This window comes from Oryzias latipes, chromosome 1 (assembly GCF_002234675.1).
Source record: "Oryzias latipes chromosome 1, ASM223467v1".
Taxonomy (NCBI): domain Eukaryota; kingdom Metazoa; phylum Chordata; class Actinopteri; order Beloniformes; family Adrianichthyidae; genus Oryzias; species Oryzias latipes.
This window is the reverse complement of record NC_019859.2, coordinates 16,523,176-16,662,550: the sequence shown is the minus strand read 5'-3', so window position 1 is coordinate 16,662,550 and position 139,375 is coordinate 16,523,176. Positions and strand designations below refer to the sequence as shown.

Here is a 139,375-nt window from a genome sequence, read left to right as displayed (position 1 = left end):
AGTTTGAATTCCCTGGGGCATGTTTTGTGGTCGGGGTCAAGACCGGGGTCGCATCGGCCAAGTTGATAAAGAACAAGAGAAACTGGAGTGGCTGCCACGGTTTCTAAAGGTTTAGAGTCTGGGGTCTCTGGATATGCAGACCACGACACATGCCATATCTGAATGTAAGGATTCAGAAGTGGGCAACTTATACCATTTCATTTCTTTTTTTTAAACATTTGCCATAAAGTTGCTTTCTAACTCTTTCCCACATGCAGATTTTTATTTAAGTAGTGTTTTTAAACATGAAATACTATGAGACAAGACATTTGCAATGAAGACATGCTCAAACCAAGAAGCAGGAAATCATCTATTGTCCTAAGACATTAACTTACTTCTTCAAATTATTCCATTCCCCAATAGGAAGAGCATCTTTGCTCTGGGAGTTTCATTAGGCCTGCAACTGCTGTAAATGGAATGGTATTTAATATCATGGGACAAACAACATTCACGTCCAACAGAATAAGCAAAACATTAGGAGGGCTGTTTTCCGGACTTGTGTTTACACAGAGGTTTCTTTTTCTGCGCTGTGCCCATCTCTCACTTCATGTTTCTCATCTGCCTTTGACATTTAAACACATGTTTAGAATCTCCAGCACTTTTTTCTTCTCATTTTCAGGCTATTAAGGCCAGAACTGTGTTCCCAACTCTTAGGTAATAGTTTCTTCATTTCCTTATTTTATAAAGTGACAGTTACCCTTTAAAAAAGTTGACAAAATGTGCTGTTAAGTGAAATCTATTGCACATTCTCCCAAATTAAGCCTTAAAACAGTCTTTTTTTGGAAAGAGGCAGGCAAAAAAAAACATCAGAAAATCATTTCCTGATATTCACCAAGGGGTGGTGCCAAACCACTACAAAATTAAAATCAACTTTCAAAGTAAAATCCTTCTAGCTTCTAGCTAAGGCAATAGAGGCATGTGAGCTTTAACTAAAATACTATAAAATAAAACAACAATAACCTTAACTTTATGACAAAATATCTTTTAAAAGATTAGCGCTGCTCTGGGACCAATTTTTCAACAGGAATCAAACCATCAAGACATAAGATGAAGTCTCCCCCAAATAGAAAAAGGTCAATACCCAAACTAAGGCAACACAGAAAAGTCGGCTTGATTTCAAAGTTACAGAAATGGGTGAAACTAGAAAGAAACACAACATCTGGCCTAAACAGGCTCTGAGACTTGGGAAGACATGGTAAAAAAGGAGAATCCTGCAAACTAAATGTGCATTCTCATCCAACATTATTGACGTTCTTAACAGGATATACGGGCCACCGTTAAAGCAGAGAGCCGAAACATCACCTAGCAGTAGTGTCATGTGATGTCATTTCAGCAGAACATGAAGGGCCTGTCACGAAAACAAACTGAGTGTGGTGTAGTCCAGGTTCTGTCCTGAAGAAGAAATTGACACTGACTCCTCAAGTTTTCCTACAGGAAAATGAATAAAAGCCATTTTGACCTTGTAAATTAGCTATTTGAGTCATTTCAAATCAATAAAATGGTTTTGGGTAAACCTCTGTTGTGCAATCACCACCTGAGATCGAGATCAACCATGATGAACTACATACTGAACCACTGTATATCTCAACTCTACTGATGTTCACTCTTTAGTTTACTCTTAACCCTTGTGCTATCCTATGACCCCACCCTTACATTGACGTGTTATCCCTACCATGACAAAGGTGGAAAAAGGTGAAGAGGAGATGTGATCTATGGACACCAGTGAAGATCACAAATCATTGAAGATCAAAAAAGTCTTGTGGGGTCCAGATGACCCAACTCCCAATGTTAAAGTGCCTAGGATAGCACGAGGGTTACGTTAAAAGTTGGGGTTTTAAACTGATCTAAGCTGTGTAGACACCACACGCTTTGCCTGACCTTTGGCACAGCTTTAATCAAATCTACAAGTTGTTGCCTCTTTTGGAGAAAAAGCCAAGAAAAAAGAATGTGTAACAGCAAAGATGCAGTGTTTAGCATTCAGCAACCTCATGTATCATCAATAGACATTTGGTTTGATTTGTCGCCTTGAAAAGAGGGGTCAGCATCTATACCTAGGCTTTATTGTCTTTTAAGAACATTTCACTTTCACAATTTTGATGTCATCATATATATATAGTGTATATACTAATGTAAATAATAATGCATTTAAATGCTATTAAGTCTTTCTTGCATTCCTTGTGCTGCACCTTGAGATTATGTCAGCTGTGACCTAAAAAATGTGGTTGAATAAAACTAAATTGTTAAACATTTGCAGATGTCTTGTGAATTTTTTCTTCATGTTCTGTTGGACAGTTTAGTTTCACTCATAGATTCCCTCATTATTTTCTCCCATTTTCTCAGACTCCTTGAAGTATTTTAGTGATACATCAAAGGCCCTGGTTCCCCTGCTCCTGACAACAAATATAGTCACATACGGTGGTGGACAAAATTGTTGGTACCCCTCAGCTAAAGAAAGAATGTCCTCAATGCTCACTGAAATTACTTGAAACGTTCAAAAGTAACAATAAAATAAAATTCATTGAAAATTAAATAATCAAAATCAGCCATTACTTTTGAGTTATTGATTAACAGAATTATTTAAAAAAAAAACTACTGAAATAGGGCTGGACAAAAACAATGGTACTCATAACTTAATATTTTGTTGCACAACCTTTTGAGCCAATCACTGCAATTAAACGGTTTCTGTATTTGTCAATGAGCCTTCTGCACCTGTCCACAGGTATTTTGGCCCACTCCTCATGAGCAAACTGCTCCAGTTGTCTCAGGTTTGATGGGCGTCTTCTCCAAACGGCATATTTCAGCTCCTTCCACAGATGTTCAATGGGATTCAGATCTGGGCTCATAGAAGGCCACTTCAGAATAGTCCAACGCCTTTCTCTTTGCCATTCTTGGGGGTTTTTGGCTGTGTGTTTTAGATCGTTGTCCTGTTGGAAGACCCATGACCTGCGACTGAGACCAAGCTTTCTGACACTAGGCAGCACATTTCTATCCCGAATGCCTTGATAATCTTGAGATTTCATTTGACCTTCACAACTTCAAGACACCCTGTGCCAGATGCAGCAAAGCAGCCCCAAAACAAAACTGAGCCTCCTCCATGTTTCACAGTAGGGACAGTATTCTTTTGGTTGTATGCTTCATTTTTGAGTTTACGAACCTAGAGCTGATGTGCCTTACCAAAAAGCTCCAGTTTTGTCTCATCTGTCCAAAGGACATTTTCCTAGAGGCTATGTGGCTTGTCAACATGCATTTTTGCAAATTCCAGTCTGCCTTTTTCAGGATTTCCTTTTAACAGTGGTGTCCTCCTTGGTCGTCTAACATGAAGTCCACACTGGCTCAAACAACGATGAATGGTGCGATCTGACACTGATGTACCTTGATCTAGGAGATCACCTTTAATGTCTTTGGAGGTTGTTCTGGGCTCTTTGGATACAGTTCCAACTATCCGTCTCCTCAATTTGTCATTAATTTTCCTCTTCCAGTCACGTCCAGGGAGGTTGGCTACTGTCCCGTGGGTCTTAAACTTCTGAATAATATTTGCCACTGTTGTCCCAGGAACTTCGAGCTGCTTGGAGATGGTTTTATAGCTTTTACCTTTACGATGTTTGTCTATAATTTTGTTTCTAATGTCCTGGGACAATTCTCTCCTTTGCTTTCTGTTGTTCATGTTCAGTGTGGTTCACACCTTTTCACCAAACAACAACGTGACTATCTGTCTCCCTTTATATAGGCAGACTGACTGATTATGGGTTTGAAAACAGCTGTGATATCAATTAAAGGACATACCTGAGTTCATCATGACCCCCTGGACAATTGTTTCTCGGTCTTTTATGGAGGTACCATAATTTTTGTCCAGCCCTATTTCATTTTTTTTTTTTAATAATTCTCTTAATCAACAACTCCAAAGTAATGGGTGATTTTGATTATTCAGTTTTCAATAAATTTTAATTTATTGTTACTTTTGAACATTTCAGGTCATTTCAGTGAGCATTGAGGACTTTCTTTCTTTCTTTATTTCTTTCTTTAACTGAGAAGTACCAACAATTATGTCCACCACTGTGTGTGTCACATTCAGATGAGGCCGGGATAGGCTCCGGCAGCCCCGTGACCCCGAAAGGGAATAAAAGGATTAGAAGATAAATGAATGAATGATTGACAGATGTGCATTTTTTCTGCTCGTGTTAAGTGTTATATAAATTTTTTTTAAATGTAGAAATGTCTGGTGAATCTCTCGCAAAACAAAAGTTAAATACTAATCTAAATTTTTTAGAGAAATGTTAATTGGTTAAATAAGTTACCTTAAGAATCAAGACAGTGAATAAGGATGCTGAAGTCCCCCCTCTGTGCATTCACCACAATGTAAAGTCACAAATCTGTTTTAATGTTGGTTTGAAATGATTAACATTGTGCAAGTAAATGTGTATTTCTAACACAAAGTCGGGTCAGCTGCTCTGACTTCCACAGCATTCAGAATTTCCTGATACCTGAGACACACAGCAAAATGAACTTTGATGACATACTCTCTGAAATCAATGGATTTGGAAAATTTCAAATTGTGCTTTTCTTGATTCAGGTGTTATCTAGAATTAGTCTGCCGTGCCACTTCCTGTTGAGCAACTTCATCGCAGCTGTTCCGCCTCACCACTGCGACATCAGAGGTATCGAGGATGGAGGGTTATTCGGAAACTTAACCTTCAACCAAAAAGTCATTGTTGGCATTCCAACAGAGCGAGATGGGGCTCCAAGCTCCTGCTTAATGTTTACAAATCCTCAGTACCAGTATTTGTTCAGCTCAAACACCAGCGAGGAGACATATCCTGTCAAGTGTCAAAATGGATGGGTCTATGACAAAAGCATCTTTCGGTCTACTTTGGCAACAGAGGTGCATCAACAAATTTGATTTATTCAAGGACTTTTGTATTTGGTTTAAAATTAAAACTGCAGTGCATCCAAACATTGGCTCTGATTTCTTTGCAGTGGGATCTGGTGTGCAACAAAAAATGGATGAACAAAGCAACCGCTACTGTTTTCTTCATCGGTGTTATGACTGGAGCACCTCTGTTTGGATATCTGAGTGACAGGTAAGGCTGGCATGCAAGAATGTATATCTTAAAGTACCAGTGTTCATTGTTTTAAGAAGAACTATAGTTTTTAATGTTAAAACCATCAGGGAGAAAAGTTGTGCAGTACTGTCCAACGTGTTTGATAAAACTGTGAAGTAAGAAAATAAATCAAATATTTAAAAACTGCAATTTATTTGTTTTTAATACATAACTTTGAAAACAGTTACAAAATAATATGTTTTTACTAATGTAAGGGTGGTGACCATTTAACACATTTAAACTTTTGAAATGACATAATAATAATAGTAATAGATAGCTATTTATTTTTAATTGAAATAAAAAGCAGTTTTATTGTGATTATAATTAATATTATTACAGTAGCTAATACTGATTATACTAGTTTGTATTTGTAGTGTGGAGGCAGTAGTTAAAAATGGATATTATAAACAGAAAAAGAAACACTTGTTGTTTTCTGCACTCTTGTTTTTCCGCTTTCACTTACAAGCTAATGCACACTTTAGCTCATATTAATTTTGGGAAACATAGTGTCAGGTAGGGAGGGCTGGTGAGCATTAAGGACCCAAAATGGTTCCAGGGCAAGGGGTTTATTCTCAAACAAAAGCGCTGCAGAGCAGGGAAACCAAACTAAACTGACTGTGACCTAAACACGAAAACATGGCAGAAGACAGTCAGGAAAGAGAGTAATGGACCAGCACAAGAAGAAGGCAGAGACAAGACTTATATACAGACCGGACTGACAAGACAACGATCAGGAGAGATTAGAACCAGGGAAGTCAAAACTCAAAAGCATGACAAAACAGGAAACCTTCCAAAATAAAACAGAACTCAAACATGACAGAAACAAAAGGAAACAAAAACTAAGGCAAAGACATCCAAACCATGACAGTACCCCCCCCCAAGGAACCGCACAGAGGTTCCAAAAGTCAACCCAAGGAGGAGGGAGCCCATAGGTTGAACTTTGATGCACAAGAGTCCATGGAGACTGGGCTGGGCACACCAGTGAGGCTGAGACGATAAGTCCGGAGGACATCCGGAAGGCAATGCAGTCTGGCATGGCAGGTCCGGAGGACGGCCGGAACAACGATCAGGAGATTGGAACCAGGGAAGTCAAAACTCAAAAGCGTGACAAAACAGGAAACCTTCCAAAATAAAACAGGACACAGAACTCAAACATGACAGAATCCATGCAGTCTGGCTTGGCAGGTCTGAACGGCCGGAAAGCCGCGCTGTCCAGCAAGGCAGACGAGGCGGGTCTGGCATAAAGTCTGGGGCTAGCGGGGCCAAGTCAAGGTGCATTGGTGGTTCAGGTGTCGGCAGGGAGCCCAAAGCCGGTGTTGGGCCAGGCATAGAGTTCAGGGCCGGGGTGGCAGAGTCAGGCGGGTCTGGCCAGTAGTCGGGTGACAGCGGGTTGAGCCAGTCATCGGGGTCAGTTGAGTCGTCAGTCCATAGGGCAGCCGGGTCAGGCATGAAGTCTGAGGCAGGCGGGGCAAGTCAACAATCAGCTAGCGGGTCAGGCCAGCAATTGGCTGGCGGGTCAGGCTAGTAGTTGGCTGATGGGTCAGGCATGGAGTCTGGGACTGGCATGGCAAAGTCAGGGTTCGGTCAGTCGTCGAGCTCTGGCAGGTCGGGCCAGTCGTCGAGCTGGCAGGTCAGACATGGAGTCGGCTGGCAGGTCAGACATGGAGTCGGCTGGCGGGTCAGGCATGGAGTCGGCTGGAAGGTCAGGCCAGTCGTCAGAGTGTGTCAAGTCCACAGCCAAGAGGGCAGGCGGGTCGGGCTATGGTGCGTCCAGGGCCACCACCGGAACAGGAAAGGGCTGAGGTGCATCCGGGACCACCACTGGAACAGGCTGTGTTGCGTCCGGTACCAGAAATTCAAGACAGATAAGAATTCAATAAAATGAGTAAAAAAAATATTATTAATTTTATGCTGTTTTATTTTTTCTTCTTAATCTGCTTAATGTTAAGTTTCTTTTTAATCTTTCTTTTTTTGTAAAGCCCTTTAGGACCCTGATGGTCTTGTAATCATGTCATTCAATCAAAAAATATCACTGGATGTAAACAGAAAATATCTTTAAGTTTTGTTTTTTTTCCCACTAAAGCTAAATTTTGACTAAACAATGGACTTTCATTTGTCGCATATGACAGTCATATTTTACATACTTAATCCATGACTCCCTGTGTGAACAGGTTTGGACGACGGCCTCTGCTGCTGGTGTCCTATCTGTCCTCACTCACCTTTGCTATTCTCAGTGCAGTCTCAACGTCATTTGTCATGTTTGCCATTATGAGGTTTCTCACTGGGATATCCCTTGCAGGAATAAGCATTATCTCTATTGCCTTAAGTAAGGAGGCTAACAATTGCACATTCATCCATATTTGCATCATTTGTTTTGCTTTTATTAAATGTGTTTCCCCACAGATATTGAATGGTGTAGTACCAAACACAGGACTTTTTCTGGTATAATCATTAGTTTGGATTGGACACTTGGAAACTGGCTTTTGGTAGGGATTGCTTATGGGATAAATGAGTGGAGAACGCTCATTCTGGCTGCAACTTCACCCTTAATTCTGGCTGTTATGGTTTGGAGGTAAAAGCTTAGGCTTTACTTTAATAAAAAATGTTTTGTCTGAATCACACTTCATCAAAAAATGAAATAACCCTTTTTCAATTTCAGATGGCTTCCAGAGTCTGCTAGGTGGCTTATAGCAAATGGAAAAGCAGAAGCTGCTCAGTATTACATGATGAAATGTGCTAAGATGAACAAAGGATCCAAGGGCCTCACCACCATCATACCCGAAGTATGTCTATACATGAACAATGAATTATGTGGATTTGTGAGTCTAACAGTCACCCTTTTTGTAGGCATTACTGGAATCTGTGGAAAGTGAACGTGAAGGAAAGAAGTTCACTGTTGCAGACCTTTTCAAAACACCAAACATGAGAAAACTTGCAATATGCACAGGGATTGTTTGGTATGTATGAAATGTGTGTGGTTGGACCGTGAGTCTTTTTTTGAGTTTCAAAATACTCCAAAACTACTTAACTGCTTAAAATATTGCAAAAAATATATTTTCAAATGTTGGCTCTGTGACAGACTGTCAATCTGACTGTCAATCCAGACTCCGACAGTAGCTGGGAGAGGCTCCAGCAACCCTGTGAACCCAAAAGGTATTTAGTGGGTTCAGAAGATCGAAGGAGATTTACAATCTTTTTATTATAACTAATAAGTATTAATTTATCAAATCAAATCAAATCAAATCAACCTTCATTTATATAGCACTTTTACAAAAAACACGTCACTCAAAGTGCTGTGCATAAAATACAATAAAATTTAAAAACAAGATGACAAAACAAACAGTGCCGACAACCCCCCCTTCAAACACACTCACACACACAGACACACATATGCACACCTTGATAAAAAAGTGATAAAATGATGGAATGCAGAGACCATTTTTATGTTTAAAAATGATTGTTTGTGGCATATATGCTACAGTAATCTCTTTTAGAATGAACTTATTTCTTGTAAAAATAAAAAACTAAGCATCAAAAACAAAAGTATAATGATGAATGAGAATATTATAACTTTGAAAAGCACTTTGGATTAAAACGCTGTCAAATGCAGGCCTCTTATTCTAGTTCAATTCAATTAAAGTCAAACTTAAGTTTATACAAATGGTATTTTTTGCAGAATTAAAAGAAATAAACACGTATTCTGGATCTGAATTTATGGGCGAAAACACACTAATTTAAACATTATAATAAACTTTTAATTTTTTGAAAAGACTGCAATGACATTCGTTTATCAGTTTTTAACTGACATCTCTCTTTTTTAGGTTTGGAGTTGCCTTTACATATTACGGAATTACTCTGAATATTTCGGGATTTGGACTCAACCCTCACCTGACACAATTTATATTTGCATCAATTGAAATGCCGATGAAGATTGCAGTTTATTTCTCTTTAGAAAAACTTGGAAGAAGGCGTTGTGAGGTCACAGCCCTTCTGGCCACTAGTCTCCTCCTCTTCATCAATATTTTTGTTTCTAAAGGTACTTTTCTGTTAAAATAGATACTGTTGACTGATTTTTGTAGCAATATGCGATAAGCGCTTACTTTCTTTTTAGAAAAATGGCTCATTCGTACCATTGTGGGAGTTCTCGGAAAATCCACATCAGAGGCCTCATTCACAATAATGTACCTTTATACGACTGAACTCTATCCCACAGTAGTACGGTTAGTCAGTGAGACACTATGTCACTAAGCCCACCTTGTTGTTATGTGGCAGGCATCACAACATTTGTCTTTTGTTTTTTGCAGACAGAATGGTTTAGGCTACACTGCGTTTTTGGCACGCCTGGGTGTGTCCGTCTCCCCACTGGTCGTTCTATCAGAAGAAGCATGGCACCTACTCCCAGCATGCATTTATTGTGCGGTGGCTCTCGGCTCAGGTGTGATTGCTTCACTCCTGCCTGAAACATTAGACGCTCAATTGCCAGAGTTCATTGAAGACATTGAGAAAACCAGGTAAATGAGAAACGGTTTTCAAGAAAAAAGTTCTGCAATCCAATATTTAATCTACAGTAAAGGATTGTTCTCTGTAGAAGCTTTCTGTTAAAGAATAACCCAGAGTAACATTTCTCAGCACGTTACAGCATGCTCTGTCTTATCTGTATTTGCAGGAAACAATCTGTGAGGAGGGAAGAGATTCAATCAAACATGCACGATGACCTGTTACCAACCCTTTCTGCTTAGCTTCGTGAAATACAAAACGCATGTTTTATCCTGTTTTTTTTTTATCCTGGCAAAATCATGACTAAACCCAATAAATCATTTACCTAAAAGTGTGTCTCTTCTTGGTGAGCTAAAAGACTGTATTTGCTGCAGGGAGGCATCTCTTGCTTCAGTGTTCAGTGGTCATTCATCGGTGACAGGTTTGTTTGTTCCACTTTTTAGTTTGTGAATTGAAAAATAAATTGTCATAAAATAAATACATAAAAGACAAATAAGAATTCAAAAAAATTAGTAAAAGAATAACTATTAATTTAATGTTGTTTTTTGTCAGGTATTTAAGAGGATATGCAGGGTGAGAAACTGACTAAAACATGATATATATGTATTTAAAAAAAGCATTCACAAAATCCTGGTCGGAGCAGCATAGAGCACAAGAGTTAGAGTTAAATTTTATAAAATATGAAGTTTTAAAGAGTAATAAAAACTGGAATGTCAGAAAACCAAAGGGAATATTGAATTGAGAATATTACTATAAATATTGGGAAAAGATAGCTGAACTGCTATAATTGAAATGCTCAGTGAGTAAGATTCATTGTTCTATGCAATATTTTAAATAAGATACGTGCACTTAAAAATTGTTTAAATAATAAAGTTAGGACAAGTTACTAAAATAATGCTAATAGTAGCACTATATGTAGTTATTGTAAAAAAAAAAAAAGTCAACATGGTGGGTAAGATGTCTAATTTAACCCTGCTATCTTAGATGACCCCACCCTTAAATTGACGCGTTCTCCCTACCATGACAAAGGTGGATAAAGGTGGAAAGATTTCATGTAATCCATGGACACCAGTGAAGATCACAAATCATTGAAGAAAAAAGGTTCAGAGCACTGTCTAGTGGGTCTAGATGACCCAACTCCCAATGTTAAAGTGCCTAGGATAGAACAAGGGTTACAGCATTTTGGTCACCAGAAACATTAAGTTCAAGACAATATTGGCATAATTCTCTACTTTTTTTTATGAGGCATTTAAGTGAGAATTGGTATTTAGAAGAACAGGTCATTAGTAAATGATTAGTTTTCAGACTTTGCAAAACACAGTTTTATCATAACTTTGTCAATTCTAATGTTTGGTGCACCTGTCTCATCCTGCTTTATCTTGTTCAGGGTGGCTGCAAGCTGACATTTTGCAGACAAAATGCAAGTTACTCATTGAAAAAAACAAACTTGTAGACTAGACTCCTGTTATATAGCTGAGTGAGCACAATAAATCTTTCACTTAGCAGCATCTGGATGAAAGACGTCGCTGTTGCTTCTTTCATTGAATTTTTTTCTTTTCCTCCTTCTGTCATTTTTGGGGATTTATCTTCAAGATGAAGTTTGAGAATGTGCTGGCAGAGGTTAACGGATTTGGAAGGTTTCAAATTAGGACAATCCTTCTGTTGGTAATTCCTCGCATGACTTTGCCTTTTCACTTTCTGCTGAATAATTTCATTGCAGCTGTTCCTTCTCACCACTGTGACATCAGCCCTCTGGATGATGGAGACCTTTTTAGAAATTTATCTGAGCTGGAGAAGCTTGTCGTTAGTATTCCCGCTCAGCAGGATGGGAGTTCACACTCTTGCCAGATGTTTGCAGAGCCTCAATACCATCTTGTTTGGAACGGGACTAACAGCACTGACCCACTCAAAATACCATGCACGAATGGCTGGTGGTACGACAACACCACATTCAAATCTACTCTGGCCTCACAGGTGAGACATAAAATCCATACCAGATCAGCATTTTTTATTCCTCTGATTTCTGTGTGTGTTTTTCCTGCAGTGGGACCTGGTTTGTGATAAGAAAAGCATGAACAGAGCTACAGCTACCATCTTTTTCATGGGGGTCATGCTTGGAGCAGCAATTTTTGGATATCTCAGTGACAGGTATGTGGTTTTTGACTATTTTTAAAATCTAGAAATTATAAATTAATTCTACAAAGAGAAATTAGAATAATTCATTTATATGTAAACAAAAACTGCAATTAAAGCTGCTAACAATTATTCAAAATAATGTGGGACTAATAGATGCCGCAGTTAAAAAAATGATGTCTCAAGGTCAGTTTGCACCAAAGAGATTAAATCTCATTGATTTCATTTTTGCAACCAAAAATTCTAAACAACAGTATTTCAATTTAATATTTTTAACCTCTGACACAACTTTTATGAGTTACTTTTTAATTTAGACACTGCATTACCAGTATGATGACTGATATGAATGATTCATTTTTCACTCTTTCCCCATCCGTTTTCCACCAAGTTTTCTTTCAACCCCAAGCCCTGTGAAAGTGACGGATCACACTGTCATGGCAAATGGTGTGCTGATCAATTCTTTTCTGCTCTTTTTCTTGTATATCAAACTACACATCTGAAGGAAGCAGCTTCTGAGGAGCTGCCAATACGGAACGGACACATAAGGAGCAGCTCTTTATTTGATTTACTTACAACAAGCTCCTCCCATCAATCAGGTTTCATTAGGGTTGGGTCTCACCAATAGTTCCCAGAATAGATTTGATAAGATTCACCAGAGCCTGATTGGTTTACTTTTTCTTTTGATCTGTTCGATTCAACTCAGTTTTGAAATTACACATTTAGACATATTTCTACAGAAATACGTTATAAATGTATACATATCTTTTGAGTACATTTATATTAAACTGATACAGTTCATATACTGTAGGATTTAGTAGTGAAATAATAAACCAATGAGATTGTTAACACCATACAGTGTTACATGGTAGAAGTTCCAACAAAAATGTGCAGATCATTGACATTTTAAAGGCTCCAAACAATTATTGTTACAAAAATAATTGTTGTGCCTCTCCTGGAGGGTGTTTCAGTTTGACCACTAGGTGGAGCTCATGCAATAGCATTACACTTTCTTCTTCTTTTAGTCAGCAACTTATTTTTAGGTCGACCCAGCGTTAGCATTATCTGTCCTATGGGAAATTCCATTATACGTTAGCATCATGCCTGCATACTTTGACTGTACTGCTGTTAATGTTAAAATTACATTGTAGATGCATCAAAGTATATTAGTAATGTTGCATCAACCTTCCGATTGTATTTTGTAAACTGTCTAGCAGTTTTCACAGTTGTACACCATGAATGTTTCAAAGCTTGATCTCATGAGAGTAGCGTTAGGTCACCGGAAAAGGAAAGTCATGAAAGATCAATCTCAACTTTTATGGATCGATTATTGATCTATTAAGCTTGGATCAATTCAGATCGATTACTCGATTTTATTGACCCAGCCCTCGTTTTTAAGATCAGGAAGATCTTATACACAAGTAGACCTTTGACCTTCAGAGTTGGTTTTCAAGAGTCAAATTACAATTTAAAATTAAACAACAATGGAGAAACTTTATTTGTTTGACAGCAGGCTGTAATGAGTAAATGTCAGGTGTGGCAAAAAGAGCATCAGCAAGTCTTAAAAATAAAAAGGTTTGTACGAAAATGCTGTAGATGGTATAAAAAAAGTGCAGAACTGGAGATGTGGAGGGTTTTTTGTGAGTAATGAGGATGGAAAGAATAAGGGGACGACTCATCTTAAGATGTTTCATAAATGAAACTAGACAATCCAAATTGAGAGGGTTTGAACATAGATATTATTAGTTGAAGGATTGGATGTTGAAGTTAGAGCTTACAGAAAACATTCATGTTTAAGAGGAAAGGGTAGGACTGAGGCAGATAATTGTTTAGTGACCTTTAATAAAAGACATAAAAAACAAGACCTTGTTCTAAAAAGTCACTATCTTGTCACAACTTTTCTGACAGGAATAAAAGCCACCTGCAGCTTTTAAAATTCTCATCAGAAACATTGATGTTTATATGATTGATGTCCTAACCTATATTGTATATTTTGTTTACAGGTTTGGCCGTAAAAGAACACTTCTGGTGTCCTACATAGCAACCACCACCTTTGGATTTGCAAGTGCTTTCTCATATAATTTTCCCATGTTCGTTGCTATGAGGTTTTTAACCGGAGTAGGAATTTCTGGAATAAGTATAGTTTCCATCGTTCTTTGTGAGTTGACCGTCTTGGTTTTTGCTATTTACAACTACAAAAAGTAAAGATGATTTAAGACACAAATTATGACTTTAGTGTGGCAAATGTTATGCTATTAGTTAATACTAAACTGCACCAAAGCCATGTTTACCAAATACCACATTTCTGATTTTTTTTTTTATCAGTTTAACGTGTCTTGTCATTACATTTTTTGAGGTTTGAGGGTTGTTTCTACATTTTCCCTCTGTTGCGCTGACACAAACCCATACACCAACAATTGTTTTCTTAGCAGTGACAGTTGCTGTTGCTGGATGTCCAGCAGCATATGCATTTAAGTACTAGCTATACTCAAGAAAACTGTAGCTGTTTTTACTTTCACTGAAGTGCATTTTTTCATTTTTATTTAACTCTTAATTTTTCACATATTTTGAAAATGCTTAAGTAAAATATTAATATTTTGCATCCCTCAACGATTTAGGCAAGGGATTACGAAACACCCTTGAGTAGAATACTAGAATATTTATCCTTGTGGGATTCCGTAGCTCATACTATATAATCATGCTTTACAACAATTACTCAATATGGTTGTGTGCAACCGCCTGACATAGGCTTTTAAGGAAATCTACAAAAAAAAAATTTTTGAGTGTATGTGCAAAAAAAAATAAAAATAAAAATAAAAAGACAAAAGAAACAACTATCTGTTGCCAAATCAAATTTTTGGACACCGACATGTAAAAATTGTATGTTTGCAAAAACTCAAATAAAAACAAACAAACTTTTTTTCACATTAAAATTACTAACTTTTAACACAAGAATGATGCTCTTGCAGGTGTTGAATGGGTGGACATCAAGCATCGGACATATGTGGGTGTTCTGATGAGCCTGGACTGGAGCTTTTCTACTGTAGTACTGCCTGCTCTGGCCTATTTTGTGAATGACTGGAGGTCCCTGACTGCCACTGTTACAGCCCCGCTGCTTGCGGCTATGATCACTTGGCGGTGAGGAGAAGTGAAAAGACTTCAGATGCAACTCAAAATTGTTCCAGGTGTGACTTTTCTTCCATGCAACCACTTCTTTCATTCCTTTGTGTCACAGCTGGCTTCCTGAGTCTGCTAGGTGGTTGATAAGCACTGGAAAGGTGGATAGAGCTCATTTTTACCTTCATCAGTGTGCCACTGTAAACCACAGAGAGGACTTCATGGCAGACTTAAAGCCCGAGGTAGCAATTTTCTTATTTTTCAATATTCTTTTGCATTACCAGTATTCAATATGTTATTCTTTGATTGATGTTTCCGCTTTACTCTCCAGGTTTTGTCTAAAGTAATACTGGTGGAGGATGAAAACAGAAAATATTCTTATGTGGACCTTGTGAAAACCCCCAGAATGAGACGACTGGCGCTTCTTACTGGCATAGTTTGGTATTTACATTACTCAAGTACTGTGATGGCTTCCTGTAGTTTATAATGTGCAAAATTTTGAATACCACACAAAACACACACATATATATAAGTATCCACATGTACACCCACCAGCCACTTTAATAGGCACACCTGTTCAACTGCTCGGTAACTCAGACTTCTAATCAGCCAATCACACGGCATCAACCAATGCATTTAGGCATGAAGATATGGTCAAGACGATCTGCTGCAGTTCATACCGAACATCAGAATGGGGAAGAAAAGTGATTGAAGTGACTTTGAACATGGCATGGTTGTTGGTGGCAGATGGGTTGTTCTGAGTATTTCAGAAACTGCTGATCTACTGGGATTTTCACCCACAACCATCTCTAGGGTTTACAGATAACGTCCAAAAAACATCTAGCGAGTACAGTTCTGTGCATGGGCAGAAATGCCTTGTTGTAGTCAGAGGTCAAAGAGAATGACCAGACTGGTTGGAGCTGGTACAAAGGCAACAGTAACTCAAAGGTCTGCAAGCATCTCTGAACGCACAACAAGTCCAACCTTGAGGCAGATTGGCTACAGCAGCAGAGGACCACCCGGGGATCACTAAGAACAGAACACTGAGGCTACAATTCACACAGGTCCACCAAAACTTGACATTAGAAGATTGGAAAAGCATTGTCTGGTCTGATAAGTCTTCATTTCTGCTGCCATATTCAGATGGTAGGGTCAGAATTTGACATCAATAACATAAAATCATGGATCTGTCCAGCCTTTTATCAACAGTTCAGGCTGGTGGTGTTGGTGTAATGGTGCAGGAAAATTTTTTGGCACACTTTGGGCCACTTAGTACCAATTAAGCATGGTTACAACACCACAGCCTACCTAAGTATTGTGGTCCATCCCTTTATGACCACAGTTTTGCCATCTTCTGATGGCTACTTCCAGCAGGATGACAGGTATATCATTCAGCTGAAATCATCTCAGACTGGTTTCTTGAACATAAAAATGAGTTCACTGGACTCAAATCGCCTCCACAATCGGCAGATTTCAACACAATAGAGAACCTTTGGGATGTGGTGGAACAGGAGATTGGCATCATGGATGTGCAGCCGACAAATCTGCAGCAACTGTGTGATGCTGTCATGTCAATATGGAGTAAACTCTCTGAGGAATGTTTCCAGTACCTTCCTGAATCTTTGCCACCAAGTATTAAGGCGGTTCTGAAGGCAAAAGGGCACCAACCTGGTACTAGCAAGGTGTACCTAATAAAGTGCCTGACAGGTGTACAAACCTACATATGTTAAGATAAAATAAAAAAAATAATAAATAATCTTTCATCTTTTGAAGGTTTGGAGTGGCTTGTACCTACTATGGAATTAGCTTGAATGTCACTGGGTTCGGAGTGAACATTTATCTCACACAGTTCATCTATGGAGTGACAGAAGTTCCAGCAAAAGCCTTCATAGTTTTCTTTTTGAACAAGATAGGCCGAAGGTTGACTCAAGTCGGAACACTTTTATTGACAGGACTGTGCATCTTCTGCAACATTTTTATCCCTCAAGGTAAAAGGAAAATGTTTCTTTTTTCTTTTAAAAGAAAAGCTTATAGTTGTTTAAATTATTTAATGCTGCGAAATGAACTTGACTGTCACAGATCAGGTGGCTGCACGGACCACTGTGGGAGCTTTGGGCAAGATGCTTGCTGAAGCTGCATTCACAACTGTATTTCTGTACACAACAGAGCTGTACCCCACTGTCATGAGGTTAAAAAAGTGTATTTTGATAAAGCTATTAAATTTTAGCACATTGTAAGCACTTATAATTTAAGGGTATTTGCGAACTGGTAATGTATTTCTTTTTCTTTTTTTCCACATAGGCAAAATGGGTTAGGATACAGCTCCTTCATGGCTCGTATAGGAGTTTCTGTTTCCCCTCTGATGATGATTCTTGAAGAAACATGGATTCACCTTCCAAACACCATTTTCTCAGCCGTGGCTTTCATAGCAGGACTATCCGCTTCTTTTCTTCCTGAAACTCGAAACATCCGTCTTCCGGAGACCATAGAGGACGTAGAACAAAAAAGGTAGAATGAAACAACCTATGTAGATCCTTCTCTTCTTTTTTTTTCTCTTTCGGCTTTTCCCATCAGGGGTCGCCACAGCGAATCATCCTTTTCCACCTCACTCTATCATGAACATCTTCCACCCTAACATTAGCCAACTTCATGTCCTCTGTTAAGACATCCATATATCTCCTCTTTGGCCTTCCTCTTGCCCTCCTGCCAGGCAGCCCCATCTCCCACATCCTTCTTCCAATATATCCACTATCCCTCCTCTGAACATGTCCAAACCATCTCAGTCTGGCTTCTCTGACTTTGTCGCTAACACAGGCAACATGAGCCGTCCCTCTGATGTACTCGTTCCTTATCCTGTCTAACCTGGTCACTCCTAAGGAGAACCTCAACATCTTCATCTCCGCTACCTCCATCTCAGCCTCTTGTCTCTGTCTCACTGCTACCGTCTCTAACCCATAGAGCAGAGCTGGTCTCACCACTGTCTTGTACACCTTTCCTTTGAGTCTTGCTAACATGAAGAAAAAATATTATACATTTTTGTTCACAAATCCTTTGATTGTTTTTTTGTTCTTTTTTTACTTTTAGAAGGCGATCAATTCCAACAAGTGATGAGAAATCTGCTTCATGAAGTTTTTCTTCAATGCAAACAAAGGAGGAACCAGCGAGTGATGGCAGCTGCTGAAAAACAGCAATCTAGGGTTTTGGTACTAGATGTGATTGTATTCAAAGTTGTATAAATATGCTGTAAACCAAAATAAAGATCCTGTATCATGCATAGGACAATGAAAACAAAAGCGTTCATGAAGACAAAGAGGATTTCCTCAAAGCTTTTTATAATTACTGTGAGAAAGAAAAGTTAACCCCTTAAATGCTCATCAGTAAAACTATGTTAAATTACTGTTTCTTGACTCTGGTTGTGTTGTATTTTTGGATCAGGTGTGTCCTGGGAGAAAATAATACAAAGAATCTTTTCATTTTTTTCTCATCCTACTTTGTTTTTCTGAAGCTATATTTAGTAGTGATGCAATGATTCAGTTTCCCCAAATTTCAGCTCAAACCTCCATTTTTGGGTCATGGTTTTGTTTCAGTTCCATATATGATTTGTGTATCACAAAACAACTACAAAAAATTGAATATTCAGAAAAATCTTTTTTTTTTATTACGTATTAATGAAGGAAAACCTTTCAGTTGGCTCATACTAAGCCTAGTGTAATGTAACAAAACAGTAACTACTATGCCCTTAAATTCAGCACAACAGTTGTTTGACAATTTCAACAGGAACATACTGTTATGCAGTAGGGATGCAACAATTCACTTTCGCCACAATTCGGTTTCCTAGTCTAACATATAGTGGTTTTTTAGAAGAACAATGGTATCCCTAGTATTTAGCTCATGTTGACACTGGTTGAGGACCAACTGACTTAACTATCTTGAACTTCACCACTCGAAACACTTTTGTGGTATGGCGGAATCCAAATTACCCCAGCTGCTTCTCCCAGTCCCTACATTTTTCCATCTCAGCGGAGAGATAAAAAAAAAATAGTGTCTTCAAATTTGAATGTTCCTACTGCTTGCCGACATCCTCAATGCCCGCTGGTCATCTACGTTAGCTGCAAGCGCTCGGAAAATACATAACATTTATAACTCTAAAAAGTTATGAAAGACGAAAACTCAATACTAACATTTAAGAGTCAACTTTTGTGCTTCAGAGCCCACCCACATGAAGAAATGCATTCTCCTCCACCCGCAAGTGCATCGAGGATCACCCGACTGGTGGAAGAATAGCCAGGCCTAAGTCGCTCCGCCTCCTCCTAAAAAAAAAAAAAAACTCTTTTGGACAAATGCCCCTACAATTAGAGCAATAGGGAGGAGCCAGAGGGGCAGGAAAAGCAATTCGGATTCGGCCTACTAGTCAGATTCACGCTGTACTTCAGTCTTTGGAGTCCACAAATCATGAGCACACTGACAAAATGAGAGGACAAAAGTTCAAAAAACACATCAGTGTGCACACAATCAAAGCCATGGCTCAAAATTAGAGGACAATTTGAGGATAGCTAAAGCCTTTTTTATATTTTCCAGCTATTTTTTTAATCCCTTTTCAGAGTTGTTTTCAAATAAAGGTACCACCGGGAAATAAAAAATTTATTTTCATTGTTTATTTCCAATACTCAGGTACAATGTAAGCTCAAAGAAGAAGCAACAAAACAATTTCTTATTTAAGGCTTACTGAACATCCATCCATTTTCCGAACCCGCTTGGCCTATCCAAGCTTCTGTTGGGCGAAGCTGAGGATACATCTTGGACAGGTCACTAACCCATTGCAGTACGCTTAGTGAACATACAGTTTTATATATTACCACCATCTAGGATTTTTTTTTTTTGTGGTTAAATGAAGTAAAACATTAACATATTTCATCAGCAATCCAAGAGAGAGTGGAAAAGTTGAATATCAAAGGTTAGCTTGCCTGGGCATCCACCCAAAACTGTAGCCTGTTGTTAGTATAAAAGTGCAAGAACAGGAGAAAATTTGCTTTAGTTGCCCATGTTAAAAGGAGGCAGACTGCCAGGAGTTGGAAGAAACAATGAAGTTCGAGAATGTGCTTGATGAAATTAATGGATTTGGAAAATTTCAGATCATGATCATTGGAATCAACTTCCTGGGTCGCTTCACTTTGCCCTGCCACTTCATGTTGAGTAATTTTATAGCGGCTGTTCCAGCTCATCACTGTGACATTAAATCTTTTGACAATGAAGGTATTTTTAAAAACTTGTCTTGGGAAGAGAAGCTCCTTGTCAGTATTCCAGTCCAGCAGGATGGCACTCCAAGTTCCTGTCAGATGTTTGTGGAGCCTCAGTATCATTTGTTGTTGCTAAGCTCCCCTAATGTTACTGAAATGCTAACTGTATCATGCCAAAACGGATGGGTTTATGACAACACAACGTTCAAATCTACAATAACCTCAGAGGTAAGTTTACAACAATCATGATGACTTTTATTGTCTGATCTTAGTCAACAATGTGATCTTGTCTTAATCTTAATTTGGTTCAAGTGGGATCTGGTGTGTGACAAGCGTGATAAAAACAAAGCATCTGCAACTATCTTTTTCATTGGAGTCATGTTTGGAGCTATATCCTTTGGAAGTCTGAGTGACAGGTATGACAGCTTCTGTGTTTATTTTTTCACTTGAAAAGGGAAATGGCAGTTGTTGTTTTTTTAAACTCTCTGGAATTGACCTAATAACCAACTTTCTGCAGATACGGCCGGAGGGTCATGCTGCTGGTTTCCTACATATCGGCTCTGATATTTGCTGTTGCCAGTGCTTTTTCCACAACTTACGAGATGTTTGCAGTGCTGAGGTTCTTCACTGGGTTTTGCATTACAGGCATTGTCATCGTCTCAGCAGTCCTCAGTAATTCATCTTTATTTTGCATCTGAAGAATTCTAAGTTGTGAGCTTTTTTTTGCAAAAAGTCAATGGTGAACTTTTGAAAATGTTGTTGGGTGATCATAGCAATGATTTGTACTTCCTTACAGGTGTGGAGTGGGTGGACGTCAACCACAGGAAGTTGGTAGGAGTGGTTGATAGCTTTTCCTGGTCAGTTTGGAACTGTGTATTTCCAGGAATTGCCTACCATATAACTGACTGGCGTTGGCTGATTCTCTGTGTTTCGTCACCATTAATTTTGAGTATCATCACTTGGAGGTAACTCAGAAATTCATATGAACTCCAACCAATCATGAAATATTATATGAAGTTTAAAAATGCATTTGTTTTAGAACTAAATGGGTTATAAATATCAGATTATCAGAAAATATCCAACAACCAGACTGTCTGTTCTGTGCATGTAATGTGATTTCGAGTACATATTTTAAAATTACTATCTTAAAACATTTTCAGGTTTCCAAACACTGAAAATAAATAAATTCTGTGGACATTTGGGGAGGGCAAAACTTAATTTTACAAGTGTTTTTTACGGATGTTTGTTTACAAACAATTCCCTCTCGTTCTGCATCAGATGGATGCCTGAGTCAGCGCGATGGCTTATTGCCAATGGAAAGTTTGAACAAGCTCAGATTCATCTAAAGAAATGTGCCAAGATGAATGGAGCAGAAGAGTCAAGTCCCATCCTGAGTATAGAGGTTTGCATACTTCAAGCTCAACTTAACAGAGCAGAAAATACAAAGTGATTATATCTCTTTTTCGTACTTTCAGACACTAGCAACGATCATTGAGACGAAGAAAACTGATCAAACCTATTCCTACCTTGATTTGATAAGGACACCTAAAATGAGAAAAATTGCCCTAAGTACAGGTATATTGTGGTATGTATACTCATCTTTTAAAATGACATAAGTCAGGGTTCAATAAACTCTGAATCAAGCTCTGAAATTTGAGTTGATTTACTGTTTATTTCACCAGCTAACAGGAAAAAGCCATCATCAGTGGGATTCAGATTAAATGATTTACCATAGAAGCAGGTCGCCACTGTTCTTACAGACAAGGAGAGGAAGTGGCGTGAGCAGACGTTTTTCTGCTATACATTTATGAGGGCGAAGAAAAACTGCTGCTTACTTCTTTTCTTATACACTTACCACAGCTTTTTTTTATCAGTAATGTATTTGACTATTTATTATAAACAATGGATAAAGTCTAACATACCAAAAGCCCAGTTGCAGCAAACTGGATTGAATAAGTTGCTAACAGATAACAATTACAATTTGTTCTGGATCACCCAATATTAAAAAAGGGGGTGGGGGTGGGGGTGGGGGGGTTATGATAATCTAGGCTTTGCATAACTTTTACTGTTGTAGTCATTCTGAAATTCTGGCACAGCAGGGATGAGCAAAGTAAGGAGGTTCTGAAAACAGTTTTACAATAAAAGGTTTTAAAGGCTGAAATCTTACAGAATATCCATAAAGATTTGTAAATAATTCATTGCCTTTCTGTTTTCTTAACTTTCATTCATCTGTCAAAAGGTTATAGTAATAAAGGTAAATTTATACATTTTTGGACTGAAATCGAATTTCTGTCTGCTTTATTTTCAAAAGGTCAAACAATACAAAAGACAAACTGTAGTGCATTCCTCCTGACAGTAGAAGTTAAAAATAATGCAGATGAAACATCTCGGATGTATTTTAAAGAGTGGGGTGGGCGGGGTGTCAGAGGTTTTAACAGATAAATCCACAGAGGTTTTTCCATCCAGAATGTCTGCCTGCATCTTCTCTGGTGTTGTTCTTATGGTAGTGTTCTCTTTAATTATAGCTTGTATAACTTCTAAAAATATTATTGGACTTGAACATTTCTGTGCTTTCAGGTTCTGTTTGGCAACCGCATATTATGGCATCAGCTTCAACATCCAAGGCTTAGGCCTCAGCATCTACCTCACTCAATTTGTTTATTCTTTAATTGAACTGCCAGCCAAAGGGACAGTTTACTATTTACTGGATAAGATTGGCAGACGACCCACACAGATGGGAGCTCTGCTGTGTGCCGCTATCTGTCTTGGAATCAACCTTGTCATCCCGAAAGGTAAGCCCAATACTCCAGGTTAGAGTTTATCTTGACACATTCTCTGACTTTAAAGTTTGCTTAAGATTTGTACCCAGAGAACTGAGACTTGACATTGAGATTTGAGATGTGTAAGCAGTGGTCATTTCAACTCAATTACATTCAAAAACACTTCATTAATTCCCAAAGGAATATCTGGTGTATGTAACAAGCAAACAACATTTATTCATAATGCATTTTGAAATATAGATCACAGCTACTCAAAACACATATTAATCAATTAAAGAACAGGTAGGAATTTTCACTGATGCAGCAAACTCAAAAATTTGTAACAAAACACTGTTGGTTCATAAATCCATTCATTCATCTTCAAAATACTGTTTCCTCACAGCAGACCCAAGCCTTAAGTTACCTTTAGAATTTACTTTTATAAGTTTTTATTGTGTGTGGGGTCATGGGTGTTAACAGAGGGAGGGGGGAGGGTAAAGGGGGGGCTGGGTTTTTTTTATTTGTATTTTTTTAAGTATTCATTTATTTATTTTGTCTGTTTTTGTTTTTAACACCAAAGCACTTCAAGCTACGCAAGTATGAGAAGCCCATTTTTTTAAAAATAAAGTTTGATTTGATTTGTTTGAGTCTTGAAGTTTCACTCACTTCAGTGCAAAACCTGTCATTCTTTACCAGTTCATGTTTAAAGTCTGAAAATCTGTTTACTACTTTCTTAATTTGCTGTATAATTGTGGCACTGCAAGGAATCAACAATGTTCATATTCTTTTCAGTGCTAAATATGAAATTGCTCCTTTGTACATAAAATAATAGGACTTTTATCCCAGACCACAGATTTGAGAGCGTTCCTGCAGGATGCAGTATTTCTTCTGATATTCCTATCATTTTAAACAAGAAGAAAACATGTTTGTATAGTTATTGTTTAGATAAACATAAACAGTAATGGCTGGCCTCTTGGTTTTTGCCAGACTTGTCTGTCCCCAGAACAGTTGTTGCAGTCATTGGGAAAGGGTTTTCCTCAGCATCCTTTTCAACCGTTGTGCTGTACTGCTCTGAGCTCTATCCCACTGTGCTGAGGTAACCACCCACAGAAACGTGCACACTTTTACTCAAATGTGTTATCTCCTTGCAATAAATCCGCATAGCAGGGACTGAATCACGACTGCTTCCACAATATTTGCATCTTTTTGTGTATTTTAGGCAGAACGGCTTTGGCTACAACTCCTTCATGGGTCGTCTTGGTGTTGCTTTGGCCCCTTTCATCCTCTTACTCGATGAGGTCTGGGAGAAGCTCCCACAGTTGGTCTTGTGCCTTCTGGCTCTAACAGGAGGACTGGTGGCGAGGACGCTTTCAGAAACACGCAACAGATTCCTGCCAGAGACCATAGAGGACATTGAACAGCAGTGGAAGAACAAGAAGCCGCTGTCATGAACAGGCGTGGTCCAAATTCAGCTAAAATAAATCAAAAGTGAATAGACTGTTGTTTCAACAACTAGATTTCTGTATTAAAGTATTTCTCGATTTTTGTTTCTTTATTTTGCAAAATGCTAAGCAACATGGTTTTTGATTCCAAAAATGTCTTGACGATGTATAAACCAAGAGTTCCCAACCTTTAACCCTTGTGCTATCTTAGATGACCCCACCCTTACATTGATGTGTTCTCCCTACCATGACAAAGGTGGATAAAGGTGGAAAGATTTCATGTAATCCATGGACACCAGTGAGGTTCACAAATCATTGAAAAAAAAAAGGTTTAGCGCACTGTCTTGTGGGTCTAGATGACCCAACTCCCAACGTTAAAGTGCCTAGGATAGCCCAAGGGTTAATAACTTGAAATCAATAATACTTGAAGTGAAAATGACTAAAGCTATGAAAATTTTATGAGTTCCTTTTGAGCTGTTTTTGCACTGACTTTGACTGCTGTTGACCAGCAGAACCATCCTAGATTCTGGTGAAACCGGAGCTACAATTGAATGATGTCACTTTCATTCAGATGTGTTTGTTTGCCAATATTCAGATTCAAATCTGTAAGGAGTGTTTGCCCTTTGTTTAGCAATTTTACAACAAACTCTTAACTTGAAGTTTTGCGCGAGGAGATGGATTCTACGTTTAAAACCACTCAAGTTGCTCAAATAGAAGATCCTCTAGAATCTTCACTCAAAAAGTGGCAAATTTAAGAGTTCCGACTCTTACAATGAATTGTTCCTGCTGTCATCCTTTCATACCCAAGTTAGACAAAGTGATGGGCTGGATTAGGTTGATTACTTCCATATGGATTAAGTTTCCAGTCAACTGATTTTAAATATTATAAGTTGCAGTTAATTCATGAGGCTTAACCCCCAACTGTGTATCATATTTCAGATCAATCTTGAAGCTGTCGTCTATTTTAAAGTCCGTTAAGGTATTTTATTAACAGCTAAGAAGCGCTTCGAAATTGTAGCCCGACTTTATTGCATCAGCCGCCCCCCCACTGGTTTTTAATGTTTTTAAACACCTACTTATTTTCTTTTGCCTTTTTTTCTTTCATCATTGTTCCATTTACTAGATGTGCTCTCTTTACCACTTTTGTCATGTTTCATTTTTAGCATCAACTGTCTCATCACTGTTTTGACCATGTTGCAGCTCTTCATGTCATCAGAAGTGGGTTTTAGGTCTCCTTAAATAAAGGTCTAGTATATCTTTAAATTTTAAAAAAAATAGTCAAAAAGTGAACATTTGAGTTTCCCATATGACTTACTTTTTTCTAAAATGGAGTGTTTCTTTGAGAAAATATTGCACCACTGTCAGGAAATCTGAGGGCAGGACTGTAGCACATAGCAGGTTTGGTTGTCACAGTATTATCCAGGAGTCGGTTATGCAGCTAGCAACACTTTTTTGAGACTATCAAAAATTCAAAGTCCATTTTTGTCTGTAAAAAAACAAGAAGATGTAATTCATTTGTCCACATGAGCCTGTGGAGGTTGTTGGTAAAACATCACAAAGGATAATATTAAAAAACAAATCTCAATATGAATATGGATTGATAACAGTCAATACAGTTAAACTGACTGCTGACAACAGCAAATGTTCTCTTTAAGTGCCACACAAAATTTAGGTCAAAGCTCCTTTATTAAAGAAAAGCAAGCACAGGTCTTTGTTATGGCTCCAGATCTCCTAAAAATGAACACAGCCACATCTAAATTTGACATTTTTTTTGAAAATGATCATAGCCAAGATTAACAATAGTTGCTGATATCACTCCTACATAACCGACAACGATGAGGGGGGAAATAAGCAAAATAAGCAGTTATAAAAATCAAAAAGCCAACTTTAAACATCAAGATACAATGATACAGAAAAATCTAAAACTATAGAATGCAGCTGTTTTCCAGGACATGGATGTTCTATTGTTCAGTACTGAGAATATTCTTTGCTCTCCAATTTGGCAATAATTCGCTCCAGTTGCCTCTTAGCTTCACATTGTGGAAAGTTGCTCATATCGTAGTACTGGGGTGCAATCTTCACCAGCCTGCAAAAAAAGACACAAAGACGTACAGTTAGAATCCAAACCACTTTTTTTTTACTTTGAATTTAGAAGCCCGCACACTCACCACTCTGGTTTGATGTCTGTGCACGTTCGGATGTAGTTCTTGGTCGTGAGGACAAACTCATTGTAGAGCACCCACTCTGGCTTGTGGTCCAGGACAGTGGACGGGTGCAGCTGAACCACCTGGTTGTCTTTGACTGTGAGGTAATGTCCTGTGCGTTCCAAATGAGCCACCTGCAGAAGAAGCAGAAGAGCTCTAAACCTTTGCAGGCCAGGAGTAACACCAGCAGACGTACATGCCGGATGAAAGCAGCGTCAGCTCGTCTCACCTGCATGAAGAAGCCAGTGCAGAGAGCACGCCGGATGTTGATGTAGTAATCTCTGCTGGTGAACTCTGTGCTCCGCCTGGGCAGGTTAAAGCGGTCCATAATCCTCGACAGCTGCTGACGCACGTTGTCAGCAGACATCAGTGAGCGGTAGTTGACAAAGTTGTCATAGCACCACTGGTTAGACTCATGGTCTAGAAATAAAGAATAAAAAAAAAAAGATTCAGAAAAATGTGTTTTTCCATACATGCTGACTGGCTCAAAGTTGAATCCACAGTATTGATGAATAGAAAAGGATTTTTTATTCAGTACAGCCAAACCCCTTAGTGTTTTATTGTCTATGTCAGGTGTGTCCAAATTTTGTGCAGAGTTAGAATTTGAATAGTAAAGATATAAACATATCAAAGACTGAACTAACATTGCATAACAGACATTGGAAAATAGGATAAAGTAATCACATACATGCAAATCTACTATGGAAAAGCAATCACAACAAATCTTGATCAACAATCTTGATCCTTTCAGAGAACAACATCTGTGCAGGATGACGTAACTTTGGACATCCTGTTCCTTTCAAACCTCACAATGGTCTGCTTTCTGTAAACATGGAGGTATAGATGGTGGTACCATTAGCTAATAATGTTGCTGTTGTTCTCCATTTGTCTGAGGTAGAAACAGAGCTTCTATCACACGTGCAACATCCCTCAGGGGTCTCATGACTTCCGTCTCCAGTGTTTTGGCACAGGTGTAGTGCCAAAAAATATCAGCTTTTTGGAATAAAATCGACATATACTACCTTAAATCTTAATATTGGACAACTGCCATCAAGTAAAGGAATCTGGATTATCAATTTCTACCTGTCACTTGAAATAATTGGAAAGCAAATTAGATAAAAATCAAATAATTTCAGTAGGACTGGGCACAGCGCTGCTGCCATCTGCTGGCCAAATGTGAAATAGCTTTCTTAGACTTGTGTCTCATCTTTCCATAGTAATGGTGCATCTTGTTCAATAACGTTTTATTGAAAGGGCTGCAGGTCAGAATAAATTTGATGACAGGCCAGACAGCAGACATACCTGGTTTACACAATATTTTTTTTTTTTTTAAACTTGTCCTGTCCAACAGCTAGGCAAACAGATGAGAGCTGAGGGCCTCTTGTGTTTGACATATTTTATTTTAACAAGAGGGGTTATTAATCTTCAGACAAACCAAAGGTATGTCTGAATAAACCCCTTTTGTAATTGAGGCCAAACTTTATTAATTTCAATCATGTTTGAAAATCTTTGGTGTTGGACCGGACGGAAAAGGAAAGAAGGGAAGAAGAGGGAGGGATGTTAGAGAGAGAGGGGGGTAGGAGGGTGATAATAGGAGGGGAAGGGGGATAAGACCATGAAGCAGCATAGAGGAGACAGGTTTACTGGTTGTTTATCATTACGGTACGGTTCAAATGTAGTACAAAAAGGGCGGGGCCTGTTCACACACACTCAAATGTTATAAACACACCTGCTAGCTGCAAAAATGTCCACATGTCAACATGCACACAAAACAGATAGTGTTCACGAACGCATACCTATGCCTTTAAACCAACTAGTGTGAAATATTTCAGTCATTCAATCATGCAAACTATTAGTGCAAAGGTGAGCTAACACCTGTGCTCAAGTGAGTGTTTATGTTCTTCTAAACTGGATGGTGGAATGTGAAAAGAAGGAGGAGGAGCGCCCAGCCACCCCCACACCCAGACCCCTGCCGCAGCAGCAGCGGCAGCCGGAATTCCCCCAACGCCATACGGGAAAAGGCAGGGAACAACCGCCCCCCGGGCGACCAAGACCGCCACCCAGGCCAGGGCCAGCAGGACCGCCGCAAGGCCCCCAGAGCCAGAGAGCAGGGAGGCGCGGAGGGAAAGAGAGCGCCGCCCCAGCCCAGCCAGGAAAGCAGCCCCCCCGCCGCGCCAGAAGAGCCCAACGCAGGGCCCCACCGGAGAGGGACGCCCACAGCCCCAGACGAGCACCCCACCACCACCCAGGAGTTCCGGGCATCCCCCCGCCCCGACCCCAGGTACGAGCCAGGACCCCCCAAGGGAGACCCGCTCCGCACTCCAGGCAGCCACCCACCCGGCCCACGGTTGGTCCAGGTAGGAGCAAGGCAGGGTTTACACAATATTAAGTTGTTAGATGATTTTACGAACTTAGCGTAAGGTAAACAGATAAAAACAAAAGAAGACAACTGCATGCCGAAGCTATTCTGACACTTACTTTGTTTGAAGGCATGGTAGACATTGAGCATCGTCAAGTGGTCTCCATCAATGTGAGCAAACCTCATCTTGGATTCGTCAGCTGCCTTCTTAGCCTCCGTAGGACGGACAAAGCACTGTGGGACTAAACAAGGTTGGTATGGGCCCCAACAAAGCCGCCCATACGGATGAGTCAAACGTTCACAGAAAAATGGAGCAAAGCCTATGATGCTAGGGCACTGGACACAGCGTTGGGACAGGGCAGGACCACACTATCAAAAGGGTAGAGGGGGAGCTGCGGTCTTTTCTCATGGTCATTTCCAACAGTAATGGATTTTAGTGCGGAGAGAGGGGAGTCATTAAGCACATCTGTAAAACAAGAGTTTTCACACAACTACAGTGTTAGGAACACCAGCAACGACTGAACTTTGCAAAACTTCAGGATCTGACTTTGGAATTCCATAAAGACTACAATTATGACAGAAAATGTTAATCTCAAGGTACACAAGACAATTGTAAACAACTAACAATATAGAAACTTATAGTTATTGTAAGTAAAGATTAATACTGGAACTGTGACATAAACCCAAGTGGTGCCTGCCCTATCCACATGTATAAATGATTAAAAAAATATAAACTTAGTCCACCCTTAATTAAAATAACAAAATCGAGAATAAATATCTCAACATTTCTGCACCTAGAAACAAAATTCTGTAAATGTTTAAAGTGAAAGGTAACAAGCTGGCCAAAATGACAGCGTTTGTGTTTATTCTCAAAAACTAAGGAAAGATTTTTATAAAAGATTTGTTTCAAAATAAAAGGCTTGAAAAAGTCAACTCTGCAATTAATTATTTTAACCTGTTTAAAGCATTACAGTTGTTAAACATTAGTCATAATGTAAAATTTATTTTTTAAGTAATCAAGAAGGAACCCAAAAGTCATTTTAAATAGTGCTGCACTCATTTCCTCCTCCTGTTAAATGTACAGTTTTTGGCTGATTTAGTAGCCAAGATCATTTTTCATCAGAAAAGAAACCGTGTTGCAGACGTCTTTACTGACACGTTATCAACCAGATCAGACTTGGCCTACAGCAGGCAAGAAGACGTCAGCCCAGTCCTGGGCATTACCTGACAGCATGGCGGTGATGGAAAGAATTTCGTTGGAGCAGTTAAACTCGCAGCTCGCAATGACCATCTTTGCTAGCTGAGGATCCAGTGGAAACTCCGCCATCATGGAGCCCAGCTCGGTGAGGTCTCCGTCATCGTTGAGAGCGGCCAGATAGTTCAGCAGTTCAAGAGCTCTCATGAGGGTCTCTGGAGCTGCAGGTGGAGGGAGACAGGTGGAGCATTTAGGTAGAGAAATGGAAGTTGGATCGGTCCAAACTCAGAAAAATGACTCACCTGGTGGATCCATGAAGTCAAAGTGAACAAGGTCATCAATGCCCAGCTTTTTCAGCTGCAGCACCACGGAACCCAAATTGGACCGAAGAATCTCGGGGTATGTGTTATCCTGGGGAAAAGGGAATTTATTTAATGACAATTTTATTATCAAAATACAGGTTGTTGCTCAGTTTGTAAATAAGGTTGTTGTCAAGGCAAAGTGTTAAAGCGTGTTTGCAAAATATGCTTCTAGAGATGGTTTGACCCTTTAACACTCGAGATGCTGAATCAGTTGATGTATGTTGAATATTGTAAAGTTTTACATATCAGTGCAAAACTGCTTTTCCCCGCTTCTGCTGGACTTGTGTTTATTGCATAAACATTTTGGAAGGCAAAAGTATGTAAACACTCTGGTATAAGAGGATTAAAATGATATGTTTTTCCTTAAGGTTTCACATTTGTCCAGTTTGTATCCTTAGATCTGTAAAAACTGCTTTTTATAAACTAACTGAATTGGTTAAATGTACTAAAGTATGAATCAAAATGAACTCTAAAGCCAAACAAAATTGAAAAAGGTTTGGATCTAAAAACATTTTTCAATTCACAGGAATTTTCTTTTAACCACTGCAAGGTGATTCATTTCTCTACATTTATTTATTACAAATGGTTTGTCCTTCAGTTTGCTGAGCATCTATGGGTTTGCGAAAGATGCATTTGTACTTGTTAGAAGGATTTCTTAAATAGTCCAACAGTTTTCATTCATGTGAAGCCAGAACCAGAGACTGCTTCCAATACAAAGTATATTATTTCATGCTTTATTATAGAACTATGAAAGACAGTGGGACAGTTTTTTTTAATTCAAAGAGAAAATAGTTTTGGTTTCTGCAGAAAAAGTCACTTGCCTGCATCTCAGTTTTGTAGGCTTTCTCCGTGTAGAGACGGAAGCATTTCCCTGGTCGTGTTCTGCCGGCGCGACCCGCCCTCTGCTGGGCAGAAGCTTTACTGATGGCTGTGACCAGCAAAGACTCCACTCTGATCCGAGGATTGTACACCTTAACACAAATGTCAAATCAGAACAATTTTTATTTTAACTGAAGCCAACATAGGGGAATTTTTTCCTTACTTGTTTACCTTCTGTTTGGCAAATCCAGGATCGATTACAAAAACCACTCCATCAATTGTTAAAGAAGTCTCAGCGATGTTTGTTGACACTACGACCTACAGAGAAAACAGCAGACTTTTGGCTCAACCCAAGTCGGATCACATGAAATGTCAACATTAGGAAGAATTGACCTAAAACGCACCTTTCTGCCAATGGCACCGTTGGGTTTCCTTGGAGGAGGCGGCTCAAAGATCCTTTGCTGCTGCTGAGGAGGCAGCGTGGAATACAGCGGAATGATTTTGATGTCCCCGACTTCAGGACCCAGGTCATCAACCTCACGTTTGATCCTCTTGCAAGCCTCGTCTATTTCCTAGAACAAAACATGAGGTTTCAATTTGTAGTTTTAAGGTAATGCCGTTTGTAACAGACTTTTAAAAAAAAGGAAATTCAGATACCTCTTGACCTGTGAGAAACAAAAGGCAGTCGCCTTCCTCTTCCTCGCACATGTGAATCTGAATGACTGTGCGGATCGCCGCCTCAAGGTAGTCCCGCTCTGGCTCAGGGGTATAAAAGATCTCTACAGGATGTGTGCGTCCAGGAATTGTTAGCAGAGGACAGTTGTCAAAGTATACTTGGAACTTCCCAGCATCCAGAGTGGCGCTCATGACAATCACCTGTGCAGATAAAAAAATTCCATCCATGTGCAAATGCACACTTTTTAGAAACGCGATCACTTTTGGCAAAGTTTGGGAAAAGCAACTTGTGCTTCCTTAGCGATTTGTAGTAATTACACACATTAGCATGCAATTTTGTGTTTGACATTTTCGAAAAAGGAAGTGAAGACTGAACAGAACAGAAATTATTTGATACAAGAAAAGCTTGAAAGAAGAATACCTTCAGGTCAGATCTTTGACGGACCACTTCTTTCAACACTCCCATCAGGATATCTGTAGCTAGAGTTCGCTCGTGGGCCTCGTCCAGAATGATCACACCGTATCGCTCCAGCAGAGGGTCGTTCATAGCTTCTCTCAGTAACATACCGTCTGTCATGTACCTAAAACAGCCGCAGGCATTCGTTAACTTCTTTTGTTTGTTGAAAATACTGCAGTGTTTGATTCAATAAGCAATACTTACTTTAGGATTGTTTTAGCAGAGCTGCAATCCTCAAATCTGATGGAATAGCCGACTTCTTGTCCAAGCATGACATCCATTTCATCTGCCACCCTTTGAGCGACGCTCATGGCAGCCACTCGCCTTGGCTGAGTACAGGCTACAGCTCGCTTGGGACCAGGCAAACCTCTAACCATGTCCACACACCACTGTGGGATCTAGAGTTTGACATGAATGTTGATGTTAGAATTTCATAAACAAAAAATATATATATATTAACAAAGCAAGTTCTGCAAATCCAGTTTGAAAACTGAAAATTTTCGTAAATATTACCTGTGTGGTTTTCCCAGAGCCTGTCTCTCCTACAAGGACAAAGCTTTGCTGACGTGTGATGATGTTGGTGAAGCTCTCCTTATACTCCCACACAGGAAGCTGTAACCTCTTCTTTAAGATCTCATAGAAACGCGGTGTGTGTGGCAGGTTGGTGAAAGGGTTGATCTGCTGATGCATTGGCATCTGCTTAAGAGTGGGTAAGCTGGCCACAGGTGCTGTGCTGTTGGAGACTGCAGCAGAAGGCTTGGAGTCTCTATCCCTGTCTCTGTCCCGGTCCCTATCCCTGGAGCGGTCCTCACGATCCCTGTCCCGATCTCGATCCCTCCTGTGGATTTATATAAATAATTTAAAAGTTATATTAATATTTATTTTTATGACCAAGCTGCCCCTTGAATTTGAATCAAAGCAAAAATAAACAGTAAAAAGAATAACAGCATCCCCTTACAAAATACAGTTAAAAAAGGGTTAAGTGAATCTTAAGTGGGACACCTTTTGTTTACTGAGAGCAATTAAAAAAACAGAAACATTTCTATGCTTAAATATCTTTGATCCGATTAGAATCGAACTGTGTACATGGGTCCAAAAAAACTTATCCAATTATAACAAACCTACGCCACACTTTCGATCAGAAAAAATCATTTGGACAAAAGCAGAACTCTCTAAAACACCGGAAACGACCGTAGAAGAAGAAATATTGAGTTCTGTTGTACACAAAGAAACCTGCAGCATAGAGCGAGACGATCTTCTAAACGTGCTTTTATTATTGTTATGATTATATTAAATGTTTGTTCGCTCAACTTTTTTTTTTCTTGGCTGAAGCTGGAAGAAGGGTTAGGGTTAAGTTAATACGAGCAAAAAACAACATTTAGCAGAGGACACAGTTAAAAAAAATCCACGCGGGAAATCTGCATCTCGACTGAACATAAATATGTGGGAACAACATCAGCCTTATTTTGTTTGGATACGATTGGAAACATAAAGTCATGATTGTTTACACAGTTTCTCACGACTGGGCAGCATTTCTCCGTTCAAAAGCAGCCTCCGTTAGCTAACACGCATCTTAAAGCTGCTCCTCTGCTAGGAGACAGTCCTCCCAGGAACCAGGGTTCTCCTGAGTCCAGCAGCTCAATCACGCGGAGCGGCCGGATGGATGGACTGCGGTCCGAAACCTCCTTCAGAGCGAACACTAGGGCTGCACGATATGAGGAAAACTCGCGATATGCGATATTGGTAATTAATATTGCGATAACGATATAAATTGCGGTATATAAACAAATAGCAAAAAAAAAAAAAACATTCTTTCCATTTCACTGCAACAGTTTAAAAATTATACTCCAAATGACCCTTGTCGACGTAGGAGGCAAACATCAAACATAAAAGGGCTCATCTGATTGATCAACAACGTAAACAGGTCCTTCTGATTGGTTAAATGCATAAAGGGATTTATTTCATTTATTCAATATTTCAAGCTGCCATGAGTTTGTTTTAGCACATTTAAGGTAATCATTTATTGCGATTTTTGCCGTCTTTTGCGGTATGCATATTGCACAGCTTGATTTCGCGATAACGATAAATTTGCGGTATATTGTGCAGGCCTAGCGCACACCATAACAAAGCACCCTCCCCTGCCTGCAAACACGAAGCTACGAGTCCAGCACCACCATCGGACCATAAATCGGCATAGTCAACCTATCTCGATCGCAACCAAAGTAATGATCTGAATGAGTATGATCGGGCAGAGTATTACAAACTGCGCGTTTACATGATGCATTTTTACTGCTTTTTGTCTAAATGTAGAATTTCTCCCAAAGGGGTTAAGATGAACTTCACAATGAGTCCTTTCAAGATGATGCTGTAATTATGATGCCCGGTTTCTTGGTTGCTATATATATATATATATATATATATATATATATATATATATATATATATATATATATATATATATATATATATATATGAAGACTCTCATTCATCCAGGTTGGTTCCATTGTAGTAGTTTTAGGGGATGTCATCTGGACTTGGTTTTAAAGTTGGAAGACGTTTCACCTCTTGCACCACCCCTGACTACTACAACACATACATATATATACACACACACACACAACTTCTTTAGTAATAGTAGTAATTAAAATGTGGCAATAGTTTTTAATAGGTAGATAGTATAGTAGTTGCAAACCGATTGTCAAATAATAATATCTGCACATTCTAATGCAGAATGCAACAACAAAAATACTCGTGTAATAATATTGTGCAAATTAAGCGACAGCTGTATAGTTATACTTTGAATTCAAGCTTAAATAAATTGCACTAAGTCAACCAACATAAAGAAGCCTGGTCACTGGTGCACAAAAACTATCAGCAGAGGTTTTCTATTCGACATACACCGCTCAAACCAGTACGAGACGACAACTAGCTACTGGCTAATTTTAACATTAGCCACACACGTGTATGATGAATGAAACAGACAGCGTCGATGCTTCGTTTACTAGTGAAGGCCATCACTAGCTAGCTGCCCGGCTACGCTGTTGTTAGCATAACTAACCATTATAACTACGCAAGATAATGACATTCCAATTCTATTGAGGAATTTTGGTTCCTCTACTGTTATGTTGGTAACTACTGGGGCGGAATTGTCTCAACATTGTCCCAGTAGGCTGTTAGCAAACTAAACTAGCGCCAGCTAAAGTTTAGCTCGTTGCTAGCATATAGCGGATACGCCACCATACAGCTTCACATACCCGTCAGACCTCTTCTTATTGGAAGAGTAATCATCGCCCAAGTCCAAGCGATGTCTTTTAGACATCTTCTAAGATGAACACACTCTATCAGTTGTCAATTGACAAAAACAAAAAGCTAAACGCGTAACCAAGTCGTTTTCCTGATTTCGTCTTCTGTAAAATTTTGCTAGCCACAGCTCATTACTGCCACCTTCAGGTCTTCTTCTGGCGGTCGTGATAGAAAGAAACGGCTCACTACCGCCACCTGCTGGAGGGTTGATAGGAATTTTCTTTCCTTCTCTTCCCCCTCTGTCCTCCATAGATTCACTTTTCCAACCTTCCTCATGTTTTTTACCTTCTAATTATTCTCTCTTAAAATAAATAAATTCATGTTTCTTGGTATCAACTTGGTGTCGAACGTTCTTATTATCGACTTTTTCCATAAATTCTGCCATGATGATTACTTGAATTGTTTCCCATTGCTCAAAATCATCCACCCCTATCTAATTTGTCAGCCATTTGTATGCCTCTTTAAAGATTTTACCTTAAATATGATAATCTATAATGCATGCTTAGACCACCTGCAGGTAATTTACCTATTCTTTGTTCTATTGACTGAAAAATTAACTTTTTTATAGTTGGAATTTGCTGGCCAATGTGGAACCTTTCTTTTTTTCTCCCCACATTTTTCACTTTATGTTCTACAACCAGTCCTAAACTCTTTTTCTCATTTTTTCTCTTTGCCCTATTGCAGATTCAAATTTGTTATTTGTATTAAATTCAACTTTGGTCCCACCCTCCACCTCTCAGTAAGACCTGCGAGGAGTTTGCAGTCCACTTTACCACTAAGATAGATGACATCAGATCATCTATCTTATGGGGTGGGATCAACGACTCCCTGTTGGTCTTTCCACCGCACGTCCTCCTATCAGTGAGGAAACGCTTGATCGTTTTGTCTTGATTGATGCTGCAGAGCTCCGACAAGTGATAAGTGATGTCCCAAATGAAAACCAAAACTTGTTCTCTTGATCCCATCCCCACCTGACTTTTTAAATCAGTCTTCACATCCAAAGTTAATAAAAAATTCTATGCTGCTCTCTTCAGACCAGAGTCTTCCCTGCATCCCAAAAGACTGCTATGGTAAGACCCATTCTGAAGAAGAGTGGTTTAGATGACTTCAATCTAAACAGTTACCAGCCGCTATCCAATCTGTCACTTTTAAGTAAAATGTTAGAACAACTTGATTTTACTTAACTGAACGATTTATTTAAGAAAATGACATGATAGAAACGTTTCAGTATGGTTTTAGACCTTAACACTCAACAGAGATAGCCCTTATCAGGGTCTTAAATGATCTCAGGTCCAATGCTGACATAACAAAGTATCTATTTTAGTCTTTACTGGACCTGAGTGCAGCCTTTGACACAGCTGAGCGCTCTATCCTTTTAAACAGACTTCACGACATGATTGGAATTACAGGGAGAGCTTTTAATTGGTTTAAATCCTACCTCACATATAGAGATTTTATTGTTGATTCAAATAATTTTTCTTCTAGAAGGTACAAACTGACATGTGGGGTCCCTCAAGGTTCCATCCTGGGTCACTCACTTTTTAATCTATTCATGTGTTTTTGCTTTGTGACATCATCAGGAGACAAGGCTTTACTTTCATAGCTATGCTGATGAAACTCAATTGCATGTAGCTGTGTCTCCTGATGACACTGGACCCATGAACAACCTTTTAAACTGTATTTCAAAAATTAAAATGTGGATGGGAGAGAACTTTTTGCAGCTCAACCAGGACAAAACAGAAGTCTTGGTTGTTGGTTCTGAAGCTATCTGTCAACCAACTGTATGACTGTTTGTGATACAGTAAGGAACCTCTGTGTGATTCAAGGCGCAGATCTTAGCTTTGACCAACACCTGAATCAGGTAACTAAAACTGCCTTCCATCATCTGAGGAATTACTAATTCATGCTTTTATGTAAAGAAAACCCTTTTTAATTACGTGCAGCTAGTCCAGAACTCTGCTACACTTCACTCCTTTTACCTAAAACCAGGAAGAGGGTGCACATTGCACACATTTTAAAATCTTTGCACTGGCTCCCTGTCAGCTCAAAGATTAACTTTAAATTTCTTTTAAGTGTTCATGGTTTTTCTTTTCTTCTCTTTTTCATTTTTACTGTATCTATTTAGCTGATTTTGATTGTTGATTGGTTGTCTAACTTGTCCAAATGTGAAATAAAGTTTTAGGAGGATAATGGAAAACAACTGTGTTTGCTTGTTTATTTATTTATTTGTTCGTTCATTCATTCATTCTTTCCTTAAAATTAGTTTTTGTTTATTTGTTCATTCTTTCCTTCATCTAGTAATTGATTAATGAATTTAATAGTTTATGTATTGAGCTGTGTTCGGTCATTACAAAAACAGGCCACTCCCTGGTCAGTGGCCACGCCAGTAAATGTGAAGATTAAAAAAAAATTATGTTATTTTTTTTGTCAAATACTGATTGCGCTTACAATTGGTATTACAGAGAGGCAAACTAGCAGGTTTTTTTTTCTAGACATATGTGAACATGTGGCAAAAACACATTTATAGCCGATTTCAACTAGGTTTTATTTTGAAATTGCATATCTGATCTGTCTGAAACTTTTTATGTGACATCACCAGGTGGGACACTATCAGTGAGAAGTCAAATGACTCTCTGAAAACTAGCAGTTTTCTTTACACAAACGTCAATATTAATGTAAGTTCTCCTCAATTCATGATTGTAATTGCGTCTTATTTTGAAATTACACATCAGACATATCCTCATATATCTAGATAGATAGATAGATAGATAGATAGATAGATAGATAGATAGATAGATAGATAGATAGATAGATAGATAGATAGATAGATAGATAGATAGATAGATAGATAGATAGATAGATAGATAGATAGATAGATAGATAGATAGATAGATAGATAGATAGATAGATAGATAGATAGATAGATAGATAGATAGATAGATAGATAGATAGATAGATAGATAGATAGATAGATAGATAGATAGATAGATAGATAGATAGATAGATAGATAGATAGATGCGTGTTTGTATGCACATTTGAATGTAATGACAGTTCATACACTATGCTTTTACTTTAAAAAAAGTCCTTGCTGTTACCGTAATGTACAGAAGAAAGCGGCACACTGTTTTTAAGAGAGGGCTCACTTGACAGCCGTCCGACGAGAGAGGGCTGGCTTTACACCAGTGCCCTGTCGGTGACGCCCACTCACACGCACGAAGTGGAACCTGAGGGACATTTAGCAAACTTTTACTGCTCGATCATTCCGAGGACACGGACTTTACGACCTGTAAACAGCAAATTAATATTTTTTTTCTCTCCTTCGACCAATTTACAGGGACCATGAGTTTGCACAGGTAAGAAAATGTTGCATATTATTTTACCAGATAGATGAGCGCCTGCACATCCATTTGAACTGTTTTGTTTCAATTACTAGATCCTTGTTTTACTTTTTCTTATCACTTTCTTAGAACTTTTTTAAAATAATGCCAGGTTTTATATATAATTTTACAAAAACAATTTTTCAAAATTTATCAAATGGCCTCGATTTTTTTTTGTTAGTTTCTGGGATTTATGCTCATAGCTTTGGATCTATGTGTTTAATTTTTATTGAAGTACTTGGTCAAATCTGTTTTACTTTCGCAGGTGTCGCATTATTAAAAAGGCTGCAGGAATGTTTAAAACATATATTCTGCATTGAAATTTAAGGAATAAATGCATATTTTTTAACTCATGCCTGGTAGACTGTTTTTAAATCAAATGTTTTTGCTATTTCGATTCGTTTCAGGTCAGTAAGAGTCTTGGAAATGGCTTTCCTGGTCTGGCTGGCATGCAGTCAACAATGCTTCTCAACGCACACCGATCATTTGCTCCCACCAGAGTTCTCACAGTACAATGGCACTCTGTATGCCGCCTGCAAAGTGAGCCCCAGCACTTCCCTTCCAGATGACCTGCCTAAAGTGTACGGCCAAGCATTGTTTAAGCAAGATCACGGACAGGGAAAACTCCAAGTCCTTCTGCAGCTCGCTGGCTTTCCTGAAGATGAGTCGCCACAGTCCAGAGCCATTCACATCCACCAGTATGGGGATCTGAGCCAAGGATGCATTTCCACTGGTGGACATTACAACCCATATGGGGTGGATCACCCTAATCATCCGGGAGACTTTGGTAACTTTGTGGCCCACGAGGGGAGAATCAGTGAGCAGATAGAATCTGAAGCAACGCTGTTTGGTGGGCTGTCTGTGCTTGGAAGAGCTGTGGTGGTTCACGAAACGATCGACGATTTAGGCCAAGGTGGAGATGTAGGGAGTCTGCTGCATGGGAATGCAGGAAGAAGGCTTGCCTGCTGTGTTATTGGAATGTCTTCTTCCGATTTATGGGAAGAGCAGCAGAAACTGCAAAGCAGCTGAGGAGAAACTAGTCTAGACAGGAGAGGTATTGGTCTGCTCTAAAATGACCTTTGGGTTCATTCCCTGATGTGATCAACCTGAGAACTGACCTTGGTCTAGAGAGGATCAATGTGTGCTAAAGGTCGAGAGTGGTGTCTCATTGGAAAAGCTGTGATGTGCTTTTGCATGTTTTCTGTATAACTGGACTGCCAATAAAGCAGCAACACCAATCTAGACCTCATTGTTCAATTTGTATTAGTCGCTTGTGAAAATAAAGAAACAAAGTCTAAATAGTCTTTTATTTCTCAGAAATAAAAATGTCGCAACACTCTTTAAATAGTTGACAGCAATAGTACCTTTTTATATTTACACCAAATAAATGTACCTCAGTTTATCACAATAGAATCAGTTGCAGACAAAGTACATTTTAAAGCTGAGCAAATATAGTTTCCAGAAAAGAGTAATAATATAAATATCTGAACTTGACTGAATACTGAAAAGTAGCATTTCTTCCACATCTCACTATTTGGGCTGAGACACTAGCCGCGGTCACATGGGCAGAATATCTTGATCGGATCAATGGTCGGGTTAAAATTCACCCGTGCACATGGGCACAGAAAACCTTTTTCCGATTAGAACAAACGTTCCCATGGCTCATACTCTCGTTCGGAATGAATCATTTGGGCATGCGCAGTAGTGTAAAAATCACCCGGATGCGGATATAGGTCCCGTTGTAAACAAACCGCTGCCACAGACATTTATGCAGCAGCTCGGTAACATACGAGACGATCTTCCAAACGTGCTTTTATTAATGTCATGAATATTATGAATTGCCTGTTTGCTCATCGTTATATTTAATCTGTGTGGTCAGTGCTTTTTTGTGGAAGAATTAAGCTGGACGAAAGCTTAGGACAGACTAACACGGGCTAACATCATTAGCCTGATGGATGGACACAAAATCCAGGACCGTGCGAGAAACGCAGCAATCTGCAGCTTTCTAAGGACTGAGCGACATTTATTTCTGCTCTGAAAGTTCACACAGACCGCCCCAAAGCCACTCTGTGAGCTAGCGGCCTGAGCTCTCTTCGAACACAGCTCCTCCTGAGTCCTGCAGCCGCTAACCCAGAGCGGCGGGACGGCTCGCAGTCTGAATTCTCCCACACATAACAAAACAACAAAACGCACACGTAAAAAAGCCCCCCCCCCGACACAAAATTATTAATCCAGCTGCTCTGCTCACTCGGGTGCCAGTGGACCGAGTGAGCGCTCCTCCTCCTAATCTCCCCCGTGAGGGGTGTAAGAGAGGGGAGAGCCAGCGGGGCGAGAGCGGAGCGGCGCTTTTCACGGGGCGTCCGCAGAGCTGGTCGGTCCCGTATGCGCTCCAAAGCTTTCTCTCAGCGAAACACCGTCTATGCGTGACGTAAACCAGAGCAGCAGTGACACACGATCGGAATGACCGTTTACATGCTCCACGATCGGATAAACGATCGGTATAACCCACCTATCTCGATCGGAAAGAAATTCTGATCCGAATGAGTCTGACCGGGGCAGAGTATTCCGAACGGCGCGTTTACATGACGCATTTTCTTTCCGATCAGGCGTTCATTCCGATTACTTTTGCCCATGTAAACGCGGCTACTGTAGGCTCAGCATACAAATGGTTATGAAATGAAGAGTTGAATTATCACACAATGTGTTGTACAACAAATTAAGTTTTAGCTGACACTGCATGATAGAGCAGAAATAACTTTTAAACTATTTTCAAAAGTATTTGTAGTGTTGTGTTTCACAATATAAGACAGAAAACCAGCTCCTGGAAGACTTTTGTGCCACCTGATCAACTAGAATGAACATCTGTTCTAACTGATGTCCTCCTGCTCTTCAGAAACAACAGAAATGTTTTCGTTTGTTATTAAAGACTCCACAGTTTCCTCTGCTCCTGTGGGATCTGCATGCCCCACTCCCACTGGTTCCGAGTCCTCTGACAGTGGTCTGGTATCTGGTGGTAGATGGGACTCGCTCCCGCTCGAATCACTTTGACGTTCTGTTTTTGTTGCTGAAACCATCAAATCAGTTTTTTCTCGCGATGGGTCATTTTCATGACGGTCTTCACCTTGTGGCACGTCACACGGGGGAGCAGTTGCTTCTTCTTCAGGTGACGACTGCGAAGCTCTCTGGCGTGATACTTCGGTCCTGGTCACGGGTTGTGTGCTAGCCTGAAAAGCTGACTCAGCTTCAGTTTCACAGACATCCTCCAGAGCTTCAGAGCTGTGCTGCGAGGCGGGCTCATCGTTACAAACTTCATCACCTGCAAAGATAGTAAAGACGGCTGGTAATCTCCATAGGGATCATTAAAGTCTGCATCCATCTGGTGTTCAAATACATCAGAAATTCACAGCTTGCAAACTTGTAGAGGTTTTTACCTTTATGTCCAGGAGAAACACATGATTCAACTCTCCCAGAGTTCACGGAGGAGCCATCTCTTCCTCCTATAATCACAAAACATGATTTAAACAAAATAGAGCTACAGAAGAGTGAAAACAAACAGGAAAACCTTAGTTTCATTAGATAAATGACACCATTTTGGGAGAAACATACTTTCACATACTCCTAAAGACACATTATAAGACAGGCCTCCGGGTAGCATTGAGAAAAGCCAGAAAAGCACACAAACCCCAGATTAGTATAATGTAAATGCTGAACATTTTAAAAGCTTAAAAGACTGATTTCCACCTGGAAGTCTCCAAAGCCCAGAAATTTCTATTGTTTTCAGTTTCATCTCCAACTCTGCAACTCGGTTTCCAAGAACCCTGATGACAAAAAAGAAGCAGATGCCAGGGAATTATTGAAATGAACTTGAACCAGGATGAGTAAGTAAAGTCAGCGAAGGATGGTTACTTGTTTATCTGGCGCTGGTGCTGGATCACCATGTTCTTCTCGTGTATCGTTTCCAGGAGAGCTGTGGCCAGAGACTTTAGGTCGGAGATGGACTGAGGAGTCACCGGCAAGCTGCAGCCGTTTTCCTCAGACAGTAACAGTTCCTTCACTGCATTCACATCATAACTGTTAGAAATCACTGCCATCTAAAACTATCAATCACATAATGATTAAAAAAAAGTCAGTCTCCTCCTGACCCTGTTTAGCTGAAAGCACTCCAGTTAAAGCACTGCTGTTTGGCCTGCCATTGATTTTTGAAATCTTCCTGCTCTCCAATGCGCTCTGGAAACAAGTATCAGTATTTTAACATAGTGTTTTATTCAAAAAGTAGAAAAACAAACAAAAGTTTAAGTACCTTGTACTTCGTTAGGTTTGCTTTGAGCAGGTTGACCTCTTCTTGAAACTGATTAATCCTCTCGTGCAAATATCTGGAACAGATTTTAATCACGTTTTTAACAAACAATCGACTTTAAAATCAGATATTTAAAGACAGTGAAAATAATAAGAATAATAAATTCATAGATTCGAAACTGTTCAAACAGCATTTCATCGTATTTGAACTCATGTTCAAATGTTCTAATCAAAAAGCAAACCTGTTCTCCATGCAGAGTGCATCTATGTCCAGGATCCGCACATCGCTGTTTCCCATTATGTGGTTCATTTCCATGTTGAGCCGGTGAGCTTTCTGCTGAAACACGTCCCGCTCGGCTCGAACGTCCTGCAGCTCATCTGTGAGCGACTTCACGCTGTGCTCCAGAACCTCATTCTGCAGAAAACAAGCAGCACCTTTTACACTGCCAGCACATGATATATTGAAGTCTTCCCGCTCAAAGATTCAGGACAGAAACTCAAGGACTCTTTTACCACAGGCACATTTTGTTCTAAAGGCCATTAGAAAGTTTGAGAGATCTCTACCTAAACAGTTTTTTTACTTCAACTTCTACATCAAATCTGAGGATTTAACAATCATCGGGTGTTTCTGTAATCATAAAAGTTTTGTTTTCGTGATAAAAACCAACCATTTGCTTCGTCTGACCTTTGAGCGATATCGATTTTTCATGACCTCAGTGTGTGTTTACAGAGTTTAGAGTAACTTTATGCAGGGTTAAAAAAACATGTTGGGCCTAAAGGAGACCTACTATGTCGCACGTGTTTTCAGTTACATATTTTGCTGTAATGTGATTAATAATAGACAACACTTATAATCTAAGAGTCACACTAACGGGGTTCTGGTGATGTAACTGCAGCAGTCATGCAGGTAAATCATCCATGCCAGCAGTGAATGTGGTAGTTTTGGTAGAAAGGAACATTTGTGTGTTCAGATTAACTACAGGGATAAATCCATGTGCAGGTAAAGAACATTTTGGAGGATAATTGTTCTCCAGCTCAAAACAGTTCTGCATTCACTTAGGCTGAATATGTATCAATTCAACCATTTTAATCTGATTTCTAATAGCAGTTTTTGAGTATTTACTCTAATTTCCGTTTATGTTGTGGTAACTTCACTTCTAACTACTCTTCTCCTTTTTTACTATAACGTTGACTTCTAACCTGCTTGAATCAAACCAAACTCAGTTTAGATGGGTGGCATTGCCAGGTCTGCTCATCTCATCTCACCAAAAATTGAAAGGAAAACATTTCCCACCACATTTGGAGAATGTCAACCTAATCGCTGAGATGAAGATGCCGCTCCTCACCTCCTCTCTGGCTCGTTCCAGCTGTTTAACCAGACCTTCTCTTTCGTGTGCAGGAAAGTGGCGAGTGCCGATCTCCTCGTCCCCCAGCCTCTGTTTGGTGATGGTCATTCTCAGAAGCTGCAGGGCCAGACAGTAACACAATCAGAAGCCTCCACTGCTTTGTTCTGTCTTCCGTTGGTTCCCTCACAGGGGTGTGATGACATTAACAAAGCAGATTTCCAGTGATTGTGCTGGACAGTTTGACATTTTACCTTATTGTCCCCCAGAGCTTCTGCCAGTCGCTGCTTGAGCTCCTTCACCTCCTCAGAAAGCTGCCCACTCTTTTCTCTGGAGTCTCTCAACAGCTGAGCTAGGTTTACCTGGGCAGAAAATGACAAATTGGCTTTAAAAATCATCTGTGGCTTCATTAATTCCCTTCTTCTTGACCTAAAATTACAAACTGAACAGAAAATAATCTCAGCTTTACTGTGTTTTGTTGCAAACAAAAAACACAAACAAACAGGTCCTCCACCTCCAACTGTCATCTGCATCGTCTCATCTTCTAGAAATGCTTTAGTTGTTCCTCCTAAAGACAGGCAAGGTCAACAAGGTCAAACAGTCTGAGGACTTACTTGATTCCTTTTCTCGGGGGGAAGAGACAGATCTCCATCCTGTTGGTCAAACAAAAAGACATTTTTAAGACTTCATTACACAATCAGTGATCGTTGGGATGTTTTTTTGCTCTTCTTTTGGCTCTTTAGTAAAACCTGAGCTCACAATGAGTTCTCTGTACTTCTTCTTGAGTGCCTGGTGCCGTTCCCGCAGCTGGTTGGCCATCAGCTTGTACTGATCCCTCTCCTGCTGACAGGTGTCCAGCTCTTTGGACAGAATCAACAGAGCTTCCTTCTTACTCTCCAGCTTTTGCTTGCAAACTATGAACTGGACACAAGATGTGCAAATGATGGATTAGTATTGCTGTGTTTGCAAACTGACAATCTGACAACCAAGCACTGTTAAATACTGACCTAAATATTCAGGGGAATTCATCTTGTTTGTCTAAGAACTACTAGACTTCTGTGTAGTTGATTCTTTCCTCATTTTGGAAACTGCTCGTTTTTTCTGCCTTATACATTTTACATTTTGAATTAGATCTAAATGTGTATACATATCTCAACGACTCTGTTTTGCTTTTGGGCTGCAATTTGCTTCTATGTAAAAAATTGATTTTCTTTCCAACTAATTTGCAAAAGGGTTAAATAAAAAAATTAACCCTTTTGCAAATTAGTTGGGGGGGGGGAAAAAAATCAATTTTTAACTTTTTGGATGAGACATTTATAATTCCCTCTGCCAATAATTCTAAAAAAAAGTCAAATGTTTCATTAATGTAAGAAATTTAATTAAAACTCCAGATAAGAGAAGAAGAAATATATTTATTTATTTATACACACAGTAGAGCAAAAAGTATTTGGCAGCAATTGTGTTTTAGCCTTAAAAAACCCACAGAGGTCTGTAATGATTGTCATAGAAACATTTTAATTGTAAGAGTGTGAGAGAACGTAAAAAAAAAAAAAATCTTTAAAATTACATTTTTTTACTGTAATATGTTGCAGAAACAAGTATTTATCCCCTACAAACAGACAAGAATTCTGTCCCTCACAGATCTCTTACTCTTTCAACAAGTTCTTCTAGCCTCGACTCATTTCCTGTATTATTGTCACCTGTTTGAACTGGTTATCTGCATAAAATACAACTGTTCACACCCTTAAAAATAGTCTGACTGCAACCTCTCCACCAAGACCAAAGAGCTGTCGAATGACATCAGGGACTGGAATGAACCAATCTACAAAACTAGAAAGCAGCTTGATGAGAAGAGATCAACTGTTGGAGCATGAACATGCAAAAAAATACAAGATCCCTGGCAATCTCCCTCCACTTGGTTCTCCATGAAAGATCTCGTGCATGGGGTACAAATGATCTTTGGAACACTGAGGAAACCAACCACAACCCGCTGAATCCATGTCCAGGCCTGTCTGAAGACCAGAGACCATCTGGCTGATCCAGGGGAGGATTAGGAGAATGTACCGCGGTCAGATTTATTTATTTATTGCAAGTTATTCAAGTTATAACTTGGCCAATCAGATGCCCCATGAAAAGCATGCGATCCCCACTTCCCCCCACCTCTATTTTTCAAACTGCTTTCAGCCCTTCCAAAAGCTCACTCCTGAATGGCGACAGTAGTTGCCATAGAAACGTTGACTCAGACCGACTCGGTCCAATCACTATTACTGTTGTCGTCTGGCTCCAAAGAGCACCGTCTGTATCACGGAAAAATTGTGACCGAATTGACTAGATTTTGCTGGTCAATGGTTGCATCCCAAAAACGTGCCTACTGTGAAGCATGGGGGTGGAACCATCATGGTTTGGGGCTGCTTTTCTATAAAAAGGGACAGGACAGCTGATGACAGAATGAATGGTCATATATGGGGAGATTTTGGGCAAAAACCTAATGGAGCATTGAGGATAAGACGTGGCCGGATCTTCTAGCAGGACAACCACCTGAGAAACGAAGGAGGGGCTACAGAAAAAAGGCATTTTGAAAACCGCATTTTAGTTACTATAATTCCAGCAGACAAAATATTGAGTCTAAAAGGGAAATAAATAACACACGAGCAACCAAAGACTGTAATACATGGACACGTAACACGCAGTGCGGGAAATATGCGTGGCTTTTTGTTCACATAAAGAAAATATTTATTTGCTTCCTGGTACAGATTTACAAAATCTGCGTCATCAATGGTTTAATTGCAGGTTTTTATCTTATATTTATCGGCCTTGTCATATATAAATGTGAGACGTTTATTTTCTAAGATAAATGAAACATCACATGATCAGGCAGATAATGAACGTCAGGTGCGTTATTAGCAGCAGCTTTCAGGTCTTCTCACCTCGTTCAGCAGCCCCGGCCAGTCCCCGTCGCTCTTCCCGGTCGGGTCCATCTCTCTGCGGACTCAGAGATTCGCCAAAATCCCGCTGGACTTCTACCTGTTCATCGTTGCGTCGGTTCTGCAGAAGCCCGAGACATTTTTGTGCATCATCACCTAAACGGATTAACAACATCACTTCCGTCAACCCCTCTGACGTCAGAGTAGCGACAAGATGCGTTCAAGAAAACTCGTTAATCAGGTTTGAACTTGGAAATGGTTTATTTCAAGCAATCAATCCGAAAGTAAAACCAAACAAGACAACAACAGAAATATGTACAAAAATATACATCATATATATATATATATATATATATATATATATATATATATATATATATATATATATATATATATATATATCAAACTTAAGATAGTTGGTCCTGAATTCATTGGAAAATGCATACATCCACTTACACTTGTTAATAATTCAATTATAGTAACTCTTAATCATAAATAGAAATGAGATCTTATGCACACATAAGTGTGACAGATTAAAACCATTAAATATTTAGTTTGTCAAAGGAGTCTAATTAATTGCTGGAAAGCGAGTGAGAGGAAGCAAACTTGTATAATTCTACCCCGTTATACTTTACTCAACTTCTTTTTTGTTACATAAATTATAATTATCTGGTTCAGTTATTTATACTTTAACAACAGAAATACAGATCAATAAAAAATTATTACATATTAATAATAACTACGTAAGTAGACCACATTATTTCAGAAATCATTATAAAATACCCAGATTAAGTATCAAAAATAAGTGTTTATTGTCTATTGTTACCACAAAAAAAAGTTACAAAGTAAAAAGTTACAAATTACATTATAGGTAATGATCAGGAATTGTTCATGTAAATCACATGTCAGGTTACCATCAAAAAAAGAGCTTTTTCTCATCTGGTTTGCTGATTCCTCAATGACTTTGAAAGGGTAAAATGTAAAGGGCTTTTATATATTTGACCTTAAATTTCCAGTTTTTTGCTGTACTTGTAAAGACTTTGGTATTTAATTGATTACTTCAACCTTGACTGAATCAGTTTTGCTGTTGAAGTCGATGGCAGAGCTCAGATCAAACCTTGGACTATCAGGTCTGCTAACCTCCTTGTAAATGTCCAGTTACCTCTACTTTAACATCCCCTTATTAGTCAAACTTATCTGATCCAGGTGATCAACAGCAGGCAGGGCAGGGACATTTGAAAACCAGCAGGATGACGCAGCTCTTTTTGTTACGGTAAAATTGTTGACAGGAAACTTTTTTTAACTGTAAATTTAATTGTAAAGGTATTATCTCTGTTTTTTGTCAAAGATTAGACATTTAACCTACACTTTTATCATTTTTTTACTTGTTTTAACCCTTTTCTTAAACATTTTCTTAACATGTTCTTTCTTAGTTTCAGTCATTGTAAATAAAAAAAATTATTCAGCTATTAAATGGTAAACGGCGTAAACGGCGAGCCGAACACTGTTACCAACCTTCCACTAGAAGCAAGGTGGGGTTCAGTGTCTTCCCCTAGGACACTTCGACACATGGGCTGGCAAGGCGGGAATCAAGCCTGCAATATTCCGATCAGGAGTCAACCGCTCTTCCACTGCACCACGGCCGCCCACATATTTAGCTAAATGTTGCATAAAATAATTATTATATAAAAAAAGATGATTTAGAACTCATTAAGGAGCAACCTACTCCAGAAGGGGTTATTGATTTAAAAAAAAGAAAATAATAAAGCCAAATTCAGTTTTTTCTTTGTGATTTTTTTTTTTTTTTTTTTTTTTTTTTTTTGATCAAACTTAAGTGTTCATGTATATATCATCAGTTTTTGAGTTTTGGATGAGTGTTTTGACATCTTGTTAGGCTTATGCACGAAGTGCTTGTCTATTCTGTGAGTAATTGCTTTTGGCAAAGTGAATAATAAACAGTTTATTCCTAAATCTGTCCACTTTTTTAGAGTCTCGGTGTATTTGCAGCAAGTCAAAACACAGAAAATGTGCTTAAAAAAGTCTAAGTACCTGAAATCTTAAACATTGGTTACATAATCAAATTAACAAAAGAACTGCTAAAGGTACGTTGTCTTATTGCCACTTTTCATTTATTGACAACAGAATGAAATTCAATTTGTTATGGTGCAGTAAAGAGTTTTGATGCAATTATAAAGTATTCTCTTACTGAACACAAAGCAGTAAATGTGTAAAAAGTCACTTCTTCAACATCGCTGTGGTTTTAGTAGTGAAAACATCCAAATTCACAAATACACTTAAGTGAACAGCACACAGTGAGCTGAGTTTTTCAGAGAACATCGCCTAACCTTGACATCATGCTACATCAGCTTAAAAAAAGACTGTTTTACAAATTGTAAATAAATATATAAAAAATATTTGGAAAACAAAACTGCCAAGAAAAAGGTTCACATTTGTGAAAAGGCATTTTTAAGTTTAATCCTACTTTTGCATAGAAATTAATATTTGCTTTTAGCCAGGCAGTCGGTAGCATTTATGCACTAACAAAACACTGACACGTAAGCTCATAGGATACATTGGCTACATTCAGCTGAGTTTCAATAAAAAGGAAAGTCATCTGGGTTTTTTTTTTTGTGTTTTTTTTTTTTTTAAGAATCAGCCTTTCAGTGAAGGTTATTGCGAGGCCATAACCTAAAAATGCCTCAGGACTGATTTTATTGATTTAGTTACAAGTCAAAGCATTCCCTTGCTAAATTCTAAACCATAACGACAAATTGCTGCAACTGAAACCCTTTTGCAGTTCACTAGTAGTCCTTTGGGCTACAAAGCCTTTCCTGTAGTGATGAGGGAAAATGAAAACTCTACATTTCTGTGACTACTTTTCAACTACAATTCAACAAATTCCACACTTCTGAAAGTGTTGTTCATGGGTACAGCATTTGAACTGTAATTGAATTAAATATTTGATTTGTTTTCCCACTGATAAAACAAAAAAAAAAGTTTCAGGACAGTCTGGCAAACAAAATTCAAATTGATTTTGTTTTTAATGTCTGGAACTTGCAACAAATAGTTGGATTGACTCCAGTGCTTAGAGGTTATGCCACAGTCTGACAGTCAGAATTGACACATTAATATGGTTTATTTTAAGGCAAAAGTCAAACCTTTAAAGCCTGATTAGCCATAACATTATTTTCATGCAACATCATCCCAGCGTTTGCTTTTAATAAATATTTTTCAGATTATTGAATAAGTTTTTTTCATTCTTGTATGGACTATTCATCTACAATTGCTTGATATTTTTATAATTTCCTCAAAAGTTCAATGTCAGGACTGGAGTGGAGTTATGTCATTTGTTGCATAACACTGTACAGCATGTGAGATTTCTGACTATGTACTAAGATTAGTCATTTACAAGCTGAGATCTACAAATATATGCTCAAAAACAATAGATTTTCCCTTTAGGCTGGAGGAGAAGACAAAGCTTCTACGATCAGAGGTCACTACAGTGAAGGATCGAGGAGACTGCACATAAATATCCTTAAACTTGTGAAACGTTTTTGTCTCCGTATCCCAGAGGTAGATTTGTGTGAAGGAATAATCACTGCCAAGAGCCAAGTATTGTCTGTCTGCGAAGGTGAAGGGTTGGAGGATCATTGCTCCTCGAGAGGGAAGGGACAGCACCTCCGTGAACTGCTTGTTGGCCCACTTGAGGACTTTCGAGTCCCCTATGTAGCAAGCAAGAGCCAGATACAACTCGCCCTCCACCCTGAATGCCTTTACTGCCACCACATCATCAACATCTGGGATTTCACCGTGGTATATGAACTTTAACGTACTCTTGTTCCACAGGTAGATGACGGGGGGCTGTGAACGACTTGCTAAAATAAGGTAAGATTTCCCATCTACCTCCACAAACTCTGCATCTGTATCGCGAAACCATTCGTGGAGAAACTGGTAGGAATAAAATCCAGTTTCATTACGATCTGGTTGGTCTCTCCACTTGTAGAGGGTGGACATGCCGGCCTTGGAGCTGTCTACAATCAGGAAATATAAGTCACTGTCTATCTGGATGACCTCCATATCATTTGGTTTTGAAATGTTGAAGACCTCTATGGTTTGAAACTTGATGAACTTGTTTTGTTGCTCGTCAAACTTGTAGATGTGTGAGCCACCAAAGAGCTGGGTGACAATTATTAAGACGTGGTTTTCAATCAGGACTGACTTGCATCCAACAACCGATTTTCCTGTGTAGAAAAACAAAAGATAAACAACATGGAATACGAAGCATTCTTGTATTTTTTACAAGATCACAGTCAAACAGTGAGGCCATTGTCTGTAACATGTTTTGATTAGTCTTTTCATTTTTAAAGATAAAGAACTACTGACAGAAAACATGAATACAGTTTCTGCCAAAATAACCTCTAGGTTTGACTATTTCCCAAGCAAACAATTTTCTGGACTATTTTCAAAAGTGTCAAACATAAATGTAATTCCTTTAATGTAAAGTATGATAATATTATGTTGTTTTGGGTATTAAAGACCCTCTTCAATGAAAATTGTGTTTTTGGTGTTTTTCATTTGCACGACAGAGGACACGTATAAAAAAATTAAGTTTAACATTGCAATTCTGAGTATTTTTTATTCAAATCAGCATGGATCAGGAGCAGACAAAAAAAAATACTGTTTGAAAAAGCCTGTAGCTGTGACCCAGTTGATAAAGACGGCGGGCGACTATCTCCCTATTGCGCTCTATTCCGATGCATCCATTTGACGTACATGACTTGATTCATGTACGTCTTTGTTTACATTGTGTGAGCTGACATTTGCACAAAACTGTACAGCTGGATAGCTTCAATATTGCTCGTCTTCGTTCCATGCACCGGTAATGTTAGAATGGGGTGTGAGGGGATGTGAGCTAGTGGCATAGCATTTAAACAAAGAGGTGATGGAAAGTCAGGACAGGGTTGCTTTGCACCTGCAGTCCTTCCCATAATTTGGCAGTATTGAACCTCTGCTGCTCTGCAGAAACCATGTCCTAGAAAACAACACAGGTTTTTTACGTTTTGGCTAAAAACGCCATAATCATAATTAAAAGACCACTGAGAACAGTTTTACAATAGATGTAAAAAGATTATTAGATTGATACTTTAACAATGTATTTACACATATAATTATTATTTTAAATACATCACAATAAAATGACAAACCTATAGGAGATATATAGTTGAAGGCACAGCTTATTCTACTGTCACACTGGCAAGCTCCTCCCACTATGTCCACTTAAGCATGGTGTATTACTGCATTAGTTTACACTGTACTATGTCTTTAGTTCCTATTTTAAAAGATCTAAAAATGGATTTATATTGTGATTTTACGATTTACGATACAAAAAATATCTTTGAATGTTGAATATTCCTTTATTCCAGTGTCCTGATCTTTTTCGACCAAAGTGAAACAAGAGAAATTCAAGGAATGTACTGTCAAACCTGTAATGTTGTCAAATTTTCTGAAATTCATTTCAATGTGATCCCACTCCATGATCACACAGCTGTTGGAGTTTGGGGCAGCCATCGCCACAAAGATGTCTTCTTTAAAAGAGAAGATGTCTCCTGACAGAGACTGAATGGGGATCGACTGATGACGCACAAAGTCTGGGAGAAGCAGGGAAAAACAGGAACAGGTTAATCAAGGATCTCACTGCTTGCATTTCAGTTTAAAACAGGCTGATAAAGTCTGTACCTTTACTGCCATTGCTTTACTACCTATTTTTAAAATTGTAGGGTTTTTCTATTTCACAATCATATTTGAAAAGGGTTTTAATCAGGCTCAGCTCCACACTCTAGAGAGCAAAAGCAGCTCTTTTCACAGTTAGATCCATTCCAATCGGTCTCCCACGACATTTATGTTGTTTAAGTCATCAGTGTAACTCATCCAGTCAGGCATCAATTCATGCTTTTTAAGTTTGGATCGTGTACATTGGAGAATGGAGACAGTTTAGGAATCATGGTTGCTTTTTTCTTTTCTAAGTGACTGTTCCAAAACACTTTAAAACCACTATGTGCTCCATCTAATATGTAATGTTCATTTTTTAAAAAGCTTTTTCTTCAGCTTCCCTTTTTTATGAACCGGACTTATCCAAGTTTGAATTTCTCTTTAGATTTTTCTAATTAAAAGATTAAAAAACAAACATCACCATGCTGTTTGCATGATTATTCTTTATACTTGATCTACAATCATTCTTTTGTACATTTTGTTAAAATCAATTTAATAAATTTGTTTTGGTTTTATTTAAAAAAAGCTTTACTTTGTCTTCCCATTACCTGTAGAAATACATTCACCGGGTGGGATGGGGATGTCATTGAGCCGTTTGCCCTTCATGTCATTGGGGCCTGCACACAGGACATCTGATACTGTAGCGTTAGTGTTTTTCAGCCACGTCATCAGCCACTTGTTCTCACAGCTGCACTGGAAAGAGTTTCCTCGCAGATCTCTGATTTACAACAAGGAAAGATCATTAGCAGAGAAAAATGACGATGAGTGAGAAGCTGCACACGCACAGAGAGATGATATACGATGGATGGATGGATGGATAGATAGATAGATAGATAGATAGATAGATAGATAGATAGACAGACAGACAGACAGACAGACAGACAGACAGACAGACAGACAGACAGACAGACAGACAGACAGACAGACAGACAGACAGACAGACAGACAGACAGACAGACAGACAGACAGACAGACAGACAGATAGATAGATAGATAGATAGTGTCTGAGTCAATACTGTAGGTGCATTATGAAAGCAAAGCACAGCATTACCCTCATACTTTCCAAAGGCAACACACACACCCGCACACACCTACATTCCCACACCCACACACTACCACCAAGCAGTGCAAGTGCTTACTCACAGCTCCATCAATGAGTCCAAATCAAAAAAGAGATCTCTTGGCAAAAACCTCATCCCGTTATTCGCCAGCGAGCTGCAGTGAGACAATAAAAGCACATTTCTGTCTACTCTGAATCTTTTTTCCTGCACACTGCTTTTTTAGTGCTGCAGAGGAAAGACCAGCTTATTTCTTTCTAGGATAAGAAGAGAAAACCAGACTCACAGATAGGTCAAAGCTCGAAGTCCTCGCAAGGCATTTTTGGTGATGGTCTGAATCTTATTTCCTTCAATGAATCTATGGATTAAAATTGTGGACATGGTGAAACTTGTTAGGACTAAAGTACAAAAAAAGTATACACAGGGTACATTTCTTTGAGATGACTATTTATTACAATGGGGTTGATACAGTCAAACTGCAACAATTTTATAGTTTTATAAAATTTAGAAACTTTTTCATTTAATGATACTCACAAATACTCCAGATGTGACAGACCATAGAAGGCATCATCTTTGATCGTGGTCAAAGAGTTGGCATTTACAAGCCTGAAATTAGAAAATAAGAAAAGGAATTCCTTGTTTTGTTTTTTGTTTTTACTTGTTCAGTAAAGGAAATGCAAACAGAAACACATATATTTCATGCTTTTATTACTTTATAAAAGGAAAATAAAAAAAACCTAACCAACGTTTTTCCTAGTATTCAGAAAAAAGAAAAAGACACTTACAGCAGCTGAAGAAAAGGCATCAGTGAAAAGATCCCCTCTGCGATTTCTGCAATGGATCCATTTACAATGCTTCTGTTGGCGGGAGCACATTAAAAACAACTTTAACAGACTCAACATGGGGTCACATTGAAAGCAAATACAGGAGGGTGGATCTATAGCACTTTGCTCTTACAGTGAGGTGATGTCATTCGGTACAGTCCGGGGAATCTGTGAAGTGCCGATGCAGACGATGGTCTCCTTGGAGCAGGAGCAACCTGAAGGACATTTAAAATTCCGTTTGGATGCAGCCTCTCCACAAACGCACCACGAGACAAAGAGGACGGCTAACCACCGCAGAGCAGAAGGCATGTTGCTGCTCAGGCATTAATGACTGCAAATTCAGACGAAGGCTGGGGCGGGCAGTCGGTGTCGTCCGCTGGACAACAACAAAATGCTGCATTACAGAGAAAGCCCTGACACGGACTGACACGGCTGCAGCCTTCCGGAAGGATGGGGAGGGGGGAAACGATCGGCTGTGTCGCAGCAAAAGACTCAAAACAGTTTGTTTTCTGTTATTTAAAAAAACGTTTTTGTTTTTAGTGATCACAATAACCAACGCAGAACACAACAAAATAAAAGAAAAACATGAATCCGCGGAAGCTTTCAGCACCTTGGAGAGCGTTTGAAAATGTTTGATCTTAAACGCTCTGAAATATTTAAATTTTGCGAAACAAAGTCAAATCCTCTTTTAAATCCTGGCAATTTAGGCTAGAACCCATACGAATACAGGGCTCTTTTCTATTCAAAGTCTTTTTGAAAAATTTTAGATTTTTATAAAATGCTGCCAAGAGTAAATAAAACAGCTCAGGGTTTGATTGTTGAAACAGTTTGTGGTTCAGAGACACAAGTGTGTCATGAATAAGTAAATAAACTTAAAAAAAGGTGAAGAAACAAAATGAAATATTACTCAGAAATTTATCACAGTTGTAGTCTCATTTGTTTTGCATCTTTGTTTACCGAACAAGCACTTTAAAAAAGAAAAATGCTTTTTCGTGCCACTTGTTCGTCGTTACAGACTGTCACCAGTAGGGGGCACACAAAACCATATTTAATTAGAAATTTAATTTCCCATTCACTAGATTTGTTTAATATCTGGTAGAAAATCCCCTGAACCTTTATCTTATTTTGTCTTTATTCCATTTAAAGTCATGTCTCCATTTATTTTCATGGTAAGAGTTAAGAGTATTTGTTTGTTCTATCTGTTCTCCTGCTGTTTTAACATGATATGAAAGTATTGTTGAAGATGCCTTGATTGTTTTTAACATCCTTTTATGATTCAATAAACGAAGTAAAATGAAAAGAAAATTGAAAAAGGACAAACGTGTGCAGAATCTTTTGTTCTTTACCTCATAAACCAATTAAAAAAAGATTAATGAATCATATGAAATGACAAATATTGGCTCATGCAATTAACTCTTGAAGGCTCTGAGGAGAGTCCAGCTTTGTCTGGACTGCAAAATAAATATTCTAAAGGCAAGTTTGACTCCGGAAAATTAAACTAGTGAAGCTAAAATATGCTACGTTGTGCAACGATCCACGAGTCATGTTTGCAAATTAATAGGTTGCATTTGCAAAAACATTCTACCGGAGATATTTTCTCTTGCAACTTCTGACTTTTCACTAAAATACAAAAGGTTCTGCTCAAAAGATTTGGAACAAATATAACTCCATGGGAAATATCTGACTGTATGAATTGTATGTGGAAAGTCTGGTATTAGTCTGGACCAAAATCTAATGCAAAAATTCAGAGAAAAATAGAATGATCAAAGTGAGTAAAATAAAAATAAAAACATGCATATCTTTACTTCTGAGTGAAAATGGAAACATAAAACAGTTTCTTTAAAATTAAATCTTCTGACACAATGAACATTTCAACATTATTTTATTTTATTTTATTTTTTTACAGTTTTAGGACTTACATGAATTCTACAATTTAGATTCCATTCCATTTATGTTTTCCTTATAATGACACTGGGGTGGATTCCTATTAAAAATTAGTCACAGTTAAGATCAAAATAATTATATATTTTATTTAAAGTGCCTGTTTTACGTATTTAAAGCCCACAGAATGTCTTCTATGAAAAGATATGTTTAAAAAGCTTTCCTGTCATCAATCAGCTGTTACAGGGTTTTTGTCAGTTGGTCATGATTGCTGAGTTTTCCTCCTTAATAGAAGCTTTCATTCAACAATAGTTTGGTTTGATGTTTCAGCAGGTCATTAAAAGGGTCTGACCTTAACTGGAGGGTCTGTAGTCTATGAGTGAAACCAAATAACCGAAGGGAGCAACCGTACATGTCTGCCATTGCTGGCATAATTCATACAGCTCTGATTCTAGCATAGCTGTTTTTAGTAACACATACGACACATGCAAGATAAAACCAACAAGCATCTCTTGCCTTAGTTCTCTCTAGACAACTGCAGTTTTGTGGTCAACTTTCTAAATGCTCAAGGCTAAAATAACAACAATGAAAAAGACAATCATACATAAATAATTATTTTTTTTTATTTGATAAAATGTTTGCCCACACATTCAGGGACAGTTGCTACAAATAAACTCAGTGGAACATCACATACCACTTTTGATGTGGTGGTTCTTGTAAAATCACACAACAGATGATTTAGTGCAACAATGCAAAAAACATTTTTCGTAAAGTCTTCTAACAGGCTTAATTCAAACTATTTGTCTGCTAAACAAACAGCACAGAAGTTGATGCAAATACGCCATAAATCTTTACAACTATTTGGCAAGCTGGATGCTCAGCACAGTGCTATATTCTACCATAAATAAATCTACACAAATTCACAATAGTTAATAAAAAAAATAACTTAAAAGTTCCTCATTTTTTGTGTTGAATTCTTGCAATCCTAACTGCTCTTGGTTAGACATTTATCCTCCATGATTATCAGTGAGAACAGCCTGATCCCTTACATCCACCAATCTTGCTCACTTGCAACACTTTCTGATTCAAAGTTGACCTTTCACCCTTTAAACCATGTAATAGTTGAAAGATGATGTGTGTGAGTATGCGATGAGAGGAGCGAGAGGGTAACCTGGAGAAGTGTGTCTGTGTGTGTGTGTGTGTGTCTGGCTGTCAGTGACTGCATGAGAGCAGGCGTTACTGATCTCAGACTTCTCTGGTTCTCTGGCTTCTCTGGACTTCTCTGAGCTGCAGAAGGCTCAGCAGCCAAGGTCAGGAAGTCACTGCTGGTTGCTTCAGAAAGCATTGACATGCTGTACCGGCACGCAACATGCAGTGGACTAGTTTGCTTTTGCTAAGAGTTAACACTAATCCTCACATTCATTTTAACGTGGATCAGGGGTGGCAGCTACTTCTCTTCGGTTATAGTTCTTTGATAACGTTAATTTAAACTTTTTAAAATAATATCTTCCTGACCTGGGTTTTTTATAAAGGTTTTGTGAGAGGGTCTATGTAAAGTAGACCTACAACAGACAGAAACTGAAATGTTTCAACCTGTGACAACTTAAATGAAAGAGAATCATGACTTAGCCATTAAATTCCACTTTTAATAATGCATCCCAACATCTGATTTATTAACTGTCTGTGTGATAGTGCTTTTTTGTGTTTAGGCATTGATCATGCTTGCAGAGAAGAGATAATGGAGCACTATGAAGCCTGCAGTCAGATTCAAGGCTATTCAATTAAAAAACATATAAAAATCTATTCAAATCAAATACATACAGTTAGTAGAAACAAAACAAGTTGGGGCTGACTTGGGTGTCCCAGAATTATGTCTTTAGCTATATGCTTGTTTTATCTTAGACTGCTTGGGGTAATTTTAGGACATGTTTGGATTTTTCTCACCTGCTGTACTGTTAACCTTTCCTCTGGGTTCTCTTTTCCTCCTCAATCAATGCATGCATATGTCAGTGTTGCAGTCAATAAATTGTTTATTTTCGCTGGAGGTTTCTTCCATTTTTTCCAAGTTTTCTTTTCAAATTTGTCATATTGCAAGACTCTTAGATGTAATTTGTTGATCCCTTACAGAGGCATGTAAGGCATTTTTGGACAACCACAATCTTGACCTATTATGAATGAATTGGATCACAACAATTTAAAGTAATCTTAAAGGGCCTATATCCTGCTATTCTTAAGCCTTTCAGAGTAAACTATATCCATAGATATAATAATATATCACCTTTGACACACTAAAGAACAATTTTTTGTAAAATAGAAGTTATTTTTGCAGCTAATTTTCCTACACGAAAGTAAGACGACTCGATCTCTGAGGCACCGGCTTTCACTTTGTGTGGATGCCGCACTTTTCATGATGTCAACCTAGAGCTAGCCTGGGCAGTGTGTCTGTGTTTTGTCCACACAACAAACAACATCCAAACATTTGCAAAGATGGATGTGCATTTAAAGCATTTTGCTGATCATTGCTTACTCTGCAGAGAAAGTGGGTATGTATGTTAGCCTCGGGCCTAGCTGGCAGTGCAGACTCTCCCTGGAAGAGTCTGTTCCCCACTTTGTGACATCACAATGAGAGAGCCCACTCATTTTTGTGGATTGGGAGGGGATGGTGCTCAGAGCACAGGTTTTCAGAGGAATACTCAGAAATGTGTTAATGGATCAAAATACCGCAATGGGGTTGTTTTTTCGTGATGAATGAACATTAAAATACACAAAAAAGCTAAAAAAATAATATTGCTAGATATAGGCCAAATTATTTGCTCGGTTTGATGCTTTCCTTGTGCATCACCTTGAGAGCACCTCAGCTGTGAACAGCCACTTTACAAACAAATCTGTGAGGATTTGTTGGGTCATGTTCTCATGGCACTCTGATCTTCAGGGCAACTGGACTTTAAAGGTTGATCAAGAACACTTTTCACTCCGTTTATAAATAACTTGAGCTAACCAAGCCTAGCTGACAAAATTCCCCAACCATTGTCAGAGCAGAAATCAATCCATTAACCCTTGTGCTATCTTAGATGACCCCATTCTTACATTGACGTGTTCTCCCTACCATGACAAAGGTGGATAAAGGTGGAAAGATTTCATGTAATCCATGGACACCAGTGAAGATCACAAATCATTGAAGAAAAAAGGTTCAACGCACTGTCTAGTGGGTCTAGATGACCCAACTCCCAATGTTAAAGTGCCTAGGATAGCACAAGGGATAAAATGTTCAGACTCTCTTGTTTTTTTCAAAATTGCTCATAAGAAAAATGCTTCCCTCTATGTCAGTTCCTTCTGCTTTCTCAAAACAAAAAAACTCATCTGGGATAAAACGAATACCAACAATCTCACCTTGTAGATTTTTTATCATTTAAACATCACTGATTCACTTTCAATAAAAAACAGCTTTTTCCATCTCGTGCTTTCAGTTTCAACCTTTCCAGTATCTGGTTTCTGTGGATTAGGTTGATCTCAAAAGGTCATGAACAGGCTGTTCAAAGAAAATCTGGACAGAGTTTTATCAAAAGTTCTAAACAGCCCACACAGATACACATCAGCTGTCAGACTAACAGCTGCCCCCTCTGAAGATTTGCCACTTTAAAATCAGCACTCGATAATACGTGAGGATTTGCTGTGTTGCTGTTCAACTTATCGTTCCCCATCAAACGGCTATTTTATGAGCAGCTTGCATATTGTGTATCATTTCCCCCCAATTCTTGATCAACATCTGATACGTGAGCAAAAGCATGGGTGGAAGGGGTCTTCACGCTGTCTGATGGTGGTGTTGATTAATGGTGTTCATGATTTAGCACCTGCTGCTTTGATGCAGGCAGTGAGAACCTGTTCTCAACTCGCTCACATGAGCCCTGTCCACAAATTAAATGCTTGCCTCAATTTATCGGCTTTGTGTCTCTTGAGTCCATCTGTGATACGGATATAACTACAATTGCACAGAAAAATTACTTTTTTGAATTATGTTTTTTGTATAAAATTTATTTTTGATTTGTTACTTTAGTTTAGAAAAGTTTTCATTTATAACCACAAAAAGGATGTAACTGTATCTAATGAATATGTGCTTGAGTCATAAAGAAACAGAGATCTTGTTTATATGACACAACTAGGAATATTTTTCAATTTTATTTTACTTCATGTGTCTTTTTACAGACAATTTCCCAAAAATGTAATACTCTTATTATGTAATAATCCATTTGTTTTCTTATATTTGGTCATATTTATCAATGCTGGTCCTCAAGATATTTATGTTTAAAAGAAGCCAGTCGGTTCTCAGGATTTTATTTAATAAGGGTCACACATATAAAAGCTTGGGTGAAGTTTCTTAAGCTGATCAGAAATCTTACATCATGTTTGTTTTTATGTTTAGTCCTAACACAAAAATAACTACAGCTGTTCAGCAAATGCAGAGGAGTGCATTCTTTCCCACTAAAATGCAGTGTAGTATTAGAGGACATAAAGTGATACACATAGAAATACAAACACAAAGTGAAAAAGTTCCAAAAACTGAACTTTGTTTCAAAAAAGTGTTAAAATTGGGTTCTTCTTGTGCTCTTGGGACAGTTTTTTTCCCTTTAATGTGTGTTCTTTACTTTGTCGCAGGCAGGAGTAAACGTTGAAAGGGGGACAAAGATTTAGTATTGGCGGCCTCTGTCCTTGATACTGCTGTCGGTGTGCCCTCTACACGCAGCAACTGTTAGCCCACCCCCCGCCGCCTGGCTGCATACCACCAATCTGGGGTCCTGTCCAGGAACAACACTTGTGTCTTAAAAAACCTAGACAGACACCCAACAACTGGATCATCTTTTCGCAGGACACCCTGATTCAGCATTTCTCTCTCTTCAACACCAAACAGTCGCTTACTTTGTGTTCCTCAACTTTTGTTTTAACAGTGGCTGAAGGTTTGATGTGAGCCCAGCATCAAAAAATATGATCAGGACAAACATCTGCAACGGAAGGCATGGCCTTCTTTTGGCTGAGTGGCACTCACTGATGGCGAATACTTCTGTCCATCATGTTGACAGTTGTTTCAGTGAGTGGGAACAGCCCTGAAGGCATGCTTGCATGCGAAATTGTTACAAGCTTCATCGTGGTCAAATGTAGAGAGGCTTAGGCACTTGGTTCAGATTATCCAATGTTATGTGACAATCTATGTTTCCCAAAACTTTTACATTTTAAATAATGATTTTTACTCTCAGCACTGCTCAGAAATGAGCAAGACTCAATGCTGGTTTTTTCTTCCTATTTTGTATATAAGTACTCGGAGATTGTCCATGAGACCAGAGATCAGCTGTAAAACTGACCAAGTCTATATTATGCTGTTGAGTAGTATCATCACAGAAAAATAATCTCTTAAGTATTTTTGGCTGCACTACCCCAAAACCATGTAATTTAAGGTAAAGGAAAGATTTACAACTTATCTTGTAAAACAAATATTTTGCTTTAAAATGTCCTTGTAATGGAGCTCTTATTTCTCTGCCGTGTCCTTAATAATTTTAAACTTTTCAACCATCCAGAAAGAACTGCCTACATTTTTATCAGTATAATTTTTATAAATTACATTTTCACAACAAAATATGGTGTACTCCACATAATTAGTTCCATTCTACAGAGCACCTGTAGGGATATTGAAGAAGAAAAAAACCTTCGTAAAAAAAAAATCTAAGTTAAGAAAAAAAGAAAAAACAAACTAGTTAGTCTACTATGGAGCCCCTAAAGGTACATTTTAGGGCAGGGGTCGGGAACCTATGGCTCGCGAGCCATATATGGCTCTTTTGATGGTCACATGTGGCTCGCAGACAAATCTTTAGTTATACTTTTATTTCATTAGACCAGTCCCTCTCGGGCGCGATGCGATGCAAGAGGCGCGCAGTAGTAGCGGTGCTTGGAGAGAAAAATCTGCGCACTTTCAGTTTACTATTATCTATTATTTCACAGAGTTTGCACCAGCCGGAAACCTGTGAATTGACGTGCCTAAAACTGCGCGCTCCCGTCTCTGAGAAAGAGCGCGCAATTGCGGGGACAGGACGTCTGAGGAAGAAAGCAGAGGGTGGGGCTGAGGTGTTGTGGGGACAGGCAGCAGGTGAATCGCGCAGGGATTGTAAAAACGTAAAACCCGCTTCCCGTCACTCACTGCAGCGTGTCAGTGTGTGTTTGGCTCCGCGTCTGCATGTGATAAGAATGTCTCACATCTACAGAACATTCAGACCTACGATCACGTTTAAAGTCTCAACGCCTGCGTGAAGCAGAAACTCACCACGTATCAACCGGACTAAACCATCAGCAAAACCACCACGAGAAATACTCATCATTTATTAGCAACAGCATAACAATGTTTTTAAAAAGAATCCACAGACTTATTGTACTTTAAAAATGTTGAAATTACATCAAAGCACACATTCACTTGTATAATTAGTTTTAAACAAATTGTCGCGGACTGAGTTTAACTTGGCTGCTGGGCCGCGTTAAAAGTTCTGGAGTTCATTGAACGCATCAAGAAGAGATCTGATTGGCCCTCAGTTCTGTCGCTCAGCCTGTTGTTAGGTAATTTGGACCAATGGGGTTCAGCTACGGGCCGAATAAGGAAAATGGGAGGGCTGGAGCGGGAGCAGGGGAATAAAGTTGGGAGAAGTGCTCTCGTCTCAGCGGGAGAGATTCAGGAGTTGCTGAATTAATTGTACGGCGTTTGTTGCGGTCTGCAGTAACCAGAATAAAAAAACCTTAAAAAAGGGTAGGGTTTCCGTGCCTCAGTGTGGGAAAGGGACACTACATTGTTGTATGGCTCTTTCGAAATTACATTTCAAAAAATGTGGCGTTTATGGCTCTCTCGGCCAAAAAGGTTCCCGACCCCTGTTTTAGGGGAAAAAAAACAATTAAAGTAAAAAAAAAATCTAAGTGGTGCTCACCAGTTAGGTTTTTTTTACCTTGATTGTTTTTTTTATTTAATTTTTTTAAACTTTGATTTTTTTTTTCTTCAATGTTCCTTTAAGGGCTCCAAACATTTCCGCTTTTCAACCTAAATCAAAGTACATTAGGATTAGAATATTATTTCGTCCCCAGCAGGGGAGTGATTCCAGATTCTGTGCTCCTGTACTTGGCTGTGGACGTCGTTTTGCGCCCCCAGCCGTCCCCCAACTCCATCTGGATGAAGCTCATCTGCTGGACTATTTAAACGTAGAGTTAGATAAGCTAAATCCTCTGCAGGAAGAGTTCTGGCACATCGCCTGTCTGTCTTGGGGAAGGATCCCTCCTTCATGTTGACACCCCTGATGTTTCTTCTTTTTACCAGAATCCGTTTATTTAGAAGGTTTTCCTTACTGCGAAGGAGGGTCGAAGGACATAATTGTGTCTTTTGTTTCAAAAATAAAAGCGCCCTGAAGTGGAGCTGTTCTTCCAGGAGTGCTGAAAACGTTTATTCAGCAAATCAAAACTTAAAATCCTTTTCTCCATCTTGGTGGACTGTCATTCTCCTCTCTGTGTGTTTATCTCTATCTGCACCCCCACCCACCCCAACACTCAGACATTCACGCAGGACCTCCCCATGCCCACCCCCCACGCCCCCTCCCGGTTTCCCGTCGCCCCCAGCTTGCAGAGTTTTCCGTCCAGTGTCAGAGTAACATCGTAAACGAGGACCACCTGACGGTAATATCCCGGCCTGAATGGAAGCAGCGGAGGAAACTCTCACTTACCGAGATGACACCGGACTTCACGGGAAGCTGCACAAGAAGGGCAATCCGAAAGCCAGGAGCCCCGCCGCCGCCGAGACGAACCGCGCCGAGTCCAACTATGTGGATCTGGACATGAGAGCTGGGGGGCCCACCACGGTTAAAGTCACTTTCACCGGCGAGGGGAACCAGCTGTCCGTTATCAAGTGCCCGAAGCCCGAGGAGAAGAAAGAGATCACCGAGGAGGAGGAGCCGTCAGAGGACAGTCTGGAGCGCGGCCCCGGGACGCAGCCGGTGCTGGAAACTCTGACCAAACTTCCCGATGTGGACTCCGGGAACAACAAGGAGCCAAGCGGGTGCAGCGAGGATCTGCAGTACACCGACATTTATCTGAACAGCAAGACAGATTCGGACGACGCGCTGTCCGAGCATTGCGGCTCCGACGCCGTGGAGGATGAGTCCCACTATATCACGACGCACGAAATCCAGCTGACCGAGCTCGACCACGACGTGGATTACGACTTGGGCAGAGGAGCCTGCTGGGACTTTGAAGACGACAACCTTGTCTATTCTTTTGTGGATTATGCTTCATTTGAAAGCGACGACACCCAGGAGGGAACTTTGGTTCTGGAGGGAAGGAGTCAGGCCAAACAAGTGCTGTCCACTCTGACCGGAACAGTCAGCACCGAGCAGGAGGACAGTGATCTCTGTGACTCGGATAAGTGCATCAGCTCTGATGAAAGTGTGAGCAAAAGCCTGAGGGAAGACACGGGGAAAATTCACCTGTCCATACAAACCTCCTCCAGAGGTGGGAATGACCCCACGGGTGCTTTTGACGACAGAACCCAGGGGTACGCAGCGCACTTTGGAGACAGACGACATTTCTCTTTAGTGAGCTCTGGCGCCAGAGCAGGGCCCCTGTGCGATAGGGGCCAATATTTCATCCCCGCTCCAGGCCGTCAGCACCTTGCAACGAAGCTGAGACGGAACGATATCAATGACTACTCCAGCGGAGCGTCCAGCTCCATCAGTGAACTGGACGACGCTGATAAAGAGGTGCGTAACTTGACAGCAAAGTCTTTCCGAAGCCTGGCGTGTCCCTACTTTGATGCCATTAATTTTAGCACGTCAAGCGAGTCCTCCTTGTCGGAATATGGTCTGAATAAATGGTCAGCTTACGTGGATTGGAATTGTGGAAACATGCGCGCTAAAGAGCGCAGCGTCATTGCGCAAAAGAGCACAACTCTAGAAATGAATAGGACTGTGGAAAATAGGAGACATGATTCTAGGGGCGGAATGGAAGCTCCACAAACCAAAGTGGAGGCCCTGAACAAAAGTACATATTCCAAACAGCCTGCGTCCTCTACTCAGAAGATCCATCTGACAGATCCCCAGCAGGTGCAGCGTGGAGTCACGTTCAATTTCCGCTGTAATGTTGAATCTCCAAACGCACACAGGGACTCCAAATGCTCCGTGAAGGCGCGCTCGGGTTGTGCTTTGCAATATCGAAGCACAGACAGCACGGGGGACACGCACAAAAAGGCAATTTTTGCATCGAGTCTGTTGAAAAACGTAATTTCTAAAAAGATGCAGTTTGAGCAGGAACGCAAGATGGAGAGGGGAGAAATCTGTGATACACACCCAGCAGTCTCCCCTTGTTTGCATATAAAAGACCCAGATCAGCCGAGAGACAAATGCAGATGTGTACACAGGCAAATGTCAGAAACAGGCTCAGCTTTTACTGTAAACTCTCTTGATGAGGGAGGCAGACTCAGCTCCTTTGGGTCTACAGAGGAGACCACAGACAACAAAACTTCCGAAAGGCGAGAAGATGATTTAAAAACAGCTGCAGCCGAAAGCCAAAGTTGTTCGTTTAATGAATATAAAGAAGACGATCCACCGCCTGGAAAAGAGGTTTCTTCTGTGGGTGATGCACAGACAACAGGAAATGAAAGACTGGACTCCAGCAGCATGCTGACCAAACTGCTTTTTGTGCCCAGCTGCCAACTCCTAACAAAGGACAGGGACATCACTGGCGATCTGACACAACACACGTGTGATAAGGGTGCAGTAAATGAGCTCAAAAAGAGAAATGAAGGAAGCCCGCAAGGCAAAGAGGGAAAGGAGAAGAACTCACCTGAAATAAAAATATGCCTTAGGAGTATGAAAGAAGACAAAGGCTGCACACTAAACATTGCACATCTATTGACCCCCCAAATTAGTAGCAATATTAACACCCTTAGGGTTGGAGATGATAATAAATCCCACGTTTTAACTGCAGGCGATAAAGTTCCAAACTTCACTGTAAGAGATATAAGAGACACCAAGTGTAAGTTCCAGACGCCGATCTATCATGTTAGGGATGTGCGGAAATTGGTCAAAAGCTCATATCGCTTCATTTCGTTGGATAAAAGTGACAATAAATGTGAAAAGGTGGAACCGAAGGTCCAAACGGAGCCAGCAAAAAATGGGTTACCCTCTACAATAAGGATCAAATGCAACTCTGTAAAAACAAACATTCAATCAGAGACAAGTCAGGCATCACACAGACAAGAAGCAGACAGGCAACACGAAAAACCCCAAAGTGACAATAACCCTTTGGCTTGTAGCAGTGGCAGACTGCCCACAGCACCAAACAAGCAGGTCAACTTGGATCCATTTGAGTCTAATCCTGAGGTCAAACTGGCAAAACAAAAGCAGGACACGTTTCTTTGTGAGACAGCAGAGAAGAGAAGTGAGGCTCCAGTAAAGCAGGGTGCACTGGAGAAGCTAAAAGCTGCAGTCAAAACAATGGAGCAGCTTTATGTTTTTGATCGAAACGAATGGAAGCGCAAAACTCAAGCCCCGCACCCGGTAACTCGCAGCCACGTTCTGTCAGTTATTACCAGTGAGGAGCCTGAGAATGCTGAAAGAACTCCCCAGTCTTTGATCAATACTACAGAAACAGAAAAGAGAAGTACAAACATCATACATGTTCCATACTATAATGACACATTTAAAACAATTCCCCAGGAAAACAAAACTTTTACAAACAAAAGCATCCTTCATTTTGGAAACAGAACCTCAGTCGGCGTTAACTCAGAAAGTGTTCCCGATCCATCAAGGTCTCCTCTGCAAACACCACCTGCTATTAAAAACTCCAAGACACCAACGGCTCCACTGTCGGTGAAAATAGAGCCGGCGAAACATGGCAAGGTGGAGCAGGGACAGTCCAAAATCAGCCCCAGTAATCCCACTGTCACACAAGGCTGCTCGGACTCTGAGAACTATTTAACCATTCCCGGGCTGGGCCATGCAAATGAAACCAAACTGCTAAATCGAGAGTCTGCTTTGATGGAGGGGTCTTCAGGCCTTGGTTGTGCTGGTGCAGATCCTTTAAAGGGATCTGAGACAAAGAAGTCTCCTTTGTTCTTGGAGCATCCTGCTGCGTCGATCTACCATCGTTCCACAGCAGTGACAAGCCCGCAGAAACAGCACCAGGTGTTATGTTTCACTTCTTCTGCCCTGAACGTCTCCCCCACACCGTCTGCTGGAGACGCAGCCCCGCAGACCCAGAGGAAGATGCTTTTAGATCCCACAACTGGACATTATTACCTGGTGGACACCCCCTTACAGGTCACCACAAAGAAACTGTTTGACCCTGATACGGGCCAGTATGTGGAGGTGCCTATGCCCCACTCACCTGTGGCTCCTGTTACACCCGTGCATCTCTCCTTGTCCCCTTTAGCCCTCAGCCCACCAGCATACACCCCCACTTACATGATCTATCCCGGCTTCATCCCCTCTCCCACCTTAGCAACTCAGGCGATGATGTCACAGTCGCCGTGTCACTCAGAGGAAGCAGCTGGAGAAAATGTCAAAAACTCCAAAGATGCATGGCTGGAGAGTGCCGCTGCAGGGGCAGAAAGCGCATATTATAGTGCAACAAGAGAAGCTCACCAAGGGCCGCTACACTTACCCGTAAGCCTGGGACACATAACAGCCAGAGGAGACGCAGCGAGGTCGGACAGAAAGCCGCTGATCAGCATCACAACGCAACAAGGTCCAAGGATTGTCGCTCCTCCTTCATTTGATGGGAAGACAATGAGCTTTGTAGTCGAGCATCGGTGACCAAGAGACGTTGTCTTCATACATGTAAGTAAATCAACTCTGCAAGATAGTTCAGAGCATATGTTTACTGAATGCTCAGCAGTGTTCCCTCAAGTGACCTTTCTTTTGGATGATGCTCAGAAAAATTTTTCATAGCTATGATGATGATGGCTGTGACAATGATGATAATCTTTTATTTCTGACATATACTTTAAAAAGGAAAATAAGACAAGAAAAAAAATACAAGAAATATTGAAAGGGAGTGAGAAGTTGTAAAATCATAATAAATTCTCTCCCACACAGCCTAACTTATTACCACACACGATATTTATTATAGTCCTTTTCCCTCTCTAATAAGTTCAAATTTAGTTTCAGATACCCATATACACACATAAACTACACATATAGATAAATATACACATGGAAACATCCGGCACTCATTCTGTCATGATGAACACTCATTTTGTTCCATTTAAATATTTTTCCCCAACAAGTGCACCCACACATGATTCAAATTTATATTCACAATTATTTACAGATATATCACAGTTGATTTACGAATTGTGTATGTAAATATTTATTAATCACATATCTATATTTGTTCTTAAACTTATTTATGTTTGGATATTATTTCAACTTTATACTGGTTCTGTTCTACATGTGATGCAGAACAATTTAATCACAGCTGAGCCTTGAGACCTTTCAAAGTATTAATTAGGACTAGAAAAGTACTGAATTATCTTTTTTAGATAATTCGGAAGATAAGTCTTTTTTAGATAATTCCTTTTTTAAAGAAAGAAAGTAAGAAAGAAGAAAGAAAGGGCAAAAAAAGTATTTTTTGTCAACAAATAAAAAAATGTGACAAATGAAAGTAAAAAATCCAACTATGATCATATATTTTCTAAAAAATAAAATCAGCAAGAATTACTTTATTTAGGCAAAAATAAGAAATTGATAGAACCAAAATGAGCTAAATTTGTACATTTTAAAAAATTAGCCATTTTAACAGCAGCATGCCAGGCTAATAGAAATGCAGTAGCTTCTTGACAGGTAATCTGATTCCTCTGAGCTGTTGGGAGATTGGGTTTTCATGCAGTGCTCTGAACTTTTTCTGCTGTTCCCATCTGCGGTGTATTTTACTTGTGTGCAATGTGTTTGTTAACGACACCTTCCTACGTTATAATCAGTTGCTGCTCAGTAGTTTGAAAAGACTGACCTAAAACTTTATACTTCATTATTAATCTACTGCAAGTGTCCATCATAACAGGTGAAGATTCATTCATTCATTCATCTTCTTCACCGTTTATTCCCTTTCGGGGTCACGGGGTTGCCGGAGCCTATCCCGGCCACTTGGGCGTAGGCAAGGGATTCCCTGGACTGGTCGCCAGTCTGTCGCAGGGTAGAATATCTTCAACCACACATCCATTCACTCTCACACTCACACTTATTGGACAATTTAGAGTTGCCAATCAACCTACGAAGCATGTTTTTGGACAGGTGAAGATGTGTTGATTTAATCCAGGGTACACCAATCCCCACTACCACTCAGTTTTTATCTTATTTACAACAAGATTTTACATAATTGTATTGTTTATTATTATTTTTAGGATGCAATATTGTGAGAAAAGATTATGCAAACTGTACAGCCAGAAAAAATATTTGCATTTTAAGATTCTTTCTGCAAAATTGAAGTTTAAAACTTGGAATATACTTCAATATCTCAAATGTTGAAGCATATTATACTAACTAAGATAAAGAAGAAGTAAGATGGATTTGTAAGTTTTTTGAGATAAAAAAAACTTTGGGTGTTAGTGTTGTAGGCACTGTATGGTACACCACTTTGGACTGCAATTACATTTTGTGTGGTACTTTGACTTGTGTTGGCATTCAGGTCAAATGTTTACAGATGAAAATACAACTAATATTTTGCTATTGTTTGGACACTTTAAAATACAAAAACCCTGTAATTGAGAATTTTTTTTAAAGGAATACATTTTGCAAGACATAAATCAACCTATAATGTGGCTCAACAGTTTCATGAACTGATATGACACTATGCTGATTATTGCTAATTCATTCACACACCAACATACTGAGCATGCTTAGAGTCTCGCTATGTTTGCCCCCAGATCTAGTTTCAAATTCATCTGATCAAGCTTTTCCCTGCAAACATCCTCCGTTTTTTGGCTCATTTTGCTACACTGAATTGGCGATAAATAAAAAATCTCTTTCGAATTTAACCATTATTAATATTATCATACTATAATGAGCATAAAATCAAGAAACATTGCACAACTTCAACTTTTATGTAACATCTCCTGCTATATTTCTTTATGCTGCCATATTTTGTCACACTGCTGCATGCTGCAGGCTAACACCCCCCCCCCGGAAATTCAAATCAATTCTCACTTTCTGACGCCATCACATATGTACACGCACACATACACAGAAGTCTGTTTTGAGCTAATGTGTCAGAGCAATAACACAACTGTATAAGCCTGGGGGGGATACATGTCAGCTGGGTGCGTGGTAGGGAGGGGCCTTGTGGGAGCTGAGTAGAGGTGTGAGGGGAACACGGCTTGTGTGTGCGTTCACGGCGATGTGGCGGGGGGGGGGACACGGGGGCATGGCTGGGATAGTGATGCAGGTGGAAAAGGTCAGGCAATGCAAAGTATTTGTTGTGCTGATGCAAAAGCTGGGACAGCTGCTCGGGGAGATCAGATGCGGCTGCAGCTCCAGCTTGGAAGTGAGTCCACCCGACTGTGAGGGGGTCTACTTTTTATAGCCCCCTCCCCCTAGTCCTATTCCATAATGGGAAGAGGGAGGTGGAGTTCACTGCTGACCTCCATAACTTCTGTGTAATCAAATTGAGCAGCAGTTTCTCAACTGTATTTGGATAAAATTAGTTAAAATGTGTTGTCATTTCAAGAGTGTCTGATTTATTTCTTTTTTTTCTGTCTTTAGATATATCTGCTGACGAATATATCCTCACTCACTGTAAGTGCAGTTCACCCCCCCACCCCCCCCATTGGGATCAACTCCCAGGACTGCACCAACCCGCTTTACAGTTTTTTATGACGTTTATCAATGTTTTTTGTGTGCAATGCAATACTTTGAAATAGCAAAATGTCAAGTCCTCCCATTGATATTCTCTGGCTTTGTGACAATTTCCATTCAGGCGCTGTCTGGGTCTCTGATTTCTGTTTCAATGCTATTTCTGCCCTTCAGTCAGTTCAAAAGGAAACAAGGCAGCGTGTTATAGTGAAGTGTTGATATATTTTAGCCAAGCTACCTCTCAATGAGATTATTGTTACCACACATTACAAAACAATCATGTAATTCATCTAAAGCTTTAAATATGATTTAGTATTTCCTAAAAGATGAACACAGTGTTTGAGTAATAAAGCGGTGTAAGTCAAAACACTTCAGTGAATGTCCATTTGTTAGTACATTTACTGACTGATGTTGTAATGATGGATCAACTACCGTTACTATTTACTGTTAAGAGACTTGAGTTATCAGAGAAACATGGATTATTGTGAGAAGCACCTTCTTAATGTTTGTTTCCTGCAACAAACTGTAGCGTTATTCTACGGAAGCATATTGTATTCAATAAAAAAAGGTGTTTTGGTTTTTGTTTTAAAAAGCAGAGAGCTACAAACGGGCTGGCTGCCAACCTCATCTGCTCATGAAAGCCATAAGATGACCTGAAACTTGAAGTCAAAAAGCCACTATGTGTCTGTGTCCTCGACATGATCCGTGTCCGTTTTGTTAATGTGCTCGCCACAATATCGACAGTCTGTTTTGTCCTTCCTAATTACTTCAACCACGAACATTACCGAGAAAAATTTTGGGGAAGCATTAAATACAGAATTCAACTGTATGAACAGTTTATTTTTGTTTAGGGTGATGCTGAAAACGAGTTACAGCCAGAGTTTTTCGATAAATAGGATCTGCTTGTTTAAAGCCGTGAGGTTTGGAGTGATTTGGAAAATGTTCAATGAAATATCTTTAAAAAACAGCAGAATTATTTAAAAAGAAATTAACAAATTATCATGAAAAGAAACATATCAAAAAACAAACAAAAAAAGAATCTCATAAACCAGAAAAAATGATGACAAAAAGTTATAAGAAATATCTTGAAATACAAAAAGATCTAGAAAATCATTGCAAAAATATCTTAAAAAACAGGCTGCATGCTCTGTAATGTTTGTGGATGAAGCAAATAGGAAGAATGAAACAGGCTGGTGATGTCATGACCCACACATAATAAACAAACGGGACACGGATCGCGTCTTACACAGACACTCTGTGGCTTTTAAGCTTTTAAGTCCAGCTCATCTTATATTTTTCATGAACAGATGAGGTTAGTGCCCAGCCGGTTTGTAGTTTTTTGCTTTTGTTGTTCAAAAAAAATAGCTCAAAAAATCATAACAAAAAACACCTGTTTTTTTATTACATGTATTGAATACAATACATGTAGCTTCCATATTATTCTTTCCTGTCCTTTCAAATTGAAATACCAAATTCTAATTTTAGCGTGTGAACACGAATGCAACGGCGAAAAAAAGTAAGCAAAGCTCAATGATGATGTGATTTTTATTTGGTACCATTTCTAATTCATCACTTTAGCATTCCTTTCTGTGGTACAGAGAGCAGCCACATAAAATCCCGTAAAGTCGCACTGGCCTTCTTGTCAATTACTATCAACAGTTTGGTGCATAAGTGTCAATTTGTGCCCGGGTTTATGCTGAGTCTGTATAGTTTGATCAAAGAACAATGAAGACTGTATGCTAGCATAGATTTTGTGTGTTTGTTGTTGTTTTTAATAATATGTTATCAGTTCAGCTTGTTTTGATAGGTAGATGTTGGTGACCTTCAGATATGTAGTGCGTTGATGTGAAAGCTAAAAAAAAATCTGGTTTCATTTTGAAATAGTGCCAACATTTCCAGCAAGACATGTTTGTTTGGGTTCTAAAAAGTCCAGAATGTTATTGTTTCTTTTTTTTAAAATCTGAAATACGATGTGGACATTTGACGGCTTATTCAGATATTTGATGAAGACGTCAAAGAGCACACCCAGAAAACCCTAAAGGGAAGACGTGCCCTATTGCTTCAGGGTCCTTCAATGGAATTGTTTTGTATTTTTCCTTCCCCATGGCAGTGGATGACTGAGGAAATTGAAAACAAGTAGCAAGATCAGTTAGGGATCTGTTTATTTTATAGATTTAAAAGATCATAGATTAGGAGGAACAGAAGAACATTGCCTTTGTTTAAGATTAGATTACGGCATTTTCCATTAAAAACAAAAAAAATAGTGCAAGATCAACTTCGAGATTAGGGTCATGGAGAAAGAAAATTTCTGACTTTTTCTCAGAACTCTGCGATTATAGTCAGAATTTTTTTCTTTCTCCATGGTCCTAATCGTCTTCCGTAGTCAGATGTTACACCACTTTTTTAAAATATGGTTTTAACTTCACAGCACTGATTCAGTTACATATCTAAGCAGAGGGACCATTAGTCTGCAATGCGTGTCAAGTCCTACTAATAAAAAAACTGATGCATTTCAAATGAAAAATTGCAGTAATAAGCACTTAATTAATTAAAAATTAGTTTGAAAAAATGATTTATGTAAGTGAGTAATGGAGCTACATAACATGTGTATCATGTTGCCACGCAAACGTTCACAGTAAGATTTCCATGTCACTCGGTGGCTCAGGTTCTACCTTAAGTAAGCTCTTTGTCGTGACTTGCAAAATGCCACTAATTCCTGCTAAATATTTTGTGGGTTTACACTTTAAAGCACACTCCTTATAAGGGACAGGGGAGAGAGAAAATTAAAATATAAGTGAGCAGTTAGAATACACTGAGTTGATCCTGATCAGTGGTTCATGGCCCATTTAAAGTTGAAGCAAAAAGAAGTGCAGATAACTTCCTCCATTTTTTAATTAAACATGAGCAAATGTGTCCATGGTTGTTTGCGGTGAGCTATGTTCGGCATTCAGGCATTCTGTGAGTACTGTTTGCTGCAAACAGGGTCACAGACTAAACAAGTGTGAAGTGTGACTTTACACACACCACACGGTAATGAAGGTTTTCTAGTCATTAAAGACATTATTTTTTTTGTGTGTCTGAGAAAACAAGGAAATGTCCTGGCTACTAAGACTCCCCCCATTTAAAATAATGTCATTAATGACTTTCCCTTGAACAGATACACATTGTCTGTCCTGTTTCCATTTGAAAATACTGCTGGGCTTTATTTGGCATTTTTGTTTCATTTAGGTTTTTTAAGCTCTCGTGTAGAAATAAAGACTGCAGTTTTACTATTTCTCTAGTGCATGTGAAAACTATAAAGAAAGGTATGTGGAGCTGCTGGTCAGTCTATGTACTTCATGTATATTTAAACACTTTGCCTCAGTGAGAACTTGTTTTACAGAAATGAACTGCTCCAAAAATGATATTTGTTCTGAATCAATAGTCTTGAAAAGACTATTGTTAACAGTTAAATATGTTTTATCCTTCAAGCTAATTCATGTTGCAGTATAAGTAGATAGAGGGCTTTGGTTGTTTAAGAGTTTAAATAAACTCCACTGAAGATAAACTCTTTTATTTTATACTTTTAAAAAATTTGAATTTACAAAAAAACAACCAAAACCAAACAGACATTTTTTTTCTTTTTTTTTCAATATTTTAAGTAGCATAACAATAAATATTACAGTTTTTAACATCTTTTTTTGATGCAGTGTTAGCGTCTTGATGAAAGCACTTAATGTATTTACAGTACCACCGAAGTTAAATCCTGCATATGTAGATAATCGGGGCAATTGATGATTTCTTATAAAAAATGTCATGGATATTTTGCACAGCAGAACAGGTGGTGTTATGTGGTTTAAACCGTCATATAATGCATTATTTATAAATAGCAGACCAGCCCAAGCACATTTCTCATGTTATTTTACAGCATAAAATGACATACGAGATCGTTAGCAATAAAATAAAGCTGATGGCAGGCTGTCATGATATATACAGGTATATAAAATGACAACATTTATGAGCAATGAGTAATTTACATGATATGTCCTAATTCCTTGATGGAATTTTAGGCCAAAAAAACTGATAATAATAGTATTTTTATATTTAAGAGGGCTGAGTTTAGGTAGAATGAATTGGTTAGAGAGAAGTTAGTGTCTTTGGAACATAAGCTCGTGTTTGAATGACGTGTACTGATGGCTATAAATTCATGCACTGGAGAAGTCTGTTTTAATGACACTGTGGACTGTGACACGTGGCTGCCTCGGAAAAAGTAGGAGGTCAGGATGGAAGTGGAGGGAGGACTTGTTATGAGAAGTGAGTGCAGTGTTTGCACAAAAATGGAATGAAAGTAAGAGTTATGGCGAATGCGTGTTATGTAGACTGATAAGCCTACATATCCTTGTAATAAAGATTTATTTAAAATACAAGCAGTGCCTACATTTTTGTCTATGTTAATCAGTTAAAGGCCTTCTTGAAATAAAAACAGATGTTTGTTTTTTTTGTTTAAGACATAGGTGTCGCTTTCATGAAATATGAAGAAATATTATTTTAACAAACTATATTCTTTATATTGGAACCACAAGAGAAGGTAAAATCAGAGAAACAGGTAAAATATTAGGTATCCTTTTTCCAATTAAACTTTAGGTTTTTACTGCAAAATCTATCTATGCTCTGACAGTCAATCAATTGTATTTTTTTCAATCCTATGTCCTAACTTTAAAAAATAATTTATATTCCCATATATTTGTATGGACTGGTACATGGGAAACCAGGGTTCAATTCCCAGGGTGTGCAATGACCATCATCCAGTGTTGGTCCTTGGGCAAGACCCTTTGCGCCACTGCCTGATGTAGCCATAAGGGGACCCAAATCTGGGCCTCCCTGTGCCGGTCCCCAGTCTGAATAAAATACATCGTTGTCGGAGGGGCATCGGCATAAAAAAAATCTCTACCAGACCACCTGTGGAGACCCCTGAAAGTGTGGGTGACATGGCCTATTTTAATAAGCCAAAATATAGTAAATAGTTTCTATTTCATGTTGCGATTGTTTTTAATATTTTTCGAAAAAGAATAAATAGCGAAAAACGCAATATAAACAACGAGGACGGCCGCCGGCTTCACGCATTCCGCCGAATTCGCGCCGCCCTGTTTGTGACGTAACGAAAGGAAGACAAGGCAGACAACATGGCTAGCACCGATAGCGAAGCACAGAGTGATGCTACCGTCTCTATTAGCGATTTATCATCAGATGAACAGAAAGATGAAGAGGAAAGTTGCGGAGATTATCATGATGATGAGTCACTTTTGCAACCGTATCGATTCGAACCCTTTTGCGAAAGTGAGGAGGATATAGCAGAAAGTAGTAGGTCTAGTGATCATGCCGATCATGACGATAGCCAGCATGAAGATTCGGCTAGACTCCAGTAAGTCTAAAAAATGTATAAAATTAAATTACTCCACTTACCCTAAAATATACTCAAAATGTCCCCTTTTGGCCTAATCTAAACAAAGGTAAACACTGGTTTTCAACCCAATTTACAAAATAAATGTCACAAAATAAAAGTTTCCCAGATGGTACTACTCTTTAGTTAACAAAGTCACTGTATACCATTAACAACTGTGGAACATTAACAGTTTTACCCGTTTGAACCCGTTTGAAACCTTTTCTCGTGCGCGCGCGCGCGCTCACACACACACAGTTCAGTTTACTCACGGTACCGGCACCTCAAAAGCAAAAGAAAAAAAACGTTGCAGGCCTGTTGCTTCTCTTGCAAAACATTGAGTGCGTTGAAATACTCCAGTTGGATCCAAGGACAACAGAAAACACGACTACTTCGCCTCAATGTGATCCATCGTGATGCACACTAGCTTAGCAGCCTCCGCTCCCGACTCCAGCGCCGTCCTCTCCGACCCAGAAAACGGCTCGCTCGCTTCCAGCTCACCCGCCTTTCCTCGACTCAGAAGCCAAGATCCTCCTCCCAACTCTCCGTTCAAAATTCTTCGTTTGTGTCCCGGTTTTTGTCCCTTCGAAAACGCAGACTTCTCTCCTGCAGATCTGGAGGGAAAAATCCTTCGCCGTCCACCTTCTTGAACTTTCCCCTTTTCAGCAGCGTTTCTTGTTTGGGAATTTTATACACAGATACACTTTCAGTAGATGTATTGCTACATCCAGCTGCCACACAACGACTTGGCATGTTGATGATTAACAGATTTAAACACGAGAGAAACGAAGACTACCGGTTTTGTTTACATGCTGTCCGAAGCGGAACTGCGAAAATCAACGCCTTTCATGACGTCACAGGTCATATCGGGTTCACTTCCAGCCTGCGCTCTAGCGGCAGATCCAAATCTCTGATTCCTTCGAAAGATGTCTATTATTCATATGCTTCGGATTTTTTTCGACGCGAACTATTGGTATCAATAGAATCAGCGTTTAAAGGGCTTTTTTATTTGACAAAGTTGTTCAAAGCATGGCATCCACACTTGAAAGCAATAAAGTGGAAAGGCAAACGATAGCATTATATAACATAGATTTATTTGTGCACTCAAATGACCTAGCACGCAAAAGCTAGTGTCATTAAAAAGTTAAATGTTGCCCAGGAAAACTTCAAAAAGTTACAGAAATTTAATTTGGTTTGATAATTTTTTGTAAAGGTTTACAGCATTTTGACCCCTCTTGTTGATGGAAACTGTCAAGACTTGGTTGTGAAGGACCCAGATTCAGGAGACTTGCCCACATGACCAGAAAAAAAACCCCCAAAAAAACTAAAACATTACATAACAAAAGAAAATTAAACACGAGCACCAATACTAACAGGAACTGTTCAATTCCAAATAGGACCAAGCTAAAATGTTCAGTCAATTTTCAATAAAAGTATACATATATTTTATACATGAAAAGCTTCATCTTGCCAACTTTATTTCATCTGCTGCATCACATCCATCCCTGCATTCCAGGTCTGCAAAGACTCTGTGCCAACAAAAGTTCCAGTCAGGCATGTGGATGCGTGCAAGGTTAGCTTTCGGGTGACACTGAAACATCACCCAACGAGGCTTAAGTTTAACCTGACAGTTTGCTGCTGTGTTGACTTGGTTGCCATGGTTGCCAGGAGACTGGCAGACACTCGTTTGCCCCCAGCTGTTCTCTGTGCTTTCTAAAGAATCTACATTAGGGCCCAGTTGTTGCGCTCGGATGCCAGCAGGGGCTCTGATGTCACAGTTATGACATGGGAAGAGTCAAGATTTATGGCCTCACCTGGACCAAGAAGCAAGTGTCGTATTTAAGCCGGCGAAGAACATTCGGACCTTCAAGACCTCTATAAACTACCAATGTAAAAGGAACTTATACCTTTCCTTGAGACAGAAGTGGTAATAAAATGTGTACTTTTTGTGCACATTTTAGTATCCTCAATTTTGTTTATATGGTTCAATAACGTAGCAAAAGAGGAAAATTGTCCAGAACATTTTTACTGGGGTGAGCAAATCGGGCCTTAGATTTGTTTTACTAAAATTGCAAATTTTATTTAATGTTAAAAAACATAAATCTGTAATATTGTTGTTCAAAATGTTGCCCCACTTTAACCAATGCACAGAATTGTTTAAAATACAAATGAAACTTTTTAATATTTTGTTTAATTCTGCAATCGTGGATGCAAAAAATTAATTAAAAAAAAAATACCTCACTTGGTTCACACAGTGCTGCATGTAAAAAGCTGACAGTGATTGTTTAATTTAAAATAAAAAAGTGGAACGGGGATCACAATACACAGTACTGCTGCCAAATGCCTGTAGATCGAAACATTCAGGTTTTCAAGCAAAACAGAAGCAATAATCATTTACCACAGGAGGAAACATGAGGATATCCCTTTAAAGATCTACTCTGATGGATATTTTGTTTAGTGTTTTTAACATCGAGGCATTTTTCTGATGATGGAGGACATATATTAAGAAAATTAAGTTTTAAATTGCATTCCTGAGTATATCTTTGCTTGAATGTGAATCGGGAGCTGTTAGACCTTACGATGAGTCCACAGCAGAAGAAAAATAGGATAAATGGTTTACTTGTATAATGCTTTTCTACCTTCCTCGAGGGCCCAAAGCACTTTACAGTCACAGGCCCATTCACTCATTCACACACACATTCACACACTGATGGTGGTTCCACTGCCGAACACTGGCGCCGACCTTCCACCAGAGGCAAGGTGGGGTTCAATGTGTGGGCGGGCAAGGAGGGAATCGAATCTCTTCCGATCAGAGGTTGAGCAGCTTAGGGTTGGAGATGGAATTGTGAGTTAAAAGGGGCCTAGTTTCTAGATGTACATGCTGTTGACTTGTTAGGTACCGCTTTTCTGTTTTTGCAAGGCAAGGATTAGTTTGGGTCATACTCAAAGTTCGAAATATCAATTTGAATTTTCACCAAATTCAGCAAAATGTTTTGCCAACAAATTAGATAAGAATTGTAGATTGAGATATCATCGAGTCCTTTTTTTTCCTCCAATGCCTATCTTCCGATAGTTCCACATTGATTGTAGGTCTTAAGACTTTCCAGAAATTCACACATCCTGTTTCATGAGAAATTTGAGGCTTCCAAGACAATCAGAGTTTGTTTTTTCATTTAAATTATGTCTTTCAAACTAATCCATCTGTTGTAAATTATAGATAGAAAATCTTTATTTAAATGTTATATTTTATTAAGACACAAAAAAGAAGTTTCCAGGGCACATTTATTATCAGGTGATGATAAATATAAAATAAATCTAAAAAGAGGGAAACAAAAATTAATTCACTTCAAAATATCTTAAGACAAAGAGCAATTATGGCTATGTGAAAAGTAGAGCTAATTCATAGGCTTTACCTTTTTAGATTCAAGTTTCCGTTTCACATCTTGAATAAAGTTAAGACAATATCCACCCATATTCTGTACCCAATCCAATAAAAAAGCAGGATTAAACAAATCATACATCATAAAACAAATGTAGGTGATGTCTGCATTTCTGAGGCTCAAGTTAAGGATATAAACAGTGATCCAGTGGCGGAATAGTGTTCCCACTTCTACAAATGTTACAGCTGAAACCACAGGCATGGTGGCAGATCCAGCATTTTTGTTCATTACAACTTTAGTTTATCGTCTCCAGTGTGAGATTTAAGAAACCCGTTTTTGCTGTAACCTCGCTAAGACTAATTACAGTGGTGCTGTTCATGTCCAATACTACACATCAAAATATACATCCTGTATGTGCCCTTTCATAAATACATTTTTTACAGGAACCAATAAAAAGTCAAGGCCAAAAATGTTGAGTTGAAATGACTTAAATACTTGCTGGAATGTAAACATTGCCTGTGTCACATCAAAGAAAATATTTACCACTTTTAATTGGTATTTTTTAACTGCTTGAGTAAAAAAAAATTGTGAATGTGTTGCTTTAGTCCCTGAAAGCAATAAACTTTTTAGTAGAAATAGTTCATGATGTTCTCTCTACCAGCTGGAGTCAAAAACTCTCTTGCACATGTTTGAGTTTTCCTGATGCAGAGGGAATTCAGAGCCAGAGACGATCAGCCTCCTCTGCTTTCGCAGCTGAGAGCTCTTCCCTGAGGACACGTGCTCGTACTTGGTAAGATATTCCCTAAAAGAAAAAAAGAAAAACAAAGAGTTGGAGATTGACAGTTCATTTAGGAGCAATTGGTGAATTTTTTTTTTAAATATTTTAACAGTACCTGACTGGGAAGGTAGCTTTGTCCATCTGCATGCACACCAGAAAAGGGTATTCTGAGAACTGTACAGTGGTGATGAAGTCCAACGAAGCCTCAGTTTCGAAGCTGACCTCCATGCCTGCCCTTAAGAAGTCCATGTCCACAGTCACATTGCCAGTAACCACTAACGCGCCCCTAGAATGGCAACCAAAGAGAACTACTGTCAACACATTTGACAACACTTGAGTCATGCATGTTTGTGTCACCTGTTGTTTTTCCTTTTAAAACTTCAAAACTGGCAATGTGAGGTGATCTATTGGTTCAAACCTACATGGTTACCTCTGGTGCCCAAATAGATCAAATTCCTGTTATTGATAAGTGGGGCAGCAAAGATTTGATCATGTACAAAAAGGAAACAGCAGCCGTTGTGGGATAATATTATATTGTTGTAAAAAATAATGTTATTTAACAAAAATGATGGATGTTTAAACACTTCTGAACAGCAAAACTTTAAAATTCCCAACCTACTTTTTAGAGTATTCAGTTTTCCGAATAATCTTTTTTATTTAAAACCAGGAAAATAAAAAAGCTTGAAATATTATCTTTTGACACGTCAGGTCTTTAGTTGCCATTTTTAATGATCATTTATCTACTCAATTTTTCATGAGACATAGTAAGGTCACTCAGAACAGTCACTCATAATTAGGATTTTTTAAAATCTAATTTGTGACTCAACAGCACCAAAAAGTGCAGTGTAGTTTACCTTACTATGCTACTGAGCTTCTTCTCCATGTTTCAATTGAAAGTGCAGAAAATCTAGCCTCTGTCACTTTGTCCAGAGAAACATGCTTTGGAAAAAATGCCTGTGTGGTTTGTTCTGCCTCTATAGATAGCCCGCTCTACTATTATCAGAGTGGAAGAGGTACAACTGTGCTGAGCCATTCACCTGCTTCTGTCATTCTTCTGCACACAAGCGATCTTAAACTCTAATTTGAAGACATGACAAATGTTTTTCCGCCGTCTAGAAGTTGGAGTAAATGGGTAAGTAAGTCAAAAATGTGTTTGATCTGTTTCTTTAAGGGACTTTCTCTGAATTGACAACATAGTGCAGCTGGATACCTGGGTAATTTCCAAACTTGGAACAAACAATGAGCCCTACCCGCATTATGGATCAGTCTTCTGCAGAAAAACCTCATTTATTTTTTGAATGTGAAAAACCGGCAGCATTACGGCTAAGCCCTGTTTCATTACCAGCTGACATGTGCCGTCTGATTCCAGAATGATGATGTGCTGCAATTTCAACTGCTGCGTGTTGACCGTGACGTATTAAAATAGAGAAAGCAAACACAACTGATGTCACTGTCACACGAGGTGAGGAGGCGTCACTGGAACATCTGAATCAGACGACACTTATAGACCCAGCCGGGTTCCCTTGTCTCCAGCATCAATGATCCTAGCTGGAGCAAAAATAATTTCCCATTTAGTGACTAAGATTATTTTCTGAGAAATATCTGCCCATCAAAAAGACCTTTGACCTGCAAGTATGTTACATCATACAGTACATAGTGTACTTTGGGCAAGATAATCCAACATGTGTGTACATATACATGTTGTCCTGGTTGTTTGTGAAAGCCTTACAGTCACTCACTTAAAATGAATACTGAACGCTTTTGAACCATACCTGTTGTTGACGCTGGTCTTGGACTCCCTGTACCAGAGGCTTATCTCCATCCCTCCAGAAATGTCAATGGCTAACCCTCCTTGAAACTCTGCATTGGCCTTCAGACCAGATTGCAACTGAAGCACCTGCAGAAGGACAGATTGGGAATAAAGCAACACAAACACGTTTTTAAATCATTTTACTTTACAACGGAAAGATAAATGAAATTCAAGAAATGTATTTAGAAAAGTCCTTGTTCAATGTGCACACATTTCCTCCCAGTCATTACTCAACCTGACAACTGCAATGCAAAACAACTGTTGGGGAAACTGCCACAGACAGCAATGGTGTCAATGTCATGTAATACTTGATGCTGCAAATAATCCAACTTTCCCTGGGGAAATGCAGGATGTTTGAATGTCTGGTTCTCTATTCAGTCTGTAACCCAAGTGATCTCTGCTAGTATAACAACTACTCTTTAACTATGTGAAGTCTATTTGTTATAGAAGGAGGCAGCCAAACATATCTTTTTGACTTACTGACCTAACTGCAAAAGATTCAAGAGTCAAGATTTAGTTTTTTGTGGCTTTGGTGTGAAAAAAAGTTAATGAGGTTTATTTGCACATTCCATGTTAAACACAAACAGAAATGGCAAGATACATTTTAAAGTTTTGTGTGTGGAATTTAACTTCTTTTTTTCTTTTTTGTGATTTTTGTTTTCTCAGATATTTTAGATAATTTTATGAAAATTAAGACAGCCTTAAAAATAAAAAATAAATAAAATAAATGTCTCATTTGAAATTATTACTTTATTATTGTAAAATATTGACTGTTGTACTCATAATTCTATAAGTTTATTCTTGTAATAGGTTGACAGTTTTCTTCTTTTATAACTTTATTCTTGTGAATTTTTTACTTTTTCTCAAATTACAACTTCTTGCAAAATTATGACTTTTTTCTCTGAATTTAACTTGTAATTTTTTAACTTTTTAAAATAATATTTCGATTTTATTCTTTTAAGTTTACAACTTTTATTCTCATAATTTTATATCTTTATTCTCATCAAATCCTTTGTTTTTATTTTTATCTTGGCTCTCTTCCTCTGTTGTAATTTTTTTTTCCTATTCTGCTTTGCTGAAAATGGCATAAACATTATCTTGGTAGCTCAGTAAGACTGCCATAAATGTACAGTCAGCTTGTCACTGTTTCGTGTGCAAAAGTCAGATTCAGGTTTAAAAAACAGCAAAACATGAGTGCTTAATGAAAAACAGAACTTTTTCAGTGAACCTGCAAATGTAAAAAACCCTCATATGATGGACAGTTACACATCAACTGTGCTGTCCCGTGTTTTTTACTGTGAGTTAGGTGTTCTGGTACCTCAGAGTGGTCAGTCAGCAGGATCAGTCCCTTCACTACGTTCATGGGATCTCCAGTCATGGAGAACATTTTGGCCATGAGGTCGCTATAACCTTTGAAGAAAGTGACAGGGCGAAGCTGAACATCAAACAGCAGAGCTGACATCCCAGCAAATGACTCCAGGTCTTCCTCTCCTTCATCAGGCGTTGCAGCAATGAGGGACTCCAGACCCTGGGCCTCAATCGCCACCTGAGAAACAGGTTTAACAGCCGATGTTTATTACCTTGTGTTGGTGTGCAATTATGCTGTACATTTTTGAGATTTGAATAGTGTGTATACCTGCAATCCATGAAGCATTGCATCTTTACTAGCACCATAAATATTCATGTTGCTTCTTCTCAGGATCCCAGAGCCTGAATACAGGATGTCCAAACTGTATGTGGAGGTTAAGTCGCCCGATCCTGCAAGAAAAGGACTGATTTAACTAATAAAGCAAGAAAAATATACTATTTTGTGTTTTTTACAAGGAGCAGATTTAGTTGAATTACACTTAAAGCAAACGTTTTTTAAAATAAATGATCTCTTGTAGATTCTGAGAACGAAAAAGCAAAGCCTGCTCTGATTGAACAGTGGATGTAGGCCAAAAACAAAACCGGATTTCATAATACAATTACAGTTTTTACTACTAGGGTCCTGAAAAACACATGCTAATAATAGCCAGCATTATGTTGCATTACAGCACCATAAGTTGCTGGAAGACATAATATTAATAAAAAAACTGAAACAGTCTGCGTTAATTACTTCAAAATGAGACAAATTTGGATGATCAGGAGTCTGCAATAGTTCCAGCAATAAGGAATCTGATTAGATCATTTTAAGGAGTCCTTTGCACAATTGGACAAGAACATTTTAATAAATCTTCGGTAAATATTAATAGATTACTCAGTCTTTTTGTGTGTAGTGAGTGCAGGGGGCAAGTTTTCTGTAGTTTTTAAAAATAATTTAATCATTTTGCATCATGTATGTGAGGTTTGAAGATTTTCTGAATTCAGAGACAGTTTTAATGAAGAAATATTGGAAAAGACTTTGTATATCCTAATTAAAAATAAGAGATGGAAAAGTATGTTGTCAGTCTATTCTTTGCCAGGCATGTATCGAAGGAATCTTTTCACTTTTATTCTTCACTGGTTTGATTTAGTTTCTTTTATGTTCAAGAACTGGCCCCTGTTTTAGGAGAATCATGTTCTAGTAAGAAGCAAACTCCTGTTTCAAGGAGTTCAAGCAATCTGGTTCAAATGAAAATGTAACTGTGTGCTACTGTGAGTTTATCTGAATTAGTATGTACAGTATTCTTTTCCATCTGCATTTGCTTGTATGTGTATGCCAAGACACTTGATTTAAATTTACAAATACATTTACTAAAGTCTAAATTTCAAAATGGCTGGAGGTTATAATTTTGTAAATATATGCAAGTTAGATAAGATCATCTGGACCGGGTATTGGACATTTCAGTCAATGAAGAAGAGTTTATGAGTTTAAATGCAAATTGAAATGATAGTATACAAGATGTTATAAATATTTATATTGCATATTTGAGCATACATTATTTTGTTAAAAGTTATTTATAAGGAATCTACACATAAGGGGACAAAGCTTCATATTTGTATAATTAAACACATGTAGCTTTGCTGTTACCATCTCTGTTTAAAATGTTTCCACATTAGTTGCAGAAAAAATGAAAAACTAATGATGTCTATTAAAAAATATTTGTATTCTTTTTTTACTTACGTGCCATGAATCCTGAAAATGCAGAAGATGACCCAACTTTAGAAAAGCGATCATAGTTATGGGAAACCATGTCCTTCAGAGCTTGTCGTATGACCTTACTGCAAAAACACAATAAAATAATTACATTATTTTATTATTCACAATGGTCACACTATTGCACATTTTCATTTATGTTCAGCTTCATAACAAAGTAGCTTGTGTTAATTGTCTTTTCCCTCTAGCACACCTTGCAGGAAGCTGGAAGCGAAGATTGTCTTGGATTTTTGACAGCATGTATTTGTTCATTTCATGAGGCAAGTTTCCGATGGACAGGAGCAGATTTTTCACCTCCATGTAGGAGGGGTTGCTGCTGAGAATGACATCAGCAGCAGCGACTCTGACGTTTTTCTCATAGATCCTCTGAGTCTGGTGGTAAATCCTGTTGACTGTCCTTTTGACCTGAAAGAGGGTTTTTCCATTTGTCCAGCTGCTTTCATACTAAAATTCCTTAAAAGTTAGCTTTACCGTCACTCACCTCACTGGTTATGAGACTGACGTCATATCTCTGCAGGGCTGTCAGTGCGATGGTGTTGTAAGATCCCACCTCTGACTCAGCATATTTGGTAAAAATTGGAATGGCTTCTGGCAGAAGAGAATTCTTCAGGGCCAGAAGGTAAACCTGGACCTCAGACTCAACTTTTGTGTTGTCCGGCCCCTCTAAGATCATTTTCTTCACCTGTACCACTGTCTGATAGCAAGACATTCAACAGAAAGTCATTTATCTGCTCTTTTCTTGCCAAATTTGGACATGTTATCAGTAAAGGTTGCAAGAAAATTAAAACAGTAATGTGTTCCTCACTGGTAAGTTGCAGCCTCCTTTCAAACAGAGCTTATGGACCAGAGCTCCCATAATGATCACAACGGATTCTTTGATCTCTTCACTGCCAATCTTTCCTTTGGAAATATCCTAAATAAGGGCAGAGAGTAAATCACACATATAAAATCGATAACTAAAAACAATTTAAAAGTAATGCAGTTTAGAATGTGAATACTGTTTTTATGGCAATAAAAACAAAAAAATGCCATGTTAGGGCTTTGAAAGACCCAGTCCAGTCATGTTTTAAACTATATTAAAAGCACTCCCAGTTGTTTTTCAAATTATGATTTGTCAATTTTAGCCGAAAGTTTTCAAAAACTGTTTGTTTTCTGAAAAGTGGCAGTTGTTTATTAGAATTTCGGCTCTCAGTTGTGGGCGGGACATCTGATGCAGAGCAACCCCGCCCCCTTTCACCTCCTTTGTTACTGAGAGCTTGGAGTTTGGAGAGTTTGTGGTCCACTCAGTATATTTTCTATGTCCCAAATAAATTCTTTTTTAAACTGCATTTTTGCGTCTGCTCCTGATTCACAATGATTTAAATAAAGAAATACTCAGAAATACAATTTTAAGCCTAATTTTCTTTGCATGTGTCCTCTATCATCAGAAAAATTCCACTATATCAAATTAAAAAGACGATTTTCACAGCAGTGGGTCTTTAAGAACTGATAAAAAAGTATTTCTAACTTTACCTTGGTTTTTGCATAAAATTTTTAAACTAAGGAAATTACGGTAAATTAAAAGGATTAAAACGCAGCATTTTAACACAAACTCACCAGCAAAGCATGAAGCATCCTCTCATTGGGATGGGAGGCAAAGCCACACGCATAAAGAAATCTCTCCTGCAGAACCAGGCCCTTTGCGTCGGTGAAGTTCAGAAACTCAATCATGGCATCCAGAGACTCTGGAGTTTGGGAGGAGGTCACGGCGTCGACCACCTGGGGTCTGATGTCAGCAGAGAGCAATCAAACAAAACAGCGCAGAGATAACAGCATCCATCAACCTGCAGTCTTCGAAGTTTAAACAATTTCAGCTGACAGCACGATGCCAGTAGAAGAAAACATGATATTGCATGAGGTGAGGGATGGTTTACAGAGAAGTCTTGCTGGCACTCTTCAGCACTTTTAGGATCTCGTCCTTGGACGCCTTCCTAATGCTCTGGATCAGGGCCAGGAAGCTGCGAGGAGCCGACGCTTTGGACAGGCTCGCTGGCTCCAGCTGCTTCTGTTCGGCCTGCCAATGCTCAAAAAGCTAAGGGGGGAAATTAAAATGGGACAGGGAATTGGAGGACATATCATCTTCAGTCAGTAATTAAAATACAAAAATACACAGTATCTGGTTACTAATGTGCAGCTATCAGGAGTAAATTTGTAAATAACTTGAGCAGCTCATCCACACTTTTGTGCAGCCAGTTGGAAATAAGAATGTTTACTGAAGAAAAAATAGCTATTTTATTAGTGCAACTGCTTAAGCTCCTAGTATACTTATAATAATGATTTAAGTTACATTTTTGCTGTTTTGGGGTTTCTAATGAACAGCAATGTCCATAAGATGATCTACTGAAATGCACTTATGAAATGTAGTCTACACTTCAATTAAATAAAAATTTATAGCTTCCAGGATTAAACCTTAAACATGTTTTTTGCTAATCAAAAATTGGTAATTACACAAAAAAATGTGATAGTTTGTGGGGGGGTTTCAGAAATTTTCAACAATTTACTTTGTCTTTTGCATTTTACTTCAGGCTCCCAAGTGTGGGTATATGACCTAATACACAAATCTGTCTAGGAAAGCAAAAGGGTAAAGAATAAATACACACCGTTGGACAGCCTTTGCACTTTGATTTGACTTTCTCCGCCACAATTCCAACAGCAGCGAGTTTGCCATCAACTGACTTCACAACGCTGGCAACATCTTTCCCAGCAACCTCCGGTGGGCCGGCCTCCTTACCAGTCTTGACGAGGGTTTGCCTAGAAAGGTGATAGACATGTATTTAAAAGATTAATAAGGTATTGAAGGATCCATGAATACTCATTTGTGCAAATCCAACAAGAGGAGGGATTTAAACTACTGTGGAAAAATAGCAGTGATGGAAATCTACTTCAATAGGTAATTTCTTAGCTGGTTTAGTGCTTAATGGTGTTCTTTTGATAATTTTTTACTGAAACATCACAAGTTTTCCATACCTGGACACAACTTTGGCTGCAGTGGATCTGCGAGCATTGACAGCCAGTGAGTGCGTTTCTTCAGCCACAGCAGAACGGATAAAACCATCTTCTAGGGTGAACACCGTAACAGAGCTGGACTTCCTGCCCACACCCAACACCTGGAATGGTCATTATAAAAAAACAAAATTAGCAACTTTTCAAACAAAATGAATGTTTAGAATGATACGTTGGTTTTGGTTTTTGACTAACCTTACTATGTGTGGTAAATCCAGTTTCTGAAGTCTTGCATGTGTCCAGGATCTTGGTTCTTGTGATTTGATCTTTAGCTGCCTGGTACTGGACAGTACATCTTCCAGAAATGTCATTCTGTTAAACAACATTACTAGTTTGATTAGTTGCATTCATTAAAACCTTTCTTTTTCTTTTTATCTCTTAGGTGTCTTAAATCAATTGAGTTATTATCATTCTATAATTAAATACAAAAAAAGAAGTATGTAGTTTACCTCAACAACCTTCCCAGTTTGGAGCTGAAATTGCAATAAGCTAGCCAGGCCTCTTTTTAGGTTCTTGATGACTGCAGGTTCTGTCCAGTAAGAGTAAAACGCTTTTGTCTGCAAAGGACATAATCAATAAAAGCAAGTAGTTTAATCCAACAGCCACAGTTTAAATCAATTATATCACCCTATTCTAAAACAGGGGACAATAAAACTTCATTATCAATTCCTTCCTGAATTGCATTGGTTATTATTCTATTGTGTGCAGGAAAACATTATTTTAACAAACTAGCTTTTGAAATACTTCAAGAACAAGAAATGATACGCAAACACTTCAATTCCATCAATGGTTTGGTGTTTTGTTAAAAAGTGAAAAATTAGTTTCCAAAGGAATGAATAGAATCCAAACGTTCTATTATCAAGTAGTTTTTGGGACTAAAGTGATTGAAATAGTAACATTCTCTTGTTTTATTCACTCCACATCAAAATTGGTTAATAAGGCATCCTTAATAGGGTCACGGGACTCCTCTATTACTGCAGTGCAGTCTATGTTTCTAGGTCATTCTACATTTTTAACAACAGTTCCAGTCAAAACAATCATGCATGCAAGTGAAAACAGCCCATGACAATAAAATTCAGTTTTTTGAAACAAATCTGTGGCTCCTAGTTACATTATCAGCCAGGACCAAAACTGAACCTATAAGAGCCTTTTTCCTCAAATTCTAAAACAGAGGAAACCAACGCAGTAACACCAACGGAGACGCAGAGCTTAACGTCACATTGAACCAGACATCAAATCTTTTATAAAATGTCTCCATAAATGATGTTTGAAGTATTTTTTACTGAAAGTAAAAGAAAACCTTGATGCCTCTCCACACATCCAACACCCTTAAAAAACATACATGAAACAACCTGTTGGTGGTTAATAAATACTTAAATTGATAAAAATGTGTGTTTCAAACCATTTACAGTGAAAAATACTGATAAGAAAAGATAAACGTTTTTATGAAAGTAATTTTTGCTTTTGAGGTTGAGGTTAACCCAACATTCAGACACAGTAAAGTAAAATATTAACAAACAATTAATCTGACAAAAGGGTTACCAGGCTATTTATTTTGCTTTGCAAAGCTGCAGGTACACTAAAATGCTTACACAAGCACTAACAAAACTCATTTCCTTCATTTTTAGACTAATAGTCACTTATTTCATTTCTCAAATGCAGGTTTGTCTGTCAGGATGAACTTAATTAATCGAAAAACAGTGTTATGACACTATAGCGAGCAAACGCAGATGCCGCTCCAACCTCCAGTTATTTTTTTACTGCGACTTTTTCAGCTAATAACCCTCTGAACCTTCTGACCTTTGCACAAACACACACATACACAAACATACACATTTCTCTATGGTATTTCCCCTGCCAGCGTCATCACTGCATTAAGAGAAAATAAGTACACTTTCATTATCTGAGCGCTTCTGATAAAACACTCACTTCCCACCATCCCATTATTTTTTAGAGGCTTCATAATGAGAGCTGGTTAAAAAATGCTTATATTTTTGGAAATAATGTATCTTAACTAATCTTTGTGTTCTGATTTTTAATAATCAATTAGAAGTGTTAATGTTCTTACCTTTCCATTTTTCAGATGCACCAGGAAAGGCTTGGTCAGAGCTGCCAGTTTGTTTTTTCCCAAAATGCTTTCAACCGTGGATCCTTGGAGGATGTTTTTCTTCCCTGATCTTGGCGACACGTGATCGATCCTCACGTTTGAGATCTGTTGAGTTGAGCAAAAGTCTTGAATAGCATTGTTTGTGTCTGCATAAATCTCAGCCCTCTAACCAAACATTATGTTTCTTTTAGCATAATCAGTTAGAAAAAGGCAGAGTTGTGATGTAAAGTGGTGTGAGTGCTAATGTAGCGTTTACTCTATTACGTTTTCCAGGCGCAGGTAAAATCATTAGCATCCTTTTAGCATTGTAAGACATTTAACTTTCAGGAGAGTCCTGCCTATAGTTTAGCTTATTTTTAATTATTTATTTTATAAATGAAAATGTTTTAAGCTGCTCAGTGTAAATGAATGGAGACTCTTAAAATCATCCCATTACTTTTTGTTCTTTAAAGAATAAAACCTTCAACAGACTTTCAGCTATAAACTGCAATCAATTTTTTAAAAATACGGCAATAGTTTACTCTGTTTGACCTCAAAAATGTAGTGTTAGATCTATAAACTGTTTCAAAAAAACATTCTAGTTGGCTTTCATCCGTTTTCATTAACTTTCAGCCCACATACAGCCAGTTGAATCAGCTGGTCATCCTTGCTGCTTGGATCCCTCCAGACCAGGTTGATTTTGACCTCAGAGGAGATTTTGTAGCCAGCCCCGCCCTCTTTTGACCCCTTGGCCTTGTCCAGCAGGACCTCGGTGGTGTAGCTGAATTTGTACAGCTGTTTGTTGTGGAGCTGAGGTCCAGCAGCAGCACCTGAAGAAACAAAGGAAAAAGTCCTCTGTTAAAAACAAATGTACCAAACACACATGTGGGCAGAAAAAATCCTTTCAAATGTCATTTTGTTTTGAATTTTATCTCAATTCTATCGACTGATGACAAATTTCTCACCTCTACCAGTTAAATAGGGTCATGAAAAACAAGACATTAGGGCAGAAGTGATTCAATCATGAGCCATTTGCTTTAGTGTTCCAGGTGAGGGAGATAAAAGCCCTTCCTGATAGATGAGAGATTCAGCCGTGAGGAGAGGATGACTGACGTGTCATTTTCTGATTTCATCAGTTTCACGTGTAGCTTCAGCTTGCTTCATTAAACAGCAACATTCAGAATTCTCCATAGATCAAAAAGGTAACTACCGATCAAATCCATTCATTTGAGAATTTGAGCCTTTGAAACTTAAAAGTATGGAAGGTTAGAGAAGTGAAACCAAGTTTTCCTTAACATGTATACCAGTTTTTTGTTGAATTACACACATTTTCTGAAACTTATCAGACATTTCATTTAACCTCCAGCTCTGCTAAATGCTTCCACACAATGTCCACTAACATAAAACAAAAACAAACTTACTTTTGGCAGATGCTGAGAGACAGGAGGCAGCACAAAGCAGGAACAGAACCACAGCAAACATTGTAAGCTCTCCCTGCAGCCAGATTGTTCAAACCACGAGAGAGACTGGCTGGAGGGCTCCAACAAGGCCAAAAAAAAGAGAGGAGCAAAGCGAGTCTGAGCCTCTCCTGTTCCGCTTTATCTGCAGGGAGGGCAGACTCCAAACTCCACGCTCAAGTACTAAGTACGAGATAATGAGCAAATCATTAACGTCCTTCTGCATAGATTTGACCGGAACTGCTGCTATTGATACCGATGACAGTGATTAGTCCGCCTTCAGGTCCTCTTTCTTAAAGGTGAGGGGGCGGCATCTGCGTTTGCTTGCAATAGTGTCATAACAGTGTTTTTTGATTAATTCAGTTCATCCTTTCAGACAAACCGGCATTTGAGGAATGAAATAAGTGACTATTAGTCTGACAAACTCCAATGAGACTTGAGAGAAGCAGTTTTTGATCGTTCAATAATGTATCTAAACGTGTCTTGGAGTTACCAGCAGCTGGCAGAGAGACGTCCTCATGTCACGCACCTTTCACCCACTTTCCTCTCCGGATAAACGGTCGGTCTGTCATGTGCTGATTGGAGGAAATCACTAACATTGTCAAAAATAAATAAAAAAAACTTTCCAGTTCTGTTGTTAAAAAGCATCTTGAATTTTTAACTATTGTTAACAGTGTATCACAAGCAAACACAAACATTTATACTGTACATCTTTGGTTGTGACTTGGTGACCTCTCAACCCCAAATTATTATCTAAATTATTTATTTATTACAAGTACATCACATAATGAAAATACAATAAAGCTTTAAGTTATGACAGTTTAAAAAAACACGTGAATACTATACTATAATATTTTTGCAACCTTATCAAGTAAACATTAATATGAATGGGTGATTAATGATGTTGTCATGCATAGTAGGCATTATTTTAGCACTGCTGTTTATTAAAGAAAACCTGTTTAATATAATTCTACTTTTTTTTAAAGAAATGTTGATTAGTCACAGTTTATTGCATGGAAGAATGTGATCAAACAGCCACTAGGTGTCAGTGTTTGTTTCCTGACCCTCTCATAGAAATCTCATCATCTGATAGAAATTCCCATCAGTTTTTTGTGTGAAGACTTCAGAGAGCTATACCTCCAGCAGCCTGGAAAATACAGTGGATTTCAAAGGGTAGTGAAGACAATGTGAGCTTTTTGGGGCGGCCGTGGGGCAAAGGTAGAGCGGTCGACCTCTGATCGGAAGACTGCAGGTTCGGTTCCCAGTCTGCAATCCGATGAGTCAAGGTGTCCATGGGCAACACACTGAACCCTACATTGCTCCTGGTGGTTATAAGTTAGCGCTAGTGTTCGTCAGTGTGAAAGTGTGTGTGCATGGGTGAATGGGAGTGGGACTGTAAAGAGCTTTGGGCCTTCTGAAAAGTCAGTAAAGCACTATATAAGTATACACCATTTAAAAACAAATTAACCATTTCTCTGATACTTCATACATCTTACATTATGATTAACACAATTAAGATAATTAGAAAGTTTTATTTACAGACATCAGAAAAGCATTTGTGAAAAATTCTTTTTTATGTCTTAACGATTAGCATCAACAATAAAAAAAACTTGCATTTTACAAGCAAATTTGAGGTATTTTAAACTCAGGTACGTCTATTAAGAACTGCCCAAGGATTCATTTTAGTTAATTTGATAATATATTTAATAATTTTCAAAGGGAAATTTTAAATTATCAGCGAACTCTGGAGACAAGTATCAAAGTGTGTGTATAACAATATTTTTATTAACAAGGACGCTATTCTGAATTAAAAAGAAAACACAAAAGCGACTGAGCAAAGGTTGCTTCACAATTTTTCCGATAACGCAGCGTGCACACTGTGTAGATTTCAATTGAAAATTGTCAGTGCATTACAGGAAGAGTGTGTGTTTACGAATAATTTGGAAGTGTTTTCTTTTTCTTAGGGGTAATCTGGACTCCATAAGATAGCACAAGGGTTATTAGAGAACCATGAATTCAAAGCCTGGCTTTATGTCTTAGTTTGCTTTATTGCTACGCATAAATGTAAAAAAAGCTGGATAAACAGTTCATAAAGCCACATTTTTTTAAATCAATTCTTTAAAAAAAAAAAACAGACCAAAAGTATACAAAGCACCAAATTTATTCAGAGTCTGCATATTTACATCTCCAACCAGTTCTTTACAGGAATAACAAGCACATAATACAAAAAGAAGGACTTATAATACTATGTAGGAAATCACAAACTTGGCACTAGATGGAGATAAAGAGTGTAGTAAGTCAACACAATCATGTGAATCTGCTATAGAAAGAGAACATCTGACACAATCTGCCTTGTAGAGCTCACAATTCTAAAGTATTCAACATAAGGAGAAAATCTGTGAAACCTGCTGAGATTTTACCATCCATCTGTGTGAGAAACCAGAAAATACACTGACTGGTAAGGTAAAAATACAAGGAAGAAGCTTCATGATACAGTCTCATGGCAATGTTTGCATCAACAAAAACTGCTGGTGGCAGAGCCGGTGTGCTCTGCTTTCAAGTACTGCATGTAAGAAGGCTTTACATTAACTGTACACTCACTTCAGTGTCATTAAGAGGAGTCAACATGCTGCTGAAAATCACTTGTATCCAGTAACAACTTGCATTTTGAAAGCCAATAAAAGGTACAGATGCAAAAGTTGCTGATATAACCGATAAGGCATGGCACCAGATTCCTTTTTTTACAGAGCTGCTTTTGGTCAAACATGATAAATATTTAGAAATCAAATAATTTTTAGGAGATGCCACCTTCAAAACTGTTTCTGACCATGTAAAATAGCCAGTAATAAGCAAAGATGAATGACCGCTGTGAGGTTTATCTCCTGCTTTTGATTAAAGTGCTTAAGTTGGTATTTTCTGTACATGCAACATCAGTGTATTTGATTTTTTTTTGTTTCTGACAGACCGCCCTTTAAATTCTACATTATAAACAAACGCGTTATTGAATCTTAACTGAATGCTTCATAGCTTTAGGGAAAGCATATTTAAGCAGCCAACAAAGTGCTTATCAGTCAGTTCACTCGAATACATTAAACAAAACCTGTAAAACACTTCATGGAATTCTTTTGAGTGAACCGATGTCTCATCAGTGCACAAAAGGCGTTCAGTGCATTTCCAGAATTTTCTTTGCGTTTGGACACAATCCTTTCATGCAGCTGTTTAAAGTGCAGCTGTGAAGACTTATAAAGCTAACACTCATGTGTAACGCAGCACAACGCCTTCATTCCTCCACACAGCTGCTACCATCAGAGCTGTGGAACTGTGACGAATTGAACTGCATTTGTTTATATTATAACATATCAGAGCTACACTTCATGTTCAGAGGTTGCACTTCTTCAGGAAAATCTCTATAAGTTCTTATTTAATTTCTATATACATATGATTTACTTTTCTTTTTGTCTCTCAATGCTGACATCCAGACTGCACAAAGTTCTGTGGGTAAAAAAAAAACCTTAGCTCACAGATCCAATAAGTTTGCTGGTTGGTTAAAATGCTGGTTGAATATAAGATCTGTTATTTCTTACCTTATTACATCCACTTTGCTGACCAAAGGTTTGTTAAGGTCTTAGGTGTATAAACTGCACAAAGAAAGAGAATGATTAACAATGGGTACCTATAAGGAGCAGAATGGGGCAAAAGAATGTGATCAAATCAGGAATGTGGATTAGATTTTGTTCGGTCATGTGAAATTTATGGACGAGTAAACCATCCAGGCTGCATCATGCCTTTCCCCAACAATGGCTAGGATAGGCACCAGCATCCCTGTGACTCCAATAGGGTTTGGATGGATGGATGGATGGATGGATGGATGGATGGATGGATGGATGGATGGATGGATGGATGGATGGATGGATGGATGGATGGATGGATGGATGGATGGATGGATGGATGGATGGATGGATGGATGGATGGGCAACTGATTCATCACCGCCAATGTGCGTTCAAGCAGCCATTTCCAATAAAAAGGCAATGTACGTGTGTTTAAAAATCCGCGTTTAGGGCTTCCGTGTTTAAAACTCTTGGGTTCACGCTTGACTCCACAAGCTTTTACGTATGTTTTAACAAAACGCATGGCCATTTATTGGGCGTTAAATGTTAAACTAGTTGAACTTTGACCAATCAGGGACTCCAATTTGATAGTGACATATGGATGGCGCCCCCTTTCAAACAAAGATATACTTTTTAACCTCCTGTCTTTTTTTCTTTAGTTAACCAAAAACATTCACGCCTGCCTGTAAAGCTCCAGTAAATTTGCCACCATACTTTGTGTTAAACCCATTATTTTCTTGAATATTAACAAACTAACTGATTTATCTGTCAATGGACTTTGCCCAATAGTAGCTGGCTCTTTGATCCTGAAAGCAACTTAGGGGGACTAAAGATGAATGGATGGATCCGTCAATAGAACCCGTACATTTCTAAATAAGTAATGTATTGGGCTAATAAAATCAGTCATCAGTGGTTGATTCCTAGAAAAGATTTTCTCTTTTTTTATTTGTAGAAACCATTAAGAAGCTTTAAGGATGAAGTAACCTTAATAATCATTATCTCCAAATATCTACCTTATTTTTTACCTTCTCAAGGTCTATTGGCATATTTGTCATTTGGCAGTGTGAAGGTAACGGGACCTCAATGACCTCTCTCTCAAAAAGGATGTTTTAAAACTCAGTATCCTCGCATCCACTTTAAAAGCTGCCAAATCGGATTCATGGGTTTAGAATGAGGAAATCTGCCGGAGCATGAAGTGAAGGGACAGATATGCAGATATATTTTATTTTCCAAGTGTGTAAAACTGCTCCGTTGTACTACTGAAGTCAAACCCATCTTTTTAAAATATTTTTACGGACTTGACTTTTTTCTGAAAACTTTGCTAAAAGCCAGTTAGCTAATCCTTAATGCCATCAGCCGACTGTAGTGACGTGTTCATGGTGTCATCAAGGAAATCATTTCTGATGGTGAATGAGTTTAGCTGCCAGGTTATCTATTCCCACCAACACTCTATAAGTCTGATAACTAATCAAGATTGCACCATGGGTGAGTAATGTGCATCTACCAGAGTTGGATCTGAACTTGGAACCTATGACATCACTATTAGATGCAACCCACAGTGTTTGAATCCACTTTTTTTTTTATTGTGTTACATACCTAATTGCACAGACAGAACAAATGCATAATATTGCGTCGCCTGGATGTTTTCATTTACTTCAGTAGTGAATACTGTGGCCAAAAACCTGGGACTCGGTTTGTAAAACTAACACCCTCTTCACAATGTGTTATTTGGGCTGAACTACAGTTCATTTATTGAGATAATTTGCTTTATGACCAAAGAGAAGTGTGTAAGTTATGTAAATGTATCAAGCAAACCCAAACAACTATTTGCAAAAATCAATCCATCCCAGCTGTCTGTAAAGGCATAACGCAACCTGGATCAACCTCCAGTTCATTACAGATTTAGAAAAGATCTTGTTGAAAAAGGTTGTGCAGGATCGAAGAAAGGCCCTTAGCAGTGCATGATTATTAGCTAGCTGGTTTTCTTAAATCACATTTCCTAAAACAAGCATGGGTTATAAAATGTTTCTAGTCTACCCTGCTCTCGACAGTGCAGTGTAAGAGTCAAAAAATGAAAATATTAGGCGTCATTGGAATTTTCCACACAACAAAAGGGTCTGGCAGACAATTCCAGTGTGAGTTTGGCCAGAAACTAACAACCTGGTCGTAGGCTTAGGCCTAAAGACTTTGTTTAAACTCACAAAAATTAACTTTGGAGTATTTCAAACGACAAGCAAGTTCCTGTTGATCAGTAATCAATTAGGAGCTTTTAAGTTTTTCGCTCGTCACTTTGTAACATTATATCATCATTTGAAAGCAAAAATAAGGCATAGAGGCAGAAAAATAAATTCTGAACTGAAAATAATGCAATTTAATTTTTTTAACAGAACATTCTGATGCTTATGGCATTACAGGGTCACTGATACATTATTGCTTAGTTTCTAAATAAAACAGAGTTTGTGAAAATAAATAATTATCACATACCAACTCTCTCTCACAGCATCAATGTCGCTCACAAGATTCTGTGCCAAACATATGCCGAAGATCTAAAACCAGATAGAAATCAGATATATTAGGGGCATTTTAAGTATTAGAGGAGAAGAAATGCCAGCTAGTACACCAGTATTACCTGTAGTAATGCAATTCCAATAAAGATGCCTGCCACCACGGTCAGGTTGTCCTGAAGCCATTTCTCAAACTGGGGAACACAGCCTTTTATGTAAATGAAGGTCCTCTGCTCCGAGTCCTGACAGAAAAATTCAAGACTTCAACAACCAGTCATGCCTCGCATGTTTAATGAACGCTTCCCTTTTTCACACTGAGGTCTCTTCTAAAGTCATTTGTTGTATGGCCCCATAAAAAAAACTTCATACTTACTGAAAGTGAAGAGTTTGTTCTTACATATGGTACAGTGGAGACTGGCCAAAGAGAATGATGGGGGGAGGGGGTTCAATTAGTGTCACATTGCTGCTGCATGAGCAATCCCAAAGTACCAATGCAGGCAGCTGCTGTGTTTTGGAAAGTGAGGAGCTGGAAACCCCTCTGCAACGGGGGTGTAACGGATGACATCATGCAGTCTAGCCGACAGCCTTATAGGCAAAGTATGCTGAAGTGCGTCAATATGACTCCTTTAGACCCATGGTAACGTGTCTGATGAAAGCCTATCTTGTATTTCTAGAATTGACTTTATCACTCACTGTTTTTGCGCGGATGTCGTATCCACACTGAGTGTTGATGACATCCTCCTGCAAAGGAAACCTTTTCAGAATATGATCATATTAAGTGGAAAATTACACTAAAAAATCAGAAATATGAAATATATCTTTTTTCTTTATTAAAATAAAACCAAGGTGATTTGTTTAAAAAAACAAAGGACTTTAATCTGGTAAATTGGTCAAGAAAACCATTAAAATCTAATGAAATTATGTTGTACACTATAATTTTTAATCAGTTTTGGATTCTGTCACTTGCTAAAAGATTTCATTTCCGTGTAAAAAATCTATTTGAAATGGTTTATATGCAGAAGAAACATAAGCAGCCATAAAATGAAGATTGACATGGTTAGTGTGCGACTTAAACAGTTTTTTTTAATTAAAATATGTTTTTTTCCTTTTTTTTCTGTCAGAGCATGACCTCCGTGGAACAGGATGTTCTCAGCTTATCAGTAGAATTCTCACGGCAACTCTCATTAGAAATAATTGTTTTTCTTCTGAGTTTTACAATGAAAGGCAGTATTTTTTTCTGCCAAAACATTTTCTTCAGGGTCTTTTCCCTTCCGCCTTCAGGCTTTGCTGTGCTGGCAGAGTAAAGGAGGACTAAACACTGAAAACTCTGCGTCTTGGACGCCAGCCGTGACAGTTGACAACGTCAGGCTGCCTTTTGGAGATAAGAAGGATATCTGTCACCAGAAAGACAACGTCCTGTGCAGCTAGCAGCGCTCTGGAAATGTAGCAACTCAGCAAGTTAGTAGAAATGGGCCTCCAGTGCAGCACAAAGGCGTACCGCTGGATCTTTGGTGCAGCAGGAAAACGGCACTCCGCATTTCTCACGGCTTGGATTTGAGTCGGTGCAGTTAAAGTAGATGTTCAAATTCCAGTCATCAGCTCCGAAAGCCCCACAGCACTCCCACTGCAACGTCGAAGAGAAACTTGCATGTAAATCAGTACATGCGGAATACCAAACAGAAGAAACCTGCAAATATTAGACTTAAATCAACCAAAAGAATGAAGAAACTGCTCTCACGTATTCCTGGGTGAAGTCAATAAGGTTTTGCAAATCAATGTCGTCTCTGTAAGCTCGGATGTTGTTGTTGATGAAAAAGTTCAGCTGATCCTTGATCCAGTCTTTGAAAACAAAAGCAAGGACTCCAGCAGTCAGCTCCAGAAAGAAGATGATACCCAAGAAGACGGAGAACTAAAAAAAAAAAATAATAAAATACCAGAAATATCAGAAATCTACAGTTTCCATCAGAAAACATTGCCGAAAAATATGAAACCAGAGAGGAACATACAAACTTGAGCAGAAATGAGTTTTCCCGTAACGCTCCTATACAACCGGCAAAACCGAGGATGAACATGACACCACCCACCACGAGGAAGAGCCAGACGGGGTCGAAGCCCCCCAGATCAGTAATGGAAGAGATGTTAGAGAGAACACCCTGGTAAGGAAGGGAAGAAAAAAGGCTAAAGTGGTTAAAAAGTAATGACATGCTATAAAATTCCACTGTTGTTTTTTCACAGTATGCAGCTGTGGGTGTCTGAGGTTCCTCTGAGGTTTGTGTTGGTCCCTTCTTTGAAAATTCTACCACTGTCCTAAATCTGATAAAACTGATGTCTTCAATTCATGAGTTACCTCCTCCTACAATCGTTTTGTATCCTAGTGGTTGCAAAAAGAAATTAGTCATTAGAATGTTGCTTTAAACTGAACAGACAGAGGAATCAGAGAGAAAAAGTAACATTTTTTAATAAATTGTTATAAAGTAAATAAAACAAAGTTTCCTGCACTTCCCTCCAATCCAAATACTATGCTGAGTTATGTTCTGACGTTTTTAAACAGTCAAAAGAGTGTTGGCTGCAGTTAAACAATGTGTGTGTTGATGAGTGTATAGTACAACTTGGAGAAATTGGGGAGGGGGGGTGTGTTGTGGTTGAAGAAAGGGGATCATATTTTCTATCATTTTAATTCTGGCATCAGTTTGAGGAATTTAGGTTCAAATGACTGACAAATAATTAAAATAAACTATTTTTTTAACCTCTTCTGGAGTTACAGCAAGTCTCAACATGGTTCAAATAAATCTTAATAGTTCTCAGACGAGGAAAACAAAGATGTACATGGATCTATTTGTCTGCAAGTCGATGCATCAGAATAGTGTGGAGCAGGGAGCTTGTGGCCTGCTAGTTATAGATTTTACATAATAACTACAAGCTTTTTCAAACAGCACTTTTTTTTGTCTGGTCCTGATAACCAACAATTTAAATAAAGAAATACTCAGAACACACAATTTTTATCTTAAAATGTTGCAAGAACATGTTGAAATCACCAACAAACATGAAGGAATTTTGTGTCTCTTTACAAAATCAGAAAAGCAAAATATCTGATTCCCCTTTTGTCCAAAAATTAAAACACAAAAAGATATAATTATCAGGATAAAAAATTGGAATTACCAAAAAAGCTAAGATATCTATGTTTTTGAATTAATATTATTTATTTATTTTTTGCAAGAAAGACATCAATAGCTGACTAAAGTTTTCACAACATTCATGATCACATCTGTAAGAAATAAGATCATTTTTAAAATTGGTAAAGTTCAGTAAAGTCTGAGTCCTGTTATGAGACAGCAAATGAATGCATGAACGGTGTCACATACGCTTAGAGTCCATTGTTTCCACGGAAAACATGACATTCCTGTCTGACTCTGGAAAGGCTCTCTGGCATTCAACGAAGACGGACATGCATGAATTAGAAGGAACCCTACGGCAGGAACCCTACGGCATGCTGGTTAAGTGCAGGTGTGAAAGAGAAGACAACTAAACAACAACAGATGTGCCCTGCCCACCTTTTCACTCCATGCCCACAATCCAATGCCAAGGAACGCCACACCGAGGAACTGACAGAGAAGAAGAGACAAGGACAGCCGCGTTATTATGCAGCATGAATTCATCCCACCATAACATATGGGGAACAGCCTCAAAGTTTCCAGGCAATGCTCCATATTTCCTGTCTATTAGCAGAACATGGAGGACTCTAAAACATGAGAAAGCATTTTCAAATAATTACAGAAACCGGAACAACCACTCCCAGCAATTAATAAAGGCTTCCAATACCTAAAATTATCTATCTATCTATCTATCTATCTATCTATCTATCTATCTATCTATCTATCTATCTATCTATCTATCTATCTATATAATCTTATTCAAATCTACTTAAGTTTTTCTCCGTAAATGCTTCGAGACAGCTAAGCTCATTTACAATTTATCACTTTTTTTTTGTATGTTAAGAAACTTTCAATTTCTAAGGCGCGAATATTTTTACATGAAAAAGAAAATGTATGTATTAAAGGTGTAAGAATCCATTTTAACAACAATTTGATTTATATCATCATTAGTTGGTTTCCGATACAATTCATAGTTCATAATTATTCATTTTGAATGATCCGATTGACTGACCTAAAATGGACTCAGGACATATTTAGCTAAAACCTCAGTCAGTGTGACTCAGAAAAAAATACCTGGGTACTGAACAGTGCAGGTGAAGTTTTCCCACATTTCGTGGAAGATATTTAGCTTTAAATTAAATATGGGTACAAGTAACCCTTGTGCTATCTTAGATGACCCCCCCCCACCCCTTACTTTGACGTGTTCTCCCTACCGTGTACATGGACACCAGTGAAGATAACAAATCATTTAAGAAAAAAGGTTCAGCGCACTGTATAGTGGGTCTAGATGACCCAACTCCCAATGTTAAAGTGCCTAGGATAGCACAAGGGTTAAGCAAGAATTAATGGCAAATCCATTCACATTTTAGTTTCCTGAAGTTCAATCCACTTGTTTTTCCACACCCAAACAGAACAGAATTTGAACATTCAAAGTGTTTCCACACATTGGACTGGAATGATGGCTTGATCAGTTTTTGCTGTCATCACGTGTGTTGTCTACTGTGATTTTTAAAGTTACAGTAAAATAAACCTATGTGTCTCAATCTAAATGGTATTTTCTAGTATCGATTAATTTCAATTTTAAAAGCATTTCTGATGGTTTAGGTCGATTTAGTTATTAAATTGTTTTAGACAGATCGATCTGATTGGATCGTAGGAATATAAATAATATCCTCAACTCTGTTTATTTGACAGGCCTTCTTCCATTTACCAAAAGAAGGGGGGGAAGCTATGAATGGAATGATGACTGAAGCAGAAACGCTGATCAGCTAAAACAACACGCCGCCAGGTGGGTTTAAAGCTGCTGACAGCTGAAGGCCCCGCAGTGAAACGCTCCCCACGCACGACAGGACAGGAGGCGTTTGTTTTCCTTCGCAGGTTTCCCACGAACGATCAAATCCAATGACAGCCGTTTTCTCCGGCCTGCTCCCACAACAAAAGCCGAGGAGTGTCATTGTGGATGGATGGATGTTGGGTGGATTAGGAAAAATGACCATTAGGAAAACAAAAACCCATTGATTTAAGAAAAAGAAAAAGAAAGTAACGTCGAGTTTATGCTTAACGAGGCCCCGAAGACCCAAAACAAGAGACTTACCCAGAATATAATGTTGAATCCGAAGATGAAGTACTTGATGCAGCAGCTCACCTCGTGAGCCTTGAAATGCTTTCCCGAGATCATCTGGAAGGATCTGCTCTGGTCCTCGCGCCAGGAACGGATCACATCGAAGCCTCGGTATTGTTTGACAGGTCTCTGGAGGAAACACCCTTTAGTGTAATGATGATGATGATGATGATGATGATGATGATGGTCAGCAAAGAAACGCACTGTCAGTTCATTTAGCGCCTCGATGGGAGCATTGCGCTGATCCCGCAGAAAAAAGGGGGGGGGGGGCACAGTCAGAGCCCGTAGCTGGCCAGAAGAGACCCGCAGTTCTCTCGCGGAGGTTCTTACCGTGACATGAATCCACCCCGTGATCCAAACCCACGGACTTCCATCTGACCCGCAGTTTCCACAACAGACATGGCCGATGTTAAAGCGACATTTGCTGCAGCCAATCAGAGTCTTTCTCAGTCTGAGTGGGCGGGACTTCCTCTCTCTTCTGTGCGTTAGCATTGAAATAGATCACAAATGTGTTTAAAATGAAAAACAGGTGCAAAAAATAAACATATAGCTCTAAGGAAAAATAAAAAAAGACCTTTCGTTATTTCATAACATATATTTTCTGTTTTAACAAAGAAGACATTTTTCTTTAAAAGAAATCTAAAATTTGAAGTGTATTTATCAACTCAATAGACTTCTAAAGAGACAGTAATTCTTTTTTTTAACACATTCGGCCAAAAAACAAAAATGCAAATGACAAAAAACGTATGTATTTAGGGACATCTCCAGGTGGGACACAATCAGTGAGAAGTGAAATGACTGTGGAAACTAGGAGTTTTCTTTGTACACATATGGCAATCACCCATTTAGACCTGATTTCAATTGGATTTTATTTTGACTTTCCAAATAATCAGATCTGTCTGAAACTTATTTTGTGCCTTTTATGGCAGCTGTTGCACCTCAGTCCTCTCTCTCTCAATATCCATGTTATTTGTTTTAACCCATAGTTGTAGGGTGCTGTTGAGCGAAGAAATTCCATTTTTTTTTTCTTTACTGCTTTGCAAGCCCATCGCTAAAAAAAAATGAAGTATGCTGATTAGTGGGTGTCGTTCTCTCAGCATCTTCAGAACTGAATCAAGGTGGGCCCAGATGACGACAGGGTCATGCCTTCTTGGGGGTGATATGGAGCAGAAGATGAGTGGTGGTTGTTCACCAAGCATGGGCTTGTGAACCGCCAAAATGCAGATTGTATAGCTTCACTGAACTTGCATGAGTAATTTTTGCTAAAATCTAAATGCAAGAGGGACTCGTTTTACGTCAAGCTGCAACTGAGCTTCCTGTAGGCATCAAACTGCCACTTCATGTTGGAAACATGACAGCTAAAATGGAGTAGCCTCTCTTGGAAATCTGTGTTGAAGTCATACTCTGTAGTTGTCTCCCTTTTCACTGTGATACTACCCAAAAGGGTTTGAGACGGCAAAAAGAGGTGTATGAAATGTTGCTTATCTCATATATAAATTCTTCATTGTATCAGTAAGCAACCTTTACTGATATAAACTGTTATTGTTATACAATGTCAGTAGGAGCTGTTGTAATGTGACATTATCAGCTTGTTGCAATAAACTATCAAAATGTCCTTCCTGTCCTGAACCATGTCCACCCTGTTATAAGGCTTGCTGACAGGGTGGACACTGACAGGGTGGGACATTTTTGGTTAATGTTAGCATTTATTGAGTACATTGTGGATCTTCACTTAGCTACATGATTCAGTTCGCAAGCAGACTGTGTACTGTTTCCCTCATATTTTGAATTCAGGAAAGGCTTTTTTATTAAAAGATATTTCAACATAACAGGGTGGATATGTTAAGCTTGACAACATCTGACTACACACCTATGGTAATATGATTAAAATTACTAAACAAAAGTGTAAATATTTACTCTGCAAATAGCCACTGGTTTAGTCTCCAGTGAAGAAAGACAAAATGCTGGTTGTGATGTATATTAAAACATTAGCAGGTTTTTTAAAGAGACTGTTATCCCAAAATGACACAGTGGACAGCAATGTCAGGGACTATGGAGTCCTATTTTGTTCTTAATTAAATAAATAAATATGAACTCATGCAGATACACAATCAACCAAAAAATCTCTCATAAATATATAAAAAGATCATGAAATTGTGAAAAACCTGCACACAGATTTTAAATTAGCCATTATATTGTTCAATATATTTCATTTTGCTTTAAAAACCTGTTCATTGCTTTAAAACAGCATTTTAAAATAATCATTTTTTTAGAAGCTCAGATTTCAAAATCAATATTTTCCAAAGTATCTTTGTTTTTATTTCACATTGCTGTTTTTCAGAATGACTTATTTATTTCATGGAGATCTTTTTCATCAGAATAAGTCTGTCTATCAATCAGTGAAAGTGGGCGGGATCTATCGCACATTGGCTGATCCCTGGAAATCGACTCATATTCCTAGATACCTGCTCAGCGATGTGCCAGTCAGAGAGATAACATACTTCAGAGATATCCACATGGCTTTGCTGACATTTGAGGATCAAATGGAGACAAACTATTTGTATGCTGCAGAAGATGCAAACATGGACGACTCTGTTTTTTGTAGTTTGAGTCAGGAGTCTCCTGACTCTTGTTCTCACGCGATTCAGAGCTCTTCTCTGCTCAGCAGCTAACACAGCTCTGCTTTTTTTTCTAATCAACTTTATTGCACATTATGCCATTTTACAAGGATGTACTTTTAGGTATGCAATAAAAAACACAACTGCAAATATCAAATACACATCTGTAACAACACAGCTCTGCTGTCTGTGCGCACAGATCTATTCTGACGTCACATCGTGCCTTACACTGCGTCGGCATATGAATATGAGTCGACTGACAGACAGACCAGGCAGCTGCGGAAAGCGGAACAAGCCTGCTCGGGCCTCCTGAACCTTCTGATGTTTGTTTCTCTTTCAGCTTTTCCCATCAGGGGTCGCCACAGCGAACGAGTCGCATGGTAAACTTGGCAATGCCCTTCCTGACACAACCCTCTTAAAGCAACCAGGCTTGGGACCGGCACAGAAGTAGAGAAGGGAACAGGGAGCAGCCCGGATTCGAACCCTGGTTTCACGGACGGAAGGCGCCGCACGAGCTAAACTTGCTATTTGTGTAACACAGATGGTATGGTGTCGGGTTTCAAGCAAACAGTCTGGGCTCTTTTCTAAATGTGTTTCCACAAATGTTTTGAACATAGCCAGACTGTATTGCTAGTTGGTACCACAGTGATCCATCTGGGTTAGCTCTTTTGATAGTGTAGGAAATAATCTGTCGCTTTGAGATTACTTTCCTTGCGTGTTCAAAAAAGTCGAGAAGAAGAAACCACGGGATACGACCGGATTAAGTTTAACAAATTTATTCCCTAACAATATTTCTAAAAACAGAGTAAAACAAAATAAAACAGACATCTGGGTTCTCAAAGTTTCAGAGCTTGTACAGCGCAAAATTACCAACGTCTTAACATGCCAGCCTGTTGAGAACAAAGGAAAGTTCCTTGAGTGCAGACTTTTAAACAGGTGGTCAGAATCTCCTCCTCTGGAAGGAAGATGGGCACTGTATCTCCGCCTCTGGCCGCTCGGATTAGCCGGCAGGGAGCCTGCAAACTTCCTTAGTCCATACCTTGAGTCAGCATCTGTTTCCCGCGTCTGCTGTCCAGGAGGTCTCCTCACAGACTGACATGGTCCCGCAACCAAATGGCTCCCCAGGTGGTCCCTAACAGGTGACCGGAACTTCCTATCAGCCAGTAGACAATAAACCTTTGTTCCCCACACGTGAGCAGATGTCTGAAGCAGTTCCCAGGGATTGAATCAGTCTCAGAGATGATTGATTTATGATCCATGTCAGACCTACAGCCAAGCCTTTCAGATGGTCTTAGAAGATCATAGGCTACGTTCACACTGCAGGCTGAAACGACCCAATTCCAAATTTTTTGCCCCTAAGGGGCCCAAGTCCAATCTTTTCATGTCAGTCTGAATGACACAGATCCGATCTTTTCAATTGCGACCCAGGCCACTTGGGTTTGCCGTCCTGAATCCGAAACGTAGCCGATCTTTTCAATTGTGACCGCCTTCTGACCGGCCAGGCCACCTAAATCCGAATCGTACGTCATTGATACGCAACAAACGTCATCATTCTGCGTTGAAATAGGTGGGAACGAGACCACAGCGGACGATGCTGCAGAGACCCGTCAGTGGAAGGGAAGCGAAGTCACGGATTGGATTAATATTTGGGGTTACAGCTCTATTCAGGCCAAACTCCAGGGCTCATATCGCAACCGGGCGGTCTTTGAAAAAAATTAACAGCTAAATTTGACGTTAAGACGTTGAACATTTCTCGCGAGTACTTTTTTTTCTTTCTCCCCTTCCCGACCGTGGTCAGAAGCGCGGGGGACCCAAGGCGGATCCTCCTCCTCATCCCTGTTCTGACCCTTAGATTCTCCAGGATTCTCCGGAATGGGTTAATAAAGAGTCCATAGCATTTATTCTGGGGGAAACCTTCTTTTATTACCGTTGTCCTTCCTCCGTAACACACAACATGAATACGCGCACACACTGCCGCCCCCCCATTCTCTCCCGCTGCACGCGCTCTTTTCCTGTCCCTTACACAAACGCGCGCGTGCGTGGGCCCAATACATTCCACAACAGTGGTTACAGACGATCCCGGCTCCAATGCCTTCTTAAAAATGGGAAGATTGTTATTGTGCTGGCTCCTTTGGGAAAATAAATTTATTAATGAAAAAAGAGCTCCGCTGTTGACAACACTTGTTGACATCCATGTTAACGTAAGCTACTTCCGCAAACAACGAGTGACGTCATTCGACGTTGAGTACTCTTCTGCGCATGCGGGTCAACTCTGGGTCGTTTCACGGTCACACTGTAGATCACAAAAGTTCGGATTTACTTGGAAATGTGAACGGTCTAGCAAATAATTCGGATTTTTTCAAAAAATCGGAATTGAGCATTAAGCCCTGCAGTGTGAACGTAGCCAAAGACTGTTTCTGCTGAAGGAAGATGAGTTTGGAGCTCCAGCCCTAAAACCTCTTTACATATGCAATGTTCAGGAAGCCCCTTTGAAATTCAAAGTACGGGAACCACACACAGTAAACCTGAAAGAGAACCTTCAATGAAATAAAGATAAGATAAAAAGCCTAAGAGAAATAAAGACCAAAAAAATATAAATTCCTTCAATAGCTAAGGTCCACTTTTTCCTTAAGTCTGAATCCATTGGAAACCTGCAAGAAAAATTCAGTCACTGAGTCAGAAATGTATAAATCTATATTACTATAATAGCCTAGTATGCTGTATATACAGGTTTAGCAAAATAAAATGTACATTTATTTCGACAGCAAATTATCCGTACATCATGCAGCATGTTGATAACAGCCCTGCAGCATCATGCATGTCAACATGTGTATGATTAATGAAGCCCCTGCAGCATTATAAGAAAAAAATGATAGTCCTTACCTGTGAAATGATATACCTTCCTCCTTCATGGACTCAGTTCTCTGATTTTGGCAGTTGAAACCCGCACAATGAACTGGTATTATGCAAAAAATGTGTTCACATGCATGCACTGCAGTAGTAACTCGACCTCACCAAGATGGCGGTGCTCTCCTCCCATGAGGAACCACGTGATGTCTCCTCTAGTGATATAACTCATTGGGATTAACATATTTGAGTTGACTGTCAGGCTCTTGCTTACACAGCCTACGGGCATTAAAGACAGGAAAATCCACAAAGAAAAAGTTAAAAAAAAGAATTTGAGTAATGTGGCTTAAATTCATTGAGAGGCTACATACTTTTAAATGTTGCTAATTTTCATGGGAGCTGTGTGGAAGTTAATGACAATATGAAAAACACATATTTTCAGAACCCGAAAGGATTCGTTTTATGCAAATAGTTTTGACATATAAATAAGTGAGATTATCCTACATTACCCATAATGCCTATCACACGGAAGAGTCCTCTTCTTCTACGTTTTTTTCCGTCCTCTTGTTTAGAAACATGGCGGCGTCCGAGCAGTCGTCGGTTCCAGACACAGACATCCCTGACTATGAATACATTGGCGTTAACACCAAACCGTTTCGCATCGGCTCAGTGCGAGACGGATGGCTGACAAGACTGAGGCCCAAGGATTATTCATACCAACAAGAAGACAAAGACACATTTGAAGCTAACTTTGCAGAGGCGATGGGGATCAGTGAGGAGACCATGGCTGAGCTCAGATCCGTCTGCAGGTAGACACAGCTACCTTGTTGTAAAGTATTTAGTGTGATTTTTGTAAAAAGTAAAAAAAAATTTTTTTTTAATAAGTATTAAACTTGTACCTCTTAAAATAATCCAAGTTGCAGCAGTTAAAGAAAGCGAGTTGCGTTGCTAACAAACGTTAAGCTAACAAAGAGGAAGTGAATTACAAAAATGTCCTTTCAACTTAAAATTCATATTTTTAACATAATTTTACTCCAAATCAAGCAGCTAAATATTTAAGAGTTATTCATTTAAAAAACACTTGTGCATTCACGTTTGGATGAATAAAGACAATTATTTGTAACACATCATGAGTAATGTTAAAAAAATACCTTTTACAAATTGTTTTAATTGATAATTTTTTAAACTTTGCCTTCTGTTGGAATTTTCTCCACAATCAAACAGGAAGTAGATTGACTTCTATCGAAAAGCTAATAAGCTTGAGGACATTCTCTTACTTTTGACGACTCTATCCCCAATCAGATGTCACACTTTTTTTTTTCCAGCCTGGATTCCCTTCGTTGCCATGCTGAAGATGAGCTGCCTGATACAGAAGTTGTTCCTCCAGACTCAACACTGAAAACTCTGATGTAAAAACATCTCACTAAGAGTTCTGCTGTTTTAAGCTCCAATGCTGCTTGATGAAGTATCTGTTCTCTTTCCTCTAACAGACAAAGAAAAAAAAGGCAAGATCACAAAGCTTCTCTAAAGGTCAACAAGAACCGACATGATCTCTATGCTGATGAGCTGGTGGGTTACTTTAAAGTCATTCAATCTAACTTGATGTTAGGGGATGAGAAAATTCACTTTTGTCCTTCTCTGTACTCCGATTTCCGATGGGTACGGTTGTTGATTGACTTGCATGTGAAATTGATCTTAACCCCCATTTTAATCTGCCTCTACAAAAGCCTGAGATCCTGCCAGTTTCTGCTGTGAAGGAAGGTAGACTGCTGGACTGTCCTCCAGTGTAGCAAATGTCAGACTTTCTATCAGTGAAATGGTCATTTTGGTAGGTTTTTTGGCGGGGAGAAAGAATAGGTAAAGAATGCCAGTTTCCAATTTCTGCAGGGGTAAGTCATACGTCGTAAGCAACAAAAACATTTGGAACAAAAACCCACTATTTAGCATTAGAAAAACAACCACAAAGCTGAGAATGCAACATTTGCAGTAGCTGCGTTTACATGGGCAAAAGTAATCGAAAGACCGCCTGATCAGAAGAAAAATGCGTCATGTAAACACGCTGTTCGGAATACTCTGCCCCGATCAGACTTGTTCGAATCAAAATTTCTTTCCGATCCATCGAGATAGGTGGGTTATGCCGATTGTTTATCCAATCCTGTGTCACTACTGCTCTGGTTTAATGTCATGCATAGGCGATGTTTCGCTCCAGAGAAAGCTTTGGAGCTCAAACAGGACCGACCAGCTGCTCTGCAGAGGCCCGGTGTGAAGTGCCGCTCCGCTCTCGCCCCGCTGGCTATTCGCCTCTCCCCTCTTAAACCCTGCGAGGGGGTTAAGAGGGGAGGTGCGCTTTGTGCCTCGTGACGTCTGAACCCTGCCCGGTCTGGGCTCGGGTGCCGGTGGACCGAGCGAACTGTATCTCTGAGCAGAGCAGCTGGATTAGTAACTTTGTGTTTGAGGGAAAGGGAGGATGCTTTGCTGCGTGTGCGTTTTATTGTTCTGTTATGTCTGGAATAATTCGGACTGCAATCTGGGTTAGCGGCTGCCGGACTCAGGATAACCGTGTGTCCAAGCAGAGGTCGGAGTCGGACCGCCAGCTCACACACAGCGGCTTTGGGGCGGTGTGCGAACTTTTTAAAGCAGAAATGTCACTCAGTCCTTAGAAGCCGTTCAAACAGTCACGTGGATTTGTGTTTCCGTCGTGTCCTGACAAAATAAAGGCTGATGATATTCCCAAATATTTACGTGCAGCCAAGATGCATATTGCAGCGTTTCCCGCATGGATTTTGTGTTCATCAAACAAGGCTAATTTTGTTAGCGCGTGTGTTAGCCTCTCGTGGGAGCTGGAAGAACCCTGGGTTCCTCCAGTTCCTCCATCTTCCACAAGAAAAGCACTGACCACAAGGATTAAAAATAAAATGTTGACCGAACAGGCGCTTCATAATATCATAACATTAATAAAAGCAGGTTTAGAAGATCATCTGGAATATTACCGAGCTGCCAGTTGTCTACTGTGGCAGTTTGTTTACAACGGGACTCATTTCCCCTTTTCGGGTATTTTCAACACTACTACGCATGCCCAAATGATTTATTCCGACCAAAAGCGTGACCATGTGAACGTTCATTCTAATCGGAAAAAGGGTTTCTGGGCCCGTGTACATGGTTGAATTCTAATCTGACCATTGATCCAGTCAAGATATTTTGCCCATGTAACCGCGGCTAGTGATCAGGCTACGACTAAAGCAGGAAGAAGCAGAGGTACAGTCAGCGTCTCTTGATCTTATGGCAGTGAAGTGAGCAAAGCTACAATGAGGAAACTTGGAGTGTTTGTGGAATACAAGTCATTTTTAAAAAACCTGCAGAAATTGGAATCAGCAGATCAGCCTTGTTCTAGGGTGAAGACATGTTTAAAAAAAATGTTAGTCCCATTTGTGCAAAGTGTGTTATTTGAGAAGAGTAACCTAAGACTCTTTTGTCTGTGTGAAAACCAGGAGCGTCTAATTGTTGGCCGGACACCAAAAACAGAGAGTGACCGGATTCCTGAAGGGGAAATCATTCTGACCATCAACGTCTACTACCCTGCTGTTTTTGAGAAGGTACATTTTAGTCGTCTCTGACTTACAGTCTGACAAGAAAAAAAACATTTTGTTTGGATTCCTGAGAAGCAGATCAACCATTAGTTCATCTTCCACAGTTTAATTACATCAGACCCCACATGACTCTGCTGATGACGGGCTCCCACAACCTCACCGAGCTCAGAGACGCTATCTGCTGCATCAGCGACTTGCAAGTGTGCGGCGAGTTCAGCAGGACACCAGACATGGCTCCAGATTTCCTCTGCAAGGTGACTCGGATCTGACTTTACACCAAACTGCTGCAGTGATTGTGATACTTGAAAAGAAGCTTAACCTGAAGGTAATACTTTGTCATATTCTGTTTCAGGATCATTTCAAGTCTGCCTTTTTTTTCTTTGAGGGAGTTTTCTACAATGACATGAGATTCCCAGAGTGCCAAGACATCAGCATGTATGTGTTGTCGTCACACATAACAACAAAACAAACTTTTTTTTAAATTTATTTTAAAATGAATTAAAAAGCAATAAAGTCCCTTAGAGGAAATGCTCCCAAAAATGTTGAACCAAACCTCAAAATGCAGAAGTACATCATATTTAAAGCAGTTCTGTTGGTGAACTTTCTATTTATTGTGGTGCAGAACTACTATAAATTGGGCCAAATCCCATAACTTCCCACCATTCACACAAGCCAAGATGGAGGACACGCTGCTCCAGGATCTGAAGCTGAAGGTGGGCTTCCCGTACCTGTACTGCCATCAGGGGGACTGTGAACATCTGGTCATCATCACAGACGTCAGGTCGGTGCTTCCAGTGTGCTCAGCAGCCGCTTTCACTTCAAGAAGGCTCCACCTCTTTTCATTAGTAGAAGTGGCATTTCACTGCAGCTCCAGCTGATGCCAATAACTGACGCCGGATGCCCTTCCTGACACAATGCCTCTCTGGACATGCCTTACCTCACTCAGGTTAAGTAGGGCTGGACCAGGTTAGTCCTAAAAAGCAGACAATCTAGGACCACCACATGCAGTAAGTTACTGAGACCACATGGGGGCACTCTCACATGGTTCCATGAGCCAGGGGGTTGAGTCAGGAAGTGCATCCGCTCTCCAACTGAAGCCCAATCACAAGAGTGAATTCTGGTGTGATTGATGGTGACAAACCCCTGAAGGAAGGCGCTTAAAGAAAACCCAGTAAACAGTAAACTGTTGAGTTTTGGCTCACTGGCTTGGTTTGCTTTGTTGGTTGTGGCGTAAATGAGCAAAAGCTGAAGTGAAGCTGCCTTGCATTCATCTAACCACAGCTGAAAGCAGCTCTTGGAATCGTGGAAGTGAACACCTCAAAATCCTAACTTTCTTGACTCATTACAGGCTGGTCCACAAATACGATTGCTTGGATAAGAAGCTGTACCCTATGCTCACACACAAACACAAAGTCCTCACACAGAAGTGTGCCGTCTGCCATCTCTTTATTGCCAGGTTTGGAAAAACAAACATTCCCAGTAATATTAGTCTTTTCTTAAACTAATAATTCCATCTTTTTGACACTTCTAGATGGTACACCACTAGTGACCAGTTTGCTCCAAGCGACCCGTGTCTCTTTTGTGACAAATGCTTCCGGATGCTGCATTACGATGCTGACGGCAACAAACTGGGAGAGTTTTCAGCTTATCCTTATGTGGATCGAGGTGCTTTAAACTAAAGCTTTTCTGTGCTGAAGCCTCAAGGAATTATGTTTGACTGTTGAGCAGTAAAATCTTCTTTATTTCTGAAGGAAATGTTTGTTTTTGTCTTCTAACAGGCTGTAAATTTGTTCTGAGTAACATTTTTCCAATAAAGTTATTTTGTTTCCAGACTTGTTTTTCTGTAACATTAATAAACATCAGCAAAAACGTCTTTGTTGTTTTGGGGTCACCTTAGGTTAAAATTTTAATTTAGGGATTTACTGTGAGGCAAAATAAGAAGAATGTTATGACTTTATTTCAGAAGGACACAAACACAAGTCTTAAGTACATCTACGTTGAAAAGAAAACTTTAACATGGTTTAAAAAAATAGCTTTGACTTTGGCAGTTCCATAGTTAGTTGTACATCCATCAAAGTGCTCATCCAGCAAGCGTTCAGACATTCTCATGAATTCCAGATCATGTGAACTGAAGGCCAGAGCAGATTCAGCAGGAAAAACCATGCATCCAAAACAGGAAGTGCACAGCTCAAACAGACCAATCAGGTTCCTGATCGCAAACATTCACTCATTTCTGCTGTGGGTTAACTATGTAAGTAGCATAATAAGGTGTCTACAAGTTTATTTCCAACAAATATGCAGTCAGTCATTGGGGGGTTGCTGGTTCATGTAGTGACGCCTCAGAGCAGCAACTCTTTATCTGGAACCCAGTTCTAGAAAAGGTGGTGTCAGCACAGCAGCCAACCTCTGCAGGTGAGCCAGATGCTCAGGTGGCCTCTTCTTGAGCCTTTGGACCTCTAGAGTAAAAAAAAAAAACAAGATCCAAAAATATATCCTATATTACCAAACGTATTTGCTCACGTGCCTTTACTCCCATATGAACTAAAGTGCCACCCCATTCCTAGCCCCCTATTACACCTTCATCTCTTGAGGTCACACACTGATGTGAGGTCACACACTGATGTTGGTGGAGAAGGCCTGGCTCTCAGTCTTGGCTCTACGAACTGTTCCCATAAGGTTGAGAGCATGGAACTGTCCAAAATGTTTTGGTATCCTGAAGCATTCAGAGTTCAGTTCACCAGAACTAAGAGGCCAAGCCCAAGTCCTGAAAAACAGGCCCACACCATAATTCCTTCTCCACCAAGATTTCTCACTGGGATTTGTTGCACAGGTGGAGTCCTATGACAGTTCCACGCTGGAATACACAGAGCTCCTGAGAGCGGCCCATTCTTTCACAGGTGTTTGTAAAAACAGTCTGCATGCCAAAGTGTTTGATTTTATGCACCTGTGGCTGGACAAAGTGATTAGAAAACTGATTCTGATCATTTGGATGGCTAGGCCAATACTTTGGTAATATAGTGTAGGCACTAATGGAAAAAAGAGGATAAGCCTAAAACAAATGTCCTTTAACATTTAGGATCCATTTATTTAACACTGAAGTTTTCCATCAAACACCTGTGGTTTTCTGCAGCTGCTGAGTCTTCCAGGAACTTCTCCTGCTCCATCTCTTCCTTCTTTTCTGCAGGACTCATCTCACCGTTGGTCACCTTGTCAGTAGAGTCTGAAACAATCACCACTTCAGTCTTGATGAAATGTCATTTCACAATTCCAACTACCACAGAAAGAAAAGCATGTGATAACACATGCAGCACTCCAGACTTCCATTCAATTGAAGGATTTTACACCAATTAGCTAAACTTTGAACCCAAAAACCAAGACCTTTGACTAAACTATGGACCCGTGTTGGAAAAACTGAACTCCAGCAAGGATGTGGCTGGAAATCTTTGAACCGGTTCTGTCTGCAAACCACAGAGACCTTCTGATCTCCCCTGGAAGAGGACAGGAAACTGCATGAGGCGCTTTAAGGTTTCTGGTCTTTGGCTGGTTTAGATGTGACTTACTGCTCATTATTGATTTGTCACTAAAGAACATCCTTTTTTCTATAAAAACATTTGTATCCAAAGTTTGTTTTGGCACAAATAAACTTCTAAAAAAACATTTGTTTGATGAAATGTCACAATTTTTTTTAACTTTGGTTTTCTGCATTGTTTTGTTAAGAAAAAACTTCTCCTGTCCTCCTGTTATAATCAGACAGCAACAACAAAGAAGAAACTGAGATTCAGATTGATATTTCTAAACTCACAGAAGTATTTGAATGTACCAAAAAGAAAACAGTAAATCTATATTTTGTACCTGCAGCGTTTTCTTTGACTTGCTCAGCTTTTTTGAGCGCCCCTTTCTTTGCTTCCTCGTATTGCCGCTGTTCAGCTAAAGACTTGTTGAGCACTTGGCTGAGCACACAGTCCCCTTCTCCAACCAGGAACATGCTCTTGAACTTGTTATACAGCATGGTGGCTTTGTCCATTATGTCTTGGCTAGCTTTAAATCGGCGGGTCTAAAAAACAAATCCCGTTTTTTGTCAGCAGTGGGATGAGATTTAAAACATTTTCTTTAGAGGTTTACCTTTTTGAGTGTGGAAATGAGATCACTGTGTTTCTGAAGATGCTGAGTCGTGACCTGAAGAGAGCTGATCTCATCTAAAGCATCCAAGCATTTCTTCACATCCTGGTAGGGGGAAAGGCAGGAACCAACATCAGACCAATGAAAGTGCATTTCAGGTCAACATAAAGAAAAGGAAATGTGGTTAAGCTGTAAGGAAACAGCACAAGATGCTGTCCTTCATTCCAGGGTAACACTCTGGTTTGAAAAGATCAAAGGAGTTTTAGCATGTGATATAGATTCAACAGATTACCGGGTTGTCTATTTTCAGGGACATTTTGATCTGCGTGTGGAGCCTCTGGAGCTTCATGTCAGTAGACATCTCTGAGTAGACGAAAGAAACCAGACAAATTACTTAGAAAAACCAAATTTACTGACTTCAGACGACAGACGCTTAGGTTCTGAACTGAAATGCCAAAAAGATTAAACTCCTGCACACCTTTTTTCTTGACCCCTGCCTCAGTTTTCTTTGCGCCGTCTTTGTTTGGTCTGAAAATCAAAAAGAATCTCTCATAATCCAGAGTTTATAGGTGGAAGTGCAAAAGATAAGACACTAGTTGTCTCATTATTGGAGAAAATGTGTTTCATTTCTCATTTCTGCTTTTTCAATAACCGTCACCTCTGCAGCCTCATCTAAGTCTTTGAATTGTATGAAATAGCCATTTGCGACCTTTATGTAATCCTAGTTCTAGCACAGACTCAGAATGCAGAATTTACATTCTAGTTTTACAAACAACTGATTTTTACTCTTTACCTAAAAGGAAAAAAACTATAAAAAATAGAGCAAATCACAATATTAAATCAAATTTGATTGAATTAGAACGCTATTCAACTAAAGACCTGATTGCTTTTGCATCAAGCAGTTTAGTAACTAAGTCCAAGTGGAACTATCAATAACTGTCACAAAGAAATGAATTATCAGCCATTGTGAACTCACTACTTCTGCTTGGACTACAAAGTAAAAACACGGGGGCTTTTAGATTTCACTGAATATTCTTCACATACTTACTCTTTCCCTTCATCAGCTTTCTGCCGACGCCCATCTTTGTCCATTTCGGAGTTTTGTTGTTTTTTATTATTACCTTTGTTTTCCTAAGATAAAAATAAAATGGATGGCAGGAGAATATTAACTGAGAATGTCTTCATGTGATGAGCATAAGTCATCGTGTGTGTGATCATGCTGAGTTGCCTCGTCATCGTCAGAGCCAGACGAGCCGTCGTCTTTGGTCTGCCTCTTCTTCTTGGCTTCCGGCTCTTTCCATTCCAACTCCTTGCCTTTACTACCGTCCCTCTTCTTCCTCCTTTCTTCTTCACAGTGGGTCTTGTCCTCCGATGCCCTCTTCCTCTTTTTCTCTGGTTCTGCTGTTTCCCTAAGAAAAGATGCAAAGCTTTACTGACCAATAGAAGGACAGCAGTTGTACACTTGTGTTTGTCTGCATCATTTGAACATTAGATATGGAAGTTTGTTGGAAATGCAGCACTTCTTTTTTGGGAGGTACTGACATTTCACTTCCTGATCCGTGATGGTCTTGTTGCTGAAGCAAATGCAACTTCTCACTTTTGGGCTTCCTGCCTCGTCGTTTAAGAGGATCTCCACCTAAAAACACCAAGAAACACATTCAGAAAATACTTCCACTTTATGGATAACTGCAATAATTCTGAGACATTTTCATTGAAATCTGCTTTGAGTTTTTAGTGTTTGTTATTCCATTCTCCTGCAGCAGATCTAAACTATTGTGCTGTGCACTTCAATGGGTCTTTTTAACACCGGGAAGATGTCAGCATTGCACATCACACTTACCAGATGGACTGACAGGACTTGCAGGGGCTTCATCTTTTTCATTTTCTTGTTCTGATTCACTCTGCAAAGTAGTTAACGTTCTCCTTAGAAAGATTTCCAACTCTTTCATAGACAAAATGTAGAAATGTTCATGACCAACCTTTTTCTTTCTTCCTCTCTTGGCTTTTGAAGCATCTGTTAATTCTTTCTGAGATGATCCCTGAAAATGGAGATGATTAAATTGTCTTCTTACCGTCTGTTCCTTGTGAGCTACTGCCCTGCATGCTTTGCAGCTAACCCCGCTGCATTTATAACTGGTCACCTGGATCAGGTGAGCTCAGTCACGCAGAAACTGGGAACTCTCAATCCAGCTCATCAGCATTTGCTGAAGCAGGGTTAGCTGCAGAACAAGCAGGGCATCAGCTCACAAGGAACAGGACTGGAGAAGCCTGAGACTGATTACAGATCAACAACGCCCTCTGGTGTTTAGCTGATGCATAACAGTGGAGCTGTATCCCATCATGCATCACACATATCCCATACGTGGCATGTACCAACTAGCCTTCTGATGTAAAATGACTGCTAAGGAGTATAATGCTTTTGTAGAGCTTTTTAAAATGTATAAATCTGATCTCTAAACATCATCCGTGTCTTCCATGCAATGTAATGAGACACAGATAGAAATGTGAAGGTGTCTGCTGTAAATATAACTATTGCTCACATCCGTGTTTATGTATGACTAATTATTTCACTCACACAAACTAATTATTGTGTGGGAACAAGATATTTATTATTTTACCCATGTCAGGTCACAGGCTCCTTAGCAAGACAATAAAAAGAACTATTTTTAAAAAAATACCAAAAGCCTAAACAACCCATGTATACAATACAAGCTTTGATAAAGAAAAGACACCAAGGCTAGAAACAGACAGTTCTTTGTGGCTGCCAGCAATAACTGACTTATTATGCTATCCCAGCATGCAAAGCACGTACATCCTGACTCTGAGACTCAGATATCAGACACCTCCCCTCTTCGTCATCCTCCTGCTCTTCATTCTCATGCTCAGCCTCACTTCCTGGAACCTGCATGCAGAGACACAGCATGGGATGGTGGGATTAATGAAGTCATCAAAGGGAGAACAGTTAGCAACTTTTGTTCAGCATCATCCAAACTTACATGACATTCATTCTAATGCAGAATAATGGTCCCATTTCTACTAAGGCTGGGTTGATAAAAATCAATCTGAATCGATCCAAGATTAACAGATCAATAATCGATCCGTAAAAGTAGAGATCGATCTTTTCTGCCTTTCCTTTTACGGTGACCTAACAGCAGTAAAGCCAAAGCCTTCTAGCTTGATAACGTATAATGGAACTTCCCATTGGACGGCTAACGCTCAGTCTTCCTAAACATACATTTGCTGACTAAATGAACAGCTTTATATACTCACAGGCATACATTTTCCAAACTTTTAATGAAATGTTTTTTTAAGTAACGTTTTGTGGTCTAAAGCACAGTTTTTGTCCAATCTTCTGGAATAAACCATAATGCTAAAGAGCGAGCTCCATCTACCTATTGGCCAATCAGAAACAGGAGAGACATCCAGAAGAGGCAGAACATTTATTATTGTAATCTGTTAATGATCTGTACATTTTTGTTGGAGCTTCTCCATTTGAGAAATCCTGTAACACTGTATGGAGTTAATAATCTCATTGTTTTTATTATTGTTTTACATTTATACAGGATGTAAACTGTATTAGGTCAATAGAAAAACATATGTAGATTATTAATGTATTTCTATACAAATATGACTAAATGAGTCAAAATTGAATCCAATCAATCCAGGCTCTGGTGAATCGCTTTTGAATCGATTCTGGAAATTATTGATTCTATTAATTATAGCCCTAATTCCTACAGCATGTCAGCTAGTTCCTGCTGTCATATGGAATTCATTTGGATGTAAAAATCACATTTAAATAAGCTCTGAGGGGGAAAAAGTGAGATGAATTTCTAAACCTTACTTTGGATTGGACTTCTTGGTCACCTGCATCCTCCTCTGCCTCTGGACTGCTGTCTGAATCCTTTTCCATAAAAGAGTGGGGGGGAACCGGCTGAAAAACAAACTGGAGTTTGATCAATGTTAACTACAAGCAAACCAGCTTTTCTTAGAGAAATTCATGTGAAATAATTTTATGCATTGATTTGATTTTCACAGACAGAAGACATTTTAGAAAACTCAGTTTTGTTCAAATGCCGTATTTGTTTACAAACTAAATTCATGTTTTTTTTAAAGTATTTATTTACAAAAATATACCCATTAATTGGCAGAATGGTAAAAACATAAGCATGCTGTAGGTTTTAAAGTGCCTCACAGCCAAGAAAAGAAAACATTTCTGTTAGCAAAACTATGATTGTGTTCATTTACATGAATAATTAAACTAGAACTGTTAAACTCTTTCATTTACAGTCAAAGCCTCCTTAAATCTTAAAGCAAGAATTAGTGCAAAAGAAACACCTTGGGTGCTGTAAGCTCAACTTTTGGGTTATTCTCAATCTCCCACAATCCTTCATTGAAGCCTTTTCTTTTGTTGGGCTTTGCATACTTCTCTTTGTTGAGCAAATAAGGGAAGATGTCTTTTGGACCAAGAAACGCTCTGTAAAATAGAAAATATCAGGTATGAAAACACTGTCAGTAGTTTCAGCCTCATCACATAGATGTGTGCGTTTGTGCATGTAAAAATGTTCAGTTTAGCGAGAAGACGGTCATTTCTTAGCAGATAAAGGTTAAGTAAACGAACAACACAGCCAGTTCGTATCTGTTGTAAGACATTGAATTTGAAGGAAATATTTGCATGTCCTGTTTGCTTCCACATTAAGTATTTATTACTTTTCTAATAATAAATAATGAGATGCATTGGATACACAAAAAGAGTTTCCTGAGAGTTTTGTTTTTGTATTTTAGTGCATGGAAAATCCAGGTAAACAGTGCATGACAGAACAAAAAAAACAAAGAACAGGACACATCTCAAAGATCACTTTCTAATGAATGCAGCTTAGCATCATGTTGTTACTAATACTACATTGTTATGACCTAGTATCACTTTGATAGCAAATCAAAGTTATGTCTTGGTTAGCCTGGTAATTATGTCCAGATCTCCCCACAGAAACTGTAAGATAATATTTCTAAAGTGTCACCTAATGGAAAGAGTCAAAGTATCATGCAGTGAGTCATGCAGTGAACAAATCAAAATCTATTTGACCATGTCATATTATGCACATGTTATATTGCTCTTTGGTTTGACCTCATTTTACATATTGTATTGAAGTGTGGGAAATACATATGAAACTAATAGAATGGCCTTAATTTATTACACAAGAGAGCTAGTCCAAGTATTCACAAAGCTAAAGTTAGAGATCACACAAATGAACTTTTCACTAAACCAGGTATATTGAAACTTAAAAATGTAATTGAATTGCAGAAACAGAGATTTAACAGAAGACTTACACAAGCTTTTTAGTTTTACAACAGCGGATGAAAATCATAGCAGAAAATTTGATTTCAAACCACAGTTTGCTCGAACAAAACTAAAGCAAAAGTGTTTGTCTAAAGCAGGGGTAAAACTCCCAGGAGATTCAGTTAAAAGATGGTTAAATCATTATTCAATTTAAACGGATGTATAAAAATAAACAAATTAGATTGTACAAACTTGATAGTTGAATGGCATGTTCGGAATGTATGTAGTAAATGAATGGAATGTATTTACTGTGTTTATTTGAACTGTACATGTTGATGTGTGAGAAATGTAAATATGATGCAATGTTTAAAAGGGAACAGACAATTATAAGAATTGTATTCTTCAATTCTGCTCCTTTCCAATCATGAAAACTTTCAATATTGTACAACAAACATGTAACCATTTTGAACAATCAATATTTTCATTTTTTTTTCATTAAACCTTTGTGCTATCTTAGATGACCCCACCTTACATTGACATGTTCTCCCTACCATGACATAGGTGGATAAAGGTGGAAAGATTTCATGTAATCCATGGACAACAGTGAAGATCACAAATCATTGAAGAAAAAAGGTTCAGAGCACTGTCTAGTGGGTCTAGATGACCCAACTCCCAACGTTAAAGTGCCTAGGATAGCACAAGGGTTACTAAGAAATAAATAAAGGAATGAAATGAAAATGAGTTGTAACGAGTGAAAGTGTGTTTCTAAAGCTCATTTGTGAAAAGAACATCTGTGTCCGAACTTCATTACAATTGTGCAACAAAGTTTGAGTTTTTGCATTTTCACTTGAACAGAATAAGATTAAACATGAACTGTTCTGAAGTAAAATCGTTTTTTCTTCCTTTGAGCATTATTAGCAATATTTTGTAGTCAATTAAAAGCCAACTCATAAACAAGATAAATGTACACTGCTCTACATCAATTAATGCAAAACCATCAAAAGGGCGTTTCACCTACGTTTCATGGGTGCCAAAGAAAAATATGGGGTACTTGATGTTGGATGGCTTTACAGCCCCATCCGGGACCTCATCGATCTGGAAAGACAACAGTTGATATTCCACACACCGGCGTTTTGCTTCGTTATAAATGAAAGAAAAGCGTTGAGTTGTTTTATATTTGCTTAAGACTTACTCTTGCAGGCCAGTGAGGATACCCCTTCATTTTAGCAAAAATAAGGTCCCCTGGTTTCCAGTCTCGAGCCATGCTGGAGTCTTGACGTGATGAGAAGCTGGAAAAATAAACACGCAAAAATGCGATTAAATTCTGCTTCGTTAATGGTTTGACACGAACGCGTAGACCGTGTGGCAGCGATGTTCACAACAGAAAATTTAAACGTGCAATATTAGGTGTCGCAAACACCGTCCTTGAATCGTAAAGACAATTTACACCAGTTAGTTAAGAAATCCCCATGCTGCTGCAGACAAGCTAGCTGGCTCCTAGCTGTTCATTGCTGATAAAGCCACCGTAACAACCCTTTTATTGCACCTTAATGTATTTAAGAAATGTTTAAGCATTTAAGCTTTACCGACAGTACGGCAGGTTCTTCAAAAATGTATATGTGTATGTATATCTTGTGTGAAAATGCACCGCTACCTACCTCTTCCTTTCTCCGCCGGATGCACGTTTTCCGCTCCCGCGCGGAACCTCAACAGACTGTACCATCACATGGTTTAAATCAGGGGTGTTTTAATGGTCCATTGCTGAAAGCGCTCAAATGCACAAACATTTAGCAAAAACAAGTAGAACAAAAATAATTATTTTTCATAAAATAAATGTCAGGAACATTTCTCAAAAAAATTGCATTTATTTTCTACATTACAGAAGTAGATGTTAACAAAAAGACCACCAGACTAACACAGTTAGGACCAACTGTTGAAACATGTTTGTAATCTAATTTCTGATACAGTCTCATCAACACAAAAATAACTTTTGAAATTTACATTGCATTAACACTTAACTTAAACAGAATGAAAGGCGAGTCAGATAAGAACCTGGACTATAATTGAGATCAGGGCCAAATTTGTAATTATAAAGCCAAGACTCATCCTGTAATATAAAAATCAGAAATACTTTGTGGTTCCCACACGTGGGAAACGTGTTCGTTACCGTAGCAGTAAAAGAAGAATAAGAGACATGCATTGACGACACTGAAGTTTTTTTTAAGACAAAAGTTTATTAACCCTTGTGCTATCTTAGATGACCCCACCCGTACATTGACGTGTTCTCTATGGAGAGAAATTAGACTCAGTCGGATTTGTGCGTGCGTAATTCTTGATTTGTGCGTAAATTAGGATTTGTGTATGCATTTTCCTTTAAAGTTTTTTTTAAGCCCTGCTACACCCACTGAAGGAAATACGTTTAGAAGGGAAGGCTGATAGGAAAACTCTAATGACCGAGCATTCCACTGGTATTTAAACGCAGCATTTACGGACGACTTGAGTAAGCCCTGGCTGCAGCCTGCAGAACTGGTCAACATAGAGGAATGCTGGAATGCTGAGGAATGTGAACATGCTGTGGAATGTTAACCCCGCCCACACTGAGCCCGTGCATTTGATTCACCTTCATCAGTGCAGTTGTGATTGCAGCAAAGGGGAAGAATCAGTGGAGCACATTTTGTGTCATTGGTAATTGTATGAGGAAGAAAGAGAACAGAGGGGAGGAAAATTTGAATGGTGCAATGTTTTTTTTATGTATCACTCAAAAAAAATGATTCAAGCCCCTCTTTCATGCAACACAATAAAATTCTGTTTGTTTTATTTAAAATTATTTATTTTAAAATAATGTATCTACATTTAATTGACCTAACACAAAATGTATTAATATTTTCCCCTATAACTCCAGTAATCCAAAGTAATTGAGTTCAAGTAAGGGGCATGCTGTTCAATGCTGTTTTCCTGTTTCTCTTTATGCTTTTTGCCGTCTCACGGCTACAATTTTTCACCTATTTTAACCATTCAACTATTAAAATGTTCAACTCCTTCGTCTAATGTAATGCCTGGTATGACTATTAGTCCTTCAAATCCTTCGACTTTTCAATAGTGAAAACTTTCGTTCGTTTTTTCCACGTAAAAAACGAAACTGTGGCATGAAATCGTTTCAACTCGGCTTCTCCCAATAAGACGATACATGACGATTTATACCGGCGGCCTTGTATTGTCACAGGAGTGTTAGCTCAGTGGTTAGGTGCTGGGTTTATCATGCAGAGGTTCCGTGTTCGAAGCTGCTAGTAGACTTTTGTTGCACGATTTTTTTTTTTCTTTGCCTCTCTTGATAAACTTAGTTCAAATAACTCAATTATATTTCGTTACATGGAAGAATTTTCTTTGAGGTGGGGTTACTCATATTTATTGGATGGAAATCCTGCCCACAATTAAATTGAGTTCATCCAATGAGTTATTTTTTTGAGTCTGTGAGGCCAGACAAAATTTATTAACTCCCTAATACATGCACATGGAAACTTGTAAAAGGCATAAGAAGACAGCAATCACTGTATAAATTATTTAATTCAATTAAATATTTTTTTTTATTTAGCGCAAAAATTCAATTAAATTTTTATTTTATTTAGTGCAATGAAAAACAATGAAAAAGGGATCATGAATACAAAGAATGAATTAGGAAAATACTAAACTTTAACAAAACAGACTAAACTAAACTGATATTCCTGTTTTTAGACCCCCCCTTCACTGTGAGGAAAAACTCCTTAAAAACCGGTAGGTGGCAATATTGCACATGGAAACTTGTTAAACCAAAGAAGAAGACTATGTTGTGCAGTTCTGCAGGCTGCAGCCAGGGGTAGTTGGACGACTTTGTGAGACGTGAAAACAGTCTCACGGTAGATCCGTGCGTAACTTTGGCTTCGTGTGTGCGTAACAAGGGATTCGTGCATGTTTTCTAAAGATGTGTGTGTGTGTGTGTGTAAGTAGTTTCAAGTTGTTGTAATCTTAATTTGTGCATACGCAAATTGCATTTTGTATTTTTTTTTCATTTTATATATTTTTAACTTTTACACAAAACGTGTTATGTGAATAACAAATCACGCACAAATCCAAATTTATGCACAAATCCTAATTTACGCACGCACAAAGCAAGAATATGCATACACAAATCCTAATTTACGCACAAATCAAGAATTGCGCACGCACAAATCCGACTGAGTCTAATTTCTCTCCATAGTTCTCCCTACCATGACAAAGGTGGAAAGATTTCATATAATCCATGGACACCAGTGAAGATCACAAATCATTGAAGAAAAAAGGTTCAGCGCACTGTCTAGTGCAGTGATTGCCTAAAAAGGTCGTGCAACAAAATGTTAAGTTATGGGTACCATCCTTTTTGTCCATGTGAGCAGGTGGGACAAATTGCATGATTGGATGGTTTTTGCATGTTGTGTTTTTTCACCCCTTGCATGCTGCATGTGGACACGCCCCTTAATTAGAAGCACCTGCTCTTAATTGATAGACTATATAGTAGTGGAGCAGAGAAACAGACGCGCTCCAGAATGTAGCAGACTCTGGAAAAGTTCCTGCCCGGCCAGGAGGGCGCATATCCCAGGGGCGCTTGGTTCTGCGCACCCTGGGAGCATGGCATACACGACGGGAACCACCGGGCCTGTATGCACAGGGGACGCATTTGGACCGCCAGACCACTCATCAGATGCACCAATGGAGTGAGGAGGGCGCACGCACCGGGGGCAATTGGACCGCTGGGACCACCAGTTCTGCCATGCCGTCGACACGCAGGGGCAGGGCAGGGACCCTGCCTGTGTTGTAAGTAGCCCGACTTGACTTAGCAGACTGGTAGAAACACACAAGAAGGCTGGGTCCAGCCGGGATGTTGGAGTACCTTTGGTGCTGCCGCTTGTGTTTCCACGCAGGAGTCCCAGCGCGCCGGAAGGCCAGCCAGAAGCGACACGACACGGGGAGGAGTGTGTGAGGCTGAATACGTGCAGAGGCAGAGGGGAACTGTGCCTGGTCTATATGTTTGCCTGGAGGTCCTGGTGCGTGTGACCCGAGGACTTCCCTGGTCATGGAGAAAGGACATCATGGGTCAAGTCTGGCAGGTAGAGGACGTCCCCTGGATTCTGGATCTGCTGTCTCCCAAAGCTGCTTTTGTTGGCTGTCCCCCGGACTTTAAATATAGCTTTTTACTAGTTTTTTACCCTGTTTCTTCATCTTATTGTATTTTATACTTTTTGGTGCTGTTTTATGTATTAGTGTTTTTTACCATCTTATTGGGCAGTCAGGTTTTTAGGATTAATAAATTATTGTTGTGGCCAAAAATACTTGGTTCCTCTTTGGTGGCTCGTGTGTTCTCACCCAGATCATCCCTATAACCTGCAATAATTCAATTACATCTTTTCATTCCATCTCCAAATTTCTTGCTGCCTTTCATCATCAACCACCCCCTAATATCCAAAAAATTAGGGCCACCAAAAAAAAGTAAAATTACGAGATTTTATCTGGTAAATTTAGGTGATAAAAAATCTTAAATTTAGGAGAAAAAAACTCTTAACGTTGATAACGTTCCAAATGTCTGGAAGCAAATTTGTTTTTACGATTCATTTAAGTTTTATTTATTTATGGTTGGTTTCCAGGATCTCTGCAGCTCGATGAAGCCATCAGGTGTCCCTGAAGCTGTTTGCTTGAATCCTTTAGTTTCTTCCTCCACCAAAGACAAGATCTCTACGTATGTGTGACGCTTCCGTCACACAAAAGGAGGAGCACTTTTTTTTGGCATTTTCAACGTTCTAAAGCTAAAATTAAAGACTATTTTCATTCCTCTTTGTTTTATACTGAAACGGGACATTTCATCTGGAGGAGGGGGCGTATGTAACACTGTTTACCTCCGCATTGGTGTTCGGATGACAGGTTCATGTCGTAATGAGACAAATGAACTTCAGGTTATGTGAATGAAAAGGAGAATAAAGGCTGCAGCGATCATCTACACTCAAACGTGTCTCTGAGCTCCTTATTTTACAGATGAAACTATGCTTTACTGACACCGAACCCCGGAAAGACAGCTAGACAGAAAATAATCTGATTTTGAGTCGCCAAAAGGTTCAGAATGTCTTTGTTTTAAACCTATAATCCGTAAATAAAGCTTCTCAAAAGCCTCCACATATTTAATCTTCAAGCTAGGTTCCGATAAACGGACAACTTCGGTGTTTTCTCCTTAATCTACGAATTTTTTTCTCGGAAATATGAGATTTTAAGTCGTAAATTTATGAGATAAAAAGTCGTAAATTTACGAGTTATTTCCTAAATTTACGATGTCTCATAATTCAACTTTTTTTTGAACTTTTCTTTTTTTTTGGTGGGCCTAGTAATACTCCATCCAGCCCTATTTCATTAGTTTTTGTTTTTTAATAATTCTGCTAATCAACTCAAAAGTAATGGCTGATTTTGATTATTTAAATTTCAATACATTTTTATTTGTTACTTTTGTATGGTGTCAATAGTGTCTAAAGAAATGCGCTCCTTAAAAACCGGTAGGTGGAAATATTGCACATGGAAACTTGTAAAACCAAAGAAGACGGGCTCAGCATGGGCGGGGTTAACATTCCACAGCGTGTTCACATTCCTCAGCGTTTCAGCATTCCACTATGTTGTGCAATTCTGCAGGTTGCAGCCAGGGGTAGTTGGATTTGTTTTCTCGCCATTCTGAAATCCTGTTTTTGAGTTGCAGCTTTATTTTGAAATCGTCTTTTTGAGTTGCGCTTTAATTTTTTGAGTTGCGCTTTTATTTTTTGCGGTTTTGATTCTAAAACCTGTCCACATGTAAAAACAGTGTCATGTCACAGGAGAACATTGGTGGTAGTTTTTCATGCAACGTCTAACTTTCTAACATCTTTTTTCACTAGCAGCTACTGGTGGAGCTCCTCATCTGACTGTGCTGGCGTCCTCTGATTAAATAAAGTACAATTTGATAGTTTAATATAGTAAAAGTTTTTTAAAACATGAAAAACTTACCGGCACATTCTAGAATGGTCTGTTGACGTAAGACTCGGTGTTATTCGTTAGCCAATTAGCTTCTGGATGTCAGGGATGTCCCGCCTCCCCTCCTATTGACTGACATGACACTGTTTTTACGTGTGGACAGGTTTTAGTATGAAAGCGATTCTGTAGCATAAATAAAAAGCAAAGTCAAAACCAGAAATGCTTTTTCATTTTCAAAATGAAGCTGCATTTTTTGACTCAAAAATAAAATGAAAAAGCAATCCACCTAAATGCGTTTTCTTTTCCTTCCTCAACACAGCTTATTCTGTCACTTAATTAAAATTAAAATGAAAATGGTATTTGACATTTCATTTTCAAGACGTTTTCTGGTAAATGTGTAGCATAATTCATTTAGAAATGTCTAATTTGACATTTAAAATGGATTAATAGAAATGCTTTTTAATTTTCAAAATGAAGCTGCATCAAATGCTTCAAAATTCAAATGAAAAAGCAATATTTCAAAATGCTTTTTGATTTTATAATTAAATCCGCTTATTCTGTGTCATAATTAAAACAAAAATGCAAAGAGGGGATGGCATTTGCATTTTCACATCCACCCTGTGAAACTTGTCACAATAATCATTTCTTACCCTCTATGGCATGGCGTTGCCCTCAGGCAACAAACCACTATTTTGGCCCACACTCCACCCCTTTAATTTTTTTAAATCAAAACACTACACTGAAAGTCTGCTGATATATCTGTGACCAATGAAATTTGAGCTGGGTGTGGCTTTGACCTTCGTCTTGGGGTGAAACAGTCCTTTTTGGGACCACAGCCAACTTGGACACACTGCTAGCAGAAGGTAAGATAAATTTCACTTTTTAACATGTTTACATTTAAATTACTTTGTATAAAAAATATCTATGATGTGCATGAATAAGTAGATAACCATATTTGATTGAGTAAAGATACTTTTTGTCTTCATTTATACACTAAAATGGCAGTTTTTCATTCGTTGCCTCAGGGCAACATTGTGCAGTTAGATCACTTTTGTGTGAACTATAACATGCTAATGGATGGAGATGTGCAGGGATGCATAGTTATCAACATAATCATTTTTTTTTCTGTACTATCTACTATTATTCACAGGAAATGGGTGCACAAACATTTTATCAGTGAGGACAGTGAGCTCGAGGAGATTGACAGTGAGGAAGAGTGGACTCCAGAATCAGGTTTGAGGGAGAGTTAGGAGATCAGGATTCAGTCAGCAGAGTAATATACTGTATGGAATGAACATATGTGTGCGTGTGTGTGTGCGCGTGTGTGTATTTGTGCGTTTAGAGAGGTATATTTGACTTATTCTTATTTTATGCTTACTAGTTTCTTTTGAAAACATATAGCTGGCATGCCTGATGACAATGAGTCACTGGAGGAAGAGGAAAATGAGGATGAAGCATCACAGGAAGATGTTCCACGCTTACCCCGTTGGAGAACACCCCACAATGCCAACATCACTAATTACCCAGAATGGCAGGCCAGCCTTCCAAAATCAGACAATATCAAGTCCCCCTACGAATACTTCAAGATATTTTTTTCTGAAAACATTCTGGAAGTAGTTGTAGAGCAGGCAAATTTATATGCCATTCAGTGTAACACCAACAAGCCCCTTAACCTCACGACTAAAGAGCTGGAGCAATTCATGGGTACAGCAGTGTACATGTCATTGTTTGGATTACCAGGCACCCGGATGTTTTGGAACAAAGCCACCCGAGTTTCCCAGGTAGCCGACACCATGTCACTGAACAGATGGGAGTTCATCAAAAAATGTCTGCACTTCAACAACAATGAAGTGAGACAAGGAGAAAATGTTGATTCTCTCCACAAAATCAGACCACTGGTCACTCATCTCACCTCAAAGCTGCAGACAATCCCAATGGGTGAGAAGTTGGCTGTAGATGAGCAGATGGTCCCTTTCAAGGGAAGAAACAGACTCAAGCAATACCTGCCAGCAAAACCAAAAAAATGGGGCTACAAGATACTTGTCTTGGCTGGCTCTGATGGTGTCCCGCACAATTTTGAGATCTATACAGGGAGAGTTGTGCAACCCCCTGAGCTGCCAGATGTAGGAGCAAGTGGCAACGTTTTCCTCCGCCTGGCCCAGCCAATACCTAAACACCAGAAACATAAGCTTTTCATTGACAGCTGGTTCACGAGTGTTCCTCTCATTCTCACACTTGCTCAGCAGGGAATTGACTGTGCTGGCACTGTCCGTAGCAACAGACTACCAGGTGTGAGCATGATGTGTGATGCTGAGTTGAAGAGAACTGGACGTGGATCTTTTGACCAGAAGACAGCCATGGTTGGAGAAACCACCTTGCATGCTGTAAAGTGGTATGATAACCGTTCAGTTAGTCTTCTCAGTGATTACATTGGAGCACACCCAGTCACTGATGTTGATAGGTGGGATGGCAGGCAAAAAAAAGTGTTCCCTGTCCTGCTGTGGTGAGAGAGTACAACAAGAATATGGGTGGAGTGGATCTGCTGGACTCTCTCATTGCACTGTACCGCACCAAAATCAGGTCGAAGAAGTGGTACCACCGACTTATGTTCCACTTTATTGACATGACCACCGTGACTGCCTGGCTGCTCTACAAGAGAGACTGCAGCAGCACTGGTATGAGTAAAGAGGAACAGATCAGGCTTTATACGTTCAAGTCATATATTGGAGAAAGCTTATGCAAAAGTGGCAAGAATCTGGAGCATAAAAGAGGTCGTCCCAGTTCCACAATTGCTGGGGAGTACAAAGAAAAGAGGAGAAGAGGACCCGCTACCCCTATTCCAGTCGCTGATGTGCGTCTGGATGCCACAGCCCACTGGATGGTCATGGATGAAAAGAAAGGGAGATGCAAGGTACCAGGATGCAAAGGTACACCAAAAGCCAAGTGCCAAAAATGTGACATCAGCCTCTGTTTCACATCCACCAGCAACTGCTTCCTGAGGTTGCATACAGAATAATGCAGACTGTGTTTTGCCAAAAATCAGTACCCCACAGGAACACACGTTCATAAACATAAACACACACTGCAGCTAATCTCTAATGTACTCATTGATAAACCGTTTGTGGCAGTTTGTTGAAAGAAAACTTTGAAATTGTTGTTGAAAGAAACTTTTTCAAATTGTTGTTACTGAAAGAAAACTTCTGAAATTGTTGTTGTTGAAAAAAAAACTTCTTGTAATGTATTCAATGCTTGTTTGTTCCTCATTCCACCTATTAATTAATATAGAAAACCTTGGCGTTTTAGTACCTTCATAGCATCTTGTTGCTCTGAGGCAACAAACCAAAATCTGGTGGGGGGGCTGTGGGGGGGGGCACATTTTCTGATTGATATATTACAAGGACCCCCCCAAGGTCCCAAAACTGGGGTGAAATATTTTTTTCTTCATAAAATTCATTCATGCCATAGAGCAGGTGTCGGGAACCTATGGCTCGCGAGCCATATATGGCTCTTTTGATGGTCACATGTGGCTTGCAGACAAATCTTTAATTATACTTTTTTTTTTCTTTTTTTCATTAGACCAGTCCTTCTCGGGCGTGATGCGATGCCAGAGGCGCGCAGTAGTAGCGGTGCTTGGAGAGAAAACTATCAGTTTACTGTTATCTATTATTTCACAGAGTTTGTACCACCCGGAAACCTGTGAACTGCAGTGCCTAAAATTGCGCGCTCCCGTCTCTGAGAAAGAGCGCGCAGTTGCGGGGACGGGATGTGTGAGGAAGAAACCAGAGGGTGGCGGTGGAGTTGTGGGCACAGGTAGCAGGTGAATCGCGCAGGGATTGTAATAACGTATGGGAACGTGTGGGAAAGGGACACAACATTATTGTATGGCTCTTTTGAAATTACATTTCAAAATATGTGGCGTTTATGGCTCTCTTGGCCAAAAAGGTTCCCGACCCCTGCCATAGAGCAGTGTTTTTCAACCAGTGTGCCGCGGCACACTAGTGTGCCGTGGGAGATGGTCAAGTGTGCCGTGGGAAATTGCCCTCATTAACTGATATAAAAACATTTCCCATCTCCAGGATTTCAGCTCTCTGTTCATCCAAACAGGCCCTGATAAAACACTGAGGAGTTAGGAATATAAAAGATCGTAAAATACTTTTTCTTTGCGTTTATTTTATTTTATTAAAGACATTTTGATAAGAATGACGTACCGCGATTCAGCTGCAGCTCCGGCTGTATTTAGGAAAAGTCCCACCCCTTTAACTGTCTCCACCAATCATTCTTGGGGAGCTTAATCACATGTCATCAGTCTGACCAATCGGAAGTGGTTAAAGTCTTCAGTTCCTTGTCCCGATTTAGCTCGTAAAGTTGCTCAGTTCTAACAAAAATACCAGCTAAAGCTCGTCTTTAGCGGTGTAGCTTTCCACAGAATCCGGTATCAGACCGTGGAACAAGTGAATAAAACAATGAAGCTCCGAAAAGCGATCTCCGCCGGCCGTTTAATGCACTACATCTCCCATGATGCATTGGGTTGTGAGAGTGACAGCGCACAAGGAGATCTGTTGTTAAACGTCTCGAAACCAACGAACACACATCTAACTTTACTTTTGTTGCATCTTTTAGAAAAAAACAGCTGCAGTTTCCAGCTTTTTCTGCAACAATTATCTCAAAAATTCATTTGCAATTGTGGAGTATGGATTTCCTATACTGTTCATAATTAAATAAATAAATATTTAATTCAATAAATAAATATGACGTCATGCAAATACACAATCAACCAATAAATATCTCATAAATATATAATAAGATCATGAAATTGTGAAAAACCTGCACACTGATTTTAAATTAGCCATTGTATTATTCAATATATTTCATTTTGCTTTAAAAACATGTTCATTATTTTAAAACAGCATTTTAAAATATTCATTTTAATCATGTGGAATATTATTATAATTTTTCGTCTTTTTTCAGAACCTCGGATTTCAAAATCAATATTTTCCAAAGTAGCTTTGTTTTTATTTCATGTTGCTGTTTTTCACAATGGCGTATTTATTTCATGAAGAGCTTTTTCAGGAGAATGTCTCTGTCTGTCAATCAAACTAGACAAGGCGGAGACACTTTTGTGATTGGCTACTCCTTTACCCAGACATGAGCAGCAGCACCCTGACTACATCGATCGAAGATGCTTCAGCAAACGTGATGGCGCAATGCACACCCCTCAACACTAGGGGGAGTATGCACCTCAACACATCCACAGTGTTACACGAAATTGGGCAGTTTTGGTTCTAAATAAGCTTCTATGAACTGGAGTTTCCATGAACGCACCATGCCGCGTGTGGGAGGGGCTACAAGCTAATGTTTTTAGCCTTATAGCCACATGGAGCGGTTGCTTGTGCTTATCTCAGTAACAATGCATGGATGTACAATGTACATGGAGAGTGTTAAGATGTCAGAAACGTCATCGCAGGAAAGGTTCAACATTTTCCTTGAGAGAGAAAAATAAAACCAGAGGACCTGATTATAATCATTGTCTCATTGAAAATAGAAAAATATCATAAGGTTCAGGAGGCCCGAGCAGGCTTGTCCCGCTTTGCACAGCTGCCTGGTTTCACTCTCTGTTGGTCCGCCAGCTCGCCTCCTGCGAGCCGACATAAGGCACGATGCGAGCTCTGAGTGAATGGCGTAAGAATGTGGAGTGTTTCAACCGGGGACTGAAAGATGTTGACGACCGGAGCTCCTTTGTGGTTTGGTCCACACAAACCCTCAAACTACAAAAACAGAGTTGTCGATATTTGCATCTCCTGCAGCAGACAGATTGTTTCACTCTATTTGATCTCTAATGTCAGCAAAGCCGCACGGATATCGCTGAAATATGTCATCTCTCTGACTGGCACACCGCTGAGCGGGTATCAAGGAAAATGAGTCGATTTCCATGGATGAGCCAATGAGCGTTTAGATCCCGCCCACTTTCACTGATTGACAGAAAGACCCATTCTGCTGAAAAAGCTCTTCATGAAATAAATACGTCATTGTGAAAAACAGCAACATGAAATAAAAACAAAGCTACTTTGGAAAATATTGATTTTGAAATATGAGCTTCTGAAAAAAGACAGAATTATAATAAAATTCAACATGATTAAAAGTGAATATTTTAAAATGCTGTTTTAAAATAATGAACATGTTTTTAAAGCAAAATGAAATATATTGAATAAAATAATGGCTAATTTAAAATCAGTGTGCAGGTTTTTCACAATTTCATGATCGTTTTATATATTTATGAGAGATTTATTGGTTGATTGTGTATTTGCATGGGGTCATATATATTTATTGAATTAAATATTTATTTATTTAATTATGAACAGTATAGGACTCCATAGTGGAGAGGGCTGTAGATCAATACGGACTATGAGTTTCTCCTTTTTTTTTTTTGGATCCTGGTGTGCCGCAGGATTTTTTTTAAGATTAAAGTGTGCCGTGACTCAGAAAAGGTTGAAAAACACTGCCATAGAGGGTTAAAAGCATTAGCAGAGGGGAGGCGGGCCGATGACGTCACTGCTTTCTCCGTGTGTCCGGCTGCTGACACTGATGAAGATTTGGTAATTAATACTCAAAATTAAGTAAAACATTTGAACCAAGAGCTATATTGAAATGGACTATAATTTGTACATGTTAAATTAAAACTAAGAGTAGCAGGATCAAATAAGACCCCTTTACCCATAGAAGGTTGTCACACATGGGAACATCTTTCTTTCAGGATCCATATTACAGCTTGAAGCAAAAAAAGCATTTCGAAAGTGTAAGAACAGTTTTCCAGAGATGCCTCCTTTTAAAAGCTCTATTTTAGAAAAAGTTTTGGCAACCCAGGCAGTTATAGACAAAGCAGTGTCTGGATTGGTCATGTGACTTTTTCTTAAGACTGATGCATCAACGCTGTGGTTAATTGTGTTGCTTTTTAGACAAAAGTAAACTGAATAGAAAAAAATAATCTTTTCAGATGTTTTGATTTATTTCTGTTTCCCTTTAAAATAAAGTAAATAATGTTTTCTTTTAAAGGAGGATGAAACAGGCTGCAGCAGTGAGGATGACAAAGATGCTGAAAGCACATTTTCCCCAAGGGATCTGAACTCGTCTTCTCAAGGCCAACCCTCAAATCCAACTTGGGACAGTTTTAGTAGTTTGGCGGCTGCCTTTACACAAGATTGTACCACTGTGGTACAATCAGATGTACAATCAGATGTCCCCAGTCAACACTGTTTCCTTACCGGCAAGCTGTATTTCCAATGCTCGGCTTTCTACCTGCTCTTCAGAAGGAACATCTGGACCGTCGGCTAATTACAGTAGTTACCTGACAGTGGTTGCTGGTCTATCTGATGTATCTTCTGATGACGAAGAACTAAATAAAGCCATTCTAGCAAGCCTGCAAACTGAAAGGTGAGTACAAAATTTGTGTTATCTAGGAGAAAATTCTAAAAATGTCATTTTTTTATTGGTAGTTATATACATGTATATTCAGAATACAATAATTGCTCATTCAAACTGTAGAATTAGCTGTGCCATTACTGTTATTTCAGTTTTAGAACAGTCATGACATTGTGTCTCTGCTTTGGACACATCAGTGTTGGTGATGTCTTTTTCATTTAGATACATTTTTGTTAATTTACCCATAACAGGGGTCTGCAACCTGAGGCTCGGTAGCCAGATGTGGCTCCTTTACCCCTCCATTGGGGCTCTCTGATTTGAGAAAAAATTCAGTTTACAATTTAAAAGAGAAATTAAATAAAATTTTGGTCTGTTTTTGATTTTGAACTACAGACTTTCCTATTAAAACTACAGCTTAGAAAGTATTTCCTAAAAATGAAATCTATTTGAATACATGAGAAACTCTGCTCTGTTTGTTTACCAAGGATGAAAAAGAGCTATTTTTATTTTGATATTCTCTCAAAAGTGTCAGAGCAAAATTCTAATTTATCTGATTTAATTTTCAAAGTGAAATTGTAGGATTTGAAACATTTTTTCTGATATTTTTCTTTTAAATGACAAATTTTACAGTTGTCAACAATCACAAGGCTCTTAATCTTTGTGCTAACTGTTAACTTTTTTCATTTGTTTCAGCTGTCCCCCTACATGTTCTGTTCCAGTAAAAGATCTTCTGCAAGACTTGGCGAAACAGATAAACCATCTTAAGAATTCTAAGTTCAATATTAACCGAAACACAGTGCTTGATGGAGCCATCAGAGGTTTTAAAAGAGGAACATACGATCCATGTAACACCATATCTGTCAGGTTCTCTGATGATATGGGTGTACACGAAGAGGCTGTTGACCTAGGAGGTCCAAGAAGAGAATTTCTAAGACTTTTAATAGAAGCTCTGCCCCAATCTCAAATGTTTGAAGGAGAAGAAGGTAGAATGAACTTGGCTCTTAACAGCACTGGTAAGTCTGCACTGTAATCTGAGGCTCACAATATTTTTCCCTATTTTTGTTAGTTTCAACATTTTAAATATATTGATTGTGTGATTTCTTTTTTTTTTAAGCTATGAGAGAAGACAGATACTTCATTGCAGGCAGAACCATTGCAGTGAGCCTGGTACACGGAGGCCCCCCTGCTGGTTTTCTGTCTCCAACTCTTTTTGCTAGCCTTGTTCATGGCCCAGAATGTTCCAAGCCAACTTTGGAGGATGTTGCAGATAGAGACTTGCAAGCAAAGATTAAAAAGGTAGTATATTCATTTTACTTTAAAACTGCCAAAAGAGTCTGTGTGAAAGTTAATTTTGACTTCTTTTTGTTTCCCTTGTTGTCTGATGAAGATTGCAGAGTGTCAAACAGTAGAAGATCTACTCAAAGCAAGTGATCAACTGGAAGATTACTTGGCCAATGCTGGTTGCCTGAGACACCTACAGAGGTTGGAGGACAAGGATCTGCTTCTTGCGGACATTTTGATGTTCCAGGTGGTACACAGGGTTCGTAGACCCTTTGAGAGGTACGTGTTCTCTTGCTGGTCTTCATGAGATTATCAAATCTCATTAACAAAACTTTCAATTGGAATGAATTTAAGTTAATAATAATAATAATAATAATAAAACTATCGGAACACAGCTGAAAAGTCCACAATTTGCAGAAGAGATCCATGTTTTAATTTTTAAAATAGTAAGTATGCAGAAGTTACAAATGCAAACATTTTGGAGTTGGAAAAAAAGGCTTCCCTATTCACATCCAATGCAATAATTTGGATAAAAGCCATAAGTTACAGAATGAATTTTAAGAGAGCTGAACATTTTGATAATTGAATGGCAAAAATCCCATTTAGTATGCAGGAGATATGTATAGCCGTAAAAAAGGAAAAGAAGAGGAATAAGACAAATTAAAATGAAGAACAGTAGTTTGCTTGCATGCTGCAATTAAACTAAAAATAAGTAAACTAATTTTTTGAGTTTT

At 39.0% G+C, this 139,375-nt stretch overlaps 14 protein-coding genes across 22 annotated transcripts in view; 8 read left to right on the top strand and 6 right to left on the bottom strand.

Moving 5' to 3' along the window:
- The window catches only part of LOC101172381 (solute carrier family 22 member 7), a 17,668-nt gene extending 7,702 nt beyond the window's left edge, over positions 1 to 9,966 (top strand). The window contains exons 2-12 of one of the 2 annotated variants that reach the window (XM_023961023.1): positions 1 to 164; positions 4,610 to 4,918; positions 5,014 to 5,117; positions 7,310 to 7,464; positions 7,542 to 7,710; positions 7,798 to 7,921; positions 7,986 to 8,095; positions 8,960 to 9,174; positions 9,250 to 9,358; positions 9,443 to 9,649; positions 9,805 to 9,966. The exon at positions 1 to 164 is cut by the window's left edge and continues 122 nt beyond it. In XM_023961023.1, coding sequence (XP_023816791.1) covers positions 150 to 164; positions 4,610 to 4,918; positions 5,014 to 5,117; positions 7,310 to 7,464; positions 7,542 to 7,710; positions 7,798 to 7,921; positions 7,986 to 8,095; positions 8,960 to 9,174; positions 9,250 to 9,358; positions 9,443 to 9,649; positions 9,805 to 9,877 — 1,590 coding nt within the window. In that variant the 5' untranslated portion in view covers positions 1 to 149 and the 3' untranslated portion in view covers positions 9,878 to 9,966. The remainder of the gene's footprint in view (positions 165 to 4,609; positions 4,919 to 5,013; positions 5,118 to 7,309; positions 7,465 to 7,541; positions 7,711 to 7,797; positions 7,922 to 7,985; positions 8,096 to 8,959; positions 9,175 to 9,249; positions 9,359 to 9,442; positions 9,650 to 9,804) is intronic. The other variant, XM_023961002.1, reaches the window with a different exon arrangement.
- A 795-nt stretch (positions 9,967 to 10,761) lies between these two features.
- LOC101170147 (solute carrier family 22 member 7) lies at positions 10,762 to 19,209 on the top strand. 2 transcript variants are annotated; one of them, XM_023961116.1, is made up of 10 exons: positions 10,765 to 11,609; positions 11,680 to 11,783; positions 13,769 to 13,923; positions 14,735 to 14,903; positions 15,001 to 15,124; positions 15,214 to 15,323; positions 16,656 to 16,870; positions 16,962 to 17,070; positions 17,184 to 17,390; positions 17,967 to 19,209. In XM_023961116.1, the coding sequence occupies exons 1-10, from the start codon at positions 11,229 to 11,231 to the stop codon at positions 18,007 to 18,009; spliced, it is 1,617 nt and encodes a 538-aa protein (XP_023816884.1). In that variant the 5' UTR covers positions 10,765 to 11,228; the 3' UTR covers positions 18,010 to 19,209. The 2 variants fall into 2 exon arrangements, with proteins under 2 accessions (XP_023816913.1, XP_023816884.1); XM_023961145.1 differs by lacking the exons at positions 16,656 to 16,870; positions 16,962 to 17,070 and having other exon boundaries at positions 10,762 to 11,609.
- A 616-nt stretch (positions 19,210 to 19,825) lies between these two features.
- On the top strand, positions 19,826 to 24,421 carry LOC101169903 (solute carrier family 22 member 7-like). The gene is made up of 9 exons (XM_004084289.4): positions 19,826 to 20,347; positions 20,432 to 20,535; positions 20,637 to 20,791; positions 20,916 to 21,084; positions 21,398 to 21,521; positions 21,595 to 21,704; positions 22,697 to 22,911; positions 23,866 to 23,974; positions 24,098 to 24,421. The coding sequence occupies exons 1-9, from the start codon at positions 19,964 to 19,966 to the stop codon at positions 24,327 to 24,329; spliced, it is 1,602 nt and encodes a 533-aa protein (XP_004084337.2). The 5' UTR covers positions 19,826 to 19,963; the 3' UTR covers positions 24,330 to 24,421.
- A 1,566-nt stretch (positions 24,422 to 25,987) lies between these two features.
- Positions 25,988 to 35,846, bottom strand: dhx15 (DEAH-box helicase 15). The gene is made up of 14 exons (XM_023960752.1): positions 35,646 to 35,846; positions 32,905 to 33,229; positions 32,596 to 32,789; positions 32,356 to 32,515; positions 31,917 to 32,135; positions 31,664 to 31,831; positions 31,491 to 31,577; positions 31,262 to 31,411; positions 30,381 to 30,489; positions 30,108 to 30,299; positions 29,003 to 29,125; positions 26,754 to 26,944; positions 26,489 to 26,658; positions 25,988 to 26,406 (listed from the first exon to the last, which is right to left on the bottom strand). Exons 1-14 carry the CDS (start codon positions 35,708 to 35,710, stop codon positions 26,289 to 26,291), a joined length of 2,271 nt encoding a protein of 756 aa, XP_023816520.1. The 5' UTR covers positions 35,711 to 35,846; the 3' UTR covers positions 25,988 to 26,288.
- A 2,950-nt stretch (positions 35,847 to 38,796) lies between these two features.
- On the top strand, positions 38,797 to 40,371 carry sod3 (superoxide dismutase 3). The gene is made up of 2 exons (XM_004084288.4): positions 38,797 to 39,048; positions 39,480 to 40,371. Exons 1-2 carry the CDS (start codon positions 39,035 to 39,037, stop codon positions 40,099 to 40,101), a joined length of 636 nt encoding a protein of 211 aa, XP_004084336.2. The 5' UTR covers positions 38,797 to 39,034; the 3' UTR covers positions 40,102 to 40,371.
- Positions 40,372 to 41,774: 1,403 nt separating this feature from the next.
- On the bottom strand, positions 41,775 to 47,824 carry LOC101172128 (coiled-coil domain-containing protein 149). 3 transcript variants are annotated; one of them, XM_011492514.3, is made up of 13 exons: positions 47,639 to 47,824; positions 45,471 to 45,632; positions 45,326 to 45,364; positions 44,966 to 45,073; positions 44,715 to 44,831; positions 43,611 to 43,783; positions 43,373 to 43,445; positions 43,215 to 43,299; positions 42,979 to 43,126; positions 42,814 to 42,890; positions 42,679 to 42,714; positions 42,504 to 42,569; positions 41,775 to 42,388 (listed from the first exon to the last, which is right to left on the bottom strand). In XM_011492514.3, exons 1-13 carry the CDS (start codon positions 47,687 to 47,689, stop codon positions 41,940 to 41,942), a joined length of 1,584 nt encoding a protein of 527 aa, XP_011490816.2. In that variant the 5' UTR covers positions 47,690 to 47,824; the 3' UTR covers positions 41,775 to 41,939. The 3 variants fall into 3 exon arrangements, with proteins under 3 accessions (XP_011490816.2, XP_020555357.2, XP_004084345.2); XM_020699698.2 differs by having other exon boundaries at positions 42,679 to 42,690; XM_004084297.4 differs by lacking the exon at positions 42,679 to 42,714.
- A 1,921-nt stretch (positions 47,825 to 49,745) lies between these two features.
- Positions 49,746 to 56,457, bottom strand: LOC101171883 (leucine-rich repeat LGI family member 2). The gene is made up of 8 exons (XM_023961078.1): positions 55,420 to 56,457; positions 55,248 to 55,319; positions 54,997 to 55,068; positions 54,749 to 54,820; positions 54,548 to 54,619; positions 53,953 to 54,122; positions 53,119 to 53,283; positions 49,746 to 51,876 (listed from the first exon to the last, which is right to left on the bottom strand). Exons 1-8 carry the CDS (start codon positions 55,593 to 55,595, stop codon positions 51,041 to 51,043), a joined length of 1,635 nt encoding a protein of 544 aa, XP_023816846.1. The 5' UTR covers positions 55,596 to 56,457; the 3' UTR covers positions 49,746 to 51,040.
- Positions 56,458 to 64,816: 8,359 nt separating this feature from the next.
- On the top strand, positions 64,817 to 76,431 carry LOC105357479. Its single transcript, XM_011492527.3, has 2 exons — positions 64,817 to 69,016; positions 71,936 to 76,431. The coding sequence occupies exon 1, from the start codon at positions 64,877 to 64,879 to the stop codon at positions 68,990 to 68,992; it is 4,116 nt and encodes a 1,371-aa protein (XP_011490829.2). The 5' UTR covers positions 64,817 to 64,876; the 3' UTR covers positions 68,993 to 69,016; positions 71,936 to 76,431.
- A 4,240-nt stretch (positions 76,432 to 80,671) lies between these two features.
- Positions 80,672 to 93,311, bottom strand: mttp (microsomal triglyceride transfer protein). Its single transcript, XM_004084287.4, has 18 exons — positions 93,080 to 93,311; positions 92,301 to 92,488; positions 91,641 to 91,784; positions 90,022 to 90,129; positions 89,768 to 89,884; positions 89,537 to 89,676; positions 89,170 to 89,320; positions 88,444 to 88,601; positions 88,127 to 88,295; positions 87,336 to 87,443; positions 87,012 to 87,224; positions 86,724 to 86,935; positions 86,498 to 86,595; positions 85,049 to 85,170; positions 84,731 to 84,958; positions 83,375 to 83,499; positions 81,718 to 81,888; positions 80,672 to 81,626 (listed from the first exon to the last, which is right to left on the bottom strand). Exons 1-18 carry the CDS (start codon positions 93,138 to 93,140, stop codon positions 81,479 to 81,481), a joined length of 2,661 nt encoding a protein of 886 aa, XP_004084335.2. The 5' UTR covers positions 93,141 to 93,311; the 3' UTR covers positions 80,672 to 81,478.
- A 1,947-nt stretch (positions 93,312 to 95,258) lies between these two features.
- On the bottom strand, positions 95,259 to 104,957 carry LOC101171632 (tetraspanin-5). 4 transcript variants are annotated; one of them, XM_004084296.4, is made up of 12 exons: positions 104,833 to 104,957; positions 104,707 to 104,742; positions 104,476 to 104,631; positions 102,780 to 102,830; positions 101,235 to 101,381; positions 100,967 to 101,137; positions 100,727 to 100,852; positions 99,922 to 99,969; positions 99,354 to 99,470; positions 99,209 to 99,270; positions 96,700 to 96,753; positions 95,259 to 96,607 (listed from the first exon to the last, which is right to left on the bottom strand). In XM_004084296.4, exons 3-11 carry the CDS (start codon positions 104,557 to 104,559, stop codon positions 96,741 to 96,743), a joined length of 819 nt encoding a protein of 272 aa, XP_004084344.2. In that variant the 5' UTR covers positions 104,560 to 104,631; positions 104,707 to 104,742; positions 104,833 to 104,957; the 3' UTR covers positions 95,259 to 96,607; positions 96,700 to 96,740. The 4 variants fall into 4 exon arrangements, with proteins under 4 accessions (XP_004084344.2, XP_011490812.2, XP_020555356.2 ...); XM_011492510.3 differs by lacking the exon at positions 104,707 to 104,742; XM_020699697.2 differs by lacking the exon at positions 104,707 to 104,742 and having other exon boundaries at positions 104,476 to 104,645; positions 104,833 to 104,902.
- Positions 104,958 to 110,496: 5,539 nt separating this feature from the next.
- snapc3 (small nuclear RNA activating complex polypeptide 3) lies at positions 110,497 to 115,386 on the top strand. The gene is made up of 9 exons (XM_023962164.1): positions 110,497 to 110,776; positions 111,293 to 111,376; positions 111,458 to 111,536; positions 113,456 to 113,560; positions 113,659 to 113,808; positions 113,907 to 113,989; positions 114,177 to 114,335; positions 114,903 to 115,010; positions 115,086 to 115,386. Exons 1-9 carry the CDS (start codon positions 110,544 to 110,546, stop codon positions 115,231 to 115,233), a joined length of 1,149 nt encoding a protein of 382 aa, XP_023817932.1. The 5' UTR covers positions 110,497 to 110,543; the 3' UTR covers positions 115,234 to 115,386.
- A 103-nt stretch (positions 115,387 to 115,489) lies between these two features.
- LOC101157666 (lens epithelium-derived growth factor-like) lies at positions 115,490 to 124,684 on the bottom strand. 2 transcript variants are annotated; one of them, XM_023960925.1, is made up of 17 exons: positions 124,607 to 124,684; positions 124,141 to 124,237; positions 123,967 to 124,043; positions 122,009 to 122,147; positions 121,515 to 121,616; positions 120,486 to 120,575; positions 119,653 to 119,712; positions 119,514 to 119,574; positions 119,216 to 119,309; positions 118,902 to 119,082; positions 118,722 to 118,804; positions 118,152 to 118,201; positions 117,966 to 118,036; positions 117,677 to 117,778; positions 117,407 to 117,608; positions 116,669 to 116,774; positions 115,490 to 116,010 (listed from the first exon to the last, which is right to left on the bottom strand). In XM_023960925.1, exons 1-17 carry the CDS (start codon positions 124,669 to 124,671, stop codon positions 115,980 to 115,982), a joined length of 1,611 nt encoding a protein of 536 aa, XP_023816693.1. In that variant the 5' UTR covers positions 124,672 to 124,684; the 3' UTR covers positions 115,490 to 115,979. The 2 variants fall into 2 exon arrangements, with proteins under 2 accessions (XP_023816693.1, XP_023816672.1); XM_023960904.1 differs by having other exon boundaries at positions 119,514 to 119,712; positions 121,515 to 121,604.
- Positions 124,685 to 131,350: 6,666 nt separating this feature from the next.
- On the top strand, positions 131,351 to 132,960 carry LOC111947160 (piggyBac transposable element-derived protein 2-like). The gene is made up of 2 exons (XM_023953595.1): positions 131,351 to 132,405; positions 132,453 to 132,960. Exons 1-2 carry the CDS (start codon positions 131,351 to 131,353, stop codon positions 132,958 to 132,960), a joined length of 1,563 nt encoding a protein of 520 aa, XP_023809363.1.
- Positions 132,961 to 136,960: 4,000 nt separating this feature from the next.
- Positions 136,961 to 139,375, top strand: part of LOC105358242 (G2/M phase-specific E3 ubiquitin-protein ligase-like) — a 5,146-nt gene continuing 2,731 nt past the window's right edge. The window contains exons 1-4 of the mRNA XM_020700823.2: positions 136,961 to 137,372; positions 138,054 to 138,373; positions 138,475 to 138,656; positions 138,748 to 138,920. Of these exons, the coding sequence (XP_020556482.1) occupies positions 137,164 to 137,372; positions 138,054 to 138,373; positions 138,475 to 138,656; positions 138,748 to 138,920 (884 nt within the window). The 5' untranslated portion in view covers positions 136,961 to 137,163. The remainder of the gene's footprint in view (positions 137,373 to 138,053; positions 138,374 to 138,474; positions 138,657 to 138,747; positions 138,921 to 139,375) is intronic.

Coding starts and splice junctions, on each gene's coding strand:
- LOC101170147 (XM_023961116.1), top strand. CDS start 11,229: ATGAAGTTTGAGAATGTGCTGGCAGAGGTTAACGGATTTGGAAGGTTT. Junction 14,904..15,000: donor GCGGCTATGATCACTTGGCG/GTGAGGAGAAGT, acceptor TTTGTGTCACAG/CTGGCTTCCTGAGTCTGCTA. Junction 17,071..17,183: donor CTGTACCCCACTGTCATGAG/GTTAAAAAAGTG, acceptor TTTTCCACATAG/GCAAAATGGGTTAGGATACA.
- LOC101169903 (XM_004084289.4), top strand. CDS start 19,964: ATGAAGTTCGAGAATGTGCTTGATGAAATTAATGGATTTGGAAAATTT. Junction 22,912..23,865: donor CAACCTTGTCATCCCGAAAG/GTAAGCCCAATA, acceptor GGTTTTTGCCAG/ACTTGTCTGTCCCCAGAACA. Junction 23,975..24,097: donor CTCTATCCCACTGTGCTGAG/GTAACCACCCAC, acceptor TGTGTATTTTAG/GCAGAACGGCTTTGGCTACA.
- dhx15 (XM_023960752.1), bottom strand. CDS start 35,710: ATGTCTAAAAGACATCGCTTGGACTTGGGCGATGATTACTCTTCCAAT. Junction 32,516..32,595: donor TCTGCTAAAACAATCCTAAA/GTAAGTATTGCT, acceptor CGGCTGTTTTAG/GTACATGACAGACGGTATGT. Junction 26,659..26,753: donor GCACTGGCTTCTTCATGCAG/GTGAGACGAGCT, acceptor CTTCTTCTGCAG/GTGGCTCATTTGGAACGCAC.
- LOC101172128 (XM_011492514.3), bottom strand. CDS start 47,689: ATGGACCCGACCGGGAAGAGCGACGGGGACTGGCCGGGGCTGCTGAAC. Junction 43,300..43,372: donor CAAACCTAACGAAGTACAAG/GTACTTAAACTT, acceptor ACTTGTTTCCAG/AGCGCATTGGAGAGCAGGAA. Junction 42,715..42,813: donor TGGGCTTTGGAGACTTCCAG/GTGGAAATCAGT, acceptor TGCTACCCGGAG/GCCTGTCTTATAATGTGTCT.
- LOC101171883 (XM_023961078.1), bottom strand. CDS start 55,595: ATGCCTTCTGCTCTGCGGTGGTTAGCCGTCCTCTTTGTCTCGTGGTGC. Junction 55,320..55,419: donor CCGAATGACATCACCTCACT/GTAAGAGCAAAG, acceptor TCCCGCCAACAG/AAGCATTGTAAATGGATCCA. Junction 54,123..54,547: donor TTGGACTCATTGATGGAGCT/GTGAGTAAGCAC, acceptor GTTGTAAATCAG/AGATCTGCGAGGAAACTCTT.
- LOC105357479 (XM_011492527.3), top strand. CDS start 64,877: ATGGAAGCAGCGGAGGAAACTCTCACTTACCGAGATGACACCGGACTT.
- mttp (XM_004084287.4), bottom strand. CDS start 93,140: ATGTTTGCTGTGGTTCTGTTCCTGCTTTGTGCTGCCTCCTGTCTCTCA. Junction 90,130..91,640: donor TGCATCTGAAAAATGGAAAG/GTAAGAACATTA, acceptor TGTCCTTTGCAG/ACAAAAGCGTTTTACTCTTA. Junction 83,500..84,730: donor TGCTGACTGACCACTCTGAG/GTACCAGAACAC, acceptor GTCCTTCTGCAG/GTGCTTCAGTTGCAATCTGG.
- LOC101171632 (XM_004084296.4), bottom strand. CDS start 104,559: ATGATCTCGGGAAAGCATTTCAAGGCTCACGAGGTGAGCTGCTGCATC. Junction 102,831..104,475: donor GATTCAACATTATATTCTGG/GTAAGTCTCTTG, acceptor CTTCTCTGTCAG/TTCCTCGGTGTGGCGTTCCT. Junction 101,382..102,779: donor TGTGGGCATGGAGTGAAAAG/GTGGGCAGGGCA, acceptor CTTCCTTACCAG/GGTGTTCTCTCTAACATCTC.
- snapc3 (XM_023962164.1), top strand. CDS start 110,544: ATGGCGGCGTCCGAGCAGTCGTCGGTTCCAGACACAGACATCCCTGAC. Junction 111,377..111,457: donor TCAACACTGAAAACTCTGAT/GTAAAAACATCT, acceptor TTCCTCTAACAG/ACAAAGAAAAAAAAGGCAAG. Junction 113,561..113,658: donor ACCCTGCTGTTTTTGAGAAG/GTACATTTTAGT, acceptor CATCTTCCACAG/TTTAATTACATCAGACCCCA.
- LOC101157666 (XM_023960904.1), bottom strand. CDS start 124,671: ATGGTACAGTCTGTTGAGGTTCCGCGCGGGAGCGGAAAACGTGCATCC. Junction 118,805..118,901: donor CTGGCTCTGACGATGACGAG/GCAACTCAGCAT, acceptor TTTTTATCTTAG/GAAAACAAAGGTAATAATAA. Junction 116,011..116,668: donor GCAGCTGCAGAAAACCACAG/GTGTTTGATGGA, acceptor TTTTTACTCTAG/AGGTCCAAAGGCTCAAGAAG.
- LOC111947160 (XM_023953595.1), top strand. CDS start 131,351: ATGCCTGATGACAATGAGTCACTGGAGGAAGAGGAAAATGAGGATGAA. Junction 132,406..132,452: donor CCAGTCACTGATGTTGATAG/GTGGGATGGCAG, acceptor TGCTGTGGTGAG/AGAGTACAACAAGAATATGG.